Below are 108,527 nucleotides of genomic sequence, written 5' to 3' on the forward strand. Positions count from 1 at the left end.
AGATAAAACTGCTTTTTTAAAGAAAGTATTAAAAAAATAGACGAGTAGCAGTGTGCTGTTGGTTTACCGTTATTTATTCTATGCCTAGACTTGTGTAAGTGTCAGGTTTTTGTTAAAATAAAAAAAAAGGTATGCATGTTTAGCACCAAAATGTGACACATAGATACTAATGAAATTCATAGCTACTATATCAAATTACCACTGAACTGTTAATCAGAAACTTCAAAACTTGGCTACATAGACTGTAGTTGGTCAGTTAAAACTAAGATTATTACCTTATTATACCGCATCTGAAACAATTGTGCCAAGCATTTTACATGGCTATATGGAGTCAAACAAATGCGTGGTTACATAAAAAGCAATATAAATAAAAAAGTAACACCAAAGTCTGTTCGTTGTTCAATATGCTTTATATTATTTCCGATAGCACCCTACCTAACATGGTAGTTCGCTGATGTTGCGCTCTACAGGTTTCTTGCTTTCACTGCAGTGCACCGAAGTCCAATATTTTAAACTGTCCCATGTTTAAAAACAACAAGAACCGTATGAAAATATACACCATTCGGCATATTATTTGTTATTGTGCATTGTGTCAATTTATTTATAAATAACTTTAACATACCGTACCGTAAAGGTTGTGTCACAAAAAACACGTGGCTAAAGACTATGTTGCGCACGCGCGCTAGGTTTCCGCTGTGAAAGTCCAGCATCTTAATTATAGAAACTTGACCGATACAGGGTCAGACTGGTGGGGTCTTGTATTCAAAATGTAGACTAGTGTAAGTACCAGTCCTGTGGATGCAAATATGATACCCGTATTGGAGAAATATGGCAGAATACCAAAGTATTGGCCTGCTAGAACCCCAACAACATTCTGCATGGCAAGCTTCAAGAGGTTTGAGAATCATTACTGTTGAGACAATTTTTTTTTTAATTACAGGCTTTTAAATATCCCGGTATTTCATTATTTAAAATCAGTTTGCGTAACGAGGTACTGCAAGTATGATTTTAGTTTCAAAGATACAGTATGTTTTAATCCTGCATAAACATTTTCGAGTTCCCCAACTGCTTTTTGTTTGTGTTTGTTTCTTGAAGATAGTTACTGGTAATATATCTGTCTGGTTTGATAAAAAGAAGTTCACACAATAGCTATATAGGACAGCATGCTCATCATTTATTTTCTAAAAATGAAATTGGTCATTGAAAATGCAGGTACATTTTTTAATGCATTGTGAACTTTAGTTTTATAGCTACTGTTATAACAACACCTTGCAGGGCAGTAAAAAACCGAAATAGCATTACCTGAGAAGCACCGTCAGTGTCAAAAGGGAAACACCTTCCTTTCTGGGCTCCTCCCAGCGTTCGGGAAAGGCTGTACAGTGACCGAGAATCGAGCGTCTGATGAGACAGAACCATGGAAAGAAAAGTGGCTCGCGAATTTAGACACAAGGTAGGAAACTCCTGCGACAGACTATTACTTAACTGAATCGTTGTGCTATAGTTTGTGTGTGTGTTTTTTTTTTTTTGGACGGAATAGAGTGTTCTTTTTCTAATCTACAGCCAGAGGCAAGTGATGTACTCTGGACCCTGTCGTATTAATTAACTGGTGTGGGGGAAGGGCTTTTTTACTCTGTAAACAATAATTAAGAAACGAAGCAAAATTGAGGATTTAAATATACAAATCATGTAAAAGGTAGCGCCCAGTAGCATCGTTTGTTGTTGGCACAGGTGTTTGTTTCTGCAGTTTTTCAATTAGAACTCGTTAAGTTGCTATTCTTGGTCTCAGAAATGATGTATTCTTTCCTACTGGCAGGCTACAGTAGCAAATGCTAGTAATAGGTTGTGACTTGGTAGTAGTCGTAGTAATCATTGTCGTAGATGTATTTTGCAGTATAGTGTAGCCTATACGTTTATTGGTGGGGGTTTAAGGCATTCTTCTTGAAAGGTACTTTGTGTTTTATGTCAAGAATTTATTAGCAGCAGACGCAAGTGTTTCATCCGGCTTTAACAGAGAAAAGTGGTGTATTATGTTTATGTATTTATTTATAAGTACATAAAAGGAAACATGTACAGTGCGCTCTTAGTAACTGTTAGGGTAACGAACCCTTGTTAGCAATACTAGAGTGATCTTCTGATGCACCTGCCTTTAGTTAAACGCGATTTTAGACGCCTGTCAGTCTGTGAAAACGACTTCATTAATTCTTCTATATCACAAGAAAACTTTTTTTTCTTAAACCAGCTAGGACTTCATTCTAATCAGTATTTGAAGTTTCAACTACTGTACATTGTGGGCTGCTATAATCCTTAAAATAAGGTTATTTTAAAATAATATATTTTTATGGAATTGTACACACATTTTAGATGTGTGTGTGTCTTTACATACAAAGCAGTAAAATGGTATAGAGTGCATAATTTATATGGAGTAGACTGACTATTAAAACTGGCAACCTGGTACTGTATGTACATTACTGTAGTTTGCTTAGACATGTTGTATGTGTGGTTAACACAATGTGTCTCTTCTGTTGTCCTTTCAAACTTCCATCCAATTTAGGCTTGACTTATTAAGCCTTCGACCCTATAAACTGTGACCTCATGTATTATACTGACACAAAATACTGGCAGATCATTTAAAACCAGGACCACAGATGTTCACTCAGCCAGAAACTGGCTGCTGATTTACTGTTGATCTGAATTTGAATGACGCAAATGGTAGACAACATTGCATAATGAAGAGGGCTCAGCTATAAACAATTCAGCTTCATTGCTCTTTTATTGTGTGGACTGTAGATTCCAGTACTTGAAAAACTGACTTGCTGGTCATGATGTGTTGGCATTTCTAAAGGTTTGCTGTTTTAAAAGAGTGGTGTTTAATAATTAAGTGTGAATACTAGTATAGTAGTTGTTGTTTGAGAATTCATGCTATAGTAACACAACAAAGAATAGTACTTAGAATTACACAAAAAAAAATACTATGTGAAATTTTGTTGCTGTGGCATTGTCTCCTTTTAGCTTTCTCATATAATGTTGTTTAGGTAGCAGCATGCTTATTTTTGAGTCTTTTTAATGTTCTTAATCTTGGTATAAAAAATCCAACCTTTATCACTTGGCTGTGTATGACAAAAGCTCATTTATTTGTATAGAATCTTAATTAAAATTGTGAAAGACGGATGAAAAATCTTTAGTATTTATAGATTGGGTGATTGGGAGTTATTAATTGGTCCTGTTACCATTCTCGCTGTCAAGTAACAAATGTAAGAATCTTATTTTCAATTTAGGATTAACACGCTGTTTAGATACAAACTGGAAAAAAGGCATACACTGCAAAAAACAAAAAAAGCTCCATTGGTTGGAACTGCCGTGTATGATGGAATAGAAAACATTTCTCACTTTAATTAAAATGTTTCCCAAAATGCATTGTTAAAATGTTCACTTTGTTTATTTTTACCTTCAATTGTATTTCTGCCTAATATTGTTGTAACATTGTTATCTGCATTTGTTTTAAAGCTCTTAAGTACAATATAATGGAATTATATAGTGGGCATTTTGTACCAATTCATACTACAAAGTCTAGCTGCACTAAATTAGGTGTGTAGCAGCAATTGTACAGTCTAAACAAGTGTTGTTAACATTAAATCGATTCAAACTACGTATGGAAGTGTGACTCACATCACCTTTGTTCTGGCAATAAAACAAACTAAATGGAATATAGGGAGATGCATCTGGTTTGCAATAAAGGCATTTTATGGCTTATTTATCCTAGAAATTGACCTTTGCTCAGTTCCGCATTCTGTTGCTATGTGTGACATGACTAACAGTGCAGTTTCTGATACTATAAGTGGGTTGTGTGTCTCCAGTTTTTTTTAGATGAACCCAAATCAATTAATCATATTTCTGTATGTCTGATGGTCAGTACTAAACATAAAACAATGCTCACAATTTAATGGTGGTTTGATAGTTTACTGTACCACCAACCAGTACAGTGACATCACAGTCATCAGGGTTTTCAATTAGTTTTAAGGTATGTGGCACTTACAAGGTACCAATCTCATCGTGGTGTGTAGGGCTGATGGGGGAGAGTGTGGGATGGGGGTGTTCCCCCACCCCATCTTTGAAAAAAGGGATTAAAATGGTGCATTCTGCTGCAATTGTGGATGGTTTATGCATGTGCTAGACTAGTAGTGGTCTGCTTGTAGTGTCTGATAAAGTACTCCATTAATGCAGTGAAGGAGTTTTATTTCAGCACTGCTCACAGCAAGGCAAGATCAACAATAAATAAAATTGACTTTTTAGCATCAAGACCCCTGCAATACAAGACTGGTTGAAAATGTGTGTGGCATTGGTGACCGCACCTTTAATTGTGCACAGTTTACTTCTGCAGCCTTGAGTAAACTTAATTGTGATCATATAACAAGTTGCTTATCCACGAGGACTTGTTTGGATTTTTGATGTATTGTTCTCAATGATTGAGCACAATTGACATTTGTATACTGTATTTAAACTGCTGATGCATGGAGGCACGCTTTTGCTAATAAGAATCAACCGCTTATAAGAATCAAATCATCCGGGACGGATGTGATTCTTATAAACGGAGTGCACTATACTTTAATCTGAGAGCTAAATTTAGGGAACAGCAGTATTTTTATGCATTCTGTTTTCACCTTTCTAGTCAGTTTGAGAAATAAACTTTATTTTCCCTGCAACAGCTGACACTACTCAAATTACTGTGCTTGCGTCTTTGGCTGAAGAGATATTATCAATTCCTCATCTAACTAGGGAATCTGCTGCGCGACTAAATCATCCTTAAACTCCTGACGGTAAAAAATGTTGCGGCTGCTATAGATTCTAGAAGATGCAACATATTTTTTTTTTAAGCTCAGCTCACCGCTACCACCCCTGCGCTGACTCGGGAGGGTGAAGACGAACACACGCTGTCCTCCGAAGCATGTGCTGTCAGCCGACCGCTTTTTTTCACACTGCGGACTCACCATGCAGCCACCCAAGAGCTACAGCGTCGGAGGACAACGCAGCTCTCGGGCAGCTTACAGGCAAGCCCACAGGCACCCGGCCAGACTACAGGGGTCGCTGGTGCGCAGTGAGCCGAGGACACCCTGGCCGACCTAACCCTCCCTCCCCTCAGGCGACGCTCGGCCAATTGTGTGCCGCCCCCTGTTTTTGGTCGGCTGTGGAATAGCCAGGACTTGAACTCGCGACGTCCAGACTATAGAACGCATCCTGCACTCCACGTGGAGCGCCTTTACTGGATGTGCCACTCGGGAGCCCGCAACTGTTAATTTTAAGCAATTTTTTTAGACAACAGTACTCGCACACGTTTGTAATCTTAATATATTTTTAATAAAGTAGCCGGCACAAATATAGTATTAGGCAGTGGATCGCGCCGGTCATCGGCTTATTTTAAAAACCCTGAATCATGTTACATTTTTATGTCGACCGATGCTTAGTTACACATTTCTTGTTTTAAATACTAGCTTGGCGATAGACTGTATGAGTATTACCTTTGGGCAGCTTAGTATCACCATTGTGCCTCAATATGACCAAGCAGAAAAAATGTTGCATCTTAGTTGGCCAATCCTGGCTAAACCACTTTTTACACTGGTTGGGTGCCTAGCCTTGACTGAACCAAACAGAAGCCCAGTGGAGTTCTACATGCACTGGCAGCAAGCCGAACAGTATAGTCATGTTTTAGTCTCACTTTGCTATACAGCATTGCCTATTGGGTCACCAATTAAAAATGTAATCACAGTAATCATTATTTATTAATATAATGGAAGCAACTTGAGTTAAAAAGTCCCTTATACAATAGGCCATTTCAGCCAGAGATATAACACACATATTGCGTTGACTGGTTTTAAAGTTTTTTTTTGTATGTTTGTTTTTTAATTGTCAAACTTTACACTGGTGCAAAGAAAACAGAATTTGGGCACCAGTTTGTGAAGGTGCGACTGATGAAGTGTTGTAAAGTGACACTAGTCTAACTGAAGCTCCCGTCATCAGGTACGGAAGAGGCTACTAGTACTGTGTCAGGGCTGTAAGCTGCAAAAAGAAAGCGATCTGCCCAAGCAACCATCTGTGTAGAACAATACCCGCTGGACAGCCATGTAACAGGTCTTGGGCCAGTGATCACTTTACACGAGCAATTACACTGATTCTGCATGGGAAGGATGTGCTACATTAATGAGTGGCCCAAAAGGTTTCTCAAAATATTTGTTCAGCAGTTCAGTCGTTACCAGGTAAGGCAGTGAGCTTAATTTCAGTAATGTTTTGTTTGGCTTTGTGGCTGGCTGGGAGATATTGTACTGTATTTGATATATTAAACCTTAAACCACTGTTGTTTTATCTGGCTTAAAGTATGATGCATTTTTAAAATGCAATCTCACATTTTTAAAGAAAGTGTGCTGAATACCTGCATCTTTTTATAATTCCAGGTGGAACTGTTGATTGACAATGAAGCAGAAAAGGATTACCTTTATGATGTGCTTCGTATGTATCACCAGTAAGTTTTACGACAAATGTTTTGTCCTTTACAATTTAAATGTCATAGCACCTTGTTATACTGTATAACTATTGGTCCAGAACCAGCCAGTTTTTGGTATTTTCAGTTTCATTTTAAGAGTGCATGATTTTATATACATACATTTCACTATCTATTTATAATATCTATTTCATTTTTTTTTTACCTGTTGAAGAGACCTATGTCATCTTGGTTTCTTGTTTAGATTTCAGCTTCAATGTTGGTATAAAAAAGGTATCAACTTCAACATTGTGGAAACTGGCACTCCATTGTTTCAATGTTTAGGTTATTTATTGTTGTAATAAAATCCTTATTATATAATATAAAATATCGAACTCCTTCTTTCCTTATAAAATAATGTCCTTCAGTGAAAAAAGTATGTGAATTGTTATTGGTGAAAACAAATGTTTTGTTTTTTGTTTGTTTTTTTTCTGTTGTGTACCGTATTTTGTTTACAGTGTTTAATAATACTTCCATATACCACAGCTCTTGTAATGCCTGCTGTTATAGATTATTGCCTTTGTTACCGCACACTTGCTGTACTCCATTTTACAATGAAAAGTCAGACTTCTTGTCCTCATTACATTATATAAATGACGTTTGAAGTCACCTTGTTATGCACATACATTCCTAGAAAGCAGGCTAGTTATGTGATTGCAATTTACATGGTAAAATGTGATTTAGATACATGTACATACCTACACATATTTGCAACATGGCCCAATTAAAAAAAACCTCTCTGAAACTTTAAGGCAAATACAGAGCACATTTAGATCTGCTGTTGTTTTGATTAATTATTGATAAAAATAAGTAATTCATGTCAAGCTGTTTATTTCAATAATTAAATATATTTCTTCAAAAATGAATAGAATTGAATTGTTAACTGGGTTATCTACAATGTGTGATATGTAATATGTAATAACGACTATGTAATATCTAATATAAGCATAATATCAATGGCATGTTGGTGAGAAATATACGTAAAGGAGGAATTGTGTCCGTTCCTGAAGTAAAAAGCTGCTGTGGGAGATATTGTTCCCATTGACTTGTGTAATAATAGCAGCTGAATGGAGTGAAATGTAGATGTTGCTGAAGTTTCCATGTGATCTTTGTGGTGAGGAACAGTTTTGTTTCCCAGTAGCTGCATATCCGATTCTCTTTCACTCGAGTCTGTCAGATTGAACCCTCTATTCATAAAAGCACTGCCTGTTGCTTGCGAGTCAGGAATGAAATAGCCATTGTTAATAATTTACAGCCTCTGTCGCGGTTACTAAATTCATAAACAGCTGTCAAACAATGCTTCAGCTACTTTTCATAAGGTATGGTTTACTAGCCGTTCTATCAGCAAGCATATCTAAAATGGGGACTGTGCATATTGCATCACAGTGCATTTTTCAGTCATAACCATGACATTCTTAAATTGTAAAATCTATTGAAGAAGCATCAGCAGTAATACATTTATGAGTCAATATTTATTATCTCCCCACATCATACTATCTAGAGAATCAACATTCCTTAGCATGTCCTTGAGAGTATCAGAATCTGGAAATATAAGAAGGTGTCTGTCTGTATATCTACAAGAAAATAGAGTGGATCTACATTTTCTAATACACAAGGTTTATGATCGCTGAACTGGATGTGTATGACAGGTAATATACTGAATTCCTATGCATAGACTGGCATTGTAATCCATTGAAAACAGTTCTATTTCTTAAAGTAAATTAAAGTGCAGTTATAGAGGGTATATTTGTGACACAACAATTGTGGTTCACTTTGTGTTTTCAAGGTCCATGGTTCTCCCTGTCCTGGTGGGGGACCTGAAGCTGGTGATTAATGAACCAAGTCGTTTACCTATTTTTGATGCCATTCGACCGCTCATCCCCCTCAAACACCAGGTGGAATATGATCAGCTCACCCCCAAGCGATCAAGGTAAGTCTGCATGGACAGTTTGAGGAGAATCAAACTAGGGAAGGAATGCACAAAGAACAAAGTTTGATATTTAATCCCCTTTTAGTTTTTAATTGCTTTTTTTTCTTCATATACACTGACCCGAGTCAAGGTCGTAGTTTCACTATTATTCAAAAGAGAGTTAGGATGGAGGACGCTCTGTGAATGCCGTTCAATGTCAAGGATCGCCAGCATAGAAAATAAATCAATTAATTAACTAGTTTGTAATTTAACTAAATAATTGAGTTTACTTGCATTAAAACAAGTACATTTCCGCAAAAAAGAATATGATTTATTAAAACTGTATCTTTTTTTTATTGTGATGTGACACAACAATTTAATCCATGTGGGCTCCATCTGATTTATATTAAAATTGAGCCAACAGATAAAAATGTATCTACATCACACACATTAGGAAGTCGAAAACAATGCATTTAAGCATTTAATATTGAAACTGAATTTAGCTGAAAGTTAGAATAGCAAGATTGTGTAGAACTCAAAATGATTCCTATTTCTTTTAATGTATGGGAAAGGTAAAAACAAGCAAAAAAAGCTAATTGCATTTTGAAGATATTTAATCTTTAAAACTAATATACCAACCTGCTTGAACGTGAGCTGCTTGATTGTTCCCTCTATGATTTTAGGAGGTTGAAGGAAGTGCGTCTGGACAGAACTCACCCCGAGGGGCTGGGGCTGAGTGTGCGCGGAGGACTGGAGTTTAACTGCGGCCTTTTCATTTCTCAGATAGTAAAGGATGGGCAAGCGGGCAACGTAGGCCTACAGGTGAGGAACCAAATTCTCACTTTGTGAAATGAGGTTTTTCATGGGCAAAAATTGAATGTTTTTGTACAGAATGAGAATTGGAAGTATAGTATATTGAAAAGACAACTTTAAAAGATTCCTAAACACAAAATCACCAAGTGGTTTTAGCCAAAGGTAATGCATACCTCAGATGGGTCTGGTCGCACACTCAAAAAGACTATTGTTTAAAACATGACCACTGATGTGCAGAAAAACCTTTTTACCTTCTTATTTGCTTGAAAATACTTTGATTCCAACAAAAACTCAACCACAAACTGCATTCCATGCATTATAACTAGGGCTTCTGTTTTTCTGTTTTTATTAATTGTATTTTTCAGTGCTTATTTTTTAGCTATTTTCGAGTTTTATGTAAATCGTTTTTTTCGGGGCTTTTGTTTTTGATATACTATATGAAATTAGTGTTTTCGGTTACTTTCCAAAATGCTTGAGCTTCTTTTTTCTGTCAAAATATGTATAGTAGTAACTTGACAGTACTTTGCACACTTAAGTTGTACCTTCTTTCCTTTGCCATCTTCCACAATCCCTATGGTCACAGGTACATTCTTCTGGGGTTTTTGTGTGTAGGCATTTTTTTACATTTCGCCACAATTCTGTTTTAAATCCTCCGTCTGTATTACAGCTTTAAATCCCGCGAACAAGCCTCCATTCCTGATTGTAATCTCGTTTTAAATCTCGCAAGAAATGTAGGAGTGCTGCCACTCAGTAGTTGGGACGGGTTTAAAGTATTCAGAACGAATCAATGATAGATACGAGTCAGGAAGGCGGGACATCGCCCAGCAACACTGGGAAATGTATTTATTATTATTTTTGTAGTAGGTTTTATTTTTTAAGGGGTAAAGTCAACGTGAATTGATTAACCATTTCCACAGTTTTTCCGGTGTTTTCCGGTGTTTATTGGGTTTTGTCAGTTAAAACCAAAAATCAGAAGCCCTAATGATAACAAAGATATACAGAAATGTTGTAACAAAGACTGGGTATAGTTTAAAAGGTCAAACAATATCATTTTGTAAATATATTTATTTTTAAGTTGCAGACATTAACAAATGCTAAGTAGAAGTGAATTTAGCAGCTTTATAAAGATTGGTGTATGCTTGCAACAAAAATAAGAGGCATGACTAATGTATTGATACATGGCAACAGTAACAGATAAAACAGCCCCAGGTGGCGATTGTAAGTGAATCATGATGGTTGCGTTATTGGTCTGTCTGGTATTTGGCGTCAGGGATTACCTCTTTGTGTTTCCTTCATAGTCAGGCTTCCCAGACAGCTTTCCATCCTGTTAAATCAGTAGGGTGGATAGGCAATTCATTGTTTCAGGGAATGCCATTTCCTGACAGAGTGAACGGTTTCTGAAATTTCATCCATTGGGTATTTTAGGAGTATTAGTTAACTCAATCTCTTCATGTTTTGTAATCTTCTAAAAATGCATCTAATCGTGTCTAAGAAAGAGGAGGAAAAAAAGGATTTAAATTTTGGGGAAATCTATGATCACGTGAGTTTTCAGAACCTGGGTATGTTATTGTAAAGCAGTAATCTGAGCTGGAACATATTGTATTTCTTGAATCTGCCTGATGACTGACCTAATACAAAGCAGCATTTATTATATTGACAAATGTGTACTACAGTATTCTTGGGTAATGAGATCACAATGCATAATTTAACTTGTCCAGCAGGTGGAGTAAAACACCAATTTGTGACTTTTGACCATCTCTTCATATGAATTGGTGCTGTGTGGGGAACAATATTGTTACTGGGTAGACAATCAGCATGGTATGAATGCTCAATACATAAGCAAACCTCTTCCTTCTAAGTCTGTCCTTTTAGTTATAGATTACTTTTTAATATAATAATATAATAATCTTTATTTTATATAGCGCCGTTCATAAAGAATTATAACAAAGCGCTAAAGCAAAACTTGTGACCTATACAGAATTGGATACAAACTACTAACAACATTAAAAATCAAGAAAATAAAAACAACAAAGAATCCAGTTTACATACACTTTGACGGAGGTGATTAATTTTAAAATTCTGAATGTAATAAATATCACCACCAGGGGTACTCTGGCTTGTGGCAGGAATAAAAAATATGTAGATATTTTTAAATACAAGCGTAAACAACAACAAACTTTCATCAATACAAAATCTTACTTAATTGAAAAAAATGTATCTTTAATATATATATATATATATATATATATATATATATATATATATATATATATATATATACATTTTGTGAATATAGTGCCATCTGTCTCAACAGCATAGCCAGGAGAGACCTATGGGTTGTTTGTGACTATTTACACCGAAGAGATGACATGCTGGGTAATTACAGACTGGTTGGAACTAGCTATAGTGACTCTTCAAATGTTGCTGCAATTATGCTTTGTCAGTAGTAATTCAAACATAAAAGGCTCATGTAACTAAAGCTCCCCACTGGCACTTGAGGTATGCTCAAAACCTTTTTTTGAACCACAGCAGCTGCATCTGTAGTCATAGCGATATCTATGTTGTCAATTTTAACTGTTTATCTGTGCCCCAGCTTCAATATGAACAACAGCTTTTTACAATAAGTGCCTTTCACGTCTGTATCTTTACTGTAGTAGAAGCAAAGTCTAGTTACAAGGAGCTCTTTAACCTTTGCAGCCAATTAGTGCTGTTATTGCGTTTCTGCCAATAAAAAGGCTTGTACCTTTCCAGAAACAAGACAATGGAAAGAACCTAGCCTTTGCACATCCCTTTAATCGCTGTGTCTCCTGTTTGTCTTTCTTGAAACCAGGTTAGCCATCCTTCTGGTTTCAAAACCAATAGTACTGTGAAGGATAGTTCTACATGCAGTATTAGATTTACTTAATTAATTTCTTGTTCTTTAAATGACCTCCTGTGAAGACTCACCCACTGTTTTCCCTTTGCTAATCATTTCCCTAATGTGGTTTATGAAAATCTTTTCATGGCCTTTTGGGACAAGCTCATGTGTAATCAACCCAGCAGGGAGCTATAAACTTGGTTGGATTGGAGTATTGTGTTTCAGCTGCATGGGTGAGCAAAACAATTCTGATCAAGACAAGCAAGTTCTGACACATCTGACTGTCCGACCAAGACTGATTCATTTCAACTATACTGCATTAATGAGATGTTTTTCAAGGGAACATTGCAAGCCTTCAAACAGCGGACCGAGCGTGCAGTTGGATTACACAATATAGGTCACACAAGGGCTTATGAAAAATTGATTTATGATTTTTTTTACATTTTCTCTTTTCATGATTGGGAGTGGTTATGGGTTCCGATGCTCCGATAGTGAAGAGTTACAATTGTTTACTATAGCTTCCTTTACCCTTTATTTTAGATTTTTTTTTATTTTTGTTTAATTTTAGGTTTTAAAATTGATTCTTGTTTACTACTAATTGTTGTAAGCATGTGTCGAATCGATATTTGGATTTTTGAGGAGGTAGCGTATAGAGGTCTTTATGACATAATCTATAGTCATGCAGTTCTGTACCCAAGTGTTCAGTAAATGAATTGAAGCAGTGATTAGATCAGTTGCAGTACCTCCTATAAAACATAATTGTAATCATTTGGTCTGTGTCAGCAGTGACACATGCATACTCTGGGTTGTTTAATCACTATGTGATGGGTGAAAATGAATTGGATCTCAATTTACCCTTTAGGTTGGGGATGAGATCGTTCGGATTAATGGCTACTCTATTTCGTCATGTATTCACGAGGAAGTGATAAACCTGATTCGAACGAAGAAGACTGTGTCCCTGAAAGTGAGACGTAAGTTGAGTAACACGCTTGCCTCTTTTTTTAAACTAGAAAAACCCTTACACAGTATGTTTGTAGTTTTTGTCCCTTGCTACTAGCAGCCATTTGCCACAGTTGATGGGCTTTTAGTTGATATAAAGATGCATTATGCAAGTCAACTTTTATGGAATTATTTTTAAATGTTTTGTTAATCAGATTTGTTAAATGAAATAAAATAACACTAATTACAAAAAAGTCAGCTTTACATTAATTAGATCAATCAGTTCAAAGAAATAAATGCATTTTTTGACACAGCTGCTTTAAAACAGACTATTGCCAACATTCCAGATCATTTGGGATTTATAAATGATCAATAGATTAATCATTTACATGGTCTAATTAATTCATTAAAGAAAACATCAAAAAACGTTTTTGCTGTACTTTCTTATGGTATTCTGCAGTATACATGTCTCCTAGCTTCAGCACTGTACGATTTTATACAAAAATATATTTTAAGGAGCTGTAAATAATGTAACATTTTTTATTCAAAATGTTTGATTAAATATAAATATATGTTTGTATGTATATGTTTTAGTTGTTGCAAGTTTACATGTATGTTCTTTCTTTACAGATGTTGGCATGATACCTGTCAAAAGGTAAAAGGCTTCTCTTTGTTTTCTATAAATGGGGGTGGGAGGTGTAATACATTATAAATGATAGGTTTGATGTTAATTTCAGGATTGAAAGATGCTTTCTAGGTGGTTTAACTGAAATAATTTATTTTTAAATAGCTCTCCTGGTGACCCCCTGAAATGGCAGTTTGTTGACCAGTATGTATCTGAAAGTGGGGTAAGACATTTACTATATATAAACTTTTAAAAACATCTGAAAATAAATTGCAGTCCAATTGCTGAAATTCTTGCATGTATGTCATATTCTGTAACACACACACAGTGTTATCAAAACTACATTTTTCCAGTGACACACCATTCAATTGTAATGTGTGTGCCCTCCCATAGAATTGAATTCTCTCATCAAGACATGACATTGCTAAATTAAAAAGTGAAATGATTGTCATGTTAAAGAATGGTATATTTTGTTGGATCAGGAAATGTTTGAATCATGTTGCATCTCAGAGTTTTGGTTTTCTGTGCCATTTGAACATGTTTCTTGATGTTACAGGATCGTAAAAACAGCATTGCTGGATTAGCATCAATTGGAGGGAAAGAAATCAAAGAGAAGAAGGTGTTTCTTAGTCTGGCTGGCACAAAGGGCATGGGATGCAGGTGGGTCAGTCAAGAAATCAGGATCATTTATAAATATGTCTGACGTATGTTTCACCCCTGCCCGGTACCTGCTGTAAAATCCAGGCACACTTACATTTTCTTCATTTCAATTACATTCGACATCAAGTAGAAAAATATATTCATTTATTTATTTGACATATTTCTTTTAGCATGAAACTATTCTATACTTTTTCAGGCCCGCTCCTATGCCTCCTGCCCCTGAATAGTTTTAGCTGTAAACTATAACCCCAGCCTGAACTGTACTTGCAAAATGTGGTTATTTGTGTAATGAATATTTAGGGTATGCAGGCTGCATGTTTGTCTACACCTGTCGTGAGGCTTGCTTTTTTTTTTTTTTTTTTTTTTGCATGCCCTTAACTGATTTCCGTAAATCATTTGCTATTGCAGCATTTCAAGTGGACCAAACCAGAAGCCCGGTATTTTCATCAGCAATGTGAAACCAGGGTCTCTTTCTGTAGAGGTTGGTTTACAGGTAAGTCACAAAAGTTGTACGAGTTAAAGGAAATATTTATTTTTGCTTAATGAAATGTTAAGGATGAACCCATTCTTTGAGTGATGTGCAGTAGGGATGTTGTGTTTCCTGTAGGTTGGGGATCAGATCGTTGAAGTGAATGGAATAGAATTTTCAAACTTGGATCACAAAGAGGTAAGGGAGGCCCGATTTCTGTTCTGTTTGCTCCAGGCAATGTTTAGCCTGCAATAGCAAAAAAAAGTCAAGTCAAGTATATAATAAAATAAAAACATATTTAACTTTTACGTTTATCAGTTCATTTTTATTATCGTTCTATGGAACTCTGTGAATTAAGGAAGCGTCACCTGGCTAGAAATGCAGGTATCTTACAATGTTGTAAAACACTGCATAAGTATCGTTCTCAAGGGAGTTTCTGGCCTTTGCAGCACTTTCACTTCACAACCAAATCCTTTTGAACACGGCTTAATGTGGGTAGGGCTAAAGGACACCCTCAGTGTGATTTTTTGTTTGTTTGTTTCAAAAGGGTCCAATTAAATTAGGTTGAAAAACTGTTTGCAGTTACTAAATCAAATCAGATTACTGTCACCCTTTTGAAAGTCCTTTTCTGTAATTTGTAATTTTTTGTCTAGGCTGTAAAAGTCCTGAAGAGTAGTAGAAGTCTGACGATCACAGTTCTTACAGGAGCGGTAAGTATTGTGTAGTAAAACGTCTTATTATTTACCCTTGTATTATAATAAAAACTATTTAATTTTGTCCAGTAATGTACAGTGATATTCTGATTTGTGTTAGCAAAGTCTACCAACCAGGTGCAACTCAGAGTTACCTGAGTTGTATAAAGAATGATGTTTTTTTTTAATGAATAACATACATGTTGATGTCTGTTAAACTGTTTCTAAGTAAACACACTATATGTTAGTTTCTTAATACCATACAGAATGTACACAGCATCAAAACAACAGTAAACTGTACGTGAAGTCATCGAGTGATGTCTATTAAAAGAGAATTGCCACAGACTTCAAGTAAACATAAGGCAAAGGCATTATAAGAAATATCCAAGCAGCTGCTTGCTTTAAAATAGTGTCCTGGAAGTATGCTGTCTGATTCAGTGTCCCTTGTGGTATAAGGGGAGAGAGCTGTTCATGAGCGACGAGGAGCGGATGGCTGAGGAGAGTCGGAGGGAACTGGATCGTCAGGAGTTGATGCATCAGAAAAAAATGGCTATGGAGACGAACAAGCTCCTGAAGGAGCAACAGGAAAAAGAAAGAGCGTGCGTGTTCTAATCCCTCCTACTCTGTTGTCATGGGTGACAGAAACTTGGCCTGGTTTTCAAAGCTTGATTATCTCTGATAATAAAGCTGGAACTACATAAAGCAAATTGGTGCATGTTTTATGGAAACAACATGGCTTCACTGAGTTGAAATACAAAAATATATATTTATACTTTTAAAATTGACCAAAGTGAGCATGCTTACACACAGTTAGGCCTTTCTTAGAAATTATTTGTGCTACATGATTTTGAGGTCAAAATCTAATTTCCCATGAAACAATACATACACTAGTAACCTGAGAATATTCTGACAGATGGGATAAACACAAAACCAATGGCATTTTTTACCTGTTTTACCCCACTTATCCCCTGTATAATAAAAGTCATAGTAAATGAAATAAAGTAAATTAATAACATGTGCACAGGGATTGCTTGTTAATGTAGTTTGCATGTGCTCTATGTAAAGATTAGATAGTATAATATAAAATAAAAATGTTTAAAACTTTTCATTTTTCTTTTCAGTAGATTTGTTGTCAGTACATCATCAGCTACCTTGGTTACCGGTTTTATTGAGTTTCCAGTGTAACATCAGATATAATTTTCTGCAACATTTTGCAAATACAGACCATTAAAGGAGGTTGTTTTGGGCTAATGGGTTTAAATGAAAAAATGTAGCATATGGTGTTTGCATATCAATAACAATTAGAAGACATTGAATTGAAGCATTCTGTTTGTAAAGAAACATTACCAGTGTGGTTTGTTTTTACACAGGAGCAACAACCATCTGTTCATCAAAATAAATGATCAGGGTTTATTGGGCTGAAGATAGTTTAATTCTTGTGTAGTGTCCCCTTAAAGTTTCCACTAATATGTTGACACGTGTGCCTTGTTTCATGATTCAGTAGTTCACTGTATGGCCATGCATATTTTACTTGCACTGTACTGTGTAAGGTCCCCTCAATAACTCACTCATTTTGATACACATTAAGTGTTTTTTTATGTGCAAATTCAGATGGCAAATTACCAAGGGAGCACTTGTTAATAATTCATGCTAATAATCCTGATACATTGTTGTGCTGGATTTAGTAAGAAAATTTACTGTAGCAAGGTAACAAACACAGTCCCAGGACTTCTGTTGCACTAGGTAGTCTGCGTTGTTAACAGTCTTTCTGAAATATGTTTTCAGAAGGAAGATAGAGATTGCGCAGAAGACGGCAGAGGAAGAGGATCGATACCGCAAGGAAATGGAAATGTAAGTTGCATCTCTGCCAGAATGAATTCCCTAACGCGGTATAGAGCGTGACCAGAAGAAACCCTGAAAATGTGTACAGATAACATCAGTGATAGTTAGCTGTCTCTAGCATCGTTCAGAGTGGTGGAAGCATCTGCTAGTTCTGAGGTCAGTTAACATCATTGCAGATGAATGGCTCAACAGAAATGTTCTTCTGTAGTACGGGATGTACTTTACATGATGTAGTCTTTAGTTTAATAGAAAGTTCCTCTAGCCCTGATTCATTGTCTGTGCTATTAATGGACAGAAGTGAGGGCTCAAATCATTATTTGATTTTTTTTTCCATGTCATTATTCTCCTGGAACTTGTTGCTGAATTTTTCCTGCTCACATTTTAAACAAAGAGAGACTGCATGCATTAATATTTTTCTGCATGTTAAAACAGCAATTTAAACAGGGCCTCTTATGCCTTCATTAACTTTAAGAGAGATGACAGCAATCTGTCCCAAAACCACTATGAATGTTCCCGGGTAATTACCTTGCTTGGTTGGGCTTGTGAAAGGCTATATCACAATTGATTGTCCAAATTTGATTAAACTTGGCATGGACATCTGCTACGTTTACCATATAATGAGAATATAGGTCCTGCATCATGACATCTAATTGGCTGTGCTTTCCCAAGTCTATTTTAGGATCCACTTGTCAGAATTTCTGCATGAGTAGGGTATTTTATTCCACATGCTTTCCACCTGGGAAGTCTATAAAACAATTATAATTAATATGAGGTTTATAGTGGTACAGTTCATAAAACATGCATCATTTGATAATCGTACTTGGGCGCAGATAGATTGTCTACTGAAAAGTCAGTATCCTAACAGACAGCTTGGTTGTCAGGGTAATGGATTTTGCAGGAAAATATTACGCATCACATCCAGGTTGTCAAAGTGTACTGTGATGCTGTTTACTGACAAATACATTCAATGGATGCTGAGCTCTTGTACACATGTTGCTATGTGCAGGATAAATGAAAAAGCTGTTAAGCTGCACATGGAGTTATGTACAATATGTCTCAGATTTATTTACCCCAAGAGATGGTACATAAGAGCATTTCCCTGCCTATAAATGGTTAAGAGCCAAAGGAAAACTAATTATGGATCGGAATCCCTTGAGCCAACAGAGCATGTAATCACAAAAGCAGTATTACGATAGTCTTTAATGGAATACCAGGGGTCCATCAATACAGAAATGGGTGTTCAGGTTTTTTTACACCTTGAAGCATGCGGCTGCTCTGAGACCTTTATCTCTACATCTAAGCAATCCCCCAAACAAGAAGCAGCTCAGCCCAGGACCCAGGAATTATTGAGAATTAAAGAAAACCATGGGTAGGACTGAGAAACGGAGAAGACAAAAGCAGCATAAGATAATTGATTATAAGATTATAAGATAAGCATTGATCATAAAGAAAATTACTGTTGCTGAAACGGGAATGAAAAGTGACTTAATCATGGGATCACTATAATTTTTTGTAAATTATGCCAGCATAGCCAAGACTTCCATCATGCACTGTTAGATGTGACATCTTTCGTAACCTTGGTATACAACTGGCCCCATTTTATTATTCTTAAATGTTATTGTCTTTTAGTCCACACACACACAAATGTCAAAGGTAGTTTGACTGCAATGATAGTGATCCAATTAAATTGAGCCTGAACAGCTGTAGACGCTCTATATACCCATTCATGGTCTTGTTTTACATTAGCATTTGATAAATTGTACTGTACTGTAGAAGTTGTTCCTTGGCAATCTCTTATAGGTATTGGGTCTTAGTTATTTACAAGCACTTCACTGTTAAATGGTTTATATTATTATTATTATTATTATTATTATTATTATTATTATTATTATTATTATAATGTTTTCTAAAGGATCCAAGCTGCAGAACAGAAACATAACAGGGATTGGGAGGAAGACTGGGGCCCCAGGGAACAGGCAGCTAGGAAGAGCCCGAGCCCTGTGCCTGATGACATGATTCCACCTCCACCCAAGCACAAAAGCTCTGGTCAGTAAGGCTTTATATGTGGATACTGAATGTAAGTGTATTAGTAAACAACAATACTCACTTTCAGCTTGAACATTGGCAATCATTCGCAAGTCACTATCTCATATGTTATATAGCAATGAAAATTGCTGCTGCCATGTGGTAATGAGAAAAACAATAATAACCCCCTTTGAATCCTCTGCATGCAGGCATTAATTTCCTACATATACAAAATGTTCTGCCAGTAGACCTAACAACCGGTTTTGAAAAAGCAATACTTTCTAGTGGTGATTGGTAGTACAAAAAATTGCCAACGAATACAAAACAATTTAACCACCTTTGGGGAGGGGGGAGGGGGGAGGGGGGAGGGGGAAGTGGGGGTGGGTTGGGATGCACCACTTACCAGATGTTTCAAAAACACATTCTCGCAGGTCAAAACATAATGTTCCAGTAAATTACAACTACTGAAAGGTTATTGGCTTGAATGGAATATGTGTTAGGCAGGAAAGATTCGTTTTTTGAGCTTTTGACAACATGTAAAATTACATTGTATACTGCCGTTTGTCTAGCTAGTCTCTTTCAACGGCTACAAGAGACTTGTTATAGTCGATTTGATGTATCGCATTTTGTTCCATTTTATTTTACAGCTACAATTTCAATCGCGGAGGTCTTCCCTGGCACAGTAACTTCTAATAAACAAAAATCTTTTCCAATTGTTTTTTTTTAATCCTTGAAGGTACCGACTCTACCTGAAATCCAGGAGGGGAAGGCTTTTTCTTTTTTCCTCAGTACTATATTGATGCCTCTAGCCTTCTGCCTTTTCACTTTCCTGCTTTCCTTTCCGACTTGTTTAACAGACGATGAGCAGACAGGCTTGCATCACGAGATGGCCGAGGATGAGGAGGTGTATGGAGGAGAGAGTGACAGTGAAAAAGAGAAGCAGGTTTGCAGCCAACCTACCTTTGACATTCAAATTGCTGCAAAGGAGTTTCTTTTGACAACTAAAACTGAGCTTTGCTTTCCCCTCATTCTTTTAAAAACATCCTTTTATTGGGAGTTAGTTGTGTTTTTTATTTTATAGAAGTTGACATCACTGTGGACAAGATGAGTAGTTAGACACCTCTTTGCAAATTTCTAACAGAAAAGTATTTATTTTTATATATGTATTTTATTTATTTTTTTACTGCTGTAGCTTTTGGCTGGTTTTATCGTTATGAAGGGAAATTGCCTACACTTCGAAAGGTACTATGCGGATGGGTGATTCGTTTTTCTGTGTTCTGGTTTTTGTTGCTTAACTTGTGTGATTTTTACACTCCATACTATACTATAAAAAAATAGACAGTAAAAAAATAAGCAGGCAAACAACAATGCACTTAAACTTGAAGTGTTTTGAAACGCCATAGATCTATGGTAGTGGTTATTTGATTTAATAGTTTTTTTTCTAACTTTACAGCAAGCCAGTCATTAGTAACATCTCATGCATTTATTGCAAAAGTCCTGAAAACCTACAGAGCTTGGACTGTGTATTCTACTTTTCTTCGTTTTTCCAACACTGTTTCAAATAGAATACACAACTGTATTTAAAATAACCTGGACTAAAATCTAGAGATGCTTCAGACACTGAATCGGATAGTGTTTTATTCTGTTTGAAAAAGGTACACGCAGTGTTACAGCATGAAGAAGCATGTCTTCCGTAAGGTTGAGGGTTTGTTCCTCCCTGAGTGTAGTGCTTTCCTGTCCTGTGCCTGGCAGTGTACTTGTCTTAATGACCCCGTGCTGTTAACCTCACAGAAAGGAAAAGAAAAACAGAAAAAGAAGTCCTCTAAAACTGAGACACTTCAGGAGCAAAAGAAGAACAAAAAGGAACTTGAGTTCGAACAGAAACTGGCCAAAGAAAAGGAAGAAATGTTCGAACGAGAAAAACAACTGAAAATTAATAGGCTTGTTCAAGAGGTACACTTTGATGTGTGTGCAGTGTTTAAACCGTTATGTCAAAGCCATGTTATTACTGATCGTAGAAAGAAATAATGCAGAACTGTCAGTAGCAACACAAGGTAATAAGTTTGAGTTAGCGCCTGTGAATAACGTGCACCCTGTGTAAAGCAGGCATGAGCTAGCAGCCTTGGGTTACATGCCATGTATAACACTCATCTCTTGTATATTACCATATCAAAAACACTGTTTTGTACTATGTAGACTAGCGTTACTTGAGTACAGTGGCCACCTCCTATACTGCATGCAACCTGTAAATAGCACACGGAAATTTAAAAAAAACATTCAAAAAACAAAATTGTTATAGGTCAAAGCCATTTGAATTGCCAACAAATAAAAAACAGCTGTTTATGTAAGATGGGGGAGATGGGGTGGAAAATTATGTACAAAGGTCTTTTATCTTTCTTGGCCCTGGTTTGTGTAATGGGAAATGTGATTCAGGTGTCGGAGACCGAGCGAGAGGACATGGAGGAATCAGAAAAGGTTCAGCATTGGGTTGAAAGGCTGTGTCAGACTCGATTAGAGCAAATATCCTCTGCTGAGAACGAGTCCCCCGAGGTAATTTTGCCTTGTACTTTGTAAAAGGATTTAAAAGGCTCTGGCATTATTCGACCTGTTTAGCGTGTGTGTTTTCAAATTCTTCTGGAGTGTGAAGATAGAAGCAATGTCCTTTCTAAATCCAGGTGTCTGTGTTGTACCGTCACCTGCTGTTGTGAACTGTAGTGGACAAATAAATACAGTAAAACCTGTAATTATGGTCACCTGAACTGTCACTAAGCCAGTGTGCCCCAGAATTGAACAAAATGTTCTGTCACTTCAGAGAGTTGTTCATTTAACTTTCAGAGGAAGAACAGATTTTTAGCTAAAGTAAAATTTGAAAACAAGAATCTCTATGAAGAGGGTTAGAAAACTGGCATGCAGTATAGAACCCTTGTTTTAGAGTAAAGTTTTAGTTTTTGTGTGAAACCTTTGCTCGTGACTCTTCCTACATCCTTGGCTTTGACTTGTGTGTTTTGATAATAGCACTTCAGTAGCTAACGCAGTCTCCTCCTAGGTGTCTGTAGGAAGGAGTCCCTCCACAGCATCGTCCATGCGCAGGTTTGCCGGGGGTCTGCAGCTCCACACCACTGACTTGGATGACATTAATTTAGACAACTTGGATCAGAGTTTAAAACAACCCATGAAAAGAATAGCACCACCCCCTCCGTCCCCAAGGAACCACCATCCCCCCTCCCCTCGGCTCCCACACCCTCCCTCCCCAAGACTGCCTCCCCCTTCCCACCCTCCCATCCCCCCCCACAGACCTCCACACTCCACCATCCACCGACTGCCACAGCACTCATATGCCACACAATCACAAGCACAACACCCCTCTCCCCAGCCCCCTTCCTTGGGCATGTCCAACCAGTCCTCCTGGAGGCCTCCTTCTCCCCCCCACCCAGCCCCTCCACCACCACCGCCACCTCCACCCCCACCTCCACCTCCACCACCTCCCCCACCCCCACCCAGTCAGCAAATCAGCTTTGCTCGCCAGCAGCCCTCTATTCCTGAGGAGGGATATGGAAACCATAGGTATCTTTCCACTAGCCCAGTAGAGTCTGCAAATCACTGGGAGGGTCACCCCTATAGAACAAGGGCTGGGTATGGTACAGTCAGCCCACCACCCAGTGATCCTGCATATCATCCCAGCCCAAAGGTAGCACCGCATGGGACTGTTTGCTTTGTTTGAGTGTGTTAATAAAACTGCAGTAGCTCCCTAATATATAATGATCTTTCCTTCCAGTTATAGGGTGAAGGTGCATTTTCTTTAAGGGGTAGATTGAATAAATTAGGGAATTAGTTAATAATGAGGATTTTAAGTAGTTTGTATTTACTACATACCATATTAGATCACTTGGAGTACATTAAAGCAGCATCTATAAGCTACTGTTTAGTCTTGCTTTAATAATACACCATTACAGCCTACTAATGTTCTCTTCTTTTATTGTTTTTGCTGTAATTTGTCTTCCGACTTTACAGTACTATATACAATGTGAAGTTCAATTGACTTGTGTGATTTGGTTTAAAGACATTTGGGAATGCAAACCATTTTTTTAAATGTATTTATTTATTATCAGAAACACAGAAAACAGTAAATATACTGGCGTTCATCTTGCTGTCCTCATGCATACTATTTTAAGCATACTCGTATGGTGTCTGTTGATCCATAGCATTTGAGACTCAAACTGATCCAGGCATTTAGCTCTGTTTAGCTGAAATGACAGAAACAACTGAGCACCACATTATATAAAATGGAACTGAATCAGGTTATGGTGCCAGAAGCTGCAACTTTAAAGGTCTATTCACACCCGGCACGATGTGATTTGTCCTGCGATAAAATGATAGTTTCGCTGAAACTACCTTTCACACCAGTGGCAACAGGTGTGCATGATGTGATCAGTGACTCTCCTCTGATTGGTCATTGGTCAGTTCCCTAGCAGCCATGTGATACAATGGCAAAAATAACCATCAATCCTATTTTTTTTTTCACCACTGGATGGTCTATATCAAAACTACATGTGTTATTTTATTTTTTTTGTGGTGCAGTGTGTCGTACTACACATTTGCTTCTCTCAGCGCATCTGGTGTGAATAAGCCTTAAGATGCCGAATACACATTAGAGCATAATCAAGGAGATCCGTCTAGATATAAGATGTACTGTATATGTTTTCAGTCTCGTCAGCAAAGAAACCTTTTTATAAGTCATAAGACTTAGTTAAGAAAGTGCATAGCATTTTAATATTATAAACTGATATTGTGTTGGTGTGATTTGTTGTCTGGCATTATAGTTTGAACTTGGAAGTTGCATGGTTTAATGTGGATTGCCGTGTGTTTGTTTGCTGTATTTGGTTAATCACATTTAAACAGTTTTCTGCTATGTTCACAAACACATAATAGCCATAAATCAGTACTACAATGTATAACTTATTTTTTGGTCACGTACAGTAGCAGCAATGTGTAAAGCCAAATTAAATGCTGAAATTAGTAAGAGTTTTAAGCCATTTTAGTTGTAAACCAATTGTTTAGTTAAAATATTGATATTTAGATAACATATTAGAAAACTTACTGCGCATGTGAATTGTCTTTTTTGGCACGTGCTTTTGAATTTTAATAACATTGCTTTCATGTGGTTCAGGTTATGAGAAATACATCTCATGTCAGCAAAATTTCAACCTCAAGCAACCCACTGGTATGTTTTCTGTTCCTTGCCAATAATCTCTTACAAATAGTGTAACATACCTGTTAATGAGACATACACTGTTTAAAACGTTTAGAATGTTTCTCAAACTAGAGTTTATCTGTTTTAAAGTCTGGTATCTGCATGTGTTGTTTTGAAAACTAATATTTATGAAAATGTTTTTTCATGAAAATATTTGGGAAAACATTTCTTAGAAAAAAGAACCTTGGAAGCTCTGTGCTTCTGAGGAATAAGATAAGTCACTTTAAACATAAATAGATGATGATGATTTGTAGTTTTAATCTTAAACTATTTTAATGTATAAACTGACATTGTTATCCATTTAATTCATGACCTCTGCATAGCAACTGGCTCCCAGTCCGCCCTGCCAGCGTCGCCCTGCTATGCCCATAGTCTCCAAGCCAATCATGCTGCCACCTTCACATGCCACCCACAGGCACACAATCAAATCAGAGGCCTTGGTAAGACATTAGTCTGAGTGATCTGTCTGCTGTGTGCCATTTCATAACCTACAGGACTGCCAAAGTAATAGAACAGCATTGTATTATAAACATATTGATTTGAGCCTGCAGTATTTGTAACTTTCTCTGTGCTGCAGGGGTACCTATACCCATCATATCAAGCCCTGACAGTGAGCTGCATTCATTTAGCTTTCAATGCTTTATATTCATCATAGTAACATGCAGTAATTCAAATTAACCCACTTTTATTTTTCATTAGTCAGTTGTGTCCTGTGTTAGATAGGATTGAGTAGATCAACAATGCAGAATGAATATGAGCAGTACAGTATTTTATGCTGCGGCAAACGTTCTGCAGTTCAAATATTACAATCTATATGTAGAGAGTGATGTGACAGCATTTACGTGACTCAATATAGCCTTTACAGCAAATGGTGATGCTATTGGCAGTATGCAGTGCAATGCTGTGTAGATTTCTATATCTTTTTTTTTTTTGTAAACCACCTCAAGATGTTATACAAGTTGTGAACGAGATTCAAAGACAGTCAGAGATTTAGAGAATATCAAAGTAAAGGTCGCTACAGCAGGAAGCCTTGACACTAATAGTTTTCAAACAAACTTTTGGAGTCCTATTTTTTCAGGTACAATGTAAAACACATAGTATAGTTTATAGTGTGAATCTATCAGTTGCATGTGTGCTGGAGTTATGTGCTGTATTTTTCACATTTAAATTTAAATTTTGTTTAATTTTTTTTAAACGGCAGGTAAGCAGCTTATCTGGACTGATAGATAGATAGATAGATAGATAGATAGATAGACAGATCGATATACACACACATATATATATATATATATATATATATATATATATATATATATATATATATATACAGTATGTTTATGAATTTGGAGAATGTTGCCAGATGGCAATGTATCTATAATTAATTCTGAATATATAATCTACGTATTACGGTTGTCCTTTTAAGCCCAGGCACAGCTGGTGTTGATAAATTGCCCATACAGTAGCTTTTTGAAGCAGTAGATTGGATACAGTCTTGGCAATGTCCCTTTCATTAAAGTTCTTATGTTTAGATTCTGGGTTTTTCTTATATCCAAAATACAATGATGAAAAACCTATTCTTTGTTCTGTGAAACTGTGTACTTGTGCTTTTGAAACATTGGAGTATTAACAGATGGATATGTATGTATATACTAAATTATTGGGAGGTGTCATCTATGAAGAATCTGCTTTCCACAATTCATTTCACAAATTACATTCTGGTGTGCAGCTTGGCTGATGAAATGCATTTGTGTTCGTCAAAAATCAAATTCATCTTGTCTCTTTAAAGGTTGGATTTTTCTGTGAAATTAATTGCCACAGGCCTTGATCTGAGAATATTTTTGAAAAGCATACATGTTCAGTAAAATTAGCCTCATATTCATTAATAAAAACACTGTCTTTGACATTAATGCTAATAATATGCTTGGCTAGCATAGACATTCCTTTTCTTTTAAAAGAACGCTAACCAGTGCTTCAAGATCCACTTTCTTAGCTTTATTAACGAGATTACTGGACCTACTTTTAGTGCATTGACAATCTTGTCTATAAACAAACGGCTGCATCCTGGTACCTTCGCTGTAGGTCATGGGCACCAGGAAGCAGCAGCAATGTCCTAATCTTTTGGGCTATATTTAAATATGTAAAATAAACAAGCATCCAATAATTAGAAAATGACTTAACCTTTTATAAGCTGTTTTATGTTCAGAACTTGATTGTGCTGCTCTGCAGATGCAGGTTTTTATTGGGTGGCTGATTGCCTAGCAGGTACTGGAGTTAAATCGCATACTTCTTTTAATGACTGCAGAACAGCATCTGCAGAGAATGAAATGCTCATTGCCTCTTTAATCAAGTCTCCAACCTGCTATGTGAACAACAACAGAAATAAATGATCTGAATTTCAAATGTATTTATAAACCAGATAATAAGCCACTAAAGGTGAAGAGGTGCACCAATCGTTACCCGTTGATTTGATTCTGACTTGCCTATGAAGCAGATCCTTGAACATCATGCCATGTTCTAATATTAGTATTGTACACATACAGTTCATTCCTTATTGTTCGCAGTAGTATCTGGATTTTAAGAGGCACACTAGTACCAGTCTACATTAGTCACTGATGATGAACATAATTGTCATGACAATCACTTCAAAATTCTAGGCAAGGCATTTACAACTGATTATTCAGTCTGCTTGGGTGAAAAGGAATACATGTGGAAGACTCAAATTCCAACATTGTGCATTAATAGATTTACAGTTGATTCTTACCAACTGGCGAATACTACTCTAAAAGGCTTACCAGAAACGGGTGCACTGGAAGCTATACAGAAGTATTGGGTCAGATTCCAGTTTAGGATACACTAGGCTCCTTTTGTTAAAAACTACATGAAGAAAACTGAACCTGATAGTACAGAATTGGTTAGCATAGAAATCTCAAACATAGTGTTTATTTCCAGTGTTTATCATGAGCAAGCCGATTTCGGGGGGGAAAGAAGCTTTTTCCTGTGTTGAAATTGCTGTCCATATTAGTCCATAGTGCTGTTTCTCTGTTAAAGGGCAGGATGTATGTGTTGAGCCCTCATAGTCGTGATGTTGATAATAAATCCACAGTGACATCTGTACCCTTTTCAGGATGTTTGCATGAGTCTAATCTATTTCACATCTAATCTTTGTTTTACAGCCACCAGAGATGTTAAAAAGAATGGTGGTGTACAATTCATCTTTTAGATCCAACAGAAAACAAGTAATTGATCCTAATAAACAATGTACCTTGTGTGGCATTCCCATCTCTCTAATATGCATGCTTTGTTCTGGTTTCATTTCAATAATGGACACATTCCGTTCCATTTTCTGTAAACTGTTAACGTGACCATGTCTTGTATTAGTGTGCAACATCGATACATAGCAGTCATTTTAAGTATGTGTTGAATTAGGGATTTCATTAAAGCTGTTGTTTTAACTGTATATTCTGTACATTTATTCTCATACCGGCGGTGGTCATTTTTATTTAGTTTTATAAATCCTAAATAAGCTTTTTTATTTTTTTTGTTTAACAGTTATGATGAACATCTGCTTGACATAAGAGGACTGAAGCTTGATAATGCTGTTGATGCATTCATATTTGTATGAATGGTGGTGGAGTGCTTGTATCTGCTTGTTTGGTTAGGCGTTTTATATTCCTACTCACTTTAGAATCGGTTGCTGTTCAGACATCTTTTATAAAAAATGAAAAAGCTGAAGTAACCTTGAACGATTTGTTTGATAATCATGCAGACCAGTTGAGAGAAACCCACAATCCCATATTAAAAATCTAAATATGCAATGATTTAGTGTGGAGGCTGTGTGGTCCAGTGGTTAAAGAAAAGGTCTAGTAACAAGGAGGTCCCCGGTTCAAAGCCCACCTCAGCCACTGACTCATTGTGTGACCTTGAGCAAGTCACTTAACCTCCTTGTGCTCCGTCTTTCGGGTGAGATGTAATTGTAAGTGACTCTGCAGCTGATGCATAGTTCACGCACCCTAGTCTCTGTAAGTCGCCTTGGATAAAGGCGTCTGCTAAATAAACAAATATTTAGTGGCAGCGCTTTGGATTATAAATACATTGTATTGACTGGATTATACAGTGCATGCATTTTAAATACATAGGTAATTGTTTAATCTATTGTGTGCTTCTCCCTCAGTTTTATATATATTATATTTTTATTTATTTTATTATTTAATATGCATTGTATGTTTGAGCCCCCAGGCAGATATTTCATTTTTATATTTTATAAGGTGTTTTCTTATAGTATTTTTGTCTTTTTGGTGCTTTACAAAAACACAGATATAAATAAATCTATGGATAGTTGTATAGGAAACAAACATAAAATGTGCTTAATTAAAAATATATATATTCATAATTTGGTTGTCAAAAGAAACACATTGCTGTATTTTGAAGTAATTATTTTGTTTCTTCTTACTGTGTTTTCTTGTTTCTTTCAAATCTGAACTATTATTAGATGTACTTATTTTTACTGGTTTTCTACTCAGTCTGTTTTTGTATGTCTGTCTATTGTGATGATTATGCTTTGTAAGAAGTAGCAGGATGCACGATAGACTTTCTCCCTTGTTTTCATAGGGCAATTATGCATGTACCATTCTGCGTTACCCCAGTCTCTGTATTGATGTGAATTGTACAAAACGCTAGGCTGAAATTGACCTTGGAAACTTAATCAAATACGTAATCATATATTTATTTATATTTATTTATATCAACAGCCCTTATTGTAAATTGTTGGTTTGGTCCCCCTTCTCTCCTGTCTCCACCTTGTAGCATGCCTTGTCTAGGAGGGAGGTGGCCTCAAGTGCCACTTGTTCTGCCTGCTGGCATTATATACTTCATTCATCATAGTTGCCAGCATAAGGGCAGCTAACGAGCTCCAATGGGCAAGGCCATGGGCCAAACTCAAATATCAATGTAATCAGTCATAGGCATGTTTATCTGTCAAATCAATAAATTGGTCATTTCATTCCATTGGCGTGTTTCCTTTCTGGAATGATCATTCTCTTACCGGCAACATGTTACTATTTGCCACTTTTAAACCCATTTTGATTAAGCCGTTGCATTAGACTAATGCTTATCACACATCCAAAGTAAATCTATTGGATTGCTTTTACAGGGCTTTCAAAAATATGTCGAAGACTTTGACCCGTATTCTACGGTATGTTTTATAGTTTAAATGTTTTGATATGAGTGGTGCTTCTATTTTTTTGTGTGGTGTTTTGTGACTCACCCAAAAGATGAACGAATTTACAAAATAAACGTTATTAGAGTTTTTTGTTGTTACACAGTTTTATGAATTTATCATTTTAAACAGAGGAAAAAGAATAGAGGTTTTGTACACCTACGGTATTTGTCTGGTTGTGACTTTGCCTTGGAAAGTATTAGATGTAAGTCTCCTATAATCTTACATATACAGCAATGCTGCAAAAACCAACTACACTGCAGCACGCACACTTCATTTTAGTATAATCAATTAAAAAGGTTCACAAAGCTATTAACAGCTACATTATGTTAGTATTCGTTTTCTTCTCCTGTTTTACAGTTTACTCCAGATCAGATTGCTAGAAGGGATGTTCGACTACTGAGAATCAAAAAGGTACAGTAATCATTGCTTTTTTTTTCTTTTTTTCTATGTATGAAGATAAACCTGTTATTAATGAGATTACTGTTCAATTGAAATGCTTTTAGAAACATGCTACTTCACTCTTCATTGCTGCTGCTTTATTAATTTGAATTTCTCCTTTGCATGTAACGGAATCCCCCCCCCCCCCCCCACACACACATACACACACCCCCACCCACCCCCCCACCCCCACACATACACCCCCCCCCCCCCCCACCACACATACACACACACCTGACTAAAGCATCTCTGTCATTGACAGTGGTCTTCATGAGAATCAGTAAAGACTAAAATCTAAGTTTGAAGAAAGATATGAAAGAAAGGTTATTATCTGGGAAGCTTTCAAATTATTAGAATAGCCTAGGTGACTAGGTTTGTTAAGCGATTTTGCTGTGAAACGCGTTATTTGCTTTACATGAGATCACAAGATGCCCTTGTCCATTGGTGGATAATTGTGATGTGACAGTACAGCAGTGAGGGCTTCGTACATTCAAAATATACCATCAGTCTTCATAATGAAATCAAGGATGACAGTGTTTTTCCATTGGGGATGGAATGGAATGTAAACACTGTAAGAATCCCAAGCTTTCTGTGTGTTCTGACCTTGGGAATGTACTTCTATAGCTGCTTTGACATGATTACCTTCAGTCCTCCACCAGACCCAGATTTCATTAACAAATACAGGATAATTACTATACATTGATGACAAATACATGACAAAAAAGCTTGAGAAAGGTAAAGACCTCTTTTACATGGCAGGTCAGAAGATGAAATCTGTTCAATATTTTTGTAAGATGAGATTCTGAAGTGTATGGTTATTGTTTTTCAGTACTGTGCAAAGTTCATATTGGTGAAATACATAAGGATGTAAAGACTGTACAAGACACAAACTGGTTTTCATCTGTTTTTATTTTTTTGTTTGTTTGTTATAATAAGCTGTAACCCAAAAAAATGTGTTTATACAGCTATGGCCAAAAGTTTATTTCACATCATGTAATCAAATAAACTACCGAATGATATCACACAAGTCTACGGGAAGCCATAATAGTAGTTCAGTATTTAATGTTAGATTTCGAAAAATATAATTTTTTTAAATGTCAGTTTACTACATGTAATTCAATATGTTAGCGTAACATTATTCAGCAGGTTTCATTCCGCTTTATGAAGCAAAGTTAGTTAATTTTATAGGGTGATGCTAAACTTTTGACCATATTGTAGCTGCACATTGTGAAGGCTTGTTTATGCAAATACATTGCATGGATCCTATTATACTGACCATGTTTGTTGTTTACTTTTTTAGGAGGGTCCACTTGATCTTGCATTAGAGGGTGGCATTGATTCACCCCTTGGAAAAATAGTGGTTTCTGCTATTTATGATGGCGGTTCTGCTGACAAGCATGGTGAGTGTGTGTGATGTGGACAGTCCAGCAGTCCATTCTCATCTGTGAGCATACGTAGTGTAATCTACCTTTTTATATTCCAAATATAATATAACTGAACACTTCATTAGAGGTGCTTCTTCATTAGAGGTGCTTCTTTTTTTTCTGTTAGCAATATTAAATTAGATATCGTTATTTGAAATAACCACACGGAGGGTTACTGTAACGCATCTGAATCTATTTATAACATGATGAATAAAATAAATGTTTTGGTCTGCAAATACATTATGATGCATTGTCTTGGTTTTCCACTGCAAAACTGGCTTTGACTTAAACATATTCTGCACCATACTTCCTTGGAGGTTTAATCCCAATTATACAAGTTGTATGCCAGTATGTTTAAGTATGTTGACATTAATGGAATCATGTTTTTTTGATCGAAAGGTTCATTGTTTACTTTGTATTACAAACCATGTGTTCTAGAACTAATGACCTTTGGTGCACACCAGGATCCCTGCAGTATGTATTACAAATTAGCAAAGAAGCAAGCTACTGGGTTTTTCCATTTTCATTAATTGTTTTGTTTGTAGTAATTTTATTTAAAAAAAATGTCAATGATTTTTACACTTCACAAGTGTGCAGGATGTGCTCCTATTATTTTATGCATAATGTTGGACATTTCAGTAGGGAATGTTTTAAACTGTGCTGTTTCCATTAATCTGTTTTGGCAATACAAAAAAGCATTTGGTTCCCTTGCACAACTTTCCCTGATAGATCTGTGTATTTATTGACAAGAGGCTACAATTTACTCTAAAATATGTCTTTGTTGCTTTTGTTGTGCAGTACATTAATGAGAGTAAAGATTGGAATAAAGCTGTCTGTATGTAATCTGCGCTATAGATCTTTGATTATTTCATGGGAATTTAAGAAAAAATACAGATTTTGCTTAATTTTGAATTCCAACCACTTAGTGTGAACATGCTACCATCTGCACTTTGACAGGTCACAATGAGATGCTGGTAAAGACTTTTCTTTTTGAACTCTTTCCCTCTCTTGTTCCCAGGTGGAGTGGTAAAAGGAGATGAGGTACTGGCAGTGGATGGGGAGATATTGACTGAAGCTACCTTACAGGAGGCCCAGTCTATCTTGACAAGGGCCTGGAACAGTGGTGGGGTAAGATATGGTTATTGTAGCAAAAAGTTTAAAATAATTGGCTGTTTGGCCACTTCTTTTCATTAGTGAATACACTTTACACAGTTAAAAGGACAAAACAACAGAGGTATTTTTTTAAAATTTAAATGCTGGTGTTTGTTTCTGTACAGTAATTCATACAGAGCAATAAACAGCAATACTTATAAAATATGTTTCATATGGGGTTTTTATTCATAAAGTACTGTGAATGTTCATGAAACTTTCCTAGACTGTTTGGTAAAGAAGCCAACCACTCTGTAGAACAGTTCAATGAATATCAAACTGGATATTATTAAAAGACCAAACATGAAAAGCATTCTTTTAAATATACCGAGCATCAAAAGAAACTTATCACTATTATAACACATTTGTTTTCGAAAAAAATAAGGTATATAAATGATGGACATTGACGAAATGTTTTGGGTTTAAAAGCATGCTTTTGAATAAAAGCAATAAAGAAAATCACAGAAAAAAAACAATATGCCACGTCTGTCAAGAGAGTAGCGCCTAGGCTAGACTAGGGCAGCGTACTGTGGCTCGCCGTCTTGGGTGCTCACAGCCAGCAATTTCAAAACTGGCGAGACGGTATAACCAGACACACTCTGTCAATGATAGGTCACGAACTGGGAGACCAAGAGTCACAACACCTGCCCAAGATCGACAGATCATTTTGCAGCATCTTCGTGATGTCAATTGTTAATCAGCACAATAAACAGTCACTGCACCTGCTCTAAAACAGAGTGTCATTTTTTGATCACATCTACTGAATTTTATCCAAATATAAGTGATAAGTTTCTTTTGATGCTCAGTATACATCTTCACTTTGTGAATCCTTAGTGAAGTCCTCCATGTCAATCTGGTCCATTACCCTGACCCATCACTATTTTAAACCAGCCTCAGAGGCTGGCAAAGTAGTTTTCTTAATTTCCAGCTCATATGAATTAGGCACAAAGCACAGTAGATAACTATAGTATTGTAACCTCTAGCACAGGTTTAAAAACGGTAAGGCTGCAAATCAAAGGGTGAGCATGCAGCATGCTGTCAACATTGATTTGCTTGCTTTGAACACAAGTACATGCTGTTTATATGCTGATCATCAGGAAGGCTGTAGGTATGTACTGTAGGTAGCTGGATAGAGAGGTGAACTGGTGGATGGATTGGTTTTAAAACAGCAATAATAATTGCTAAGGTCCTAATGGTCTTTACTGACACTGAGGTCAGGTCCATATTCTTTGGAGACTGGTTTGTGATTCCTTGTTTCTGTTCTCAGGACTGGATTGATCTGGCCATTGCTGTTTCCCCACCGAAGGAGTATGAAGATGATGTGTATGTAAACTCTTGAAGTTTTAAATATCCATGACAGAACTGCAATTCATAGAGCTTTAATTATATTTCGATTTGACTGTTTTAATCACTTGTTGCACATAAGATAATTACGATATAAAACATTGTAACTGATGGATGCAGGTTCAATTATGTAAGCAGTATCAACACAAGAGCTATAGCATCATATTTCTACATATTTTCATTTTGAAGTAGGTTTCTAAGCTTGATGGTGGGATGCAGCTTGCTAAATGTGCATTGGTTTTCCTTACTGTGTGGAAGGAATGGAGATTAATGTGTATTCTCCTTTGGACCAAAGATATATTGCCATATAAAACCTGTGTTAACTGATGCAAGTTGATACCAGACCAGTTGGCCCTTGCATTTCAGTATACATATATATTGATACAACTGAACATAGTCACTTAATTCGCCAGAGCTCTATTTTACAACATAATTATAAAATGGAATTGGTCACCTTTTACATCTTCAATTAAAAATGGATTTTGTGCCACATTATCATTGCTATATATATGCTTCCCATAGGATTAGAACTGTAGGCTCCACCCAGCATAAATCAGGGCTTCTGTAACTCCATGTGGTCTGGAAAATTAATAATGCATTACTGGGAGTACATAAATTATAAAGACAGATGGGTATATAATACATAGAATATAAATGAGGAGGTCTAAAACTAACATTATACAACACCATATTAAATCGCTGCTCGGTCATTATATATAAGCAGTGTGCTTTATTTCTCATTTTTCCACACTCTCTACACAGAGTTGCTAACATAATTTACTTAGCGAGTCATTCGCAGTTTGAAAGTTTTGCGTATTACTAAAATGCACCTTGCATTTCATGAATATAAGTACAGCCCATAATGATTTAGTATAAAACTGCTTTCCACTGAGTAATGCTATGATATTGTTTGCATATCCAGCCCCAAAGCAGCATCAGTCAGTCCCTCAGCAAACAGAAAGGTTTTCGACGGCAGTGCCTCTGTATACAGACAAGGGTACCTGCTCCAGCTGTAGCACCTTCACTTTCCTAATGGTAATTACAAACTGGGGTTTGGCATGAGACTTCCAACAGCATGTGTCAGTCAGTGTGTGCATCATCTGCATGTTACAGTCTCGGTCTACATATCAAGGTCGTACTTAAATACCCCCACCGCCTTGAATTCTTTGGTCTGTGCCCACTGCATCCCTGTTCTGAATTAGTATTCCATATGGTGAGCAGTTTTGATCACAAGACATCTGATTTTTCCACCCTGTAAATTCAGAGATAAGTACCCCCGCCCCCCACCCCAAAGAAATTCTCAAATTGATTATATGACAGTGTGGTTAAAATGCATGAACTCTAGAAACTTTTAGACACGCCTAATGAAGCCTGAAAAAAAATGTTTTCCTGAGTCAGTCTCCTGCTATCGAACGTAATTTGCTTTTATGTGCTGCAGGCAGCATAGAAAAACATTCTGTTTCGTGCAGATACAATCTTTGGGATCATCGTTTGTGCCAGTATAAAAGTGAAAAACAGACATTAAAGTCATTGCTTACTAGAGTGTCATTGTTTCATCGTTATTGAAAGAAACAAAATGAGCGGCTGCTGCTGGCAAAATGGAGTAACACTTAAAAATGAAGCCAATTTGATCACAATGTTATTTCTAACTGAGGTGTACTTCAGTAAATGCTTGATTTTGTTTTGGTACCTTTTAATTGAGTCTAGCTGAAATGCAGCATAGAGCTAACCACAGTTTATGACAGCAGTTGGGATTGCTACATGTCATGACACATACAGTATTTAGTATTTTGATATTTTATTTCTGAAACATTATTTCAAATTGGCAGGCCCTAGTCACAAAGCTGTAACTGAATTATTTTAAAAAATAATGAAATAAAGTTTGATTTTCACAAATTGCCCTGACTGCTGTAAAGAAACTAACACCAGTCTATAATGGTTTTCAATTTATGAACATTCAACATGATTTAATTAACCAAAAACCCTTTAAAACAGCATACTTTTTAAGCTTTTTGAATCTCATTTATTTTTGGCTAGTATTTTATGCTACTCAATCCAGGTTCTAAACGCTAATGTACACTGGAAGGTAATAGTAATTGATAGGATTATTATTTTTAAACCTTAAACATTTGTTGCCATTATCAACACATAAGACCCTGAGTGTGTGCCAGTTGGGTTCTGTTAATTCAAAGCGTCGCACAATAAATAGTACTTGGATTTGCAAAAAAGAATGTTGTTGCATCCTTATACTTGGACAAACTAGAAGTGTGCTCAGAAAGCATATCATAAGATATGTTGATAAGCAGAAAAATAATCTACTAATGTGAAAAGTTCTAAACCATATTTTTTTAGTAACGGCATACATAAAGTTTTAAAAATGATATAGGAATATGTGAAATAATGTATGAACTGCATTATCACATTTAACATTGCTTTAAGACCTATAAAATTAATTGCAATCTCAATGACCCTAATCCTGGTATCAAAGGAAAAAATAGACAAGTTCAGACTGCAACACAGAATGTAACACATACTGTCTGTATGAAATATATCGGGGAGGGGGGGGGGGGGGGTCAACATACTGTAGAGCTATGGCCAAAAGTTTTGTATTCCCTACAATTTTAGGATTGAGACTTTTTTTTTTTAAACTATATGACCATCATTTTGTTCTTTTTTATTTACCATCATGCAATTAAAGAAACTACAAAATGATATCGCCAAAGTCTACCGGAAGCCATAATAGTAGTACAGTATTTCATGTTAAATTTTGAAATGTCCATTTTTTAAATTGTTAACGTCACATTATTTAGCAGGTTTCATTCGACCTTTATGAAGCAAAATGTTTTATTTTGGCCATAGCTGTACATCATCACTACTGTAATATGAAATTAGAAAATGAAATATTACTGATCCAGGATACCCCTATCATTACATAGTATAGTGGATTTTTCTATCCAGAATATGTCTGTGTTTGTATAATAAAGTACCAAAGAAGAAAAGGTTAAAACTATGAAACAAGTTCTGCTACAAACAAAGCTGTATAACTGGCTGCACTGCCAGGTGTATCCAGGATAAGGACACATAGTGGGACACATTGGATTTTGATTTATTCATATTGTTTGTTTTTTAAGACATCTGTGAGTCAGAACATGTTTGTTTTATTTGCAGGACATTCTTTTAGAAATGAAGACCTGTTGAGCCTGCCATGCCAAACCAATACAACAGGGAAGGAGGATCATGTTGTTTGAAGCGGAATATTTGAAATGAAGAATTCATATATTTTCAGAGTTATTATTAAACAAAAAAAAATCAGCTTCCATGTCTCTTAGAAATTTTAAACGAGAAACTCAGTCTTAACTAAATGCACAAGTCAATAAATAAATACATACAAAAGCTTTCTTTTAATCTGCAGCAGGGGAGATTTAAAAGGCTCCTAATAATTAGATTAGCTCTGAGAAAGGAGCAATACAGGACGCTGATGTCTAGAGCAAGTCAATTTGTGTAATTTTATCCATATGGTTAGTTTCCATCCAGTACTTGCTAGCTTTCATAATCAATTAGAATGCTGTTGCTCAAATTCTCTATCATGGATTAAAGAGTAACCAGCAGTATTTGCTGCATAACCATAGGAACGACAGGAAAGAAGGTTGTGAAGGGGGTACCATACATTTTTTTTTAAGATGAATAGTAAAGGAAAGTGTCTGACATTGTCATTAACTATAACCCCTTTAAGGAGGGAGTAAATGGGTCGACAGTTAATTATATTTTCACCCTGCATGGATTTAATTGCACATATCTATAATGTAAAAGACCAAGGTGGCTTTGCCAAAATGTAAGAAACAACCACCTGTTAAATTAAAAAATGTAGGTGCTTTTTTAGGTTAATTGTAAACCCTTTTTATTTTCCATTCAGCAGGGTGCTTTTTATGTCATTCGTAACAGTGCATGTGAATCTCGTTACTGTATTTCTGTATGTAAAAGTATCATGACGTGTTTAGATTCACTTCTGTTTGATCAATAAATAAACCCCATTATCTCTTTTGGTAGACATAGATTCCTTAAGCTTTACCCATCAGACCAGTACCAGTACTGAAAAAACTTTTCTTGTGATTTCCTTTGCTCCAGAAAGGTAGACCAAAAAAATCTCTCAAAAAAATGAAAATAAAATAAAATACTGTGGGGAAAAATATATTGCCATTGTTTCACGCTTGGGAAAACGTCTGTTCAATACTGTTCTTACTGAATCAATAAAGATGTACATCTGAATTGCAATATTTTTGTGAATGTTTAATGTTTTTTTCATTTTTGTTTTAAATGTTTTGTATTACCATTAATGTCTTGTGATTACAAAACTATGTTGGATCAGTTTTTACTGTGGAAAAAGAACTTCCCTATTGATTTACTGGTATATAATTTCATCAGAAAGTTGCAAGGTCTTCAGTAGGAGGTATTTAGTAATTTCACGGAGATGTACACAGATAAAGATTTTTTTTCTGATCCTGATACTGTGTTGTCACTATGGATACCCAGCTGTTTTCTTGGATATTGTGCCCATAATTTGTATCCTAAAATCCCATAATCCTACTAAAAAGGGGGAGGGATTGCTCCTCTTCTGTAAATAGCCCTTCTAGCCAAGAGTTATTGCCATCTGATTTGCTACAATGACCACATTCCATTCCATTTTCGGAGAACTAGTGCTTAATCGTTACAGTAAAGCAGTAGACAATTGTCCAGTACTAAATAAGTAAATGGAACTTTGTATTGACTAATCTTGGCTATGGGAACTATGCTATGAATGTGTTTAATGCATGTCTCTTGTGCATTCCTCTTGCAAACTAACAGAGTGCTGCTGTGAAATGGGCAGAATGCCAAAATCATTTAATTCTGATTGCATAAATGGTTGTGGTAAGTGTATTAAAATGATGTAGCGGTCTAGTTTTTTTACAGCCTTGTAATGAAATGGCACAACCTTGCTAGAATTATGATTCTAAACATTATTTTTAATAAACCCAACAAAAGATTTTTGACAACGTGATAAGTTACTGGGAAATGTGTGTGTGTTGTGTGTTTGTTTGTTTCGTTCTTGGATGCCTGTCTTAGTCACTGCTAATCATTAGTGGCGTTTCCTATACCTGATTGTGGTACAGTAATCCGGATATTTGCTTTGTGCCCTAATGTACCAAACGTCACCTTTTAGACATTAAGTTTGTCATGTACCGTGCATATAAAACTGGTGCCTGCTGCATATACTGTACATTAACTGCATTGTTTAACAGGAACTAGATGTGTAATATGTGTTAAATGACTTAAACTGAGCAGAACGTTACTAATGTACACGTACTGTTCTGTACCTTACACGGTTTGAAGGATCTTAATGAGTCTTGCAGAGAGAACATTGTCATTTTATACCAGTAGAGGGCAGGCCTACCTGTCCATTGCATTTCACATAACAATAGGATAAGCGGTCACTCTTGTGTCTTGTAGTATATGCTTTACATTACATGGTCCATGGAAAAACTGTGCTAACTGCCCACTGCCCCTTTTTAAACTGTACAGTATGAAATATTTCGAAAAGAAGAATGTTAATATTTTTAAAGACGGTGACATTAACACAAGTTATATACATATGTGGAATAATGCACTTCCTGTATTGGGGAATTACGCTCTCTCGTAAATCCACATCTTAGTTTGACAACAGGACAGTCAGATACACTTATTTCATATTGAAAGTGGAATCATGACTAAAACCCTGAACAACTGTACATACATACATACTACACAGATACGTATTACAATTATGCACACATACACTAAATGCCTTATGCAACTATGTATACCAAATAAGTATGGAGGGGAGCAACAATCGAAAAAAATTAAAATAATTGCACAACTACTCTGAATTGGGAGAAATGTTACATGACTTCGTACATGAGCCTTGCAAAGATATCCTTTGTTCATATCAAAACGCATTGTACTCTCGTGTGGAGTCGGGGGCTGCTTGGAATCAGGGAATTGTCTGTCATCTCTTTACGCTGGTTTTCTGACAGCTCAGTTCAGCACCTCGGCTAGCTCCTTCGGGTGCAATTCGCCATCTGGCACTAGGACCTAGTGTATTTCTCCTGGGAATGGACCAAGATTATGCGTGTCTAATTCCTGCAAAAAATTAGAGGAACTCTTAACGATGCATTACAGTCACGTTTTAACCCTTATTTCCGCTGGTTTTCGAGATTCGTGTGATGCCTATCGATAGAGATATCGTTAAAAGTAAAGGTGTTTTGGAAAGTAAACGGTTTTTAGCTATTGACAGCACAATACTACGAAAAGCGCAATGCTGACCTGCTGCTGCGGATTAATAATTAAGATTGCTTTTCATTACGAGGATATTACACTGTGAGCCTGCAAAACCATTTGGAATAGACATATTCATTGTAATCTGTATACGACGGCAGTTGTAGAAATACATCACGTTTTTGGATCAAGATGGTGTCCAGATACAAACCGGTAGGTCTTGGGATGACTTTTAATATTGCTTTATATATAGCTGGAGTACTGGTCCACCCTGCAAAACATTAAAATTGGCTTTCACCGAGGAAAACTAAATGTCTGAATGAGAACAACATAGTTTGTAAGTTTTACACCAACTATTATTCGGTCCTTAAACACACATTTGACATAAACAAACCTGTAAAAGTCCGTTCCTCAGTAACCAGTTTTTATCCTACGTGACAAGAATTTGGTTGCTGCTGGATAATATGGCAGCAGTTCACATAACTGTGCTGAAGCATGGATATAATGTACGCTCTTTACACCAAAATAAATCAGTCCGTAATTATATTTTTAACGGCAGTAGGTGTTAAGGTTAAGTAATGGTTAAAGATGCATTGTTTACCAGGAACGCCTTTTAACAAAGAATGGTTAATGTTAGGATAGGATTAGAGTACAATGACAACATATAAACGATGTGTTAAACCAGTGGTGTAACTAGGGATCATACACAGCGGTGGTGTAACTAATGCGCACTTTCAAACAATTTACACACAACAGGTGCTTAATTAGACCTGTCCATGAAAGCATTCCTTTAAATTAGTTTAAATTTAGCAATCGGGTTATGAAACGTATCCATACACTTCAGTATCGTAGTTATTTTAATTGTATCTATTATTTTCAAATCTTCGCATCGAGATATACACTAGACAAAGCATCTCGTTTGCACAGGGTCCCAGAGGCAGCAAGGTGAAAACTAATCAACCGATTCATTTTAATCAATCCGTACCGTTAAAACATTAAACATCCTTTGTGTGTTTGTGTGTGTGTGTGTGTCTAACCATGTTTTGCTGGTTAATGTGGACAGGTAACTTGTTTGCCATGGTTGGAGTATGACATGGCTTTAGCTCCGGTCTAAACAGAAAACCCATTTAAGTTTGTTTTTATTCCTATGTACTGAATATGTCTGATTAGGACAAGACAGATGTTCATAGTCAAACGCACACACTTTTTTTTTTTGCAGTTGTTGTGTAGTTTGAGAGACTTTCCTCCAGTAGTGTGCTGGAAATAAATGATAATGGTGATGATAACGTTGGTAACATATAAGGTTGAGTCTCTGTGGTCCTATATCATCAACTTCACTTACTTCCAAATGTTAAGCAATGGTTCTACTGTTTATGTTTAGTGTAACACAAATGTAAATTGTAATATAAATGGGACTGGGCTGTCACTGCTTTGCTCAAAATATCTACAAAGAATGTTGTCCTTTATCTGTTTTTTAGCAGTGTGAAGGACACTGAATTCCACAAGGATGTGTGGAAGATTGACTATTCCTATATTGATTAACATTAGTTAGTTGTGCTTTCTGTTTTCCCCATGGAACGTTTTATCATCCCACTGCATTATTTTACACATCCATGTTTTCACTGAATATTATAATCGATGTATATCCATAACAGAATGAATAAAAGTTCTTGATTCTGGACTGCAATTGTTATTTAGTTGGATATAAAACAAAAACTACCATTACTTTAGAATATCATTTCTAAAGGCTCGCATGTGTGTGTGTGTGTGTGTTTCTTTTTTTCATTCTATTTCCCAATGGGACTGGTCGTTGTTAAGATGGATTGACTTCTCAGTTGTAAAAACTCACCAGTAGCCAATTGCAGAGCTTTGCTTACGTGATGATTCAAGACAGCCAGGGTAAACCTCACTCAAGGGAATAGTCTTGGACAACTCTACCAGGTCTTCAGAGAGTATTTGAAAATTTAAATCTATTTTATTATTATTATTATTATTATTATTATTATTATTATTATTATTATTATTAATAATGATAAAAACATCACCTTCATCCATAGAAAACGCTGACTAAGCATGGCATTTTGTAAAGCCCAATTCTTCATTAAGATGTTTAATGATTATTAGCAAATGCACAGACAAAGATAAGGGTCTGCTGGATTTTGATAGCTTGATAGCGTCAGATAAGATCTGTTAACAGGGCTCTGGGTGTTAAAACAGAATTATAAAATGAAAAAAAAACATGTTGCGACACAAGATAAACTAAGCAGACAGTCAAATCAATAAAAAAACTGGTTGCAAAAAGGTAAAGAATGGATAAAAATACATTATAGGATGCTCTACTGTAAAACTGTAACTTAACATTTCATTTGGATGACATGTTAAGTTTTAGTGTTGGACTAGAACTGATGTTTTGTGCACAGTTTGCTCAGCTGCAATTTTTTTCTCATTAATCTTACAAATTGGATATAGTCTGCTGAATCTCACCCTATTTTCCTAAGTCGTTTTGGTGATTAATCTTACTCCTCATTTCCATCTGGCTTCAGGGCTTCATTAAAAAGTGTGCTGGCTAACCTTTAAGCAAGATCCACAATTAATAGCTGATGAACACCATGCAGATATTTCTGAGCTATTTACTGCAAGTTTCATAGATCCCAATTACCACTAAATATTGGAAAAGTAGCCCAGGAATAGTGCTAAGTGGGGTCTGAGAAACCAGCCACTCACTCCTTTGCTGGGACACATCCTCTTAAACATAGGTTTCAGGCTGCAGATGAATGTGTTGGGTTCTTTATTAACATAGACTGACCTGTAACAGATTATTCCAGGTATAAAATAGTAAACTGTAAGCATGCAGTAATATGTGCAAATACTGTAAAATCGAGTGATGGGTGTCAAATATCAGCTTTTACTAGTGGCTTGCATTATAAGATCATCCAAAGAAACAGTATATATTACTTACAGTGACCCTGCTAGTGCACACAAACTCCACAGTCCCCCGTCACTAAGAAAATATTTTGATTACTGCGCTGAACACTACATTTCACATTTATGGTATTATTTACTACTCCTAGGATATTTATTGATCTTGCTGACTAGAACTACTGGTGTTATAAAAGCCCTAATGAAAACAGACTGAGATGTTGACTGTGTTGTTTGGAGAGTCCTTGACTATGCAGCTGTTACAAAGCATTAATGTGTACTGGCTAATAAGAAAATTGGCTGTGTTACACTACCTGGATCCTTGTACTGTGCTCGTCTTAATTTTATAATGGACTGCCTAGACAGTCTGATGGGTGTTTTGATTGTAGGTATTGACAGGTGGCACTGTGCGATATAAAACAAATATTTGAAAACCCTGTTTAACATTGATTGAGGAAGGTAAATTATTTGGCTATAAAAAAATCTAACACATAACCTTGTAAATGGTTAAAGGGCAAACCACATCCAATATAATTATCTTTGTTTATATATATATATATATATATATATATATATATATATATATATATATATATATACTGTGTGTGTATATATATATATATATATATATATATATATATATATATATATATATATATATATATATCCAAGTTAGCTGTAATTACTTGAACAGAAAAGGACATTTATACAGTAACATCTCTGTTGTAACCATGGTTTCTTGAAGACCCTTTAATATACAATAGAAGTCAGGGTTCAATCTTGATCCTCTCCAAATGTAAAAGTGTCCTTGGATTCTTCAGATACATTTTAGTCTCTTGGTGCCAATAGATAACATTAAAGGTTTGTGATAAACCTACTGTACATGCGTACTATCAGCTTAATGGTTTTACAATAAGATAGCTATACTATGACAGTTGAAGAATCAATACAATGTAGCTCATTTTTAATCTCTTACAATAGATCCTCACTCTGCCAAGCTGCAAGGGCAAGTTGTTATTGATAAGACCAGCTGAATAGGCAGCTAGTGCTCCTACTGCCCTCAACAACAGTTTATTTAAAACACCGTGTTTGGTCAGAAGACATGAATGAGTCTACAGAAGCTCTAGAACGGATCCTGATGTTCTACACAAGTGACTGTTCAGGCAGCTGAGAGAGTGTGAGACATGAGGCATGTGCTGCTCTCTTAAAGCTCACTGCAGAAGAGAGGCTGCTGCTCTGAGTGTAGTGCTAGACTCCAGTAAGCATTTTCTTTTTTTCAGCATCCTGAAGCAAAAATGTGATGGAGCGCCGTGTGCAGTGCAGTGCAGGGCTTGTTGTTTTTGATCCTGTTTCTCATTTCGGACGGCTCTAAAGTGCCTCTTCCCTTTCCTGATCTTCACAGAGTCCCAGCTCGACCATGTCCTTGGCATTCTGTGGCAATGACAACAATTCAGCTGCATACAACGTAGACCGGGGAGTGCTGAACAACGGCTGCTTCCTGGACGCCCTCAGCATAGTGCCACATGTATTCCTGCTATTTATAACCTTCCCTATACTATTCATAGGTAAGTCACTGCAGTTCAAGGACTCATGCATTTAAAGTAATAGCTAAAATTCAGGGTCCAAAAAGTGGTGGCATAGCATGTCAGAGATTTAAGGTGGTATTGCTACATTTGGGAGGAAGGTAGTATTGCTGTTACTAGTTGTCAATGTTTCAGTTTTTATTGCTTCCTTATTTATATTGAATTCTGTCTGCATGTGATTAAATGGACAGATGTCTTTTCAAATCTTAAAGATGAGTATCGTTAGTGGAATGGTTTTTCTGTCCCTTTTAAATTACTGTCATAATATAAATTAATATTTCATGTATAGCAATTTACAATTATAAGCTGCATAATAGCTGAGGGTAAGCAAAACTATTCATACCTGAACTGGTTCTCATTATTTGTATATAGTCTATTTCCGTCAGTTGCATTCTGTATAGTAATTGACTAGGCAAACTAAATAGTGGGCAAATTATACAACTATTCCCATGTGTGTATGTATAATGTATTAAAATATATTAAAATTACACAACCCAGTGAATATGTATGAGGTTGGAATCGTACACAGTACTATGCATCTAACATAAATATCAGCCTTCAGTGATGAATGTATCATCACACACTGTATGTGGTAGTTCCATTATGGAATGAACTTAAAATCCTGCATTGTACACCATCGTAGTCTGGTCCTAGTTATATATGTTTTATTCACAAATCCTTTCCGAAAAGATTGAAAAATACAACGGGATACAAATTACAAGAGTATTACCCTGAAGAAGCCCTAGAAGAACCATGAGCAGCCCCCAGCACACTGTTACTGATATGGTACTGTGCTAATGCAATACAGGTAAATCCAGTGTGCTTTGGTTCTTACTATGTTTTAAAATGTGATAACAGCCCTTCTACTACCACATTAGTACAGAGCCTTTGCTTTACCATTGTGGTTCCATTTATTTGTCATTAAAGTGGCTCATTTGAGAGTCATTTTCTAAATGATCCATCTTATACGTGAATCACCTAGAACATCACAAGAAACATGGTAAGAGAAACAAACATGCATACTTGGGAAGGTGTTTACCATAAAGAATATGCACAATATATAAGAAAACCAAAATTAAGAAATAATTCTGTTTTCACACAGGGTGGGGCAGTCACAGTTCCAAGGTTCACATACATCACAGCACATGGCTGCAATTCCCGGGCCACAATTTAAGATGGATCCTGACATTTATTCTCCTGTTTGTGCTGGTGTGTGAAATTGCAGAGGGCATAGTGTCGGATGGGTAAGTGGGTGCATACCTTTGTGATATTGCTCTCTATTTTTACCGCGTTAAGCGCTAATGACTGATCCATTCCCCCTCCTGCAAGCATGTGATCTGCCATCATGTGACTGTCATGCAGACTTCACTACATAATATTCCAACAGCAGGGCCAACATGGCTTCATTTTAACTTATAACCTTACTTACAGAGCGCAAATATAGCCACCAGCAGTTCTATCTGAGCATGTCAAAATAATTCATATCTTGTGTTTATTGTGGTCATAAATATGTGAAGCACAAATGTATTCTTAGTGTGTGTGCCTTATTCACAATTTTATTTAAGCCTGTTATTAATTAAACAAGGATTTTGTTTGTGAAGAGAGTTCATTTTCATGTATCAAAAGGTTATATTCATTAAAAAACATATTTCCAATAAGGTGTCAGGCTGTCACAAAAGGCTGAGGTTGCCTTGGATTGGAGAGAAGGGTAGGCTGCACTCTACAAACCAGGCTCTGACCCCTTCAAGTCAATGCATAGACTGTGTCATCTTGGTTTCCACACACAAGCCTTTGCAAAAAAAAGTATGCAGAGCGATTTCAATTTCATGAAGGTCCTATGGGGTGGATTTGTCACTGTGTCAGGATAAGACAACCTCAACACACTAAACTTCACACTCTGTAGGAGTCTTTTAGAAGAATGATTGATCCCATACAGTGTACACCATAGAGACCTTCCAGCACTGTGAAATAGATCAGGAGGGTCCAGCCCACTCACTGCTTCAGTAGGTAGTCCTGCTTACTATTAATGATTTAAATTCAATTCTCAGTGAGTTAAATTACTTTCTAACCAGTACGAGTAATCCTAAGAACATCATAAATTGTATACTGGTGGACATTTTATATCGAAAGTGAGTGTAGAACCATGGTCCTTCTTTACAAGATTTACTAGACTTACAACTTGATTAATTGGAACAAAATCCATACCTATACAAAATACATATGGACCATATTGAAACCATATGTGGTTCAGATGTTTCTGTTACATATTATATTATGTCACATAGTATGGCTCTGAAGTGAACAAAATAAAATATGTAAATGAAATGGCCTCCTTTCCCATGTTTATTTGATGTGTCCTGTTTCTAATGTACATGGAAAAAATAATCTGGCCCGGCAGGCAGACTCAATGTACAAGTGCTTTATTCCAGCATGTGTGAAAATGCATCTAACATCCTCACCCTCATATATATTACCGTTTCACTTTCCCCAGGATGGAGTCTCGCCACCTGCACCTCTACATGCCTGCTGGACTGGCATTTATGGCTGCGGTTACATCCATCATCTACTATCACAATATTGAAACCTCCAACTTCCCAAAGCTACTGCTAGGTATGCTGACACCCTGCTGTGCTTCCAGTTCATTAAGATGCTTGTATTGGTCTCCATATGACCTTGAAGCTATTATTGCTTTTTGTTTTCAGCCAGTTACAGTCACTGAAACTAAAATGCTGGCATTTTTGTCAGGTAATGTATGGAGGATTATGATGCTGAATTACAGTGTTTTGTTACATTTCCACCACACCTGTATCAGTACACGTAGCTCCAAACACATTGGTTAAAGCTTTGTGTTGTATTTCAAGAAAATAAAATACACCTCCTTTATAGTATCATCATTTGTCTAGAAAATAGTTTTTGACTTGTAATAGGTCTTGAAAGCCCTCATTGAGCTTGGTAATAAGTAGCACATTCTAAACCAGGGAATCGTTATGGTTTAAGAGGCATGGATGGCTTTCTAGAGGATGCATGCATAATTACTACCAGCATGACTGCTTCCAATAGTGCTGAGCAATTCAATATCAACATCTGGGTGCTCTGAGGGTGGGCTGTGTGTTAGACTGAGTTTATATTTCATGATACATCGTCCTTGCCGAAGATTAAGTATACTGAGACTGAAAGGTCATCAATTTAGGTCTAGCATTATGTGTTTAATAACTAACAGCAAAAATGGTCCTGCAGTATTTTAACCTAGATAACAAAAAATGTTGGTGCCTATTCAGTTAATCTAAAGGAAGGCAGATCTAAATACTGCTGTTGTTTTAAAACTGGGCCTCCCAGTGTTATAAATCTGTACAGACAGAGGTCCACTGAAGATACTCATATACATTGTTAGATGTTTTATTTTCATAACCCTGGTCTTATTTGAATGATCGAAACAGAAAGATTCACCACTATTTGATCAATTGAACAGAGACCCATTGGTCCTCCTTTGCATACCAAATCAATGTGTTAAAATGCTGGCGAAAAGAATTTGAGAACAAATGCTGTTCCATATTAGAATAAAACGTACTGCATTTCTCAGGCATTATAAGGGGAAACCGTAGTTCAGTGAATGGAATTTGTTCAAATCAGTGTTTGTTTGTTTTTTTCTTTTGACAGCTTTGCTCGTCTACTGGATTTTAGCCTTCATCATAAAAACCGTCAAGTTTGCCAAGTTCTGCGAGCATGGGATTTGGTTCACCCAGCTGAGGTTCTGCATCACAGGTCTCTTGGTTGTGCTGTATGGAATGCTATTGGCAGTGGAGATCAATGTCATCAGAATGAGGGTGAGTACAGCAAGGACACCACAGGTGAGCCGCACAGCGTCGCTCTCTTTGCCTGTATCTGAAGTGAGTTCTGTCAAGGGTTTGAGAAAGGTCTGTGCACAGATGGAAGACAGGTTATGCAATTTATTTTGTAATCTGCATCCCAAATGATCTTGTACCATATGTTTGAAAAATCCCATAGAGATACCATGGTGATGCATATGAATTACCTTAAAGAAACCCTTGCAGAACCATCAGCATTCTACAGCATTACCAGCAATGGTAATATCATGGATTTAGAACCAGTGTTGCACATTAGTCCAGATATGGTACCTTGGTACTGCAGTGATACCATTGTGGTGTCGTTGATATGTGAAAATATGATAGCGTTGCCACAGTGGTATGATTTTATCAATGGCTCATATCATGTATTACAGTGTCACTGTTGCTTTACTATCAGAGATCATTTGCTGAAGGCAGCTGAGGTCCTTTTAAAATGATGTCCCCATAATGGGGCGTGAGACTTGAAGAAACACCAAACTGGATGCTAATCACTTGATACTCTTCAGAATACCGCCATTAAAAATAAACTCAGGGTTCCTGCACAAAACAAAGAATTCTACAGTTACCATTACAGCATTGAATTACTTTGTGTGAGAAACCTGGGTCTACTCTAACCAATTTAGAAATAGATTTTTTTTTTCAGAAACTTTGCTATATAAGAACAGCTATTCATAAAAAGAAAGTGGTTAACACATAGCATTTTAAAGGGAAAAATACACTGAATTCCATATCAATTCACCAATATGTATTGTAGGGATAGCTTATAGATGCATTGATTATTTCACATGGGTTTCATTCCAGTATTTGTTTTCCAAATACTCTTTGCATATTTGCACAAGACTAGCTTAGGAAGAGCAAATGTTCCCTCTGATTAGCCGACAGATGTCCCCTTTTTGGTCGACACATTTGTTATTCATGTGTTTTAAGACAACGGCAGTGTGCTTCAATCAGCTAAACCACCTGGGACAGGTCAAATGCTCAACTGCTCTGTAAATTTAAAAAAACAACAATAATCAGTTATCATTAAAAATCTTTGAAGTAAAAATACAATAACAATGTGTTATTAAAGTTTTACCAACACATGTTTTTGGTAGAGTTATGCAGTCAGTTTCCCTCAAATGGGTAATATGACATTTATACTAGTTTATATTACAGTCTATCATAATTCCCCATAGATCAAGTATAGATGAATAGTGCAGTCTTGGAACAAACAATCCCTTTTCATTAACCACCCTGTAACTTGCACAGAATAGGAATGAAGTTATTCAGGCAGGCAGGCAAATTCTCAACCAGTACCCTGGATTGTGTGGCAGATGAGGCATTAATCAAGGCTCTGGACAATATGAAGCCTCCAGAGCCCTGTTTAAAGAAAGCTTATGCTGAATTCTACATATCCTGACAGCCTTATTAATGCCTTTAAATATATTCCTCAAAGAATACCTTGGATTCTGACTCGACTCGTAATAATGGAGGAAATACATCTAGAGGCACATTAATAATTCTGAAAAAAAAAATATATATATATATATATATATATATATATATATATATATATATATATATATATATATATACTGATTTTTCAAGTCACAGAAAAAAAAAATCACAATAAAAGATTATTGTTTGTGCATCCTGAGTAAATAGTGCAGTAAGTATTATTCACAAGACATACCATTTTCATTGGCATACCAAAAGGTGTATTGCCATCTACTACACATACTATTCATTTGGGCAAGGTAATATAATTTTACTCATGTGCTTTTTATCCTCCCTAACATCATTGCATTCTCCCAGTAGCATAAACTAGCCTTTTCGTAGCCTGCCATTGAAGACCCACACTTTCCCCCTTAATTATATGTGTATTTTATTCCCTCTTTTTAGATAGATTTAGTGCCCGCTTGGTGGCCACTTGACAGCACTGGAGGCTGAAGTCCTCTATATACCCACAGTGCTGGTACAGTGTAGTCGGGGTCAGTGCTCGTTTGACCACCCCCACCCCCCATCCCTGCCCTGGAGGGACCATCCTCTGAGGGTGGAGGAGGGGAGTTCAGTCTCCATGCCCTTTGCGAATTTAGCTGTTTCTGAGAAATCCAAGAATACAACTGCTAATGACTTATTCATCAAAATGCAGTTTTGAATAACGGCTTCTAGGGTCAGGACTGTGTTAGGAGGAACCTGGGGATCTATTCAATTGATCTAAGACTGTTGATGAGGTAAAAAAAAGGGTTTTGCAGGACAACCTTTCAAAGAATGGATGGTGACGGCAGTGCTAGCATATTCAATACTGCTGCTGTCTTTCTTGCCTCATGGATACACTTATTTGCATTGCCCTGAACTGGGCTTATCTGTCATGTATGATTGCACTCCTCATTGCTATGAGTATTGTATTCTAAGCCAGCTTTTCTTTCAGCGCTACGTGTGTTTCAAACACCCCCCCGAGGTGAAGCCTCCTGAGGACTTGCAGGACCTTGGGGTGCGCTTTCTGCAGCCCTTTGTGAACCTCTTGTCAAAAGGCACCTACTGGTGGATGAACACCTTCATCACTTCAGCACACAAGCGGCCCATCGACTTGAAAGTGATTGGCAAGCTGCCCATTGCCATGAGGGCGCTCACCAACTATGTGCTCCTGAGGAAGGCTTTTGAGGCACAAAAGGTAAAATCATAGTAAAAAATGAATTGCAGAACTTCATTGTTATTTTTACATACCTGCGTTTGTCATTTTCTGAAATGTTTGTTAACGTTTGGCAACAAAAGAACTTCTGTGCAGTTGCAGGTATAGCCATAAGTATAGACAGCCATCAAGATGTACTGTTGCATGAACTAGAAGACGTGTGGTTCTGCTTGTCAGAACAGCAGGAGGCAGCCCTGCATGAGTCTGCTCAGGGCACTAAAGTCCAGTTCTGTTTTATATGAATTCCTGGATCTTTGATCCGTATTACACAGCAAAAGTAACTCCTTGGTGCCTCAGGTACACAGTAGTGTATATTAATATTTATTTTCCAAAAATTAACCTTCCATGTAATACAATTGATACATGTTGTACAAATCGTAGATCAAGTGTCATCGAAGGAGAATTTTTCAGGTACTTATGGTTACCTGCCATATAAAATATGTTGTTATTGTCACAACCAGTAGAAATGAGATATTGTATTTAAACAAATACAGGACATGCATTACATTATTCTTAAAAAAAATGATAAGGAAATGAAAATGATGCTAAAAACATATTTCTGACATACTTTAGCCTCGAGTTTCCAGTTGTGATCACTTCAGCAGATTCTGAACAGACCTCAGGCTGTTTAGTAGTTTGCCTTGCACGCATTTTCCATGATTTGAGAAGGTTGATGGACTTTTTAAACGACCTTTCAAGACAGTCTGCGGTTTTGAAAGGAAATAAACTGCCGTACAGTAAAAGATGAGATGCATAATGGGTTCACGAGTTGAACTCAAACACATTTTCCATTGTGTAATAAGGTCAAAAAGATGTAATTGACTTCTATTCACTGTGAATAGAGTGACTTTTTAACCTCAATAGGGTTTAAACAAAACATTCATGGGAATCGTTACTGTAGAAGCATGAAGTCCTTTGGGTGAAGAGCTGTTCCTACAGTATATCCTGTTTCAGAAGTAAACATGATAACATTTATATCAAACTAATGGAAATGAGGTGGTGCTTCAACACAAAATTACACACAAAGAAACCCTTTATTACAAGAATACTGTATTCTTTCAAATGTCATGCAATAGATGAATACTGTGCTTTCCCTGTAAGATGTCCAAGGTGTGATCTGTAATTAATATACCTGCCGTTGACAAAGGTACATTAAACATGCAATAAGACGTCATCATCTTGAACCTTGGTATCACTCACATTTCTTTATCATTCCCTTCAGATTTGTGTTAAGACAGTTGTACTGTAGTGCAATGTAAGGTTGCATAACAATGCTACACTATCTCAGATGTTAGACTAAATAGAGGTCGGAAATAGCAAGGTTTTGCAAACCTTTAAAATGTATTTTGTAGGTAAATGGTGTTAAAGGGGAATTTGAGTAATATACCAGGGTCTTCAATAAAAACATCCATTGGGGTTGAGTATAAATAATGAGAATTACTAAGGCAGCTAATATTCAACATGGGCACAAGTCGAGTAATAACGGACAAGTCCTTTGAGTCAAATCATCCTTATTGGTAGCATAGCGGAAATGCAATTCCCAAACATGAAACAGATGTCTGCAATCGAATTAGAAAACTCCCAATTAATCTAAAGAATTCAATGAATTCTGAGTAAATATCCTTAAACCTGTAGGTGCCATTCTAGCAGAGAACCACTATTACCAGATGTTAGTGTGAGCAATTCATCTCACTGACACTTTGTTGTGCTGCTTTATCTTAAATCTCTCCGCCTCATTGAAAATTAAGAGAATTGTCTATAAAGTGTTCTGCAAGATTCACTCTATAAGAAATTATCTGGATGTTTCCCTTCCTGATAACAGACGAAGGGTTCCAGTTATCCTCAGGGATCGAAGTCCATTTGGTGTGCAATGCGGCATGCCTTTGGGAAGCCCCTGGTCCTTAGCATCACGTTCCGTTTTCTGGCTGATCTGCTGGGCTTTGCAGGGCCGCTGTGCATCTCTGGAATTGTTCACCATCTCAGCAAGGAGAACAAGACCTTCCTCCCTCCGGTAGGTCTCTGATCGGTGCTCATTTAAACTGTGGTCCCGAGAAAACTCCGGGGTGAAAGCCATGGCCACAGGTATCAAATTAGGTGTAGATATGTCATTACTAGGGACAGGCAGTCATCCTAATGTAAAAGTTAATTATTAGTTAATTATTAGTAGTTTCTAACTAAAGCTTTTTTTTAATGATGGAGAAAGATTCATGTATTCAATAATACAACATAACATGTTCATCATCTTATAATTCCATTAATTATGAAATCGGCCACGTATGGGGGTTGCCAAATGATATTTAAATAATATGGAATTTAAAATAAAGAACATAGTTATAATTTAGTAACTGACTGCATGCACTTAGTACACAATTCTGTGATTGTGAGGATGTAACTACATACATTTACAGCTGGTTTCACAGACCCTGATTAGTGCTAATTCTGAACTACCTAATGTTAGTTTAGGCAAGGAAGTTCAAGACTAGTGCTAATCTGGTTCTGTGACACCAGACGTAAGTTATTTTCATGATCATTTCATTTTATGTAAGTGCATGTCCTAAATAATGATAATACCTCAACCATGCAGTTTTTAAACCCTCTGTAGTTAAAATTGGTGAACAGTTAGGTCCGCTATGAGAAAGAGGAATAGTCATAAATATGGCATTGTTGTAGTTTATTAATTCCATAATGTAGTCAGGAATATTCTTTGTGTGGTCACTGTGGGGAACAGAAGCGGCACTAGTGTGAAGATATGCTAACTAATGCTACTACACAGCAAGGAATTTCATACCACAGAGGTGGAATGCTCATTAATATTTAATAAGAGTGATTGCTTTCAGTTGGGTCTTATGTTCATAGATCCAGGCTATTTTTAGGTTTCATCCTAGATGAAAACCCCATGGAATACAATACCAGCGACAAGCAAACATTAATGGAAGTGCAATATTATCTTTTGCTATACATTCAAAGGACATGTTGCCATTAAAGGAAAACTCTGACATACATACATACATACAATTGCAGTTATCTGTAGTAGCTTTCTTCAAAGTCATTTCCATGCGTAAAATACCTATCAGCTGTAACTGGTATTCCTACACAGATAAAGAGGCATTAACACATAACCCTGATCGTCTACTGTTAATCATCCCTGGTAATTTTGTTCGGCCCTAGTCAAACATTGCTTTCTTCTGATGCCAGTCTCTTCTCCACAAATATGATTGTCCCTGATAATTTGGTTCAGTCCTAATCAGACTTTGCTTTCTTCTTTTGCCAGTCTCTTCCATAGAATGGGATAATGATCTTTCAGTCACTTCTGAAGCTTTCTTGTGTGATTAATTGCCATGAAGTTGTTTTTCTTTAGTTTATGGCTTTTTTGCATTATTTTGTACTGTAGGTGTATTGTAGTGTAATTCTCTTCATTGCTGTATTTTTAGTGCCATATTATTGTGACACAACTTAAGATGTAATTTTATAAATGCTATACAGTATGTTTTTTGTTTTTTTTTTGCACACTATGGCCAGAGGGATATCACAGAAAAAAAATAGATTGCAAGTGAAACACTACTGAGAGCAGCCAAAACATAGCTGGCCATGACGTTTGAAAAGGCTTTGCAATCAGTGGTTAATTAATTGTTAATGCTGATAGCAAATAATTTAAGATTAGATAACCCATGAGACCAACAAGCATAGTGGATTTCTGTGAAAAAAACAAAACAAATATGACCTTGCCAGTATCTTCATAGAACACAGTTCAAGTACTAGACGATTTTGAATCAAGAGATGTATTTATAAAAGAGATATTCTGCTAATCTTGATAGATGTTTTTCTATTATAATTTTATATTAAACAACTACATTTAAGCAATAATACCTGGCACAGAGGGCATTACCAGAGATCACTGACTTGTTTCTTGAAGAATTGAGCTTGGGCTAAGATTAGCCAATAGGGTTGCAGGTTTTCCAGCCACTGACTTACATTTGTTGTTAATTTTGTGCTAAAGAAAGCTGAAGGACAGTGGCACTGGGTATGGTTAGGTACAGCGCTGGCAGACACCTGTAGAGCTTCCCATTCACAGTCCTCACCTTGAACACCCCTTGAACACATTCACACCTGGACCTTTTGTCTAATTTGTCCTGGTGCTGATGCTTATTAACTGAGCCGGATTGAGGGGTTTATGAATTTGTCTACATTTTTGCAGCCACATGTTCCCCCGATTACAATATGAAGTTCCAAAATCACATAACACAATGTGTTTTCTTAACTTTTGCTTCTTTTTGTGTTATACATAAACATTTTACTAACTAACAGATGTTTTGCTACAGCAAGTACATTGCAATCCATGGCCTGTGTGATAAAACCTGGTTAACACCTTATCTTTTTAGAACTGCACAGAGCCTAATACTGAATACTAATGAACAGTACCTTGTTAAACATAATGATCCAATAGATGCAGACAACTTGTGTCCAGTCCATTCAAACTAACATGGGAAGAGTGGCAGTTACATTGTTTATTTGTTTATTCAGCAGACGCCTTTATCCAAGGCAACTTACAGAGACTAGGATGTGTGAACTATGCATCAGCTGCAGAGTCACTTACAATTACATCTCACCTGAAAAACGGAGCACAAGGAGGTTAAGTAACTTGCTCAGGGTCACACAATGAGTCAGTGGCTGAGGTGGGATTTGAACCGGGGACCTCCTGGTTACAAGCCCTTTATCTTTAATCACTGGACCACACAGCCTCCTAAATACAGATATATACAACACCTTGCTTGTTTGACTGTCTGATGTCTTTCTTTCTTTCAAGTTTTGATAACAACACATCAAATATGTCATTTGCTTTACTCTGTTAAACCATGTAAATGATCATTCTACCTGCTTTGACTGCTATACAACTTTCAGTATGGGTCAAGTTATGTCTGGTTTATTTATGATTATGAATTATATAGGAATTGTGATCAGGGTATTAAACAGTTAAAATAGGGGGTGGTTAAAGTTCAGCAAGTGACGTCTTAATTCATGTTTCATTTTGTTTGTCTCCCTGTTGGTTGTGTTGCAGGTGAAATTGCTGGGGGTTTATTTCATTTCCTCCCAAGAGTTCCTAGCCAATGCTTATGTTCTGGCTGTCCTTCTGTTCTTTGCCCTTCTCCTCCAAAGGACATTCCTCCAGGCATCCTATTATGTGGCAATCGAAACTGGGATTAATCTGAGAGGAGCAATACAGGTACTGTTGTTTTTTCTAAATTGTTTACAGTTCTTATGTCTCACGATTCCTTTCTTACAGTGCAAATTAAATAAAGATCAGCATCCCAGAGGAAATAATCCTGGTACCAAATGTTATTTTATACTTAAAAAATAATGATATCTATGTCATACTCATTATCTTGAATAGAGGGGGATGGGGGATTAATGACTACTTTGTCACAGGAATCTTGTAAAGGTTTACCTAAATGTATGTACACAAATCTGTCCTTAACACAAAGGTGATTGGAAGTACTGTAATGTTTACTGAAGCTGACAAAAAGGTTAGCAGGCACAATTAAATACATCTATAAGGGATGTATTTTGTTTCCTCCTACCGCTATAAATGTACACAGCAAAAATGTTCCCTAAAGACAATTGCCTTTTTGTTAGCTTTAGTTTAGCATTGCAATACATACATTTGAATATTGTTTTTAGCAGAAATACCTCAAATAATTATATTGAGCATATTAAATATTTTGTAAATGACTGCTTTTATTAAGTTAATTAGCATGAAACACAGTTAATAACAAGTAAAATAAATACACAATCACAAGAGTTTAGTATTTGAACTAAAAGTACATTCATGACTTTTCATATTCCCTTACTTTTTTTCTAGACAAAAATTTACAATAAAATAATGCGCCTCTGCACTTCGAATATGTCTATGGGAGAGATGACAGTGGGGCAGATTTGCAATCTGGTTGCCATAGACACAAACCAGCTGATGTGGTTCTTCTTCCTTTGTCCTAACCTTTGGGCCATGCCAGTACAAGTAAGAGAAATGTCTTGATTCAGATTTTAGACATCAAAGAGACCGGTCTCCAGCCAGCTGCTTACATTTCTGTTTTGTGCATTGGAAACAAGCTTGGATTCACTGCTCTGAAATTAGATCTAACAGCCCTATATTATAAAGTGTAGAAGCTTGCTGATCCTGTGATAGGCATTGCAGTGATTGAACATGATCTAAGAAGGGTGTTGCTGTGTGGTCCACTTAATTATAGGACACTAAAAAAAATCTATTGAATTATGTCTCAACAGAGAAGCAAGACCAACTGGTTTCTAACTAAAGTTATATTTATTTTTAAACGATGGAGAAAATATTTCATTCTGCTGTACAAGATTAATGTATGAAATAATACTATATGGCATGTTCAGCATCTAATATTTCTATTAATTATGAAAATGGACACATATGGGAGTTGAAATACTTTAAATATATTTTTCAATAATATGGAATTTAAAATAGAGAAATAGAATGCATGATAAATCTAGATTGATGCTTGAGTTTATTTAACAATACTCTATAATAGTTATGTGCGTACAAAACAATATTTAACCCTTCAAAACAGACACACAAAGAAACATCTACGGAAAATCTGTTCCTCACATGACTTGACTGGAATGAGGATGGATGTTCAGCCGCAGTACATCCCAGTTCAGAATCTGCAACAGCTGTTTAGGTTAACATGGGGCAGCAGTGTGGAGTAGTGGTTAGGGCTCTGGACTCTAGACCGGAGGGTTGTGGGTTCAATCCCCAGTGGGGGACACTGCTGCTGTACCCTTGAGCAAGGTTCCTTACGTAAATTGCTCCAGTAAAAACCCAACTGTATAAATGGGTAATTGTATGTAAAAATAATGTGATACCTGTATAATGTGAAATAATGTATAATGTGATATCTTGTAACAATTGTAAGTCGCCCTGGATAAGGGCGTCTGCTAAGAAATAAATAATAATAATAAAAATAACGTATTAATGGACAGAGCCCAGTTGGGATGAACAGAACACAAATGAAGCAGGGTATACATTAGGTTGCAGTTGGATTTATACCAGAGATTGATGGATAGCTCACAAATTACTATTTGTTTAAATGTTATAATAAGGCATTTCCCAAGCCAAGATATCCATCTTTCATTTGTTTGCATGCCATTTGATACACAGGGTGGAAATAACCTATTACGGCAAGAGGATGATGCTTCCTGGATTACTGTCAATCAAGTGCTCTTGAGCTGTAATATTGAACAGTCATTTTGTTTAGGGGACTAATTATATATTGTCTATATTTCTTTATTTGATATATTGCTTATGAATGCCTTCCTGCTTTTGATATTAGGGGCACCTGAAACCCTAGCTACAGTGCTGGAAATATATGCACCATAAATCAGTGAGCTTTGCTTAAATTAAATCGGTCCGTAAGTAACAACCCTTTTCCCAGAAGGATGTAAATGGAATTTCGTGTTCACATTGTGAAGAATGATGTATTGAATTGAGTGTTAAAGCAATATACAAATGCAGTTGTGATACAGACTGTTATTATTGAAGCTATTGGTGCAAGTCCATCTCAATGTATCAAAGTCTTAAAAGTAAATGATAGACACAGAACTGCACTTTCATGTGTGACGATATTAACAAACCACCCTAAAATGTCTCAGCCAGATTTTTCACAAACCTTATTTCAGTGTATTTCTACTGTTTGTATTAATGTGAATACGTAAATCAATAAATCACCCCTGGGAGGGAAACACCAGAAGAATAAATAAAAAGTTAAAGAGCAGGCATATTAGGATCCCCCACTATTTAGATCATTAAAATAGACAACGATATCAGAACGGTCAAGGAGGTTTTTATAGTTTTCAAAAAACAAGATTATCTTGTTTTCATTCTCCTCCAAACTAAATGGATAGACACTCAGATGTGATAGACTTGCAGGTTCCCTGTGGAATTATATCAAGCAAACACATTGCAGACCCAATACGCAATAATATAGGAGGCTGTGTGGTCCAGTGGTTAAAGAAAAGGGCTTGCAACCAGGAGGTCCCCGGTTCAAATCCCACCTCAGCCACTGACTCATTGTGTGACCCTGAGCAAGTCACTTAACCTCCTTGTGCTCCGTCTTTCGGGTGAGACGTAATTGTAAGTGACTCTGCAGCTGATGCATAGTTCACACACCCTAGTCTCTGTAAGTCACCTTGGATAAAGGCGTCTGCTAAATAAACAAATAAATAAACAAATAATAATTCAATTGACAATAATGATACTTCAATCCACTCCACTCTGGACATTTAGAGTTTTAGGACTGGATACCTCTGTTCTATTTCTTGCTTGGTAGTGTTCTTACAGTTAAGTGTTCTCATAAAAAATGCAACTGAGATACTGAAATTCAGCTGGTGAAATGTAAATGTGAAGAACATTTGAAATTTTATAAGATTTAGTATGTAATCATCCCACTTCATCTCTGCCTACTGACAGATAAAATCTAATTGAGTTCCCGGACATCTTGAGCTGTTTAATAATGGGGATTAAAACCCATCTCAGTAACTCAGGAAAAAGACAAAGAAAAGAAAAATCAGACAGGAGAAACAAGCTCTGATATGCTAAGGGGTGTAGGGAAATGCCAATTGTTTTTGTATCTATTTTGCATTTTATGTAGACACCAGGTGGCTCATGAAGAAGACATACTGCAAGCACAGGTTACTCACAGACAGTGTAACAGCATCAGCCTTCACAAGAGCAATCATTTGAGGAGCTGCAATAAATCATCTAGAAAAATAAGGGTAGAGCTGGGGCATCCAAGGTCACTGATTAGAGTATCCAAAGCCTAACATTTTTATTGCACCCACAGAAATACAGTGTATAAGAATGATTTTGTATTTATTGTGTGTGGAATACTAGCTTTTATTGACCAAGCATAAAACCCAATGCTACTTTAAAAAAAAAAACAATCTGTTGAAATGCATGCTATATTTAGTGAATGGTGTGGAATGGAGACTTATTCAAAGGTCTGCTTTACCAAACGATCTTCAAAGTAATGACTTAAAGATGAGCTTCAGTACTGGCAGATATGTCCTCACGCACGCATAGCTGTCAAGAGGCCACCAATTAAAAAGCAAAATAAATATTACTACTCTGAAATGTACACTGATCTTTTACTGATTACAGGAGACTGTAATATTTTGTAGCTATTAATTCCACTGTAAATCCAGTAACTATCAAGGTCCTCCAGTTTGGGATTAAACCTATTATTTATGGCACTACTATCCTTTAGCGGCTTCTAGGAAAATAACCAAATGACAACAACTTTGAAGATGATATTATTTGAAGATTAGATTTATTATAGTACTTACTGTAAATGATGAATACCATTGATAAGATGTTTTCCAATTCTGTTCCAGATTGTTGTGGGTGTGATACTCCTGTACTACCTCCTTGGTATTAGTGCCTTAATTGGAGCAACAGTGATTGCAGTACTTGCACCTGTACAGTATTTTGTGGCTACAAAACTGTCCCAAGCACAAAAAAGCACTTTAGTGAGTACAACATATTTCTTTCTTTCTTTCTTTCTTTCTTTCTTTTGGTCTTTCTTCATCTATTAAGGGCTTTTGAAACAGTTTTAGTTTGTATTAATATTGTTAATTGTTTTCTATGTCAATAACAGAATATACTAAATGAAACTCAGGGTGCACTTCTGAGTCTCTGCACCACAAGGTGGCACAAGAAAAATACTGAATATGGGATACAGAAGTACAGAACAAGACCCAGCACATTGTTTAGACTATATTCATGGTTCAGCCTGTTGTCGTCGGTGGTCCATTGGGTTCCCCATTGGATTCCATCACTGTTTAGATTGACAAATAGACCCCATGGCTCTACTCTGTATTTCATAGTGTTTTCTTTTGGTTTGAACCCTGTGAATTTGACCTCAATAAATAACAACCATGTCTGTTTTTCAGGAGTATTCCAATGAACGTTTGAAGAAAACCACTGAGCTCCTGCGGGGGATCAAACTCCTGAAGCTTTACGCTTGGGAGCACATTTTCCATGATAGTGTTGAGGAGACACGACACAAGGAGATGACGAGTCTCAAGGCTTTCGCTCTTTACACTTCCATTTCCAGTGAGTACTTGCTGCAGGCTCAATGTTCTTATGTTCTAATGTTTCCACAGCCTTGAGCAAAACATTGGTAACCTTTTCAATCTGAGATTCTGTTTTAAATGTCCATTCATGTATGCCGCCTTTGGTCACTAATTTAATAGTATGTCCAATCTCTCTAGCTGCTACATTACAAGCATAGGTTAGCAAGGGCTTGTGTCCTACATTTCTTATTTGCTTATAAAAATCAGAACTTGTTTTCCTCAAGTTATAGACTACAATGAGTGTGAAAGTAATTTTAAAGTTGTTACCATGACTTCAAATTAGATCAATTAAATGAATGGAAATAAGCCAGGGGATCATTGCTTTGAGCGCACAGATAAAATAAAAGGAAAAAATCCAGTATGTTGTAGCCTGTTGCATTTTATCAACGCTTTACAAGACTTGTAATATGTAAATATATATGATTAGGAAGTATAGAACATTAAGTGTATAACAGCTTATAATTTGCTGTAGCCTTCTTTATTGATAGTCTGGAAATACAATGAAGCTTGCTTACAATAATCAATGTACTATACAGTATGTATGTATGTGTGTGTGCGTGCGTGCGTGTGTGTGTGTGTGTGAAAGCAGGTTTTGGAAAATGTTTGATTTTTTGTAATCCTGTAAAGTATGAGTTTATCTTTTTGGGAATCACACCTGTTTGGATACTTGAAAATGTGGTCTAGTCACATATATTCTTACAATTTAACCTATAAATAAGCAGACAAATATCTACTGAGCAATATTACAGAAAGCACAATATTCTAATCAAGTTGATATTTTTACAGTCTTACCAGTGTGAGTTCCTCATTTAATTCTGTCTATAACTTTGCAATAGAAAACAAACTTAATAACCTTATTAATTAGTACTTTCATCAGGTTTTTTTTTACAATGCCTCTCTATGAGATTAACTACTGTAGATAACATTTTCCTTACAGTAGTTTGTTAATATTCTATATAACTCAATTACCCTTTCAATATAAAGTTCTCAACCCTATGAAGTTTCTTGATTCAGACTGCCTTTTTCTCTCAGGACATACCTTAATTACACCCAAATTACAGGCTGAAGTCACAGGGATATCAAGACTAGATATGCTACTTAGCAAACATGGCAGGTGAAATACCAGACCAGTCCTGTTGGCTTAAAAGAAGCCAACAAATGAACTCAAAACACTCATAAACTGTGCTGGAAGTTTAATCTTATCTTGTTCCAGTGATTTGATTTCCTACACCAGTCGTATTACTCTGAAGACAGAAAGACAGGATTATTGTCATGATAGGAACTTTCATTTCCTGAAGCTCTGGAAGGATTTTTCTTATTGAATTATACATTAAGGGTATTGCTTTTTTTTGTTTTTAAAGAATAGCTACTTAATCTAAATTTAAATTAAAATAAACAATTGTCAGAGATACTGTCCCTATTCTCTTTAGAAAATGCCAAGCTCAATTGACAATAAGTATGTGTCTTTTCATTGCAGTCTTCATGAATGCAGCTATACCCATTGCAGCAGTGCTGACTGTAAGTATAACTGTTAGTAATGTGTCTCTACCCTCAGGTTTACAATAAATGCACTAACGTTATAGTCAACACTCATTAAACGTATTGGCCTATAACTATAATCTGTCTTATTAACTATACTGTAGACGTACATATCTTAGCAAGATCTGGTATACAGAACTGTTTTATATTACAGTACGCTTTTTGTTCCTTAGACATACAGTAACTAGATTTCAAAACCCTATGAGATATATGTCATAAAAAAGGATTAAGGAAAACCCTATCAGGGCAATTTGCTTAATAATATCATATTGCATTAAGCTGAGGACTGGGAACCAATGCTGGAATAGTCTAGCTGTAACCCAGGGTGTATAGGAAAGGCTTGCAGTGACAATGATGTGGTGACACTCAGATGTGGTATCCTTGGTAAACTATCCAACAGATATTTTTGTATATAAAAGTATATAAAAAGAAAGAAGGACTAACTACTATTTAGTACCTATTTAAATCTGTCACACTCTATATAATAAGAATAGGGTCTGCTGTCATTTAACTTAAATGCATCACAAGAGCAACTATGCAGACAAATGATAATACAGCAACCATCAATTTTTTTGACTTTTAAAAATGTATGTATCAGAATTAGTCATATATATATATATATATATATATATATATATATATATATATATATATATATATATATTTGTGCAGTTTTTCTTTCCTAAAGGCAATTGTTTTGCATTTTGCAGACATTTGTGGTCCATGCTCACCTGTCTGAGGATGCTGACCTCTCACCAGCTGTAGCCTTTGCCTCGCTCTCCCTGTTCCACATCTTGGTCACTCCCCTGTTTCTGCTTTCCAGCGTGGTACGCTCAACTGTCAAAGCCCTGGTCAGGTAGGCTAAAGTTTACTATTTTTTGCAATGCAAATGATATTTAAGGATGTGTTTTTCAGTTTATATATCACTGAGCTGTTGGTTCAAACCATGTTTAATACTTAACTGTGGTACACATACAGCAGGAATCCTTCCATTCTTTATTTCTAGTTTAGAATCATTAGCATTTTTTTCCATCCATTTAATGGTATGTGGCACCACAAGATCAATGAAGATCTAAAATGTTTTGATTAAACAATAGTTTCTATGATCATTCTATATCTTGTTTTCCTCATACATTTCTAATGTGGTTTATGGTACACTTCATTTGATTTTCACTGACCCTGTATTCATTTAATGTAATTTTCCTTCTTCAATATTCAGAATTGATAGTGCATTGGGGTATTTGAGTGCAACTTCGTTGCTGGATCGTGTTTTATGAATTCATGTTCCACACAGTGCATCTTAGAAAAAAACAGTCGTATGTTTTACTTGCAATTTCTGAGGTGTGGAAGAGTAATATTGTCAGGTTTAACAAGGGCTGCAGAATCTGATCTCACTCACTTTACAATGTGTTAATAACTTCTAATAAGAAAAAGGGAATGTGCATCAATACTATTTCACTTTCTAATGAATGATACCCTTTTTACACGAACCTAAATATTACCTGCATCATGTTTTGTAAATTGTGAATGAAGTGAATTGTTATCACATGGTTTATTTTTGTAGTCTGAACAGGGTCTCTGTGGAATTGAGATCTCTAGTAAATCATCTTGAGCCAGACATCGGGTGATACAATTTCTCTTAAATATGTGACCTACTTTTTACAGTCCTTAAAAGATATTAAGGTTTTCCGTTCACTTAAGAGGGAACACTATATAAGTGGTTGAATTTCTTGTAAGCATTAACATGGTACATGATCTTGTTCTTAAATAAACAGAGCTCCTGGAGTCCCAGACTGGCTGCTGGTTTATTTCACTTATATCACACAATTAATTCATAACCATCTGTTGGGTGGAAAAACAAGGTAATTGTAAAAGTAAATGGAGCCTAAAGCCGCAGCATTAACCACAATAGTTTCTACTCAAACCACTCTATCAGAGCAGATTCAATAACACCCAGGCAGCTTCCTGTAACATTATGAGCAGTAATGTGTATTCCTGCTCAATTGACAGAACACTTAATAAGGTAATTCTTTTCTTACTCAGAGTTTTAAATGTAACATGTCTTTATCTATAATTATGTTTAATGAATAGGAGTACTGGTACATAAATAAAGGTTATTCCGATATAATGACCATCTTTGTTCTGCCATAATGGCTGAAGCGGTTTGAGCAATTTTGGTATTTCCAAACGTTCGGGTCTTTGAAATATTTCATCCACAATATGGTGGTTGCTAAGCGACTTTAAAATAAAGCTGTGCCACTCAACCTTTAACATACGAGGCATTGTCTCCCATTGAATAATGCCAAAAATCTATGCTACTGATATTAACCAGCTGCCATCATTGGCTATGAATAAATATATTCTATTTTACTGTTGCTTCATTACACAGCAAACAGTTCAAAGTCTGCTGAAAAGGTTGTTGGCTTGAGGTATTCATTTTCAGTTAACTAAGTAACAGCTTTAATGTGTTTGACACCTCAAAGGTACATTTACTACATTATAATTAGGGCTTCTGATTTTCAGTTTTAACCGATAAAACCCAATAACCCCCCACCCCCCGATACAAAAAAAATGAAATCGGTGGATAGCCAATAAACACCGGAAAACACCAGAAAAACTGGAAACGGTTAATCAATTCACATTGACTTTACCATTTTTCCATTAAAAAAATAAAACTGCATTCCTGACTTGCATCTATCATTGATTCGTTCTGAATACTTTAAACCCACCCCAACTACTGAGTGACAGCACATTCCTACATTTCTATTGGAGACTCCGCTTTAGAGATTTAAAACAAGATTACAATCAGAATGGAGGTTTGTTCGCGGGATTTAAAGCTGTATTACAGTTAAGATATGGAGGATTTAAAACAGAATTGTGGCGAAATGTACAAAAATGTCTACACACAAAAACCCCAGAAGAATGTGCCCGTTACCATAGGGATTTCATTGTGGAAGGTACAACTTAAGTGTACAAGTACTGTTGAGTTACTACTATACATATTTTGACAGAAATGCTCAAGCGTTTTGGAAAGTAACTGAAAACACTAATTTCATACAGTATATAAAAAACGAAAGCCCCGAAAAAAACCTGATTTACATAAAACTCAAAAATAGCTAAAAATACAATTAATAAAACCCGAAATACAGAAGCCCTTATAATTAAAAGGTGTTTTTATTCAGTTATCTTGTATTTACAGTTAATTCTATGTGCAGCACTACATTTCTCAAAAGATAGATCTGATGATATCATCTAGACTATTAGTTTAAGTGAACAAATGAAACAGCTTTTATTAAATGCCCATTTACTTCTTGATTTATCTTACATTATGTCTTGATGAGGTGAACTAATACAAGCACGTTTCTCTCTCACCCTCAGTGTGCAGAAATTGAGCGAGTTCTTCTCTAGTGAAGAGATTGGAGAGGAGCACGAGTACAAGGCCGCTGTGCAGCTGAGCTCTGGCAGCCACACCAAATACCAGGCCTTTGTGAGTAAAAGCAGAACTTTCCAGTCAGGCCCCAGCTGTTTAATCCCTCACACATTCCTTTAGAGGCATGACAACAATCTTCTCACTTCCTGCTGTCCTCAGAACATTAATACCAGTAATCGTGGGAGCCCAAATCCAGTGTAATACAAGCTGTATTTGGAGTAATGAGCTAGGATTTCTTTGTACTTGACTTGCTTTGTTTTGGTTGGTGTTTTACAATCCTTTGACACTCTTCTTTTTGGTCCCGTTCCCACACAGCCCCTAAAAGTTGTTAACCGCAAACGGCCTGCTCGGGAGGACTGGAGCAGTTACAGCTCCCAGAGAGAGACGGAGAAGGAGACATCAGTGGAAGAGGATGTTTGTATCAAGGTGAAAGAACAGTCTATATTACCCAACACTCACCGCTGGCTTTTAAGACCAAACTGCTGAATAGAACTTGGGTGGTAAAGCATGTTAACGGTAGTTAATGCTAGAGCCACTGTATTGTAAGAATTTAAACATACACATAAAAAGTCAGGTATGTGTTGCTTCCACTGACTTTTACTGAATCAGTCATTTGGCTTGGCAGCAGTGCCTTTATTCAAACTGTACAATGTTATCATAGAAACTCATAGCTCCCCCAATGAAAGTAAATAGCAGAGAGATGTATTCAAATAACAATGTTCATCTGTGCTTTGCAAGAGGTATGCTAAGAATCATGTTATTGTATTTATTTGTTTGTATGTATTTATTAATTTGATAGGAATATATGTGGCTACAAAATCTGGAAATGCCTGCAGGAGTTAGCGATGTTAACTGGTATCAGCATCAGTGATAGTAATAGAAAGTTTATGCAAAACCAATTACTCTCATATCTATCCTTTCAACCAGCCTCTTTTAGTACTTGTTACCTGAATGGGTTTCCCCTTGTAAACTGCAATAAACTCATGTGCTTCTTTTAATTGCTGTTCTTGTATTTAAACAGATTACAAATGGATATTTCACTTGGATGCCTGATGGATCTCCTACATTGTCCAATATTGATATAAGGATTCCTTATGGTAAGGGGGAAAAAAGTTACATTTTGAATATTTAAAAATAAACTTTTATAATATGAGTCCTTTATATTAATTGTTTTTATTGACTTTATTTTATAGGCCAATTGACTATGATTGTAGGACAGGTGGGTTGTGGGAAATCGTCTTTACTCCTGGCAGCCCTCGGAGAAATGCAGAAGATTTCTGGAAGTGTTTACTGGAACAGGTATATGGAGCTTCTCAAATGTCTCGCATAGCTAGGTTTATAAGTGGTGACTAATTAAAACCATGGCAGCTGTCATATGTACTTCAGCAAACAGATACAGCTAATATTAGAACTTAGTCAGATACATGCTCAGTACCAAATATACTGACCCTTTTAGCTGGCATGTTTATTTACTTGCCTGGATCTTATTTTCTTCTTTTCTAGCCGTTTGCCAAATACAGCAGATAGTTCCTTATTAGTTGTCCTTTTGAGTTTAAAAGGGACAGGTCATGTTGATAAACAGTACTAATACTGGAAGGCATCTTTAAGCGTTTAGGATAAATGTTCCTGTCTTGCATCTGGGCTGGACTTCAAGACCTTGTTCCAGTATAATAAGCATCAAAGGACTCTTCATGACTCAAAATCAATCTTTCCCTTAGGGATGTACAAACGACTGATTGTTTAGTGAGGTTTGTTCCTGCAAAACAAAGTTTACAGCAGTCTTGTGTTACAGTTTGTTTGTTTGTTTGTATTTAAAAACACAGGATATTTTATTATATTAAATCATTGACTGTTCTATAGTTATGTAAAAAGAATCTTTGTCCCCAAAGAAGAGCAAACTTGGGTTTGATGTCTTGCTTGAAAATATACCAAAAAACCCCTAAAACCACTGAGCTGTGGCCTGGAGAGGAGACACCCCCAAATGAGCCTCTGACTCAACTCCTGCAGAACCCTCACTGTCCAATCAAACATCTAATCATCCACTATTTCTTAAGTCTCTCAAGATCCACATTCAATGATGTGTCTTTAGATTGAATAAAAACAGATATGCTGGTGTATTATATAGTATAGATTAGAGCTTGTAAGAAGTGAAGCAATTAGTAGTTGTTCAGTACTTGTTTTTTCAGTGGCGCAAAACAGTGTAACAGTGACAAGGTACCATAGGGAGGGCTAGTAACCATGACACAGCAAAATGCAGGTCTGCCCTAACATTGCAAAAATGTGATAATGCTAATGGCTAAAACATTGACCATTAATTATACATTTGGATAATGCATGTTATATGTTATATGTACAAAATAATGTATCATGGAAATGAATTGAATACCATGATTAAATGTAATTGTTTTTGTTTGTTTTTTCTTAAAGCCACAGAAAACTGTGCAGCTCTATTAGTCATCTGCCATTAAGAATCATTACAACAAAATTATCTGCTGTTGTAATTGCTGCTGAGATTCTATTTCAGCCTTTAATTATATTGTACTATACTCAGCCAAACAAATACAGGAAGCATAGAAATAACATTATTTATTTTTTTTTCTGCTTTTCAGTTTGAAGATGTAGTGTAAAACTCCAGCAGTAGCAGTAGAATGCCCATTTGGCTCAAGTCTGTCCATCTCCCCCAGTAAACTGATATATTACAGTGTGAAGAAGACAGAACTACTGAAGAATGTAAACAGACACCAGACACAGTTGATTCAATATTGTAAAATTAGAAAGAAGAAGCTGAGGGAACACTAAACCACTTTGTGGCTTGGAGCTTGGTTTCAGGAGACTAGGTTTCAGGCCACTGCATGGCACGCCAGGAGAGACTTGGGGTTTTGCCTCAAACTTGGTCTCCTGGTCTCCTGGAACCAGCTTTCAAGCCACTGTTCCTGAAAATGTGACTGCATGTTCCCTCAACTTTAGGTACACCTGCATGTTTCTGTGTTGTAAAATTGAAATTGTTTCCCTTTCAGATAAACCAAAAATGTAACACTGGAGCAAGGCTCACATAGTTATTAATGTTGTTTCAATCATCAGCACCTCTTCAGCAAGTTTACAGGCTGTTTGCCATTCGGTCAGATTACATGTAACTTAACCGATGGCATCACAAACATTGACATCTTTCTGAAGTCTTCTCCTGCACCTGATAGGTGCAAAAGAAATAAGCCCTCTTTGCTTTCCAGCTCCACAGCTGCTGTTGTTATTTTACAGCCATTACTCTTACTAAATAGAGCCAGAGCTCTACACTTACTTATAACGTATGTGCAAAAAGAAAGGGTTGACTGGTGTGATGTGCCAGGGCTGTCATCACTCATTGTTTTTAATACCTTACCTAATTCTTCTTGGTCTCTGTTTCAACAGCATGTCTGATCACAAGTCAGAGGGAGAAGACAGGTATTACTTCTACTATACTACAGTGTCAACTATACCATACATAATAATAATCGGTTGCTTTTCTTAACAAAGATAGATTTAAACAGCCACTCAGTAGAGGCATGAAATATCAGAGATATCTTAATGAATGTACTCTTTTTTTCTTGTTGGGATTCACTTTGTATCATTCTCTGTTATTGTCATCACATCCTGGTGATGTTAAAGCAATCCTGTAGCCTCAACTGAGCTCTTAGAATCATGGCTAGCCTATAGTTACATCTGGTACACTAGAGTGTAACTATTAACGACTAAAAAGACGGACAGGTTAGTGGTTACACTGCAGGGTTCAGGGTTGCTTCATTATACTCCACGGGATAAAGTGCAGACAACTCTATATTCCATCTCCTTCAAGGATGATAAAACCTGCCTGAATCCACACTGTATGTGCTTGGGAACCTATGTAAAATATATCACACTTACTGTATAAGAACTGCTCACAAAATTGTTATGAAACCTGTATGTATATTCCTTAGCACAAGTTTTAGAGGGTTTCAAAGGTCACAGTGATCTGCTGCTACAGTCCTGACCTGTGATTGGTAGGGCTAACGGAGCTGTATCTTGGAGAACCACTGTCTGTTCATTTGTTGTTAGGTTTTTCCACTTGTTAGTAAGAATCTTAATTAATCAATTTACTAAGGTCTACTGAATAATATTGATGTATTGATGTACTCGAAGCTAGACTCATAGTCACTGGTGGGTTTTTTTCTTGTAAGACTCTGTGAGTGAAGCATAATGACATGATAAAGAAGTGGTGTCATTATACACAATCATGATTATCATTCACACTTACACTCACATACTGTAAATGTCTATCAAAGTGTTTCTTTTTGACTTTGCAGCCCCATTGAGAAGGACTCAGCCCTTGATGGTGATGTAAGGTACATGACTTCTTGGCAGAGTTGTAATTGTCTATTTATAAACAGTGTAGCTCAACTAATTTCTTCCCATTGGGAATTAAATGGTGTTTTCCTGATTCCCATAGATTTTCAGAGAGTTCATTATATTATCAGAAATCTATTATCTTTTAATCCCAAAGCTAATTAAGTTGCTATTAATATGTGTTGACATTGAGGACCAAAGCTGTACCAAACACGAAGACTAAAGCTGATGTCTTCTATCTTAAATGTTGCTCAAAGACCTTGATATTTTCTGCTAGATTAAATAAATCATCAGAAGCCTGTAGTAACCATTTTTAATAAAATGAATGCAATACACTACTATAGGTTTTTAATAAACCAAATGCAATACACTAATATAGGTTTTTAATAAACCAAATGCAACACACTAATATAGGTTTTTAATAAACTGAATGTAATACACTACTATAGGTTTTTAATAAACCAAATGCAACACACTAATATAGGTTTTTAATAAACCAAATGCAACACACTAATATAGGTTTTTAATAAACTGAATGTAATACACTACTATAGGTTTTTAATAAACCGAATGCAATACACTAATATAGGTTTCTCTACTACAAAAGTAGAGTGATGGCAAAGACTTTTGTGATACATAACAAAAAATACAAAAATGTAAAACATGTTTTACCATGATGATACTTTACTGCATTATCTTGAAGGTAATGTAAATTAGCCCAGTGATAATGAAAATATAAAATAAAAATGTATACAGAGATGAGAACAGTGGAATTATTGGGCTCTCCTGTGACTGCCACCATTTCCCATTGTATTTTCATTTCATTGTGACTAGAAAAAGAGGATCTGTGGCCTATGCATCCCAGAAGCCCTGGCTTTTAAATGCAACTGTGGTGGAGAACATCATCTTTGAAATGCCCTTCAATAAACAGAGGTAATATCCTGTCTTTTATAATGTTATAAGGAATAACCGTCTCCCTCTTTCCCCATATATATATATATTAGTACAGAGAATTAGGTCATCTGCTATTCTTAATCTACATTAATGACTTAGATTCTGGTATAGTAAGCAAACTTGTTAAATTTGCACATGACACAAAAATAGGAGGCGTGGCAAACACTGTTGCAGCAGCAAAGATCATTCAAAATGATCTAGACAGCATTCAGAACTGGGCAGACACATGGCAAATGACATTTAATAGAGAAAAGTGTAAGGTACTGCACACAGGCAATAAAAATGTGCATTATAAATATCATATGGGAGATACTGAAATTGACGAAGGAATCTATGAAAAAGTCCTAGGAGTTTATGTTGACTCATAAATGTCTTCATCTAGACAATGTGGGGAAGCTATAAAAAAGGCCAACAAGATGCTTGGATATATAGTGAAAAGTGTTGAATTTAAATCAAGGGAAGTAATATTAAAACTTTACAATGCATTAGTAAGACCTCATCTAGAATATTGTGTTCAGTTCTGGTCACCTCGCTACAAAAAGGATACTGCTGCTCTAGAAAGAGTGCAAAGAAGAGCGACCAGAATTATTCCAGATTTAAATGGCATGTCATATGCAGACAGCCTTAAAGAATTGAATCTATTCAGTCTTGAACAAAGAAGACTATGCGGCGATCTGATTCAAGCATTCAAAATTCTAAATGGTATGGACAATGTCGACCCAAGGGACTTTTTCGACCTGAAAAAAGAAACAAGGGCCAGGGGTCACAAATGGAGATTAGATAAAGGGGCATTCAGAACAGAAAATAGTAGGCATTTTTTTACACAGAGTATTGTTAGGGTCTGGAACCAACTCCCCAGTAATGTTGTTGAAGCTGACACCCTGGGATCCTTCAAGAAGCTGCTTGATGAGAGTCTGGGATCAATAAGCTACTAACAACCAAACAAGCAAGATGGGCCGAATGGCCTCCTCTCGTTTGTAAACTTTTTTATGTTCTTCTTATGTTCTAATTCAAAACCAGCAACAGCTCTGTATCCAAGGATAATCAGAATCCAACAGGATACTCATCAATCACTGGAAATCCTTAATTAAGAAGGAAACGAATTGATAAACTGAAAACTCATTATTTTAATTTCTATTTATTTGTATTATTTTTTTTTATTTTTCTACCATCTCTAATATATTAGATAACAATGTTTTTCTAAATGATTTTGCTTAAATATATATTTGCAATTGAACCGAGAAACCAGACTGCATAATCTACTTTTATTGTCTTTCATCCTTTTGATAAATGGATCTTCGAGTTAGGGAAGAAAATGGTATCATGATGATTCATAATGGATATTTACCTAACCTGTGTTAGGTAAATATCCATTATGAATCATCCTGTGACTGCAGTATTTGTCTATCAGAATACGAGTGAGAAGCTGTCAGGTGGGTTGAGCACAGGTTTTATTTACTCTGCTTTTAGTAGGACCTGAGCCAGTTGGTTAATAGACTCCAAACAAAACACTTTGTTCCAATGCTGTTTCCACACACCTTATCTCCACACGTACAAGCAGATCACAAGGTGTCAGTTTGCTACAATGGAAGTGTCTCAGTTCAGTTTAGTGAATGAAATATCTTTTTTTAAAAGCTTTGACCTCTGTGGTGTGTGAGACAATATGGTTTAATATATAAGGGTTTTTAAACTTTAAACTTCAATACAATGCATGGAAACTAGACTATAAGTAAAACCTGCTAGGGACTGTGCATGGGAAATCATTATGCAACAGAAAAAACGCATCTTAGAACCTATATATATTACACTGTTGTGTGCATCTAAAGCATAGTCTAAAACCATTGATGAAACCCTAAAATGTCTTTCTTTACATAATAATTTAACTCTTAAGCATTTGGTTTTATGCTGTAGTGGTAAGTAAATGTTTTTGTTAAACGTTAAATTGCTTTACTATAATATATGGATAAGTACTATAATTGCATCTCAGCTTATACAAGGGAAAAAAAGTAATTTAGCAAAGTTATGTCAAAAAGTTATAATCAAGCCATGTGGCGACACATTGCCTGTATGTGACTTTCCTAACAATTTGTGATGCAATTCTCTGTACCTCCAAGTACCTTCAATATAAACCTTGAAAGCCGTGGAATCCATATATTATAAAAAATAACAAGGGTTCTCGAGTTTCGCTCTTCTGTGGAATTATAAATGCAGCCCATTTATTATTCCATATGCGTTGAAGTATGTATTGATTGTGTTGTGTTCCATTCAGTGAGCTAAGCATATTCCATAACACTCACACTGTATCCAATGCATGTTGGCATTTTCATTATAAATCACACACGCTAGTTTTGTTCAGAACTTGCATGAAGTGGAGACATTACATATTCTCCAAAGATGAGCAAATAAAATTCTCAATTAACATTTATATGAGTGCTGGGATTCTGAGAGATTTCAGTTTCTAATATATATATAATCACTTTCCTTGGACCCTGTTGTTAATATAATGGGAAGCAGGGATGCAGTTTAAAATCTATAACACTATATTTCATTGTGAATGTCATAACCTACTGTTTTGTATTAAATTCCTCAGGTACAAAGCAGTGATTGATGCATGCTCCCTACAGCCAGATATCGACATTCTTCCCCATGGAGACCAGACACAGATAGGAGAGAGGGTCAGTGACATAGTCCTTACCTTACCTATCCAAGTATTGGTTTTGTTTTTGGATCTGCAAGCTTGTGAGGCCTCATTTTGACTTACTTTTGACTGGAAAGACTGCTTTACTTGTTTTAATCCAATGTATACCTTTTTCAATAGATAAAATAACAGTTTAAAACAGCCTATTTCCACAACATTGTGTTTAAAAGTGCATTAAAATACGTATTACCAGTCACTTGAGTTTACCGTCCATGGAGATTGAATGTAGCCCTTGTTATTTCTGAATAATAAGAGGGTAAAAAATATGATAAATAAAATATGGTAAAATGTAGAAACAAATCAGTATTTTGATGCACATACTGTTCTAAGATACATAAAGATAACTACATCCGCAGTTTAAGATGTGTCAGGTCTCCTTGGTGCTAAAACTTAATAGAGTGATGAACATACACATTAAATGAATGTTTTGCAGAAGGTGGAGGAACAAAATTGTATTTGATGTTATCTATGTATGCATCTTCTTGCTGACTAATTTATTAAATATTTTTTATCCATTAATAACTCCAAAAGTGTATGGATAATAAAACAGAACCACAACCTCCTTGTTGTATTGACAGTGCTTAGGATGATTTCAAATAGTATATTGCTATTAATGATCTATTTCTGTAATACAAAATATAACCTGTAAAACTGTATTTATGTGTGGCAGGATGACAGAGGTTTGAGGCTCAGAGACAGTGGAAGGGGCAAAATAATGATCTTTATTAAACAAAAAAATAATCAAAACTAGGCACAAGGGCCAACAAAAAGGTTCAAACAAAATACAGAATTGTAGGCTGGGCATTCACCTTCACTACAGTTTCTTTTTTTCAAAACTAAACTAAACTACACTGCACTGCACTGCACTGCACAGCACAGCACAGCACAGCACAGCACAGCACAGCACAGCAACAAACAAACTCACCCAAAAAAAAAACCCTCTCCCTAACAAAGGGTTTCAGCTGTCTTTTATAGTCTGTGGCTGGAGCCCAATTAACTAATAATTAACAATTAAACACTTAAGGCTCCAGCCACATTCTCACATGCATTTTTACAGAGAGGAATTTAACCCCCTCCCTACCAATCCAAAACAAACCAAGAATCACAAAAACCATAATAAAAATAGTAAAAATACAACAATAACAAAACACAACTTTATAGGGGCGAGCTAGCACCCCATCACATTATGTCATATATTCTTAAATGCTGTTCTTACCACTACTTCCTGCTGTTCCTGCTTTTATTTATATTTTTATATACATACCAGTTTTCTGAGATTCAGGCTTGCCTAGATGTGTTGAGGTCACCATTACCTGTTATGGGAAATGCCTAAGTAACTGAAAAAAACCCAGTAAAACCGGTATCAGTAGAACGATCCTCAATATCTACCCTTAAAGAACAGATTACATTAGAGACCACAAATGAATATCTCTTTTGAACATATCATTAGCTTCTGTGCTATAATTAAGTGTCAGTCAGTTAAATTATGTGTTTGTAAAATAACTTTATTTAACAATAATGCCGTTCCTTTGATTCACTGATGCAATGAATGTGTTTTGCCTTAGGGGATCAATCTGTCAGGGGGGCAGCGCCAACGCATCAGTGTAGCGAGAGCCCTCTACCAACAGACCAACGTGGTGTTTCTGGTGAGTAGGCTGCTTTAATTCATTATAGAGGGGTCTTCAGCATCGTGCGTTTCTTCAATGCAATCCCGCTCTCGGCTCTATGAGCAAAGATCAGCAGGTTAAAGGATCTTGGAATTGCACTGGCAGGGCACAGGACAGCCTTGTTATTAAGAAATGTCCACTCATGAGCTCAGGGTAATCACTTTAATTGATTTTGAAACTTACAATCGATCTGCATTCTCAGAATGGAGTGCATTCTGTCTGTTGCTGCCATAATGCCACTGTCTGTTGAAAAGTAATAACACAGACTGACAGGCAGCCACGAGTGAGGAGAATCCAAACTAAATAACTGAAACGTTAAAAAAAGTCTTTAGTTTCAGTCAAATTCATCAATTTGGATTGGCAAATATGCTAGTGGAATAAAACAAGTTTGGCAAAATATTGCATTCAAGGTTACAGTTTTCTAAGAATACACATTAAAGGTAATCCAAAATAGCGGCTGTGTTATCTGACAGCCTCATTAATAAGACACCACTCATCAGTGGCAAGCTTCCTGGATATTTTTCTTTCATCCTTATTTTTAGCTGTCAATAGGAAATACATTTCATAACAGTCATGCTCTTTATCTTGCTTTATATTCCTGTCCTGAAGGATGAGACACAATATCACAGATGTACTTTATACATAAAGAAAATCCTTATTCTGGGATGGATACATTTTACACACGAATGACAACCTGGTAATGTCTGGAATTAGACATTGAGCAATGCTGTGCTTTTTACTTGTTGTGGGTGTACTGTGTAAATTCTCTCTCTACTTGCTAGAATTGAGTATTAACAACTGTAGATCGAGACTGACAGAGCTCTTGTAGCATAGCAGACAAAGTATAGGCCTCTGAACCAGAATACCTGGGTTTACAACACAATAACAACTATCTATATTAATCTGGGGTACCTGGCCAGCACTCCCTTACAAATGGAACTGATGACTTTGAGATTTCCCAACTTTCAGACACAATGTATGAAAGGCAGTTCAATATTTCGCATTACCTTGAAATTGCAAAGCTAGCAAACTCTTTCTGCTCATCTGTCTCAAGTTGCTGTTCTCCTGTTTTTAGAGGTTGATTAAAATCCCAGCATAACAAGCCTTTGATATTGGGATCCATACTGCGTCTCAATCCAGTGTGTGTCTCCCTACAGAAACACTGCGCTATTACCCAGGCATGTGAAACCACAGGATTCTATTGATTTGATCCTTGCCACCTCTTGCTGCTTCTGTGACACAGCATTGCTGATCAGGAGCAAGCACTGGTTGACAGCAGATTTGTAAGGATAACAACAGAATTTGGGGACAGTCTGTTCAAACTTACAAGCACTGCGGGCCCAAATTAAATTCATAATTATGAATAGCAATTTAACCATTGCCTAAAAGTATTTCTTCTTCTTACTACTACACTGAAATGGACCTGCACAGGTTTACCGCACACAGTCTCATGCATATAGAGCCTGCCTATACGGTCAGTGGTGTGCCAAGCTAGTAGAAAGCTCTTCATATCACATCTAAACCTGAATGATGGATACCAATGGATTGCACCCGGGGACATGCTTAATCCCCTCCCCACCAAAAGGAAGATCATTTTGTATAATTCAAAAGTAATTTCTCTCTTTGTATAGGATGATCCTTTCTCGGCTCTCGACATCCACCTCAGCGATCACCTCATGCAAGATGGGATCCTGAAGATGCTGAGGGACGACAAAAGGACAGTGGTGCTGGTCACCCACAAGCTCCAGTACCTTCCACATGCAGACTGGGTGAGGAGCTCTCCCTCATTCCTCTGCAGTACAGAGGCTGCTAACAAGGACAGATTTTCAACTCCTTTTAAATAGAAACCTGTTTCATTGGAGTTAAATATCCAGGTGCAAAAGTGAACCAAACGAAATGGTTCAAAGCATGCCAATAGGATCCTACTGGGTAAAGGCTATAATATTGCCAGTGGAGTCTTGCCATAAGCGGGCTCTAAAAGAACCCTAGACGCAGTAAAAGGCATACTCCCTGGCCATTAACCTTAGGTTATAGGTTATCACTATTAGAGTTACACTTGTCGGTTGTCAGTAATAATATTTGTATTATTTGTATTAGTAGTAGTAGTTGTTGTAGTATTTTATGTATTTTTATATATTTTTTCTACAAGAGTTGCAACTGTCAAAATATACTTCTTTTACTGTGTTTTCTTCTTAGAATAATGTAATAATGATGCATTTTGTGTTTAGCATAATAATGTTGAGCTCCATTTTGTGTTGAAAAGATAATATTATTGATTTTACAAATGGATATCTGTAGATCATTGCTATGAAGGATGGTACCATTCAGAGAGAGGGAACACTGAAGGACATTCAGAACTCTGAGCCAGAGTTGTTTGAACACTGGAAGACCCTGATGAACAGACAAGACCAGGAGCTGGAAAAGGTGATCTGCTGAAACTGTGTAATGTGTTCTGTAGCAACACTGTAATAAACACCATCTCTTTACTGTACAAACAGAATCGTTTCTGTCAAACTGCCATTTTAATATCTGTTTTATTGGACGATTTGGTCCAACAATTTCTTAATGTTAATCTATTTATTTATTGATCTATTTATTTATTTTTCATTTTAGTTTAGTTTTTACAGGTACAGAACAGGTGTTTGGTTTGTTTTAAATGCTTATTGAAGTTTACACATGCTTTTGAATCTTCTTTCAGGAGACTGTAGCTGAAAGCAAGACTGTCCTGGAGAGGAAGAACCTGCGCAGAGCCATGTACTCTAGAGAGGCGCTAATGAAAACTGAGGAGGAGGATGAAGGTAAGATCATGCAAATTACTTTGTAATTGTGATCTCCATTATTTACAGTGAAATGATCCTCATTAGTTGTCCTGTTTTTGTTTTGGTCCCACCCTCGTTTGGTTTTTGGATCAGCTTCACCTCCTGTCGTTGGTATAATTATTATTTATTTATTTCTTAGCAGACTCCCTTATCCCTTATACAGTTGTTACAAAATATCACAATACAAAGTATTTTATTTGTACGTTGTACATGAGTTGCTATCATTAAAATAAAAACACTATTAGTAATGTTTAATATTGTATTATTTTAACAGATTTTTCATTCATGATAGTTGATTTAATAAGGGGTCCTGAAACTTCCTTTTGAAATCCAAATGTAACCTGCAACTTGAAATGCTTGTATATAATAGATCATCTAATGAACAGTATTCCCTCTTCAAATCAGTTGTCATAATTAATAGCAGTTCTTAGTGTATGAAATAAAATGACTTGGCTTTAATAATGTAAAGCACAGTAATCCAGAATGATGATGATGATTTTTTAAAATCTTTTTCTTTGAGTTTTTCATACTTGTTTTTACCACGTGTGTTTTTAACTTAATTTCTGTTTCACTTAATTTCTGTTTCATCGGATATCATTTACTTGTCATTAATTGTGAGTGTGTGTCTTTTAATTTTCATTTCTTTTTTCTCAATTATATTGTTTGTGAAAACAGATTGACTTACAAAGTTACTTTCCTGCTGCACTGTCATTACCACTTTCAAACATTCAACCCATGCACCTCTGTGCAGTTCTGAGACTGTGGGTCAGGAAATAGATTCATTGACATCTTTTTACTGTAATTTCTCTCTCAATCAAGTGATGTTGAGCAACATGCTTGTACTGTATGAAATATGGTCACAAACATGTAACTACTGTGCCAGTCTATTCTAAAGTGAACCTCAGAGGCAGTAAGTACTGTTATCTAGAAAAACAAAACAATTACAGGGCAGGCTGGTAGCTCGATATGGGGTTGGGCTAAAGGTTGAATTGTTTTTGCTGAAGGAGATAGCAGTGGTTTTTTTCATGTCTCAGTGGAAACTTGAGCTAGCCAAGTCCATACTGATGAGCTGTTTGCTTACTCTTAATCCTGAAGCTGGGGCAAAAAACTAGAGTGAAATTTTACACAGCTTCTCAGTCACTCTTGTTTATTGTGTGCTTTTTAAACAAAGAAAAGAACACTTGTACATGCTTGTTCTGTATTGAATATAGACCGACTCATCTTTTTTTTATTATTGAGAAGATAAAAATACGAAAACCTTTATTATTTAAAAAAAATCTATGTTAGTTTACATGCAATATCAAATCCATTTGCTTAATGCATAATGAGCCATGTTTAATCTACTCGTACAGCAACAGATTTTATACTCCATATTGACAGAACAGCGAGACAATAAAACATCACAATAAATATGTGGACAGATGGTTATATTATACAGAAAAGTACCATACTTTACAATTGCAACAAAGACTTATCATTTCAGATAAAAAAAGGTAAAAATAGAAAAGGGTACCATCAGTGCTTTGAATGTTTAATCACCTAAGCCTTGAAAGATGTATACATCTATTGTCATGGCAGGAATAAACCACAGATTGTCAATGTAAAAATACATACATCAAGTAGCCCCTAAGTTAAAGAAAATGGAACTTTGTGAATAAAAAACACTTGACCTTTTTGATTCTAATGTGAAATTCAGTTGGTGCCTTTGGCAAAAAAATACTAAGTAGGAAACCGTTTAATATGTTTAAATTTTACTGTTCTGTCCACAGATATATTGTTTTGTGAAGCAGAAAGATATCTAGCAAATCTAGAAGCCTGCTCAGTGCTGCTTACAAAGTCTTTGGAAGCAGTTCTGTAGACCCTAGCTATGCAATAACACAGTCGCCCTTCTCGTTTATATATGGTTCTGCTGCAGAGGAGTTGATTGAGAGCGACGATGAAGACAACATGTCCTCTGTCCTGCGGCAGAGGGCCAAGATCCCCTGGCGGGCATGCGGGACATACCTGAGTTCGGCCGGCGTCTTCCTCCTCCCACTCCTGCTACTCTCCCAGCTCTTCAAGCACTCCCTCATGCTGGCCATCGACTACTGGCTCGCCAAGTGGACGTCAGACGTCATTTCAGCCAAAATCAATTCCGACAAGAACTGCACTGTCAGCCAGGTACTTAGGAGTGGGTTGCCAAGATAGGAATGATAACAATTTAAGGATGGAATTGATTGTTCTAGATCTTTACAAAAATACAGTATTCATTTTTTAGTATTGTGAGAGAAGAAATTTGCTGCCAGGGCTCCTGCTATGCAATGGATTCCACAGTGGAACAGTTAGTCAGGGAGGAACACTGAGTAGCATGTGTTGATAGATACTACTCTTAAATCAGATGGGATCATTGGGCTCCTAAGTAGGTAAAGGGCATGCACTATTAAAATGCTCAAACTTGTAATATATACCAGCAGCTGTACATGGAAGGCTGTTTTTTTTAGGCATTTGATTAAACTTGTGCTTCTAAATAATTTATTTTTTTGGTTGATTTGATGTGGACTGGGACCAAGGCTTTCCAATCTAAAGATCTTCCAGGTGAAATGTACTGTATGGTTAAGATTATCTATAAATATCTTTAGATGGAAAAGTCTATCTCCACCTTCAGGGCAAAGTGATCAATAAAGTATTTTTCTGTAAACTGTTTTTTCTCCATGTATTAGTTTTGTCTTCTGGCATGTACAGTATATGTGAATGTCTGTCTAGGTGTAGATTCACGCGAGCTTAGTTAGTGAAACCATTCTTCACGCACCCATAATATAATGTACCCCTCATAAACCAATGTATTTTTCAATGCAATGGATGATCCTTTATCTGAGAACAGATAAATATAACGCTGATGCACTGGCAAAGAATCAAGGCTATCCTTTCCGGAATGCCAAGAAACTGTCCAAGTAAATTCCTACTTCCCTTTAACTTCCCTAATTAAAATGTAAACAAACCAAGATATCTGATTTTTCAGCAACCTACTTAGATATATTATGAATATTTTTCAGCAGCACACGAGATATGTCCTACTGTATGACTGTATGATGCATGACATAACCCCTGCTGATAGCAGAGTAGAGGAAAGGTCATGTCCTCATGTGACAGACTCATGTAAATGCCACAGGGGGTTGTCTCATTGATAACAAATTATCACTGTCGTACTGCTGCCTACTGTTTCTGTAGCACTGCTGGTAAGAAAACAGCTGTGGTCCAATAGTTTAGGTTTTTTAAATATTCCCTGGCCCAGAAATAGTAACAATGGGGATTATCGATAAATATGTTCTGCACGATAGCAGGAAAACGAAAATGTTTAGGTTTAAAGATGTATCTAACTCAAGTAACCCAAACAAATGGAAGTTCCTTTAATAACTGTTTTCTGGTTCACTATATTTTATGTTGCAGGAATGTAGATTCAGCCATTCGTCGTACTCCATGGTGTTCAGCATTCTCTGCTGCCTGGGGATCATACTGTGTCTAATTACCTCTGTGGCTGTGGAGTGGACTGGTCTGAAGGTAGCAAAGGAACTGCACCACAGTTTGCTGAACAAGATCATATTGGCACCAATGAGGTAATGCACAATGTCACAGTGCTTGTCAGGACTGGACAGATTGTTCTTAAAAAAAAAAAAAAAAAATCCTATTTCATAATTATGTGTTCATCAACTTTTTCATGTCTTTATTGCAATATATTTTCTTTTGCACAGACTATTTGAAACAACCCCACTTGGAAGTATTCTAAACAGATTCTCAGCTGATACGAACACCATAGACCAGGTAAGGGCACTATTTTCAACCCTTTTTTTACCATTCTTGTGAATCTGCATTGGCAGATTGTGACTTTAGCTTGTTTAACTATGGTAAAGATAGTTGAGATCGTATTGTGTTCTGCTAAAAATGTGTTCTTCTAAAAATGTTAAGGCCTGGGATGAAGAAGATGCGTGAGACAGATCTACAGCTTGCTTGCTTGCCTTACTGTTTAATCTATTTCAGATAGCTGGTCTTGACAGTCGCTGGTATCAGGAGAATTAACTCAATGAGTTGTTTCTGTTTTCCTGTTGGGATTTATGTAAGGAATAGTATGTTATTTACATCTCCAGAGGCCACACTCTTAAGAGATTTATAAGTGTAGTTGCTACTAACAGGTTCTAATAGGACATATCTTCTAATAACACTCCAGAATCATGGTGTATGTCTTTCAGCACATCCCTGCCACTCTGGAGTGTCTGAGTCGCTCCACACTGCTGTGTGCGTCTGCACTGGCTGTCATCTCATACGTGACTCCAGTGTTCCTCATAGCACTCGTCCCACTGGCTGTGGCCTGTTACTTCATCCAGAAGTACTTCAGAGTGGCGTCCAGGTAGCTGCAATGACATTGAGTGTTGGCTTCAAAGGGTAGTCAATGTATTGTGAGCTATAATAATATCTAACTTTAAATAAGTAGTAATGTATAAAGCATGATTTAACATTAGATCATTGTCATGACGCATTCTCATCAAGGATGTTAAAGCAAATTGTGTCCCAGTTACAGGCACCAAGGTATAATGTATACAATGTTTTATTATTATTATTATTATTATTATTATTATTATTATTATTATTATTATTATTATTATTATTATTATTGTCTGTGCAAGTTTTATTAGAATTGAAACTTGTGACTAAATTTAAATGGATAAAGTAGGTGAGATTATAATATGTAAATGTATTGCTTCCTTTATGTTTCTTTATTTGCTTTTGTGTTCAGTAATAAATATCACTTTCTCACAAATTTACCCACAAACCTTTGTCAATATCTGTTGTGTGATAGCTTCTGTATTCTAATCTTTCCTATAGGGATCTTCAACAGTTAGATGACAGCACCCAGCTTCCCTTGCTTTCTCACTTCTCTGAGACGGTGGAGGGACTGACCACTATTCGGGCGTTTGGGTAATTTGTACAGTGTATGAATTAGAAGGAGATAAAAATATGTTAAAAATGTGCTACAAATTTCATACAGTATCATTCCAGTTTGTTTTGTTTTCTTCATGCTAGTAGATCTAGTAGGTTCTCTTTTTACTGAATAATGTTCAAAGAGAGATCATCTACCTAATTATTAATTATGTCTTGTAGGTACGAAGCAAAGTTTAGACAAAAGCTGCTGGAGTACACCGATGCCAACAACATTGCCTCCCTGTTTCTTACAGCAGCAAATCGCTGGCTTGAAGTTCGCATGGTAACTAGTTGTCATTTCATTGACCAAAATAGCATTATAGTTTGGTGGTCAGATAATAAGTGCATGCTGTAAATAATTATTCAAACCACATATACTAAGTAAAGTGCATACATCAACCTCTAAGCCTTACACCAATGGACTTCTATTCTTCTTTAACAACAACTTTAAATATTAACCAAAGCTCACATACATAGAGGGAATGAGTTATTTCCCATTAAGCTGTCCCTCAATGTGTTGCCTTGCACCTACATGCAAACTATATCCTTTTAAGAAAGTATATTTTTTAAAAAAGCACCTTCTTCAGTTGTTTTTTTTTATTACACCATCAATGCAGCTTTTATTCTCTTGATTCAAAGAAAGCATGCATGTACAGTCGTTTGGATTGCTTGTGTATCCTCAGGAGTATATAGGCGCCTGTGTGGTTCTCATAGCAGCCGTGGCATCCATCACCAACTCTCTCTACAACCAACTGTCCTCAGGTCTTGTGGGTCTAGGCCTTACATATGCACTCATGGTAAGTGGCAGTTTAAGTTATACATGGTGATGTCATTCTGTTGAGTAAGTGGATTCTATGAAGCAGCTGGTCAGTAGGTATCTAAGGGCAAGTTGCCAGTTGTTATACAGTACTGTATATAAATACCACTTTACATTACTTGAAAGAAACATATGTATGTAGTAAGATCTAAAACTAGTTCAAACTAAAAAAAACAATGTTAAGCAGATGAACATTATAACAAAATGTCTTTGATGTCTTTATTCTACTGGACTGAAGTTGTATCAGATGAAAAGGCTAGTCCTTTTTTGTAGCTTCATCATGCAAAACTAGGGGCACTTATAATTTAACATCTATATATGGTTTGTTCATGTGGAAAACTATTAATATCCAGGCTGTAAGGTCAGTCTTGAGTTGAAGCATCTATTTATAAAACATTAAATGGGTTTTTAAAGATTTTGATGGTAATAGTTAATTAGAGTAACATGTCATGTTATAAAGTAATCACGGTGTCTCTTTAAAACGTTACCTGTTCTTATAGCACTGTATTGCAATAGAGTATTTTTATTAATAGTTGTAAGATGACAAACTTGATAACACATTTTTTGATGCTGCATTGATTATTTATAACAAATCCTTAAATTAAAGTGTATTGGCTATAATTGAACTATATATATATATATATATATATATATATATATATATATATATATAATTAAGATTTATAACTCATGTTTTAAAGTAGCAATACTTAGAAAACATGCTTTTATTAGGCAGCCATAAATTATTCATCCACAACTCAAACCAGTAACATTTACCAAATATCTTTTAGAAGGAGGTTATTTTTAAAGCTAGGTAACCCATGTTTACCCTTAACCTTTACTCAACAGGGCAAAAACTAATGTACATTTAAGTTGAAGTGCAAATAGAAAGCAGATGTATACTTTGGGACATGTTCTTAAAATCCACTGACCAAGTTTTGAAAATACCCTCCAAATAAGTTCATTAAGTTGAACTTGCATACATAAATGATGCTTGGGCCATGCAGTGTCTCTAGCAAATAGACTTGCCATGTCATGCGATACATTTGGCTGACCCTCATTAGTTTCCTTCAATGTTTCCTTTAACAGGTATCAAATTATTTGAACTGGATGGTGCGCAATCTTGCAGATATGGAGGTACAGCTGGGAGCTGTAAAAAGAATTAATGGTCTCCTGAAGATAGAACCTGAGAATTATGAAGGCCTTCTTTGTGAGTATCTTCCAAGCTGACACCACAACCCTCTAAATAACTAATGAGCTGCAATGAAGATCTCATTAATAAATAACTAAAGACTTTTTGTTTTTGCTCTTGATGCAGCGCCATCACAGATTCCAACCAACTGGCCCCATCAAGGTGAAATTCAAATCCAAAACTTGAGTGTCCGCTACGACAGCACACTCAAACCAGTCCTAAAACACGTCCATGCCCACATTAGCCCAAGACAAAAGGTATGCTCTGACTGTAGATCCTTACCATGGTGGATGTTCACAGTCACTTACAGTTCACGCTTTACCCAAGATAACCCCAAATCATAGACAGCAAAAAAAATTCTAAAGTGAAAAAACCACCAATTGCAATTGTAAAATAAACTTCATGCTCTGCGTTTTCCTTGTTTTGCAGTAAATAGCTAAGTACCTCGTGCTTTACCACAGTTAATCGTGTTTTGTTGCTTATCTGAGATTTACAGTGCTTTTATAGTGCTTCACGCTTTCACTACACTTTTACAATTTCAACCTCCTTTTTCAAAACACTGGTATTTATTTGTTTACTTGTTTTGCTTGGCAGGTTGGAATATGTGGGCGAACAGGAAGTGGGAAGTCCTCATTTTCATTAGCCTTTTTCAGGATGGTTGACACATTTGAAGGTAAATTTTACACAATGAGCTGTGTGATATACTCTTATATATATACACACTGTTGGATAGTCTGGATACGATTCATCTTGCATCATGTTGGTTTAACGACAGTGGACAATCTGGACACTAATTCAAAGAGCTGAAAACATAAACGTATCCATTATGGTGCTGTCGATAAATGTGACCATTCCTTTAGGTTTTTATTATTCAATTTAACAACTGTGGCACCTTGATTAATTATCTGTTAATGAAGCTTGAGATGTATAACTGTGCTTGCATGGGCTTTGAGCAATTATTGATTCATACCGTTTATCAGAATAATTTAGATTGAGATGGAAAACTCTGAAATGGGTCTCACTTACAGGCATATTATAATGATTAACTAAGTTTAATGTTGTTGGATTTCTTTCATCATTTATCATGTGCATGGTGGCTCATGAAAGGCAGGGGGAATTAAGAAATGTGTTATGTCGAGCTCATGAGATAAATTATCTTGGCATAACACATTGATCTCGACATAACATATTTTTTTAAATGTCCTCAATGACCCACCATAGGTATTAATGCTAAAAACAAATACTGCAATTACATAACATGCAATGAAGAAACATCCATCTTACAATGAAAGGTTGTTTTATCTGTGCCTGGGGTGTCATGCATGGTAAATATCAACATTTAGTTTTAAAGGAAAAGCTCTTTTAATTAATGAGATGTTGTTGGTATGTTTTTGTCTGCAAAGTCTGTATGACTTCAGGATTTTTCATGTTCATTAAAATACTTTTTTCAGTACAGCAGTATGCTGTTATGAACATATGTTCATCCATGAACAGTAAGTTATGAAGCAATAATAATTATTTTTCTTTGTCTTTTGAAAACATTTTAAACATCTGTCGAAGAATTCCAATTAGTTCTTTTTTATTTATGTATGAACAGACATCGTTTTTGGTGTTGATTGCTTGGTGTGCTTTGTTGCTTTGTTCTAACAGGACGGATTATCATTGATGGGATAGACATTGCCAAACTGCCTTTACAAACACTTAGATCCAGGTTTTCAATTATTCTCCAGGATCCCATCTTGTTCAGTGGCACAATTCGGTTGGTATTTCTTTTTGAATTCTTAAGGGTGGCCATGCTATTTTTGTCTGCTTTTTTCCCTTCTCATTCTGTGTCTAAAGAATTATTAGTCATCATTACTCAGGAACGTCTCTGTATTTTTTTTTCAGAGGTAGGGGGTTTGTTTCTTTAGACACCTATTGATTTTTGAGAGGAAAGGTCACAATAGGGTTATAAAGTTGCACAGTTCATCATTGTCAGTATTACCAATCACATGAGGCAGGTATATTTTTTGTATTAATCAAGAAATTCCGATCCCCTGTTCTCAAAATCCCTAAGAAGGTAACATACTGTACAACAAGCATATTTTGTCCACATTAACATTGTAAGGGGTGTTTGAGTTTCACAAAGCTATACTCTGAGATTTGAAGTGATACATCTTCGTTTCCAATAAGGATTTCAAGTTTATTTCCCCAGTTTAGCTATTGGCTTTGATATCCAAAATAAGCTCCCTGGAGGAGGCTCAATGCTTATCAACAGAGACTCAACTTAGTAATAAGAATTTCCCCAGGGGACTCGAATTAGCGTCTCATTCCCACAGCTTGCCTGTAGTTCGGACAGTTGTACATTACCATTGATACTCTGCATGCTTTTCAGCACGTACAGTATCTGCTGAAAAAAAAAACTATGTGTTCCAGAGACATGATCAAGTCAATTGTGGAACAAATCATAACAATTCTTAACCATTACAAGTATCTTGGCTGACAGTACAGTGCTTTTTAACATATTTGGCACGTTTGTTCTAGGTTTAATTTGGACCCGGAAGGAAAATGCACAGACAGCATGCTATGGGAAGCCCTGGAAATAGCACAGCTGAAGCCTGTGGTGAAAGCACTTCTAGGAGGATTAGGTAACCAATATCACATGTACAATAAGCATCTCATTCCATCTGCTCCAAACAACACAAGCCAGCTCACCATGAAGACCTCTCAATCCGAGGAGCCCCCTCTATGTCCATCTCTCTATATAGGCTATTTAACTATATTGCTTAATCAATAAACTATGGACTTTAAAGCAATACTTTATATACCGAGCATCAAAAGAAACTTATCACAATTATAACACATTAAAAAAAATAAAAAATAAGGTATATAGCTGATGGATATTGACAAAATATTTTTGGTTTCTTTTTAATCACTCGATCATTCATCCTTGACCATGACACCCTTGAGTGACTATGACTGAAGCTCATGCATTAATTAGTGAGACAGTTGATTGCACACTGGATATGGAGTGATTTCAGCTGTTGAATTGCAAGCTTGAATAAAACAATAGAGAAAATCACAGAAAAAAACAATATGCCACGTCTGTCATGCAATCGACATGTTGGAGGCTGGACTAGGGCAACATACTGTGGATCACCATCTTGGGTGCTCGCAGCCAGCAATTTCAAACCTGGTGAGACGGTATAACCAGACACACTCTGTCAATGCCAGGCCACAAACTGGAAGACCAAGAGTCACAACACCTGCCCAAGATCGACAGATCATTTTGCAGCATCTTCGTGATGTCAATTGTTAATCAGCACAATAAAAAGTCAAAAGGCAGCTCCGCCTCTCAATCCCCCATTTTCCTATATTAACCTAGCACTGCTTCCTCTCTTTGTCTGGTGTTTGTTTTTTATCCTCCTCCTCCCTCCTCCTCTGTTCCTTTCTAATACTGTACCGTCCGCAAAGGGATCCCTCTGGGGGGGGGGGGGGGGGGGGGGGGGGGGCGGAGTGAGTCTCACTCCCCTGACTGACCGGGTCGGCCTCCTGCCCAAGTCACTGCCGTCCCTGGTGGTTCCTCGTCGGTCAGAGGGGACCCCCGGCCACATATACGCTATACGCTAGCCTCATGAAGGCCACAACCTGCTATCACTCTCCCTAGTTTCTTTTCTAGGTCCGAGCACCTTTCTTGCCCCCTCTGAGGCAAGCCGAGTCCCCTACCCACCGAGTTGGGCCCATGCGGGGGGAGGGGTTGGCTTCTCTTCCTTCGTCTTTCCTATACGGACCCGAGACACTTTTCCCTAACTCTCCACGCCACCCAGCTGGCAGCCGATGCTGCCTGAGTAGTGATGGGATCTGTCCTTTTGTCCTCTATGTCTCATTCTCCTTGTTGCCCAGCATACAGAGGATGCTGCCTGACCCGACCTGGACTTCAGAGTGTCCTTCATGTTTGTCTTCACATTGTCGTTGTCGACCAGCAGCCAGAGGATGCTGCCTGACCCGGCCTGGACTTGAGAGCTTCATCTTTCGTATGTTCTGTCTTGTCCTGGTCCTTACTCGTCTCAGGCCGCTCAGCAGCCAGAGGATGCAGGGATCTGTCCAGTCTGTCCTATGTCTAGCACTATTGTCACTCAAGCAATGACATGCTTCAAGCTTGTTGCCCCAGTGAAATGTTAGTAAAATAGAGAAGAAAAGAAGAGAGTGTGAACAAAAAATCTAGCAGTTGTGTAGTAATTAAAAAATACACTGGAGGTAAATCATTCATTCAGTGTTTCTTTTTTAATCAATGTCAAGCTGCATTCTTCCACTTGTATTCATTTCCTGAGATGAGACTTCCTGAGGTAAGCTAGGTTATTCCTTCATAGTGTGCATAGCCTCCATCAACACTCATAAAAACACTTCCTCTAGCTTCAGCTATTGTGACAATAATAATTATCGTATTGTCTTTCAGATGCAATGGTCACAGAAGGAGGGGAAAACTTCAGCCTCGGGCAACAGCAGCTGTTCTGCTTGGCTAGAGCATTTGTGCGGAAGAGCAGCATTCTGATCATGGATGAAGCCACTGCTTCTATAGACATGGCCACGGTTAGTTCAGGGGAGACCTTCGGGCTTTATTGGGCTGTGACGTGCTCACAATTACAGGACTGTCTGCTGAAAAGGCAGTTCAGCACAGAGGCAGGCTTTGATTACCACTGATGTCAGAACCAGTACAGTGGTGGAGGAATCTAATATTTAGCTTGCATGAAAAGTGAATGCATGCATTTTATCAGTAAATAGGGCAACTGCTTAAAGAGGGAGACAACAAGACAGGATGCTGAATGCATGAAAAAGGTCTAAAGGGACTGCTGGTTGGAAAATTGTGTTGCACAGTGTGTTAAGTGTTGCTTTTCTATTGACTAACAAATCTAATGTAGTTTTACTAATAAATTTAAGAGTGACTACTACTAGCTTTACAGCCACATGCAACCATTTGTTATCTGTGCCCATATTGTTAGTAAACCGTACCAAAGTAACACAGGTTTTTTATACCACAAGTGCGGGTATATCTAGTGTGGGATACATTTTTGTTAAGTGGAATAACATAAGTGGATTAACATGCTTACCACTAATAGTTTAGAACATGTCTTTACTAACATTCCAATCCAGTGGTGTGCTGCTGAAATTCAGGACGGAGCTGCACTTCGGTATTTCTGAACTAATTTCAAATTTCTATTGTTGTTTTGGACTCAGATTTCCTTGAAAATGAGTTTAGTCAAGAAATGCCTGTTATCGATCTGCCTGCGTCTGACTTATCCAAACAGCCTGTAAAACCTTTATAACTTGTTTTACTTCTTCTAGGAAAACATTTTACAGAAAGTTGTGATGACTGCCTTTTCTGATCGGACTGTGGTTACCATAGCAGTAAGTGCTACTAGTTATAAATCCACAAGAAGTGCTATGCTAGTGTATACTATAGCAGCACTCTATTGTTGCTAGATGTGGGGTGCTGTACACATGATCCCATACTCTCCATTCTCTATCTTGTCCTTAGTCTGAAGTGGTCTAAAAGAAATGCACACTTGTATTAACTTTTGAAGTTGTTGTGTATGCCTACTGTACCAGGTCACTGATGAAGACGCTGCACAAAACATTTGTCTCCTTATTTCTTGTAGTTTTACCTACCCTTGTAGTTTCACTTTTCCATCAACACCATGATAAAACTATATTTTTATCCTGTAACAATTTAGGTGTTCCTGGATTTGTATAAAACTCATCCTGTTTCTTACATGTTGTAATTCTTCAAGTATCAAGTTAGTTGTATTTATTTATTTATTTATTTATTTATTTATGTATTAAGAATTGTTTAAACATTGCACACCTGAAAACCTGCATACAGCTTACAGTCAGATATTATGCCCATGTATATATGATATATTTCCTGTGGAGATTAACTGAATTATTGAATGTTTGGATTCATCACAATGAACTCTAAGAGCCCTGTAAGTGCTCTTGCAAGAACAGAAATACACAGTGGTGCCTACATTTCCTGAATTAAGTTTACATAATATGACCCACTTTGGATTAGAGTAAGTCAGCTGTAGTGAGCAGAGCTACATGGTTCGACATAAGATTAATGGTGTAAGAACTACATGCATCTCTTCTACCTGTGTTCATTTGCATGTATTGTATACAGTATACTGAACCTGAAGGTGCTGCAGAATGGACCCTAGACCTACTATCAACACTTTAAAGCTGTTAGATCTACTCTTTATTGTGACTGGAAGTGTACAACAGGGGAGATACATATGTTCTATATTACAGAATACAGGTCATCTGCACAAAAGTGTGTGTTTCTTATAGCAGGACATTTTGCACCCCCAGATCAAGTATAATAGCCAATATATTTATATTTAATTTCAGTTATAGTGCACTTAATTTAAGAGAGGATTTGTGCTAGATTTCAGAACAAGTGCCATGACAATATCAGTACAGCTTTTAGGTCGCTGTCAGCTATATAAATGATACATCACTGGTCTGCTGTAAATTAGCTTTTCAGAAACAGAGGAGAACAATCTTGAGTACAGATTGCATTAACACAGCTATGAATAAATTATTTTCTTTGAGTTTATGTTACACATTCCGTGCACAAATGTATAAAAAAATATATTATTATAAATTAGTAGTAATGCAATACATTTTTTTCCTGTGCCACGTTTTTGTAGTCATTTCTGATAATGGTCCACCTGGACTGAAAAGTGTTGGTTTGTATCCACACAATGTGATCTCTTGTGAAAAGTGAAAAAAAAAATTCTATGGCAAGTTGAACTAGTGTTTGAGAGAAGGACAGGTTCATTTGTTTGACTTTACCCATTTAGTCGGTGGAGCAAGCACATCAAATTTGTTTAAAATCTAAACGGTGTATATTTATGGGTATTAAACTGGGGCGGTTTGATGCAGTGATGTTTTGTGTTTTCCAGCACCGTGTCCACACCATCCTGAACGCGGACCTGGTCATTGTAATGAAAAGAGGGATCATTTTGGAGTATGACAGGCCTGAGGTTCTGTTGGAACGAGAAGACAGTGTCTTTGCCTCTTTTGTACAAGCAGACAAATAATGGACAAACATCTGCACATCCCTGAAGTGCAATTGTACTATTAATTCGTTTTTTTAATCATGTAAAATATGTGTAAAAAAATGATTCTTTTAATAATAAAAATCAATTATGATAATCAGTGTTTCTTTCATGTTCATCCAGGATATTTGTTATGTACTTTTTTGTTATGCAACGTTTCACTGTGACCCTACAACTCTGTGAAGCCAACCTGCTGTAGATTAAATTTTAGAGCAGGTGGGGCCAAAAGGTTCTCCCAGATTTTTTTTCTGGAATGAGGAATATCACCAAGCAACAAGGATGCTATTAGCAGCAGTGAAAACCGAGAAGACACAGCTGTTGAGAAGAAAGATTCAAAATCCTGGTAACAGCTTATTGATAATCGCTCAGAATGATGGCAAACATCAGTTTTGGTGTCCAAAGCCCTCTGAATAACAGGTTTGCTTTTTAAAGATGTTAAGTGGTTTCTGGGCGATTTCAAAACATGAGTCATTTTAAATGCTTCTAATGTGATCGAAAATGGCATGCCTTCTAGTTCGTTTGCACCACTAAGGTGCAGGTCACATTAAAGCCAGGGTTTCTCTGTACAGTGATTGAAAATGGGCATGATGAGCAGAGTCTATAATTAACAGCTGTCTGCTGTACCAGGAATGAAAGAGTGGGGAATAAAATGCTGTGCTGATCGTCATAGTGAGTGAACAGGGGCAAATGAAAACTATCATTTATTAAAGATAAGAAGTCGTGCACATGATTCAAGGTGATTATGTGTGCTCTCCGTAAGGAGTGTCTGTGTTTATTCTTAGCACTTGTCTCAGAGACAAGCCTTATCAGTGCTTCACAAAATGTCAGTGATATCTAAGAAATCCCAAGTGGTTACAAGCGCTCTGTATGAGACACACATGAAAAATTCCCACGTCTCGTGGCGCTTAAAATGGTCCTGCTGATTTTGCAGGTGTGTTAAGTAACCCTGAGAGGAAACTTGCGATCGGTTTTCTTGCGCCTGCTCACACATGCAGGGGATAGATAGTCAAAAGACACGCAGAAAACAATTAAGACCTGCCAAATGCGCATTTGAGTCGAGGTCACTGCTCCCATCCGGGTGATAAGATTATAATACGTCAAGAAGGTTCCACTTGTTTATTAGCTCAAGCAATACATTTAAAACAAAAGCATCAAATTAAACGGCATCCTTTATTTTGTATATATTGAATTTAGGCGAAGTGATGCTAATGTACAGTATGTATCATGTTTTAAAGTCATAAATGAAGGGCATATGCATTTTAATAATAATTTTACTGAAGTGTAGACAAATCGCATTCAATCTGTAAGGGAAGTATCGAGCTACGTTACTCAGATCAGTCTTTAAATACAATCAAATGCTGACTCGGCCTTCAAAACATGTCAGCATTTTCCTTGTTTAAGACTTAGAGCTGTCACCTGAAAGCATTATCGAGCGCCTTCTGGCTGCTGCTGTGCTTTCTCCTGCGAAGCAGGTCTTGTAAATGCAGCCCTCCAGAGTCCTACTGCATTGTGTGCTGCATTCTCGCTGCGGCTACTGAATGAGTATCACACTCTCTCACATTTAATTGCGGATTGTACATTTGTATTACTGAGGACCACAGTCTGATTCCCCGGCAAAAAGTCCACGGCAAAAAGCGTGTGGCTGCTTCCTACAGTACCATGATTGGCATGGGCAGGTGGGACAGTGAAACACGAGAGCCATCTCCAGGGTATGTGGAAGCTTTCCAGAGGCTGATCATGCTGTGTGAGCTGAGCGCCTACCTTTAGAATCGGATAGCAAGTGCAGCAGTCAGCTGCTTCTGGGTCACCGGCAAAGGGGGTGGGGTGTCGGCATATCATTATTCTAAGATTTTGGAATACAGCGCTTTCGTTTTTATGAGGACAAAAAAACCCAGAGACTTTCTATTAAGCACGCGGGATCCGCTGAATAGTATGGGAGCGCTATGTTGTCCAGAAAAGGGATTATTCCTGAGGATTTTATGCCGACACGTTTAGCCGAGGATGTCTCTCAACCGAAGTTTAGAGCCAAGCAGCGGAAGGCTCGATTTGTGGCAAAGAATGGGACCTGCAACGTTGCACAGACGAATATCCGAGAGCAGGGACGGTTTCTACAGGATGTTTTCACCACCCTAGTGGATTTAAAATGGCTTTATACTCTTATAATATTTACTATGTCGTATCTTTGCAGTTGGCTGCTGTTTGGTATGATTTGGTGGCTTATTGCCTTTGCACACGGAGACCTGGACCAGAATAGCGACAGCTTTGTTCCGTGTGTGACGAGCATTCATTCGTTTTCTTCGGCCTTCCTTTTCTCTATCGAGGTGCAGGTGACCATCGGCTTTGGGGGGCGGATGATCACAGAAGAATGCCCCGCTGCCATCCTGTGTCTCATCGTCCAAAACATCGTGGGTCTTGTTATCAACGCCATCATGTTGGGTTGCATTTTTATGAAGACAGCTCAAGCCCATCGCCGAGCGGAGACCCTTATTTTCAGCAAACACGCTGTAATTGCGATCAGGGACAGCAAACTTTGTTTCATGCTGCGAGTGGGGGACCTGAGGAAGAGTATGATCATCAGCGCTACCATAAAAATGCAAGTAGTTAGGAAGACGACCACTTTGGAGGGGGAGGTCGTGCCCCTTAACCAGATAGACATCGAGATGGAGAACCCAGTGGGTACCAATGCGGTCTTTTTGGTGTCGCCCCTTATTATATCCCACGTTATTGACAAAAAGAGCCCACTGTATGAGATATCGGCTAGTGATTTGCACCATGAAGATCTGGAAGTGATTGTCATTTTGGAAGGAGTTGTGGAGACCACTGGTATCACTACTCAAGCCAGAACGTCTTACTTAGCTGAGGAGATACTTTGGGGGCAGCGGTTTGTACCTGTAGTCTCAGAAGAAGAGGGAAGATACTCGGTGGACTACTCAAAGTTTGGAAACACCATGAAAGTAGCTACCCCCAGCTGCAGTGCTAAAAATCTTGACCAAGATGGAAGTCTCTTAAAAGTAAAACTCCATGACTCTTTGACGCAAAAGGATTTCGTGAGAAAAAGAACCAATGCCTCAATCCGACTCAAACAAAGAAATGTCAACCAGTAACAAAAAGTAATGACTAAGAATAATACAAAATATTATATTTTTAGCAGGGTTGATGCTTTGCTACAATATTGTCGTTCACAAATATGACATTTGGTATCAGATTATAAATCTTCTGGTATCAATTTCTGTACACACTATACATTTATTGTAAACCCATTTTTAAAAATCAGTAAAAAAAAATAAATAAAAAAAAGCAGTCTAACAGGTCATTTCAGTACATTTGTCAGTTACCATATGTTCTGTAAATGTTCAGTCATTTCTTGCGAATATAGTCTGTAGTGTTACTGTTACACCTTCCTGCAGTTTGTTCATAGTTTTACATATTTTTTTAACACTGTAAAGAAATGTAAAATGTAACTTAAGCTTTAACATTTACATGCACTGTATTTCTCCAAACGTGTTATACAGCATGCTTTACATTTTCAGGAGATGTTATCTTGAATGACTTATTTTATATTTATTTGTAATGTTAACGTGCATATTTTTGTACATGAAGGGATAAATACAGTAAGTAGCCACTGCAGTATATTGCACTGTATTTAATACAAGTTGGCGAGAACTTACCTCTGTAGCCTATAATATGCAATACTGGAGATAGGTATCCTCTACATCCCGCACGCATTTTCCCGTTTATATTCAAAATATTTTATGGTTATGACTTGTGTAGGAAAACATTTTTTATTATTGACAGTTTTTAATGCAGCCTCAATGACTTAACCCTTTCATACATGTCCTATAATTATTTATATAATAAAATGTGCTATACCTGTAAAATCAATTTTAAATGCATGTTGTACTACTAAAAAAAGTACTACTCAGGTAAACAAGAATGTGTTAATTGTATTTTTTAATGTGTAGCATTGATTATAATCTATTGTTTATTGTTTCATGCAATGGTGGCAAAGGCCACAGTGGTGATCTCAAGAGTTATTGGTTATTATAAAACGTACTATATTGCAGTGCAGTTGATTATACTTTTTTTTAAGAAGTTTAAATTTCAGAAAATAAATTTAAATTAAAAAAAATAATCAAATGAAAGTTTCATTTTGCAAAAGAAAAATACAATTAGTAAATCAAAAATACACTTATTTAAAAGTCTATTCAGAAAGAAAAATAAGCAGTATTGGAGCCGTTCTATTTTATTGCCAAATGTTTGGCGCCCTCTGCTGAATTTATTGGTTTTTGAGTTGCATGTCATTGTTTGATTAAAGAGTTATAACTCATGTGCACTGTTATATGTTTGTTGGGGACACAGACAAAAAACAAAAACCCTGCCATAACAATGTCAGTTTGATGTTTCAGTGTTAGTGATCATCACCTTGAAAAAACAGTAATCCAATTGTGATGAAAGTTGTGTTAAGGACTTTCTTAATTTAAATGTATTTTATTTGTACAGTGCCTTTCATACCACAATATCTCAAAGCATTTTACATGTCAGTTAAAACAGAAAGTAGTATGCAGTATCATGAAGTAGTAAAAATTACACACACATGCATGTACAGTATGTCAGTCATAGTGTTCTACTTTCTGATACTGGGGGGATGAAATTCACTGATATACCAGTACTTGTTCTTAATTATCAACTTTTCATGAAGTTTCTTGGGGAGAGATGTCTTTCATATTCTTTTATCTAGTGGGGATGGTGCTGCTTTATTTCTGTTATGCTTTATTGTATCTTAATCCACCTACTATTGTCTTCTCATTTCAAGTATCCTGTATTCTCATTACAAATGGACAGTCTCTCCTGAGTAAAGATCTCTTTTTTTACTCCACATCCTCATGTACTATTTACCCCATCTGTAACAGGGGTGTTATGTTACTGTCTGGGTATCCGTTGATAGACGAGAGAGACACAGAGGTTGATGTTGAAACGCCACTCAGGCGTCCAGGTTTCATTAACAATCAAACACAAATCACAGGACACTACCAGCAATGGTAGCACAAAGAGGACATACATTCAGGTGCACACAAAGGCAAAAACACAGCAGCTAAATAAACAAAAGCTGGCAAAACACCAGCCGAGCACTGCTCCCACTAAAAGGGAGGTCACATTCCAGGAACTTTCACCCTATCCCACACTGAATAAACTGGGGTGGGATTACAATCCCCTAGATTACTTCCTTTGCTATGGTCCTCAGTTTGGTTCACTCACCCTGGCTATATACTCAGTCATGTGCTTCAAGCTGGTAGATGAAGAAGAACAAAGGACTGGCTTTTCAGACCCTTTTTAAAGGCCTGTGGCCAGGGTTAATTAATAATCAATTAGTCAATCAACACCTGGCCACATGCTGCACATGGGTTTCAATCAGGCATGGATTGATGGAATTCTAACCTCCCAGACCTGCCATATCTAACCAATTATATTTCAAATGATACAGCCCAGTGCAAAAAAGTCACAATTGCAATGATTTACTAAATTACTGTCGTAAATTGCAAAACATTTGCTTACAGAAGAAAATAGTTGATTATTCTGCATCATCTACCACCATTATACTCTGTAGCCTGATTCTGCCACCTTAAAACACAGTTCCTTGCTAAGTTGCTACTGACATCTTCACCAGCCTTTATTTTAGATCTTTATTTTTTTTAACCCATATCAAGCTTACTTGTGAATACAGATAAATACACCATGAACAATGTAGAAACAATTGATTTATTATTTGAAGTTTATTAGTTCCAATAAAAAAATATATATTATTTAAGTTCAAAGAGATAAATAATTTACTATGAACACTCACCAAACACAAGGAAAGTTCAATTAATAGCAGCATAATATGTCAATTGGGACACATAGTGAAACTCAACAGGGAAAATATTTTACACAATTGTCTTTAGTCAAAAACCAATCATATCTGCTGATCAGTATAATGTTCCTTTTTCTCAAATTATTAAGTTCTGCAGCTCAAGACTATTTCTGAGAGACAAAAGAACAGCTTCAATACAAAACCTTTGAGCAACAGCCTGAAGTTTCTTTCTATTTTTTCTTCTGTAAAGTGGTGGGCAATCTCACATGTGATGCCACATCCCTGCCCAGTGGCTTTTGGTATGGTCTATGTAGCTTTTAGCACAGAACAGGCCATTTTTAGCAATTTCAGGTTCAGTAGTACTGGGATTGCTTTCAAATGTTCCCAATTCCTTGTACCATTTTACAGTGAGGTCCCCAGGTGAAAAAACAGCTATAGAAATGCCGAGTCTTACTGCTTTACTGACTTCTGGTGCATCAGGGATATGGTTGAGATCTTGGATACAGTCGGAGACTGAGCTAAAAAGTAAAATAAAAACAATATAAATCTGTCATTTTAAATCAGATTGAAACTGAACTTAAAACAAATGTGTAGATCTCACTGCGTTGACAAAAAGTGTCTACAACATTCAAAATATTCAATAACCCTTAAAAACACTTATATACAATACCTTAAAAGTCACCATAGAACAGGACCAATAATGCAGGCAGCTATAACCCCCACCCCGTCACCAACTAAAATCTATCATGGTAACCCCTACAGGCACTATCTGGCCTTGCTGCATCCAGTAGGCTGTGATTTCCTCAGATTGATTCCACTCACATTGCAGGTAAGGATAACCAGCTGACCATATTTAACAAGGAACCTCTATAAGTGTAACCCTTATAAAAGTGTACTGGAAAAATAAAAAATAAAATATTCTGAGTGTGTGAATAACATTTTAAAGGGATTTTGAAAGCATGCAATTGTCTGGTACCGATCTTAAAATACAGCAACAACTGAAAATGTGGCAGCAATTTTTATTTTAAGGGCAAATCGGAGTTGAATTATATTCACTCCTGGTATTCTTAATAATTTTTTACTGTTATTATTTTTTCCCATATTGACTGTGTACCTGTAAATCTCTTCAGGATGGATGATCAAAGCCTATTGTATCGGAACTACAGTTAGACTTTAAAACTAGGTTGTATCTTGTATTTGGATTATACAGGGTCTTGAGGTGGTATTGTACAAAACTGAAACATACCTTTTAAAAGCATGGTGTACCCATTATTGGGTGGTCTGTGCGTGACTCCACTCTGAACGATCTCCACAGTAAACTCAGTTCCGTTGTCATCGATTGTTGGTATAAATGTTTTGTGAACTTCTCTGCTATAGAGTTTTGTGTCTTTGTTGAATACAGGCTCACTGATCTCCTCTCTATCGTCAATTCTTTCGAATCCCCTTATCCACGCAACAGTGCAATCTTTAGGGTAGTAATTCTTTAGCAAACAGTGTAACGTCACTGGCTTCCCTAGCTCTGGTAATGGAGGGTCACTTAAAATTTCAGTAACAGTTGGAACCAAAACTATGAAAAGAAAAGAATACTGAGTTTAGATGAAGTAAAAAAACAAACAAAAAAAAACACACAACAATACATGAATTTGTGCATTGCTTCTTTTTGGGGATAAGAGTATGCAACTAACATCTGGGGCAGCAGTGTGGAGTAGTGGTTAGGGCTCTGGACTCTTGACCAGCAGGTTATGGGTTCAATCCCCAGTGGAGGACACTGCTGTTGTACCCTTGAGCAAGGTACTTTACCTAGATTGCTCCAGTAAAAACCCAGCTGTATAAATGGGTAATTGTATGTAAAAATAATGTGATATCTGTATAATGTGAAATAATGTATAATGTGATTCTTGTAACAATTGTAAGTCGCCCTGGATAAGGGCGTCTGCTAAGAAATAAATAATAATAATAATAATAATAATAACATCTGCTGTACTGCCAGACTAAGTAAATAAATACAGTATCTCTTAGAATTGAGTGTTTAAAGTTAAGGATGAACTTACTTGCTCTTTATATCACTGGCATGGTGATGAAAACTATAGAACTTCATTCAGCTCAAATTCTGATTTAATGTTTAATCGTGTAATCACCCTTATATAGTGATCCACAATTATACGACATGGTGGGTAGTATATGTAGTTATAATAAAAGAAGCTTATAAAATTCAATGACAAATGTGTCAAAGTTTTTCTCAATGTCTCCCGCCCAAAGTTTCCTCTAGTATTACCATCCTTTTTATAGTTCATAGAGCTTTTCTTTTTTATAGATAAGTACAAAAGGTATTTAAATACTTTCACTTACCGAGTTCTTCCAAAGTCCAGTGCATATGTTTTGGTTGCAACAAACCTCCGTGTTTAACCTCACAAGTAAACTTCTTGCCAACATCTTTCCAAGTTGGAGTGAAATTGAAGGCGCTTGTACAGTAATGCAAATTGTCTTTTGTGGTGCTCACTGCACCAACGTTTGTTCCCTCTTCCATTAGTTTACCATCGTAATACCAAAACACCTCAAGGTTGTCTTTTGGAAAGTAGGAGTGTATTTTGCAGGATAGGGTCAGCGGGCTGTTGGCTACTGGCACATCTGGTGACAACTGGACAAAATCCAGTTTGGGTGCAGCTGAAACAAAACAAGTATCCCCATGTTAATACTGTGAGATGTAACTGGACAGGAACCAAAATGACAGATCCTGAGAAACATTCAAATCAACCCACAGCTGTGACATGTGTACGACCTGATCAGCACAACTACACCCGCAGTAACAGCTTCTATCGCTTATCAAAGTCTTCTCATGCTCCAGTTTACATTCACAAGACTATGATAATTTTGCTAAATTTGCACAGTAATTATGCAGTTACAAGTGTGTAAAAGTGTACATTAACTGCACTTTACCTTGTTATTTTAACATACCTTACCATACTGCTAAGTGCTTTATCAGGCCTACCTATGCTTGAACATCATTTCTCAATGCTTTTCTAGAATTTGCTGAACTTTAACCAGGGTTATACCACAGAATACCTTAGAAAGGATGACAGTAAAGGCCTGTATAGCTAACTTGTGACTGTCACTTTCCTTCCTTAACTGATAAATCGCTTATATATCTCTGTGCCCTATTAAGTATCCTCTGGATACTAAAGTACACTTTATTGGTGCATACCTTTCACTTGGAGAATCGCTTTTCTTTCTAGCGTGTACTTGGTAGCTTCATGGTAAACTTTACAGATGTATGTGGAATCATCATCTTCTTTCAGAGTTGGCAAAAAAATCAAAACACTCATGACATCATTTGTTGCGTCATCGGCTTGCATTTCACCTAGGCTATGAGAATACTTGGCCCTTTTTCCTGTATCTGCTTCAACTGTCTGTTTGTTCTCTGCATCAACTTTTACGATTTCTCTTTTCTGCCCGTCTCGGTCAATTTTGTACCATGTAATGGTTGCCGGTCTAGGTTTGAATCCAATTATTGGGCATGTCAAAGCCACAACTTCATTATGGTTCACGACAGGAGGCATTATGATTCCACTCATCCTGGGCTTCACTGTATCAAATCAAATACAACTGTTAGCCCTTACACAATACCTGAAAATTTAGATGGATTTACAGTACTAACTTACTTATTTAAGACAATTATTGTAATGAGAATGTTACAAAAGAATGCGTTTCTACAATACAATTCTTACACAAACACATAGAGAGTAGCCAACTCCACAAAGTCAGTCATTTAAAAAGGTCTAAAACATTTTTTTTATTATTCTGAATGAGTTTCAGGTAAATTAGAAATCCATATTTTGTGGATTATTTTACAGATTCAAGTTTTTGTGCTGCTTAACTTTTACAGTCCTTATCCCTTATCATCTTACCTCCTGAAACACAGATTTTTTTAGATTTCCGAACTGGATTCTGCTGTCCATCATGGAGTTCAACAAGCAGCTCAGAATCATGGTCTGTGTAATAGTCTGGGAGCACAGATATTTCACAGGCAATGCTGTAGGTGCCATCGCTGTAGCAGTTTGTGCTGGCGATCTTCACTTTAAAAGAACTCTCTGGATCACAGGACCCCATGCCACTGTTTAAAGGAATGATGGTTTCATCAGTGTTGTCACACTTCCGAGTAACGATTGCACTCTTGTTTTCCCATTCAAAAATATTGATAAAATCGTGTTTTCTTCTTTTCAGCTTCAAAAATAACTTTATGCATTTCGATCGCAATCCAGACATTTGGCAGGACAACCTTGTTTTTTCTTTATGTTTTAGTTGATCCGGTGTGACAATGTCAATAACTGGTGGTGAACCTATAAAATAAAATAAAATAAAAAGTAAATAGTTATAGATTGTAGAATATTCTGCTGCATTATATCCATGTAAAACATGTCACAAAAACACTTTTTTTTTAAATTAAAATGCTATTTGGTCATTTACACTCAAAGCAAGCAAACCCTGACAGTTACATTATCCACAATGATTCTGTTTTTACATTTCTTTATTAAACTACTGCAAAACTACAAACACATTTTAATATGGATTCAATTCTTACAGCTTTAAAGCATATGTAAGTGTATGGAATACGCAAGACAACAGAGAAAAGATTAACAGTAAAGTCATATCCCACTTTTCTAGTCTTGTTTTATGTTATAATACTATTAGGCTTTTTCAATATGTCAATATGTAAGTAAAATATTAGAATGACAGGAAGGAACTCTGCTGTGTGTAATGCTGCTTACCTCCGTTGAATCTAAAGTGCCAATGAAGTCCCAACACCACAATCACTGCAGCTCCGATCCCAGTGACAACAAGTAAGAGATCTAGCAGCATATCTCTCGGTTCTACATTAAATACAAAGCAGGATAAAATCTCATATTATAAAATCAGCAGACATTACATTAAGGAAGTCAAATGCATTGTGTACCTATTTTTTAACAGTGTGCACATATAATAACATAGTTGCATTATTTTATAACAATAACAATCTATAGCATTTTTATAATAAGCTATACCACACCTCACACCAAATTGTATTTATTTTGAAACCTGGGTACTAACAATAGTCTTTAAAGTGTAATGTTAGTCAGCTGCAGGTCCAGATACGCAAAACAAATGTATCAACCTTATTATTTACATCACTCTTAAGTTGCTTTATGTGTTCAACCAATACATAAATAAACCTTCAACAAACAGCGTGGATTCAGTGACAGCCGGTTTAAATAATGTCTTATGAATCACCTCGCAGGTATACACAGTTCCATTGTCATCAATGGAGGGCAGAAGCCTCAAACGGCTCCTTCTGTTGTATGTTCCATCGTCGTTGCTAGTCGGAGCTCCGGTGCACACATCACCCATAACAGCAGTCTCCACCCCATCTTTGATTCTTTTCCAGGTGATGCCAATTTTCTTAGGATAATATCCATGTACTGTACAGTCCAATGACTTCTCATTACCAACCAAAAGATGAACTTCCTTTGGTGTGAGATTAATTTGTGGTCTTGCTGTAAGAGCAGAGTGTTTGATGAAACAGTTATGAAGGCCATGCCGTCAGAAATTCACACTTACATAAATCTCTCAGCGAATTTTCCTAACTATTTCCTAAATACATATACAGAAACAACATAATTCTGCCATTTATAGTATCTCCGTGGGCTGTTTATGATTATGTAACCAAACATAATGTTTTGGGTTAATAAGAAAGGTGTTGCCAGATTGTCAACATAGGACAGGTGGCAACTGAATAAATATGTAACTTTTTATGGGAGGAGCTTGCAAGCCACATATGCACTTTTTTTCTAGTTATAGTTAAAAGTGAATTATGTTACAAAAGTGTAACAATGAGAAGTTAAGGGTACAGGGCAGCTGTGTGGAGTAGTGGTTAGTGCTCTGGACTCTTGACCGGAGGATTGTGGGTTCAATCCCAGGTGGGGGACACTGCTGCTGTACCCTTGAGCAAGGTACTTTACCTAGATTGCTCCAGTTAAAAAACCCAACTCTATAAATGGGTAATTGTATGTAAAAACAATGTGCTATCTTGTAACAATTGTAAGTCGCCCTGGATAAGGATGTCGGCTAAATAATAAATAAAAACCAACCCACTTAAATACAGAAACAGCTGCCAACTATTAACCATTCAAAAAACGCAAATACATACCAGATACAATAACTTTTAATTTATCTTCAGATTTAGAAGTGTTGAACCAAACAATACAATGATAGTCCCCTTCGTCGTCTACCTGGACATTGGGCAGCGAAAGAGAGGCATTTCCTTTTCGCAATTCACCTTCTGTTATTTTCGCTCCGTCTCTTTTTGCGTCATGTTTCCCAGACTTAAAGGTGTATAGCACCTTATCACCTCCACTGCTTGTCACTTTCCATTGGACCATTAGATCTTCAACGTGTGTTTCTGTGCTGTTCATACCATGTATGTAGCACTGTAGAATACCTCTGTCATGTATAAAAAGCTCCTCATTTCTTACTTGTAGTACCAGGCAGTCTGTTGTAATAAAGAAAAAAAAGTATGCAATTATCGTTACCAATACTTATATCATTAATCATACATTAAATGCACACTATTTTCTTGTATTATTAAAATGCGACTATTATAGAGGTTAACAGTATAGGCAAGTGGTGTGTTTTGATATTGCGTAACAAGAGATGGCTATAAATGTAAAATAGCTGTGATCCAGGCGCCGGCCCGGGGTCTGAATCTTCATCGATACTTAACCCTACCAATCCTTTTACCGCATAGGCTACCAAAGCTAATCATACAGCTTTATAAAGTTATTGGAAAGAAAAGTTAAACAAATGTGAAAATGGTAATAAAAATCAAACCCGCAAATTGACATTAAAACCCGATGACCCGTCATGGTACAACCCGCAAAAGAATATTTCTAGATCCCATGTTGTCCTCTCTAATTATGCTTTTAAAAATATGTATTTTACAAACGTTATTCACTTTATACAAATGCCACAACTGTACTGTACTGATTCAAGTTTGAGAAATGTCAACAACTGTACGCAGTGTTGTTTGTATGTCTTTAGTTTGGTTGCCTTGTTTACTTTCAGTTTCCTTCAACAATTTACTGACACCGACCATACTGCCACCGTAGGCTAAAGTCCCATGTAAAGGAAAACTTGCATTACTTTCTTGTTAATAAGAGCGGGTTTATTTCTACAAAATAAAATAAATAAATAAAAACCCGTATCTATAGCCTAATAATACTAAGAATGCAACCTTACAGATTAATGTTAAATATTAAAAACATTAGATTAATTCATTAACCGTTCTAACACGAACTGCGCCATTTCACTTCCAACTGATGAACCTGAAAAAGCATTAAATATAGTCGAGACGGCCTTACCAGTCTGTATCAGAAGAAAGCCAAGGAAAAGCCGAAAAGGCAGGTTACAGATACAACACGCGTTGCAGTTCATTTTAATAACATTATAAACATCCTTCGGTTTTTTAGAATTGCAATAATAGTATCTTCCATTTTGTTTACACTCGTTTACTTTCGTTTAGCTCTTCCTGTACTTTTGGCTCCCTTTCAAATCGAAGACGACCAACAACCATACTTCTGGTATATGCCTGCCACAGGTCAGGTATTCACTGAACATTTATCAAAGCTGCCTATAGGCCCATCCGTCCTTGGTCCCGCCTCACCGAGGTAATACATAGTCATAAGAAACATAAGAAACATAAGAAAGTTTACAAACGAGAGGAGGCCATTCAGCCCATCTTGCTCGTTTGGTTGTTAGTAGCTTATTGATCCCAGAATCTCATCAAGCAGCTTCTTGAAGGATCCCAGGGTGTCAGCTTCAACAACATCACTGCACGAAGATCTCTCTCTCTTGCTTCTCACAACCAGGTAAGGTAGGTATAACTAACCTCTTCCAGTTGTGTGATCAACTCTTTTTAAAAATAATTGTCTTTGTTGTTCCCTGGCAAGTCCCAGGAAGGAGCAGTGGCCCACACAGCGATTGTGACACAGCATCTGTTGAGGCTGGGTCTCACCCTCAATGATGCAAAGAGCTAATTAATACCGGTGCAAAGTAAGGTCTACTTGGGTCTCCGGCTGGATTGCTTTATGATGCAAGCCTACCTGTCGGAAGACAGAGAAGCTGCCATTCGCAACTGTCTGGCCCTGTTTCAGCAAGGGTACACAGTACAATTGGTGTTGTCCCAAAAAATACTGGATCTGATGGCAGCGGCTTCAGCAGCTATCCAACTGGGGTTACTCCACATGTGCCCGCTCCAAGTGTGGCTCAATGCCTTACGGCTACACCCCAAGCGCGACACAAACCATTGGCTAACCGTGTCTTGCCTATGCTGGGATGCCCTACACTGGTGGAGGAAACCCTGTTACCTGAGCGAATGCGTAAGAATGGGAATGATACACAATTGTCAAGTGGTGATGACAGACGCGTCCAACCCCGGGGGTGGTCTGGGTAGGCAGAGGAGTCTGCAGACCCTGGGCGGGCCGTTGGGCATCTCTACACATAAATGCGCTAGAGCTGAGAGCAGTCCACCTTGTGCTTCAACATTTCCTTCCTGTGCTCCAGGACAGACATGTCAGTAGTTGCCTACGTGAACCACCAGGGAGGGCTTCGGTCCCCGGGGTTACACCGCATAGCCTTTTGGCTATTGATCTGGGCACAGAGGCACTTCCTATTCCTCCTGGCTGTCCATCTCCCGGGAGTGGTGAACTGGGCAGCGGACCTCCTTTTGAGGGAGGGTCCTCACCCGTCAGAATGGCGACTGCACCTTCAGGTGGTGCAGCGCATTTGGGAATGCTTTGGGGAAGTCCAAGTGGCAGAGACAACCCATTGCCCCTTGTGGAGGTCCACTAGGCGTTGACGCCCCAGCCTACGAGTGGTCCAAGGCGCTTTTGTATGCTTTCCTGCTGGTACCGCTGCTCCGTGCCTTCCTCGAGAGGGTCAGGAGAGGCAAGGCAACAGTTCTCTTGGTGGCACCCAGATGGCCCAGGGGAATCTGGTTTTCGAGCCTCTGCCAAGTGCTGTAGGGCAGAATCCGCTACACATGAATCTCCTCAGTCAAGCAAAAGGCACCCTCTGGCACCCAGAGCCTGGCAGACTCCAACTGTGGGTCTGTCCCCTGAACAGGACCGTCTGTCCACCTTAGGGCTCTGAGACACAGTCATCAGTACACTGCAGAACTCTAGGGCTTCTTCCACAAGAGCGTTGTACGCCTACAAGTTTTCTAAAGGGTGCTTGGCAGTTACGTCCTCCTATAAAGGACATCCTTCCCAAATGGAGTCTAGATGTGGTATTGGAGGCTCTCACTAAGGCTCCGTTTGAGCCGATACATTCCATGGAGTTGAAATATCTCTCTATGAAAGCTTTTCTGGTAGCTATCACCTCCTCTAAGTGGGTCAGTGAGCTACAGGAACTGTCAGTGCACAGTTCCTGTATGCGTATTTGGGACAAGGGCAACAGGATATTGT

At 36.9% G+C, this 108,527-nt stretch overlaps 5 protein-coding genes across 8 annotated transcripts; 4 read left to right on the plus strand and 1 right to left on the minus strand.

The window, feature by feature from the left end:
- Positions 1-1,346: 1,346 nt before the first annotated feature.
- On the plus strand, positions 1,347-38,456 carry LOC117435139 (harmonin-like). Of its 3 annotated transcripts, XM_034058125.2 has the most exons (22): positions 1,347-1,450; positions 6,444-6,511; positions 8,316-8,459; positions 9,122-9,260; positions 12,971-13,079; positions 13,678-13,702; positions 13,838-13,895; positions 14,229-14,332; positions 14,741-14,825; positions 14,940-14,999; positions 15,455-15,511; positions 15,950-16,092; positions 17,279-17,344; positions 19,248-19,381; positions 20,218-20,303; positions 29,761-29,802; positions 30,187-30,240; positions 31,568-31,667; positions 32,710-32,819; positions 34,108-34,163; positions 35,107-35,219; positions 37,353-38,456. In XM_034058125.2, the coding sequence occupies exons 1-21, from the start codon at positions 1,415-1,417 to the stop codon at positions 35,198-35,200; spliced, it is 1,770 nt and encodes a 589-aa protein (XP_033914016.2). In that variant the 5' UTR covers positions 1,347-1,414; the 3' UTR covers positions 35,201-35,219; positions 37,353-38,456. The 3 variants fall into 3 exon arrangements, with proteins under 3 accessions (XP_033914016.2, XP_033914018.2, XP_033914017.2); XM_034058127.2 differs by lacking the exon at positions 35,107-35,219; XM_034058126.2 differs by lacking the exon at positions 29,761-29,802.
- On the plus strand, positions 20,542-22,471 carry LOC131701982 (harmonin-like). The gene is made up of 2 exons (XM_059003218.1): positions 20,542-21,313; positions 21,794-22,471. The coding sequence occupies exons 1-2, from the start codon at positions 21,035-21,037 to the stop codon at positions 21,932-21,934; spliced, it is 420 nt and encodes a 139-aa protein (XP_058859201.1). The 5' UTR covers positions 20,542-21,034; the 3' UTR covers positions 21,935-22,471.
- A 1,822-nt stretch (positions 38,457-40,278) lies between the features above and the next one.
- LOC117434723 (ATP-binding cassette sub-family C member 8-like) lies at positions 40,279-93,274 on the plus strand. Of its 2 annotated transcripts, XM_034057348.3 has the most exons (40): positions 40,279-40,685; positions 44,794-44,956; positions 46,077-46,218; positions 47,466-47,584; positions 48,632-48,798; positions 51,251-51,493; positions 53,334-53,522; positions 56,568-56,732; positions 57,369-57,524; positions 60,923-61,057; positions 61,481-61,643; positions 63,141-63,181; positions 63,913-64,058; positions 66,581-66,689; positions 66,948-67,058; positions 67,654-67,729; positions 67,826-67,931; positions 70,038-70,070; positions 70,949-70,987; positions 71,823-71,921; positions 74,533-74,617; positions 76,206-76,286; positions 77,939-78,076; positions 78,606-78,731; positions 79,006-79,105; positions 81,042-81,286; positions 82,553-82,719; positions 82,855-82,924; positions 83,350-83,507; positions 83,984-84,076; positions 84,260-84,362; positions 84,763-84,876; positions 85,986-86,106; positions 86,215-86,345; positions 86,683-86,761; positions 87,739-87,847; positions 88,612-88,715; positions 90,524-90,657; positions 91,411-91,473; positions 93,030-93,274. In XM_034057348.3, the coding sequence occupies exons 1-40, from the start codon at positions 40,665-40,667 to the stop codon at positions 93,165-93,167; spliced, it is 4,782 nt and encodes a 1,593-aa protein (XP_033913239.3). In that variant the 5' UTR covers positions 40,279-40,664; the 3' UTR covers positions 93,168-93,274. The 2 variants fall into 2 exon arrangements, with proteins under 2 accessions (XP_033913239.3, XP_058859188.1); XM_059003205.1 differs by lacking the exon at positions 70,038-70,070.
- Positions 93,275-94,730: 1,456 nt separating this feature from the next.
- On the plus strand, positions 94,731-98,061 carry LOC117434725 (ATP-sensitive inward rectifier potassium channel 11-like). Its single transcript, XM_034057350.3, has one exon. It carries the CDS (start codon positions 95,129-95,131, stop codon positions 96,287-96,289), a length of 1,161 nt encoding a protein of 386 aa, XP_033913241.2. The 5' UTR covers positions 94,731-95,128; the 3' UTR covers positions 96,290-98,061.
- Positions 98,062-98,928: 867 nt separating this feature from the next.
- LOC117434724 (uncharacterized) lies at positions 98,929-106,607 on the minus strand. The gene is made up of 9 exons (XM_034057349.3): positions 106,425-106,607; positions 105,215-105,556; positions 104,241-104,561; positions 103,800-103,901; positions 102,939-103,370; positions 102,236-102,616; positions 101,383-101,697; positions 100,280-100,600; positions 98,929-99,551 (listed from the first exon to the last, which is right to left on the minus strand). Exons 1-9 carry the CDS (start codon positions 106,495-106,497, stop codon positions 99,484-99,486), a joined length of 2,355 nt encoding a protein of 784 aa, XP_033913240.3. The 5' UTR covers positions 106,498-106,607; the 3' UTR covers positions 98,929-99,483.
- Between the last annotated feature and the right edge of the window lie 1,920 nt (positions 106,608-108,527).

The sequence above is a fragment of the Acipenser ruthenus genome, chromosome 28 (assembly GCF_902713425.1).
Source record: "Acipenser ruthenus chromosome 28, fAciRut3.2 maternal haplotype, whole genome shotgun sequence".
In the NCBI taxonomy this organism is placed as follows: domain Eukaryota; kingdom Metazoa; phylum Chordata; class Actinopteri; order Acipenseriformes; family Acipenseridae; genus Acipenser; species Acipenser ruthenus.

Excerpts from the sequence above, each read along its gene's own strand:
- LOC117435139 (XM_034058125.2), top strand. The coding sequence starts at position 1,415 with ATGGAAAGAAAAGTGGCTCGCGAATTTAGACACAAG. Across the intron at positions 15,000-15,454 it reads CAAACTTGGATCACAAAGAG|GCTGTAAAAGTCCTGAAGAG; the intron begins GTAAGGGAGGCC and ends TTTTTTGTCTAG. Across the intron at positions 15,512-15,949 it reads TCACAGTTCTTACAGGAGCG|GGGAGAGAGCTGTTCATGAG; the intron begins GTAAGTATTGTG and ends TTGTGGTATAAG.
- LOC131701982 (XM_059003218.1), top strand. The coding sequence starts at position 21,035 with ATGAAGAAGCATGTCTTCCGTAAGGTTGAGGGTTTGTTCCTCCCTGAG. Across the intron at positions 21,314-21,793 it reads TTAATAGGCTTGTTCAAGAG|GTGTCGGAGACCGAGCGAGA; the intron begins GTACACTTTGAT and ends AATGTGATTCAG.
- LOC117434723 (XM_034057348.3), top strand. The coding sequence starts at position 40,665 with ATGGTGTCCAGATACAAACCG. Across the intron at positions 51,494-53,333 it reads AGGCTTTTGAGGCACAAAAG|ACGAAGGGTTCCAGTTATCC; the intron begins GTAAAATCATAG and ends TCCTGATAACAG. Across the intron at positions 70,988-71,822 it reads GCCCTTGATGGTGATGTAAG|AAAAAGAGGATCTGTGGCCT; the intron begins GTACATGACTTC and ends CATTGTGACTAG.
- LOC117434725 (XM_034057350.3), top strand. The coding sequence starts at position 95,129 with ATGTTGTCCAGAAAAGGGATTATTCCTGAGGATTTTATGCCGACACGT.
- LOC117434724 (XM_034057349.3), bottom strand. The coding sequence starts at position 106,497 with ATGAACTGCAACGCGTGTTGTATCTGTAACCTGCCTTTTCGGCTTTTC. Across the intron at positions 105,557-106,424 it reads CTTTCTTCTGATACAGACTG|ACTGCCTGGTACTACAAGTA; the intron begins GTAAGGCCGTCT and ends TTATTACAACAG. Across the intron at positions 102,617-102,938 it reads AAAAATCTGTGTTTCAGGAG|TGAAGCCCAGGATGAGTGGA; the intron begins GTAAGATGATAA and ends GATTTGATACAG.